General features: G+C 44.8%; 1 protein-coding gene across 1 annotated transcript; it reads right to left on the bottom strand.

Annotated features, from left to right (window-relative positions):
- Positions 1 to 23,260: 23,260 nt before the first annotated feature.
- IRF2 (interferon regulatory factor 2) lies at positions 23,261 to 108,330 on the bottom strand. The gene is made up of 9 exons (XM_065899877.1): positions 108,160 to 108,330; positions 64,018 to 64,113; positions 55,794 to 55,893; positions 54,359 to 54,535; positions 53,994 to 54,040; positions 45,138 to 45,255; positions 33,879 to 34,043; positions 25,993 to 26,039; positions 23,261 to 24,716 (listed from the first exon to the last, which is right to left on the bottom strand). The coding sequence occupies exons 2-9, from the start codon at positions 64,102 to 64,104 to the stop codon at positions 24,408 to 24,410; spliced, it is 1,050 nt and encodes a 349-aa protein (XP_065755949.1). The 5' UTR covers positions 64,105 to 64,113; positions 108,160 to 108,330; the 3' UTR covers positions 23,261 to 24,407.
- Between the last annotated feature and the right edge of the window lie 35,849 nt (positions 108,331 to 144,179).

Below are 144,179 nucleotides of genomic sequence, written 5' to 3'. Positions count from 1 at the left end.
GCACGGGCTCTAGGCGTGCAGGCTTCAGTAGTTGTGGCACATGGGCTCAGTAGTTGTGGCTCGCAGGCTCTAGAGCACGGGCTCAGTAGTTGTGGCACAGGGACTTAGTTGCTCCGCGGCATGTGGGATCTTCCCAGACCGGGGCTCGAACCCGTGTCCCCTGCATTGGCAGGTGGATTCTTAACTACTGCGCCACCAGGGAAACCCCACTCAGAGATTAGTAACTGCAGAAAGCTACTACCATCCTAGGGCTGACCAAACGGAGAAAAAATAGTGTTGAGGAAAAAAAAAAAAGGTGTTATCCAGAATCCACAATTGCTTTGCTGCTGAGGTTGCTAGGACATCCACTACTCCACTGCTATTGTTGGAACATCTTTCTGGAACCCAGGAGGCTGAACTCCCACCCACAGGTGTCTATCACTCATCCTGCTGCTGCCAGAGCCAGTGTGCAGGAATTCTGTGCTGTGGAGGCTCCAGGGTCATCTCTGCCTCTCCTGCTGAAATTCCACTACCTGAACACAAACCCACATCACCCACTGCTGCTGCCGCTGCCAAAGACTTCGGCAGAATTTTTTAAAAATTGGCTTCTCCTTTCCACTTACCTTCCAGTCTCCCAGCCGTGTCTCCCATTGGTAGAGCCCAGTTAGAAGCCAGCTGGCAGGGGAGTCTGGGAAATGTAGTTTGCAGCCTTCCAGCCCTCCATGGAGAAGGGCGGGGAGAGTGGGAATGGAGCTGAGAGGCTACAGACAAAGAACCAGCCCCAGGCTTGAATTATACACAGATATTTCACACAGATGTGTGTGTATCTCCAAATGTTTTCTACTCAGGTCGATCGGAAGCAAAGAGAGCATACGTTGAATGTTTCAAAACCTCTAATAGAACATTATCTCACCACATTTAACCATCTGATGATCAAACCGCTCTTCCTCCTGGCCATTTATTCCTTTCTTCCTTAGGGTGAGCAGGGACTACGTACATGCTGGTGAAAACTTGCATGTCACACTCCACTTTGCAAAACACCAGTGGAATCATTCCAGCCTCTTTAGAAACAGGGGAACTGGGGGACCTCACTTCAGGTCGGCAACACAACCAGTTTCCGTGCCCTATCTAGTCCACTCACACATCAATATGGGCGAATCCTGATGACTGGCTCCCCCTACGGGGGCCGAGGACGAGTAACCTTCACTGAACCTCTGTCCTGTGCTAGGCACCACGCTGTACGCTTGCACACGTTACCACCTTAGTCTTCCTAAGTACCCCGACTGCTAGGTATGGGCGCTCCCACTTTTCAGACGGGAACATAAAGTCTAACATTATAAATGTGTACAGATAGAGGATTTGAACCCAGGTCCAGCTTACTCCAGAATCATATTATTTCCATGACACCAGCAGCCTCCCAATCTACTTTGGGAGTTAAGATGTAAGCATTGAAAGAGCAGGAGAAGGGCTGGGCAGAAAAGGGCAAGAGCCAGATGACGGGTTCAGACAAGTGTGTAGAAACAGTGGAGGGGCTGGGACGGCCACCGCTTGTCACAGTTGTCTTTCTCCTTGTGTCCCCTTTTCCCTGCCAGTGTCTCTCAGAGGTTGAGAGAGGCCTGGGCCACTTACTTTTATATTTTTCCAGAACCCAGTATAAGTTTGAATTTGGGGTCCCAGCCAAATGTTTCTGTTCATCTCCACCATGGTGGGCCCCCGTGCTGCCCCTCCCTCTATCTGCACCCCAATCTGCTGGGCTCCGCGGGGCAAGCTTCTTACATTACACACAAGGCCTCCTCTTTCAAAAGGTTGTAAATACAGCTGGGCAGGGCCCAAGCCTGCTCTTTAATTGCTATCCCTAAGGACCCATTACATCACTCTGTACCCAGGGGAGGTCTATAAATATCTTCTGACCAACTGAAAAAACACACTAAGCTTTTTTAAAAAAGAAATTCCCCAGCATTTTAGGAAAAGAGTGGCCACTAAACTTAATTTCACGGGCTCACTTTGGGATTTGCAACGTTTTGAGCTACTACAAAGCATGAAGAAGTCCGTGGCGTTGAGCAAAATGAAAGAAGTAAACCATAAATGTATACTACTTTCTAAAATCTCTCCCTTTTAAAATCTGATGATACAAGAGCGTATTTCCTGCCTGGGCAGCCTTGTAATCGGGTCCTCACCCCACACACCCTGCTCTCCGCTGGAGGAGAACAAGAAGCAAGGAAAAAAAAAAGGAAACCGTGTGCTACTGGGGAATTGCTGGCTAAAAATTCCTTCTATCTCAACACTTTGTCCTCCTAACCTAGTTCTGTGGAATATCTCCATGGTCCAAAGCTTTATACATTTAAGCCAAACAGAACTCAGAGAGGAGAGAGAGAGAGAGATAGAAAATGAGATGTTCTGAGGTCATAAAATATTTTAGCTTAATTTTCCATTCTAGGTGAATATCATCTATAGAAAAATGGTTTTAAACACCATTTTATGAAAACCCATTACTGGGAAGCAACTAACAAGGGGTTTCCTCTTGGTGAATAATTTGGTGTTGCTTTTGGAATTTCACGTCCATCATATTTTCAGCAGGAGGTCAGAAAAGCAATAATGGTAAGTCTTCAATTTTACAACAACTACAAGACAGATCATCCCAAGGGTCTGAAAAACGTATATCCCCAGTGGTGATTTCTTAGGACGTTTTAAAGACAGATTGCTTTATAATGCTCAGTGAATTCCATAGGCATTTTCAAAATGTCACTTTCCTGCCTTCAATTTTAGTTCCTCTTTCAGCTGTGGAACAGCAAAGGCTGCTGCAGAAATTACCTTCTCCCACCCTTCTGGGGTCTCCAAATAGAAATGGATGGAAGGACATGCATGATATTCTGTCTCTGGGCCCATGAGCCTGTGATTAGGGGGCTACATTACTTCTCAGCAGTGTCAGGTTTCTATTGACTCAAGAATCCACCCAGAAAATTGGGGAGACATCTTTTGCAGAGTGATAACAACTCTCCCTCCTCCAGCTCATGCATTGGCCACCCGGTACAGGAAGGAAGTCACAACTCAAAAATAAAATTCACACATAAGCATTCAGCCGACATTTCAATCTTAATCTGAGGTCTCATGGTGTCCCACCCTGAGCTTTACCCAATGTCATGAACAGTCACGTGGATATTCAGACACCTCAGACTGTCTCCTCTGGGCCGGGGTCTTCCTGCGAGAGGTACCCCAGCAGAGTCAGTTTTTTCCCCTCTGCTGAGAAAACCCGGCCCGTGGCTGGATTTGAGTCCCACACCCACACCCCCTATGCTGCTGCCGTGTCCGTCTGCCTTGTGATGAATTCCCCGGGCTTTAAGGCAGCATCCTTGGATCTCTTCAAGTTTTGCTTAAGGAGGATTTTGGAACTTGCCTCCTGGACACAAATGATGGATGAAAGAGCTTGTCACTGAGAAATTTTCATCAAAGTCTCTGCTTTTATTCCTCCCCTGGAGCCTGCCCCACCTGAAAGAGGTCCCCAGGCATGATCTGGTCACACTCAGAGCCCAAAGCAGCCAGGAGGAGCTTTCAGTGTTTCCACCCAGAGAGAACGTGGGGTTTAATACCTTGAAGTGAATGCACTTCTCCAAACAGCCTTTCAGTAAAAGATCGGTGCCAACTTCTGATATGCATATTTCTTTTCTTTTGTTTTTTTTTAGATCCTTCCTGGTAACAGCCAGGACTCTTAAGGTGACTGACTCCTTTCATAATCTCCCAGCGCCTGCCCAACACCTCTTCCCTCACGGCAAGGCTCTGTGTGAGGTCAGTGTGAGGCCAGTGGCAGAGCCACCTGGCCCCCAGGACATGGGACATCATGATTTGAATCCAGTGATCAAGGTCTATTAAGAGACCTCTATTTGTAGTCTGGTGCTGCATGAGATAAATTGTTTTTCTGAATGTTAACTCCAAGTCATCACTCCATACCAATGAAATTAAATCAGACACCTAGCCCTAGATATGCCTTCAAAAATTATTAGTCCCTGACTACTTGCAGACTCAGTCCTTTCCCAACCCTTTTCCCCACCCACCGGCTAGTGTGAATCGTGTATTTATTTGCTGACTATAGTTCTTTCTGTCCTGGTTTCACACAGTCCTCGCTGCCCCCATCCATGTTGGAGGTTGCAGAAACAACCTTATCTTTTGGCAGCAATTTTCGAAAACATATAAGTCCTTTTCTTTCCTCTCCGCCTCCCATCCCCACCATCCTGTACTACATTGTACTAGTGCCAACTTCCCAAGCTTTTCTCCAGGGCATTGCACTGGAATATGGTCCATGGAAAAATATCACCTGATATCTTTGCTAATGCAGTGGGATGATGGGAATTCAGGGGATTATGGAGATCATTTCTCTGCGGCGTTCACGGAAGGTCAAGGTCCACAGTACTTCGTGTCCCTGCTTTAGAACACAAAGGCCAACAGGACTCTCACCTTCTCACTGTACCAGCTTCAAATCAGAGAACTTGGGAGCCAATGGGTGTGGCAGCACGGTGATTTGCTGAACCAACTGGTGAACAAATATTTACACTTGCAGGTGCAGCTTCCTGGGCAGGGGCTGCACAGTGAAAGTTACCTCCCTAACTCTTTCCTCCTCTTACCTTTAATAAGTCCCAGTTTAAACCAAGTTTAATGGATCCTCTTTTTAAAGCCTTCCAGCGCAGGGTTCATAATTGCCCCGGATAGAGCTCCTTATTGTGTAATTTAACTCCACTTCACTTAGGTATCTAATCTGTGCTTTATCGGCATTTACTAATCCATTGTGTGTAACTCATTTTTCATTATTATTTTTTTCACTGGAGTATAGTTGATTTACAATAGAGACGCGGAGAGAGAAGAAGGGGGAGGGGAGGGAGGAGGGAAGGGGAGGGAGAAGAATAGACGCACGGGCCTTGGGGGAGGAGGAATTGGTTCAGGTTAAGAGTGGCTCCGCGGGCTTCCTAGGTGGCGCAGTGCTTGAGAGTCCGCCTGCTGATGCAGGGGACACGGGTTCGTGACCCGGTCTGGGAAGATCCCACATGCCGCGGAGCGGCTGGGCCCGTGAGCCATGGCCGCTGAGCCTGCGCGTCCAGAGCCTGTGCTCCACGACGGGAGAGGCCACAACAGTGAGAGGCCCGCGTACCGAAAAAAAAAAAAGAGAGTGGCTCCGTGGCCGAGAAGTTCCTAGTACACATCGTCAGTACACAGGCGCTGCTGACATCCACGAGGCAGCATGTGCTTTTGAAGGCCCACCTATCCTATAGTTGCTTTGTTGGTGAGGCCTTTTCTCTAAGCGTTCTGTGATAGGCAGAGGCATTACAATCATTTGAAGGACCTTGGCTGGAAATGTTGGGGAAGTATGCACGTCTAAAAATTTATCTTCTATATTTTTATTTCCTCCAAGAGTGCCAATGCCACAAAATCACGGGACGTTGTTTTGAAGGGGAAATTACAGCGGTGAGGCAGCTTGAAGGATATGTGAGGAAACGGTAGCATAAGGAATGAACATAGGGCTGGCACTGCCTCTTTGAGAGAAACTTCTAAATGCCCACCGTCCAATACCATGAGAAGCAGCCACGTGCATGGGAGGACTCCTACCTCTGGCCACTGAGCCAGCCAGTGGTACCCGAGCCAAGCAGCCCACCAGGGACACACCAAGGTTGATGGTGCTGCCATGGTTCTTCCCTCCGCCTGGAAGGTAGTGTGAACCCTCCACAGTCTTAGTCATCCCCAAGGCTCAGCTCCAGACCATCGCCAGCAGGAGGCCTTTCCCACCCACTGCCACTGTTTGAACTCACAGTACTCACTGCTTCTACTAATTACAGTCTGCTCTTCCCCAATATTTCCAAGCCGATCAACATTTTGCAGATATGAGCAGCAAGGGTTTTCAGAATTCAAGAGAAAGTTTTAGCGCTCTACGAAAACTTAGAAAAAAAATCTGAATCTCTTGCAGAAGCGTCTTCCATTAATGCAAATAGGAGCTGGTTTCATCACTTCAAGAAACGGGACTTTCCGGTACATCTGGGGAAGTTGTAAGTGTAGGTGAAGGATTTGCAAAGACATTTCTCCCTGTGTTTAAAAAGGAGTAATTGATCAAGAATTATTATCTCAGGACAATATTTTTCATTTTAATGAAGGAAGCAAGTCACTCTCAGAAACCAATGTCCTTCTGAACATTCCATTCTCAAGGAGAAAGCAACAAGCCCAGGGTATAAACCTGCAAAGGATGGACTCACTGAGGTAGATGCAATGCCGGCTGAGATGAACTGTGCTAATATATATATATATTTTTTCCAGATGCGCAGGCTTAGCGGCCGTGGCTCACGGGCCCAGCCGCTCCGCGGCATGTGGGATCTTCCCGGACCGGGGCACGAACCTGTGTCCCCTGCATCGGTAGGCGGACTCTCAACCACTAGCGCCACCAGGGAAGCCCTGTACTAATATTTTTATTAGCACTGTTATTACTTTGATCAGTGCTCTGGTTGTAAGTTCCATACGTTTAAATGATCTGCCCCAACCCTACTTTTCCCATAAGCCCAATTATTTTTCATGCTTGAATGTTTAGGAGTCAGGTTTTTTGGGGGGCGGGGAAGGATGATGCATATATGACATTCAGTAGAAACCCCAGTATGTGGCAATTTCTGGTTTATTGACCTGTGACACTATTTTGTGGATTTTTGTCTCATTTAACTTTGCTGTTATTGGTTTCCTTTTGCTGGTGTAATAAACTACCACGAGCATAATGGCTTAACACAACACCAGTTTGTTATCTTACCGTCTGCAGATCAGAATTACAAAATGGGTCTTAATGGACTAAAATCAAGGTGGTCGTAGGCAGGGTTGTGTTCCTTTCTGTCTTTTCCAGCTTCTAGAGTCTGTTTTCATGTCTTGGCTCATAGCCAACAATGGCCACTCAAGTCATTCCCATATTGTATCACTCTGACTTGCCTCTGTCTTTCACTTACAAGGACGCATGTGATTACATTGGGCTGAGCTAGATAATCCAGAATAATCTCCCCGTCTCAGAGCTTTGACTTAATCACATCTGCAAAGTTCTTTCTGTCACGTAAAGTAACATATTCACAGTTTTCATGGATTAGGACGTGGGTGTTTTAGGGGGCCCATTATTCTGCCACCACCCTGTCATTTACCTTTCCACGTGTTCATGCTCTGGCACCCCCAATAGATTGGGAACTCATTGAAGGGAGGGATTGATTCTTTGTCTTTCTTTTCCCCACAGCAATTGCCCAATTCAAATTCTCAGAGAGTATTTTTACCACTTTTTAAAAATTGAAGTATAGTTGAGTTACAATGGTGTGTTAGTTTCAGGTGTACTGCAAAGTGATTCAGTTATACATACGTTCTTTTTCCTAATAGGTTATTATAGGATATTGAATACAGCTTCCTGTGGTATACAGTAGGACCTTGTTTATCTATTTTATATATAGTTGTTCGTATATGCTAATCCCAAACTCCTAACTGATCCTCAGAGGGTATTTTTAAATTAACTTTCCTTCCTGATTCTACTTTGAATGACATCCAGGTATGGGCTGTGCTGAGCCAACCACGGTACCTTACCTTCTTGCTAGGCATTGGGGATACAGTGATGATTAAATATGGACCCAACTTCCAATAACTTTGCCTTACAAAATGTTCAGGATGACTGGCCAGCATCCAGGGGGCAGGCTCTTTCAGGCATGAATAACACATACAACTAAAGATAAAAATAAGTGTGAGACCGAATCAGGTGCAGTTTGACAGAGCAAGGAGAGAGCTGGAAGGAATGGAGGAGACAGCCGGGGACAAGCGAGTCTGAGTGGGTCCATTTTCTCTACATTTTGAATAAGGTCTCAGAAAATCAAAGTGGTCATGAGGGGCCAAGATGGTGTGCAAAGAAGTAACAGTATAAAAATGAGAGCCCAGAAAGCAGCAAAATACGTTTATGCCTAAACGTATCAGAAGAACAAAGGAGTGCTCACCTTATTTCAAGCAACGCGATAAAATATTTTAAAGGTATATAGACTAACGGCGGGGAGGGAGAATGCAAGAGGGACAGATATAAACAGCCTTCCTGGGCTTTTGCTTTGTCAGTCAAATGCTCACACAAATTCGGGCTCCATGTACACTTAAAGCTTCTCTCCCTCCACCCCGGCGCACACCCTCCAACTCTGTAGGTAAAATGATGTAGTCACATTACCCCATACTTCCCTACCTCCCTGTATTTAAAAGTGCAGTCTCCTCCTGCCTAGTGTTCCCTCTTGCCTCCCCTATCTTGCCAGGTTTAGCTCAAATGCAACCAGATTCATCTCAATGAGGAAAAACTTTGCCCCTCCTGGACCCCCAGAGCGCTTTGCTTGCAAAGCACAAGCACCGACCATGTGTGGGTTCAAATTCTGCAACACAAATCCCCTTGCAACCTCTAAAGCAGAATCTGGTGCGGCTGATCTTATTTTCCAAAGATGGAAAGATTACAAGAGTATCCAGGCTCTTCTAGCATCTTACCACTAACCATCCAGATGTAGGGTCGAATTTCCATTCCTTTGAATATGGGAAGGTTGTGACTCGACTGTCACCAGTAGAAGCCAGTGGAAATAATGCTCTATGACTTCCAGGTCATGAGAGGCCATGGAGCTTCTTGTCTTGCTTGCTGAGGCACTTGCACTTGGAGCCCTGAGCTTCCACACCAGAAGTGCAGCTACCCTGGGGCCGCCATGCTGTGAGGAAGCATTCACGTGGAGAGGCCCTGGATAGGTTCTCCAGTCCACGGTGCTCATCTTCAAATGCTCCCAGGCCAGGCACCAAACGTGCAAATGAAGGAGTCTTCAGATGATTTTATCCCCCACAGGCTGTGACACCCGCAGCTGTCTAAGCCCCAGATATCATGGAACAGAGGCAAGTCATCCCTGCTGTCTAAATTCCAAACCCCTAGAATCCATGAGCTGGTTGTTTGAAGCTGCTGAATTTTAGGCATAATTTCCTATGCAGCAACAGTAACTGGGGCACCAGGTATGAGCAGTATACATATTTTCACTAAATTTACTGTCCAGGAATGTTCCTGAATCAGGGTTATCATTAGAGCCATATGTTATCAGAAGGAAGAAATATTTGGGGGGGAGTAAATCACTTTTCTAGAAGAGAAAAGTGAGCACAATTTGGGTGCCTAGAGACCAATGCAAATAGGCACAACTGCCCGCCCCCCCCTCACCAGGATCCCCCGGGGTGAACTGCCCGGCAGGTATAGGAAAGATCACCCAACGTAGGCAGGAGTTGTCCCTGCAGGAGGAAAGCAGCAAACGAAGCTTATCAGACAGATTAGGGATTTCCAGGGAGTCATGGGAAAAGCGCTTTTCTGTTGCATCTTAATATTTATGTCTTTTTTTACATATTATATCTTTTTTTTTTTTAATTTTATTTTTGGCTGTGTTGGGTCTTCGTTGCTGCAGGCGGGCTTTCTCTAGTTGAGGCAAGCGGGGGCTACTCTTCGCTGCGGTGCGCAAGCTTCTCATTGTGGTGGCTTCTCTTGTTGCGGAGCATGGGCTCCAGGCACATAGGCTTCAGTAGTTGTGGCACATGGGCTCAGAGTAGTGGCTCGAGGGTTCTAGAGCGCAGGCTCAGTAGTTGTGGTGCATGGGCTTAGTTGCTCCGCGGCATGTGGGAGCTTGAACCCGTGTCCCCTGCACTGGCAGGCAGACTCTTAAACCACTGCACCAACCAGGGAAGTCCCAGTAGTTATGTCTTTTTAATGCCACATTGTGGGTAAGACACACATATACACACACACACATAAACACACTGTACTGCTGACAGGGGAAAGGACTTCCTGGTGATTGGATAAAGCAGTTATTGCTGGGAAGAGAAGGGAAGTGTATTCTTCCAGTGAGTTTTGCTTTCTGCGGCTGAAATGTGAGGAGCTTGGCAAACTTCCCAGTCCAAGAAGCCCCTGTGACAGACTGATAAAGGAGGGAGACTAAGCCCCACCAAAGTTACTGAAGTGAAAGTGAGCTGTCCTAACATGGGATCCTTCCTTATAGGGGGAAGGCTTGAAATGGAAAACGAAACACAGTAGATTTTGTAATATTATCTTGGTGGTTAAGCAGTCGTCTATAGATATTTTGTTTTGTTTTGTTTTTTTACATCTTTATTGGAGTGTAATTGCTTTACAATGGTGTGTTAGTTTCTGCTTTATAACAAAGTGAATCAGTTATACATATACATATGTTCCCGTATCTCTTCCCTCTTGCGTCTCCCTCCCTCCCACCCTCCCTATCCCACCCCTCTATATAGATATTGTTAAGACATTTAAGAACCCAAGTGATTATTATTTGGGCTATTTGTTTGTTTAAGATATCTGAACAATTTTGCACAAACCAGGATGGGCATATAACGTTGTTGTATTTTCTTCTCCAATTAAATTAATTCATCAATAAATAATTACTGAGCAGGTAATTCTAAAACTGTTCATTTGGATATAGAAATCCAAGAAAGAACTTTTAAAAATCTGCAGTAAATGGATGTTTCCTTCTATGTAAGCTGGTCCTTACTGTGTATTGGAAATCTACTCAACATTCAAGGATCCAGACTTATATTTTAAACATCAGCCTTCCTTCTTGTTGTTCAGAAAGGTGTACACATGCACTGAATATTGGTTTAAGGTACATTGGTCTCAGGGTAATCACCTACCAGACACCCTCAAGTACCTGGTCACCGCGTAGCCGAATCTCCAGCAAACCCGGGCTGACATTCTAGGGAAAGTCAATCATAAAGCATCTTGTGTTAGTTAAGATCGTGCTTGTTGCTGTCACACATAAACCCCCAAACCTCAGTGGCAAAATACTATTATTTATTTATATGAAATATAAAATTGTATTTATGAAATTTATTTCTCACTCATGTAGTGTCCAATTGACACTGGCAAAGAAAGGCAAAGCTCTACTCTGCATAGTCCTGTGGAGACCCAGCTACAAGAGGTAGGGCCATCCTCCAAGCATGACTTGAAATGCTGCCCATGGCACGGATGCATGGAATGGTTTTAAAACAGGAAGGAAGTGGTACCTCCCTTGTTTCAACACCCAGGATAACTTGTTTTAACAGGCTCCTGTAAGGTCTAAGAACTGATACAGTCATCTTGCCTTCCTCTAGCCCAGCCCACATGGTTCTGTCAAGAGAGACAACAATGATGGTACATTAATAATTTAAAGCACTGTTTCACTAAAATCTCTGTTAAGTATTTGCCATCAAAAGCCCATGAGTGAACCCGTATCCTTAGCCTTTTTGAAACCAAACTTGGGGAAATAGATTGATATCACTTTTTATATGATTATCTTGTTGTAGCCGGACCATCCTCTTGCAGGTGGAGGTGCGGTTCTCCTGAAGGTTGTAACATTCCAGCTGCCAACCATTCTGGCAAGAGATCATTTCTGGGGCAGGAAATAAGGATCCTGGGTTGAGATGAGGGGATACAACTTCCTCCCCTCCTTTTTTTTTCCTGTTAATCTTTTTTGTCTGTTTAATTTTCAGTGCTCCGCTCAGTGAACCTAAGAGGGTAGAGGAAAAAGTTTTTTCCTCCCCTACATCTTAAATAGATGAACACGCTGTGACGTGTACAATGGAATACTACTCTGTAACAAAGAAGAATGAACTACTGAAACATGCAAGGACATGGCTGAATAGCAAATACATTACGTGAAGGAAAGAAGCCAGACTCAGAAGGCTACGTGTTGTATCATATCATTCATATGACGTCCTTAAATAGGTAAAACTTCTAGAACAGAAAGCTGATAGGTGGCTGCCAAAGTCTAGGAGTAGGAGAGGGAATGACTACAAAAGGGCAAGGGGGAAGTTTTTGAAATGAAGGAACTATTTTAATTGTAGTGATGGCTACATGGCTGTGCACTTGTTAAAACTCACAGAACTGAATACATCAACTGCATATAAGTTATATCGCAGCCAGTTTTTAAAGTGAGGACAAGAGGAAAAATATGGCACAAAATGAATGCCAAACAAGTAATAAATAAATGCCTATTCACATCCCATGGAACTGTTTTTACTTGGAACATAGTTTGTGGTAGGTTGAAATCATAGATGAAGCATTCAGACAATCACACCAGGATCCATCATTTATTTATTCATCCCACGGAAAATCCCTGGAACAGGGTCTTGGTCACCTAAGAGCTAGTCTCAGCTCTGCAGATTTTTTCTGCCACATGAGCCCGTCTTCCTTATCTGTTAAATGAAAGCATCCATCAAGGTTGTGACCAAGATCTCTTCCACTCAAGTCTTGGATTCTAAATGTCAAACTTCACTGACTTCCCTTCTTTTGAGACTGCAACTTGCTGATCTTCCCATCTGACTGACTTGCCGTGCTCACAAACCCACTCTTTCTACTCCAAATACATTGGAAGAACCCAGTCTTTGCTTATATTTATCTGCCCTTGACTCTCTATGGTGATTCCAGTTTTTCAGCGGCTTCTCTTAGAACACCCAGTAATCTCATTTGTTTGAAATCATCCCTAGCCCTTCATCCCTTAATGGTTCACTTGAGCAGCCTAAAAAACATCATATTTCCCCAATTCTAAGATGCCACTGATTTTAAGATGCTCTATCAATGAATAGAAGCTTTTCAGTGGGAGAAGGAAATAAGAGAAGTTAGAAAGAAAGAAGGAGGGGGAAAAGAGAGAGAGAGAGAGAGAGAGAGAGAGAGAGTGGCTGAATTTACTATGCATAGTCTTAAATAACTTTAGTATTCATTTACCCACGCAATTACATGCTGCCTTTGCTTTCCTATACACCAGCAATGAACAGTGGAATTTGGAATTAAAAACACGATATTGTTTACATTAGCATCCCCCAAAATGAACTACTTAGGTGTCAGACTAAGAAAGTATGTAAAGACTTATACAAAGAAAACTACAAAACTCCAATGAAAGATGTCAGAGAAGAGCTAAATAAATGGAGAGATTATTGCATGTACAATACATGGATAGGAAGACTCAATATTGTCAAGATGTCAGTTCTTCCTAACTTGATCTGTAGATTCAGTGCAATCCCAATAAAAATTCCAGCATGTTATTTTGTGGATATTGATATTCTGAAGTTTATATGGACAGGAAAATGATCCAGAAGAGCCAACACAATATTGAAAAAGAAGAAAAAAGTTGGAGGACTGACACTACCTAGTTTCAAGACTAACTACAAAGATATGATAATCAGAACAGTATGGTATTGGCAAAAAAATAGACAAATGGATCAATGGAACAGAATAGAGAACGCAGAAACACACCCCAATAAATATAACAAACAGATCTTTGACAAAGGAGCAAAGAAAACACAATGGAGAAAAGACGGTCTTTTCAACAAATGGTACTGGGACAACTGAACATCCACACGCAAAAAAAAAAAAAAAAAAATTCTAGCTACATACCTTCCACTCTTCACAATTATATGCTGATTTTATTACCAGAGTTTAGCTGTAGTTTATTTCATAATCAGAGACTAGATAGTTTTCCAAGTCATTCTGGACACATACAGTTATTCACAGCCTTAGGAGATGCTGCCCTGAGTCATGCTAAAGAGCTTGGCACACTTAAGGTTGACAATGTAATTTGAAGGCATCACAGAGAACCCTAGGGGTTTGTTGGCATTTCCTCTTTGTTTAAATATAATTCTGTTTTTCCTTTTTTAAAGTTAAATGTTATGCAGTTTCTATTGAAAGTCACTAGAAACTTTTGAAAGATTTTGAAGCCTAAATAATAGTTTTTTCATGATGCATGAAGTGGTCACACCAATTTTCCCTGGTTTTGAAAATTTTCATAATTTACCCTGTGTGATGGGGCAATTTGTAATGCTTTTGCCTCAATACAGTAAAGCAGTGTAAGCTTTGTGAAGACATTTTCTGTGACCATTAGGGACACAAATCAAATTTAACAGTGTGTGGTGCCACCAACGCAAATAATGAAACAGAAGTGGCAAAGTGGAGGGAGAGATACTTCTACACTGGCAAAGCTTGTGGCCATAGGCAGTGCCAACATGTTGGCACCTCACTCCTCTGCCCAGCAGCAGGCAAACCATTTTGACAGGGCATGCGTTACAGTTCCCAAGTTCATAAATGTTAACATATGGGAAAATAAAGTGAGTGTTCAACTAGAGAAAATAGGGCAGTGTCCAAAAATTACAAGGCCTTGAGAATTCTGCAGAGCTGGAGCTGTGTCCACCAGCTCAAAATTTGTGTCTACCTCTACCCTTTCTGTCATCCCAACTCCCCCTCCAGCTTCAACCCTGGAGATCACAGAGGTCGAATCACAGCGTGGAGGGAAAACCAATCTAAAAAAGGAAGAAGACAATGGATATGCTTATTTTAAGCTTCCTGCCTGAACTACCATCAGGCTAATTTCTTCTATATCAGACTTCATTTCCTGAGGGCGCCTGAGCAAATGTGTCTCTTCATGGCTGTGCTAAGACATGAAGCCTCCTTTTCCCAGCGCCTCGAGCATCATTTGAATGAGTAGGAACACATGGCTATTGTGAAAGACCAACTCCTATCTGATATAGAAATTAAGAATGATTCCTATAAAAGTATTTTGCAGTTTTGCGTGTCCATGTGTGTGGTTATTTTTGCTTTGGGTGTTCTTTGATTCTTTCTTTTTTAATAAAGTTATAAAGCAGACAAACTTTTCATGGTGGTTACAAGCGCTCACACAGCAAAGCCCCTCCCTTCCTGCTTAGCAATTAAGGGCTTTGCTTTACCGCCTCTGAAAAACTTCTTAGCTTTAAAAGAAAGAAGAAGTCCCCCAATCTGGAAATAGGTGACAAGAACATACAGGAGGACAGAGCCAAACCAGGCCAAGATGCAGGTGCCTGGAAGGAATTTACACAAAGCTCTGGGAGAAAGGGTCACCTTGTGAGGGCTTGGTGCCCCCCTCACCCAGAGGGTTAATTTACTGAGACCACAAAAGGAATACACGATCAATTTTTCAAAATGATCCATGTTCGCTGCATTTGAAAAGAAGACAATCTTTATTATTAGGGCATAGTGTTGAATATACATGCATAAGATCTACCTTATTGTTTATTAAATGGTTTGAAACACTTATATCTTTATTTTCTTTCCACTAGAACTGCCATGCTGAGTGTGGTGTGTTGAAGTCTCCTTTTACTAACGTGTTTTCATCTATTGTTATTCTCATTTCACGTCATTTCTGCTTTATATTGGTGGTTGCTGTATTATTTGGTGCATAGATGTTTGTAATTTATCTCCATCGTGAACTGTGATTTTCAGGCTTATATATTAATAGCATCCTTTTTTCTCTCATTTGAAGCTTTTTGGCCTGAATTCACTTTGTCTAATATAAGAGTCATCACCCTTCTTTCTTATTGTTTTTATTTTTCTGGTATAACTTTGCCTGTTTCTTTATTTTTGGTCTTTTGAATCACTGTGATTGAGGTGTGCCTCTTAAATATAACGTTGCCTTGTAAGCTAATTTGATAATTGGCTCATTTGTCACTACAACAAGAAAAGAGAAGAAACCAGTAAAGCCTGTTCCATTTATTAATATGACATGTTTAGTCTCAAGGCTGTCATATTATTTTATGTTATTATCACTGCATGTTATGTTTACTGTATTTCCTTCTTTATTTGGCACATTTTCTTTGCTATTTCTTTAAAAAAAATTTTTTTTAACTTTTTATTTTATATTGGAGTATAGTTGATTAACAATGCTGTTAATTTCAGGTGTACAGCAAAGTGATTCAGTTATACATATACATGTATCTATTCTTTTTCAAATTATTTTCCCATTTAGGTTGTTACATAATATTGAGCAGAGTTTCCCTGTGCTATACAGAAGGTCCTTGTTGGTTATCCATTTTAAATACGGCAGTGCGTGCTATTTCTTAGATCTTTATTTTTTCAGATGACCTGCCTCTGCCCTCTCCAGGGTAGTTCCCACCATTCTACTGGATCTGCTCCCCAGGCTCAGCCACTGCTCATCCAACCACTAAGAAAGAGCTAGGGAAGTAGGAAGTAAACCTCCGCGTAGAAAGGGGTGTGGTCCTGAGATGACAGCTTACGTACCCTCAGCCATTCTCTCCTCAGGCTACCCACCCCTCCAGGGTGATGGAGTGTCTTTACACTCCAAGGGTGATGGGCTCAAGCAGCAGTCAGAACGCTACTGAGAACAGCACCCACCATCTTCAGCATCTTACTGATCACATCCTCAGGCTAGATTGTCCTCCCTGAATCTAGTGTCTGACACACTCTGCTTGCTCTTTTCCCGGGAGGCTTCTCAGCTCCAGTGTTCATCAATTGCGGCAAACAGATGCCCTGGAAGGGAGTTCTCCTGCCCTCACATCTGGTCTATGTCTAGCCTCTATCAAAGCATCTGCCACACAAGCTCCCCCATCCTGTGCCTGACCTAAAATAACATTCTAGGACAGGATAGGAGTATAACAAGAAACACAAAAGCCTAATAGTTTGTCTGATTTATAAGTATGCTGAAATGCACCTAATTTCAAAATTGCTGAGTCAAAATGTCACGCATCCCATGAATCTGGTGGGAATTACCGTGCCAACTGGCCTATGATGAAAATTATATCGCTGACCCAGAACGAAGCAAATTAGGATCACCTCAATAATCAAAAGTTAATTAAATTCCACCTGGTGGTTTTCGAAGGCATTTTAAAAATGTGTTTGAGTCCATGTTGTTAAAAATAAAAGTCACTACCAGCAGATTCTGATCCCCTTCAACTTCTACAGGAAGGAATATTTTCTTAGCTCCTTCTAAGCCCACTCAATAATAAAATTAGCTTTGCCCAATAAAGAATGGCCCAGGATCTAGGGGTGAAAAAAACACCCACTAATTTTTTTTTTTTTTTTTTTCGGTATGTGTGCCTCTCACTGTTGTGGCCTCTCCCGTTGCGGAGCACAGGCTCCAGACGCACAGGCTCAGCGGCCATGGCTCACGGGCCCAGCCGCTCCGCGGCATGTGGGATACTCCCGGACCGGGGCACGAAACCCGTGTGCCCTGCATCGGCAGGTGGACTCTCAACCACTGCGCCACCAGGGAAGCCCAAGACCCGCTAATTTTAGCTACATAGGAATCGGGGTCGGGCTTCCCTGGTGGCGCAGTGGTTAAGAATCCGCCTGCCAATGCAGGGGACACGGGCTTGAGCCTTGGTCCGGGAAGATCCCACATGCCACAGAGTAACCAAGCCCGTGCGCCACAACTACTGAGCCTGCGCTCTAGAGCCCGCGAGCCACAACTACTGAGCCCATGAGCCACAACTACTGAAGCCCGTGCACCTAGAGTCTGTGCTCCGCAACAAGAGAAGCCCGCGCACCGCAATGAGAAGCCCGCGCACCGCAATGAGAAGCCCGCGCACCGCAATGAAGAGTAGCCCCCGCTCGCCGAAACTAGAGAAAGCCCACGTGCAGCAATGAAGACCCAACACAGCCAAAAATAAATAAATAAAATAAATTTATTTTTAAAAAAAACTCATTAAAAAAAAGAAAGAAATTGGGGTCACATGTCTGAGCTCTGAGATCCTTAGTGATAAATTCTTGAATTAATGTAAGTCTGGGAGCGGCTGGGTAATTTGGAAGCAGCGCTCCATAATATGGATCCTAGCTATTTTATATCCAGATTACATGCTTGATAAAACTGAGTGCATACAACACAGCCCAGACTCTAATAGCATGGTCTTATTTCTTACAGCATTCTTGCAAATAAGATGTTAATATCCTATTTTATATACAAACACCCTGCTTCTTATAGATATTAAGAGATTTCCCAAAAGTCATCAGCAAGTGAGAACTGAACCCAGGTTCATCTGGTTTCAAAAATCTCATCTCTTTCCAGTCTACCATGTTGCCTTCCCACATACACTAGGGAGTATAGGATGAAGATTCTGTTCTCTGGGTGTTCTTACTTTGGAGTTTTTACTTCCTTTGTTGTTATTGTTAGAGCGGATTCCTTGAGATGCATGCATGTCCCAAATAGGCACTCAGCAGGCCCCACGCCCATCTTTTGCTCGTCTGGCTTCCTATAAATTGAGAGCCGTACTTCCTAGTCTTTCTTGCCTGGGGCTTCTAACTGGGAATTAGGTTTCCCTAGTTACCTGTGCTTGCGTGAGACTAGGAGTCAGGATGGAAGCAGAAGCCACCTTCCCGCGGATTCACCTGTAACCACTGGCCAAAGTCACTGTGCGACACTGGGACTTTCTAAAGCTGCATCCTCGAGGCTCAGTCACTAATTTAACGGGTGTTGAGAGATAGTTAGGGTGGGGCTGACAGGGACTTCCTGGCTCTCAGATCTCAGCTAAGGCAGCTTGTCCTCACGATCAATGCCTCCAGTGCCAGCCTCCCAATTTCCGACCTTCACGGTTGGCAGAGGGGGAGGCAGCCCTGCGATCGGCCCCTCCAGCCTTTCCAACCATGCAGACACCTGCTTCTCCCTGGTCAATGCCTCTCTGCTGAAAAGAGCCAGAGTGGGTTCTGTTTCCTGCAACTGAACCCTGCGGATACACACCATTCCCCATCTTTCCCACTAACTGCTGGCCTTTGCAACTGTCAACCCTTCGATGGATCCTTTAACCTCTAAAATAAGAGCTTTGAATATCTCCATCACTCCCTGTCTCCCTTACCCAGCTTTATTTTTCTCCAGACTATTTATTGCCTCTGAAAGATTATTTATTGGTTGGATGCCCACCCCTACTAGAATTTAATCTCTATTCAAACAAAGACTTTGTTTTATTCACTTCTGTACAGCCCTCTAACACTTAGAAAATTATTAACAAACAGTGGGAATAAATAAATAGTGTTGAATGAATGAGTCTACTTTTCTTAACAGAACACTACTACCAAATTAATATGTTAGTAGTAGAGGCATCAACAGTATACCCTCAATAACGCCTCCTCATGAAGCTTTCACCTGGGTTCAGAAAATCCTCAATGAACACAAAATGATAAGTGTTTTCTGGATCTCAGCCTTAAATTTAGGGTGACCAACTCCTCCTGGTTTGCCGGACACTCTCCCAGTTTTAGCACTAAAATCCCACATCCTGGGAACCTCAGCAGTCCTGGGCAGCCGAAGACAATTAGTTTCCCTAGTTAACTTCATGAGGTGCTAAAGAAAGGCATTTGGAATTATATTATTTTAAATCAATCTCGCAAATAGAAGTTTGCAGACACAAATCTTTTAAACCAGCCTGTGGTTTCCTTCCCATGTCACAGCTGTCTTGCAAATGATCCCTGAAGCCCTCAGGGTGAAATCTGAGCAATGGCCTTGGCCTGCATTCTACACTTTTACTAATACTCCTGTTTGGCTATATGTTGAATATGCTACAGCTCAGCATGTGAAATATAATTAATAGCATATTTCATAATTAAATGAAAAAACATGATACAGGAGCTTCCCAGAGAAAAGCTATAGCACTAGATCCTTCAGGGAAGGCAAGAGAAATCTGTTTATAATCTCGTTAATTCTAGGGATGAATAAAGGCTTAGCTATCACGAACCATAAAGAACTCACACTCTCTAGCGCTAACATTATCCTGAAACTTCAGACAGCCCATTCAAGTATAATTTGTGGATTGAAAACAATGTCTTTGATCTGGTGCATTAGACAGAGTTGGAGAATACGAGCATTTTCAGATCTACGACCCAAGCTTCCGGTAGATGGATCATCTTGGAGATTCTTTTTCCCTGATGATTCACGGTGTTGAATGTTTGGATGTTTAGATTTTAAAATATTCTTCTCAACCAAAACCAAAACTTAGTGATGCGATCACCCTGGAGTTTGTTTTGCACATGCAAAAACAGTTGTGTTACTAAAATCAACTGTTGCACGTGACGGTGGCTTTTCTCTGGCCGTGTGTGTGTGTGTGTGTGTGTGTGTGTGTGTGTGTGTGTGTGTGAGGGGTTAATGGAGGCAGAGTTGCACAATCCAGCACAATGCATTCCTCAGAGCCAGCAAGCTCTGTCTGAACGTGTTTACAAAGCAGATACAGAGAAACTGACCAAGCCTCCCAAGGGCAGCTGCTTGGAGAGGCAGAAGCACCCATGCTGCGTTTCTTCTTAAGACATTGCCTAAAGGACTCCAGAAAATGCTCTTTTCTGACTGTGTGAACTCTGACATGTCCTACTTCTCGATCCTTCCAATCCTTCCGCGGTATGACTCAAGTTCTTGGACAGACTTCACATTTTTGCTCACACCGGCTATTAGGCGGGCCACTTCCTTCCTTCCAGGCACTATTTTCGGTAGCAGAGCCCCTGCACCTGTTGTCAGTGTGGCCACAGAAGGAAACCTCAGAAACCCTTGTCTGTCCACCCCAGCATGGCCAGCACTGCCCAAGCCAAGGCAGGGGATGGTGCCAGGGCCCAGAGGGCCGGCAGGGGCCCAGAGGCCAGGCAGCCTCAGGAGGGAACATCTCACCCACCGTCTTCTTGTGTCCCCTGACCCAAAGTTTTGCACAACCTGGGGCGCTCCTCTCCAGGTCTGTGGCTGGCCACGCTCCAAAGGGGGACAGCCCAGGGGCCAGGCCCTGTTCTTTTGACACTGGTATGTGGATCCCAGGGGAGGGGGAGGAGATCCTGGGGGCGACTGCCTAACTTCCACATGTGGGATGCAAATGTGACTGACACACAACCTTGAGAAGCTTCCAGTCCCACGGACTGGGATCCCCTCAGGGAGGGGTCTACTGCAGCCTGGGAACTAGATGGAGAGCTGGTTCCCAGCCCCCTTGGCTGGTCAGGTTCAGGTCCCACTGGCTCTGACCATCCTGGCCCTGGAGGCGCCAGGGTGTGGCATTTCAAGATGAGATGGCTGAACACCATCAGGTAAAAACCAGTTTCTGCCTCCTTTCTCTTTGTAAACCAAAACTGCTGCTGAGACAGGGCACCCGGCACTGCACGCCAGGACCCATTTTAGCTACCTGTGTGCAAAATTCTTCCTAGTGTGCTTTCTTTGTCTTGCCTCAGTAGAGATTCCGCAAAATAGCGGGCTTCTTATTCTCACCTTTTATCTGGGTCTGTTTGTCCATAGCTAGAATAACAGGGGGGCTTTTAAAACCTAATGAATTCAATGTTCAAAGAATGGCCTCAAGCAAATGGAATGTCTAATGTTCCATTAGGGCAGGAGGCCATTTGGGACTTAACATCGTTTTCATTCACATGCAAAATACTTCCAAAAGCTCAAATTTGAAAACTCAGAACCCTGAAACCCAATCAGGTGCCTTCCTCATTCCTAAAATTTTGATCTCAGTAGTGGTTACCTGATAGTTTAGTACACTTTAGATTTGGGAGGGGGGTAAAAAAGGACACTATTTTGGGGTCCTGATGGCCAATGGATTTGTGTGCATTTCTTTTCCATGTGTATTTCTTGTTCTCTATAAATACATTTAAATAGACTAAACACCTCCTTTGGCAGTTACTTCATCAAAACATGGAAAAAATGTTATGGTTGAGTATGGATTTATTTAGAGACTTGCAAACGGCGTTCTGGAAGCCCTTTGTGGTTCAGGATGTGCTGGGTTCTCTCAACCTTCTGAGTGGGCGTAAGTTCCTGTCACTGGATTCACAGTTCACATCTGTACCGGCTCCTTCTTACCAAGGGATGACCTAGGTGCTGTCTGCAGAGAACAAGACGCTGAACCTGCTAGTTATACACACACACACACACACACACACACACACACACACACACACACAAGCCCATCATAAGAGCATATCAGCTCACACAGATGCCAGACGAAAGCAGCACGTGTCCCCAGCACTTCCTGTAACAGACAATGAGGTCTGAGGCTGCAGTCCCCGAGTCGCCCCATCTCATTTGTTTTTCTTCCTCAGGCCAAGCCTAGGCATGGGCTGACTAGCTTCTTTTCCTACACTCCTCGCAAGTAACACTGAGAAACATGACAGCCTTTCTCAGAAATAATTTAAACATGATTCTGTTTTCCGTGGCCTGCTTGGCAATGGATGGTCACCTTCAGTCCCTCAGTGGTGCATTTCCAGATCCCCCATCTTCTCTCACCTGGTAAGATGCTGTACTTCCGGTCATAACCGTGTAGGAGGAAGCACGTGAGGCGGCGTCTGGGCCCTGCAGAGCTGCTGACAGGGGTCAGGAAGTGAGCTGGGGGTTCCCTCTGTATTTGGAAGAGGGAAGGGGGGCAGGAATCAGGAGCTGGCTTTAACCCTTTGATCTCCAGGCCATGTGATGGAGAGCCACCTTCCATTATTGGTTTCTAATTTATTCTAAAACAGGATGACTAAGTAGAAGGATTTAGATACAAGTCGCAAAGAACTGGACCTGTTTATTCAGGATCTGGGAGAAGGGTAGGTCTCCAGTGAAGAGCACAGAAAGCGAGGCTTTCCGTGAAGCGCAGGTAAACCCAGAGTCACCAGGGTGTCCCTCGCGGAAGCAGCCAACCATCAACCCTGGCATTTCAACCACAGCACAGCAACTAGTAAAATGCTTCAGTTAATTTTTGTTCAGGGCTGGATAATTTTATGGCCACTAATTATATCTGCAGCCACCCACAGAGAGAGGCATTAAAATTAGCCCTTTGTCCTTTCACTGAAGGAACCTTTTCAAATATTAACCTAGCAATCTCCTCCATAAGCCCCCAGAGGTAGTAGGGGGGCGGCTAAGTCTTCGTAGGCTGATTATTTGGACATCGTGGAAGCATGAGGGGTGAGCGCCGCGGCCTTCTTTCCCAAGGTCAGAGACTGGGTGGTGGCAGGAGTCTGGGGTGTGGAATTCACATCTGTCACTAGAAAAGACACGCCTTAAGTTCTGAGGGCAGGGCCTAGGTCTCAGAAAGAAGACTGACTTTGACGAGGAACCCAACAAATGTTTCCTGTTCTCAAAAACATCTTATCTGTGAGCCCGGTATGTGACATAAACACAGAAGTGGGTGGAATTTGCTGACAGTAGAGAGTAGTGGAAAGGGGAAAAAACACTCCTCCAGAGACACACCAGCCTTGGATTATGACTACCTATGTGACCTTGAGTAAAGGCATTTTCCTTTTAAGTCTCCATCTCCTCCCTGTGAAACAGAGATAAATCTCTATCCCGTGCACAACCTGGATGAGTGAACAAGTGGAATCATCATGTAAGACACGCAGCACAACGTCCAGCCCCGGGCGAGTGCCTAACAGAGGAAGCCATCTCACAACAGAAACCTCCAGGGTCGAAAGGGGGAAAGTTCTGGTCCACCAGAAGAAACGATATCGCACCAGTCCAATCCCATGACTGTGCTCTAAGGGACACACACACAAAGCCAGGCGTGATGCCCATTAAAAATTTAACTATATATCATATTCATTTATTATCAATCCACAGGATAATTTGATTGCTACATGAGCTCATAAAAGCTTTTTCACCTTTACAAAATTAAAAAAAAAAAAAATGTGCCACAAGGATGTAATAACAACTGCCGATAAACAAGAAAAGGAATCTTAAAATTATAAATTTGCTGTAGAAAAGATAAAAAACAATTATATTTTCTTTAGAATTTTACCTTGAATAAAATATTCCCCGGTATAAAAAATAAAAAAGCTTGCTCTGGTTAGAATTAGAGTATTTTTCTCTTCAAATCTGGGAATTTGCATAATCTCTCCATGATAGTTTTCCTTTGTACCGCGTGGCATTCAAGCATAGCAGATTAGAAAGATTTTCTTTTTTCTTTTCTTTTTTTTTTGTTTTGTTTTTTAAAGCAGTCTTTTAAAATGGGACATCTGTGGAGAAGTTCATTTTCTTCTCCTCCTCAGGGATGTGGAACACAGCCTTTGAGGGCAGGAAAAGGAGGAAAGAAAATGAAGGGGATAGGAGGGCCGGGGAGGGGAGTGAGGGGAGGGGGTGGGATGAAGGGGAGGCAAACGAGGGGAGGGGCTGCAAAGCAAGAGGAGGAGATGGGAAGGGGGGAAGGGAGGAGGGGAGGAGGGAAGAGGGGTGCTGACTGTGCTATGAAACAGAGCAGGGTCACGAGAAGGTCTATCTGTAAGTGCTTTAAGATAAGGTGCAGAAGCAGACTGCAACGTCGCTAGTACTGCCCTATGTACATATTCACAAGAATAAAAATTTCCAGCTAGTTCACATTTTCTCCTCCATTCAGAGGCATCCGTTCCACCATGCTGGCCTTGACCGCAGGCAATGCAGCACCTCACTGCCCGTGTGGGTGTTGGTCCTATGACGTCCTTGAACTTGAGGGAGCAGCCCTGGGAGATCCAGCAGGCTCTAGAGATATGCGTCTACCAAGGGGCTGGAGTCCTGAGTTAAAAAGAAGCTCCAGTACTGGAGTTGGACACAGCAATCAAAGTTCTATTGTCAAGGCTTTTTCCCTTAAGATTCGTCTAAAACAGGTGTCAGAAAGAAAAATATAATACAAACAAACAATAAAACAAAGCCAAGAAATCCCAACAACCACCAGGGGAAGTCGAAGGCTTAACAGCTCTTGACGCGGGCCTGGGTGATGTCGGAGGTCTTCTTGATGACGCTGGCCCGGGTCTCCCGGTCTGGCCGGCTGCTGCTGGGCGCTGGGGTCACGGAGGGGGCGAGGGGGAGGTCTGGGAACGGGGGCCAGGAGCTGTTGTAAGGCACGGGACAGCTCTCCTCTTTGATGGTGACCTGGAGGTCGGGCTTGTTGGAAGTGACGAAGGTCGCCATGCTGGGTAGCAGGTACGTGCTTCGTGTCCCCATGTTGCTGAGGTACTGTTTGCCTTCAATGTTCCTCTTCCGCCAGTGTGGTCGGCCCTTTCAAAGAAAATAATCATGATATACATTTCCTTTGCCTTCTCTTGAATGGCTTTTTAAACAATGTGCCACTCTTCCCATGTGTTGGTGTCTGAATTTCTTAAGAGGCGTGGAATAAACAAGAACCTTAGCGACTCCACACCCCTGAACTGAAATCCATTCCCAGCCATGCATGCCCCAAGCACAGTTTCTCTTCCCTTTCTAATCCATGCTCATTGGCTACCTCCCAGAAATCTAGCCAAGGCTGTTCTATGAAGGCAGGAAAACAAGGCAGCAACTTGGTTTCTGGTTCCCCTCTACTCCAGCTGCCCGGCCTCATGGTTAGGTAGCTTTGGGCCAGGATGGCTGGTGTGTCACGGCGACTAAGTCCTCACAGATGGCCCGATCTGATCTTTGAGTCAAGCTGCATTTTCAGAGTGCCGGAAGCGAGGAACCCAATAAAAGACAGGGAACGCCCCTGGATTGCTTTCAAACGGGTACAGCTTAGAGCTCCAGAGTGCATGCAAATAGCTGGCTTCAAGGGTGGCGTCATTCAGAGAAGGAGCTAGAATTCTGACCTTCAAGAAACAGGTTCCGAACGTATGTGTGCATCTACACCCACTGTCTTTTCAGAATTCCTGGACTATACTTTAAAGTATTTGGTAGATTGGGAAATTACTAATTCAGACAACCAGTAGTCAGTCTCTGTCTGTCTGTCTGTCTCACTCAAACACAGACACAAAGCAGGCTTCGCAGGAATGCTTCCCCTCACAGTTCCAGCCATTTCCTGCCATTGTCTGAGCCTAGCCAAGAGGAGAGAGATCAGAAGCAAAGCCACTTGGAATCCGGACTGAACACATACCTGGCCCGTGGGCAGGGATCACAGGGCGGGCTGGGGGGGGGACACTCCCGGGATCTGGGGAGCTACTTTTGCTCAGCACTTTCTGACCCTGACTTCTCATCATTGCCTTGGGCCACTTGGACCTTCTATTTCTGCTCGTGAATTAGGATGTTTACGGTGGTAAGCATATCAGTGTTCCTTGGCCTTTTCCTGCCGTCATAGCCTCCTTTCTCACAGTAACATCTTACCCCCTTCCCTCCCATTTACTTCCCAAAGCTTCATTTTGTAAGTCAAAATCACTGTAAATTTTACGTGACGTATATTTTACCACCATCACCAAAAAAAAAAAAAAAATCCAAAAGTGAAACTCAGGCTCAAAAGAAAAGAAACTTCACCAGCAGCGGGGAAACCAACGTGCCAGTTGGGAAGGCTTTGCCCCGGTGCCACCATGCTTACCTCCGAGCTCTCTTCATCACTGGGCACACTATCGGTAGTTTCGCTTTCTGTTCACAGAGAGAAAAACACAGGCCCATCATTCCTGCCACTCAAACTGTTTCGAGGCCCAGGCAGTGTTTAAAACAATACATCAGCACGTCTTTCTTCAAAAGAGAAATGCATCACTAAACTCATAACCTCTGTCCCCTTGTGTCAGGTCAAACGCGTGTGCCTGGGAGATGCCAGGGAGCAGTTTAGAGATGAAGGGTGGCTCGTTTGCCCAGGGCCAGGCTATGCTTATTCATGGCCTCTCTTCCCAGGACGGGGTGCTGGGCCCCCGGGCTGCCCATCCGCGTTCTGCCCGCCCTGCCCCCCGGCCCTCTGCTGGCTCCACGTCAGGCCCTTTCCTCATAGCTGTACCATCACAAGCCGCTCACTGGTCTTTTCCCATTCACGGCATTTGGTTCATTTAAGTCCCAGCCCAGCCTCCCCAGATGAGCCCCATTCTCCTCAGATCCCTCCTTTCCCTCACGGCCCTTCTGTACTTATATCCTGGGTTAATAAAGTGGCACCTTCCCCCTGGGTTACTGTGGGTGTACAGATTCTAGGGTGGCTCAGCTGCCAAGCGTTTACCCTCTTGTGGGGTTCCCTGCTCTGGAGGGCAGGCGGGGCCTGTGACTTGCTTTGAACCAACAGAACACAGTGGAGGCGATGGGATGCACGTGATTACGTTATGTAACCCTGCAACCTGTCTAATGAGGAGACCATCTCCCTTGCTGGCTTTGAGGAAGCCAGCAGCCATGGCGGGGAGGCTCACATGATAGACAACTAAGGACCGCTTCCAGCCAACAGCCAGCAAGAAACTGAGGCCCTCAGTTTGACAACCTGCCAGGAACTACATTCTGCCCCAAACCCTGTGAGCCTGGGAGCAGATCCTCCCCGATCCCATCCTCAAATGAGACAGCAGCCCTGGACCAGACCTCAGCTGCTGGTCTGTGCAGAGAATGCCCTGAGCAGAGGACCCAGCCAAGCCATGTCTGCTCCCCCGACCCTCAGAAACTGTGGGATAATAAGTGTGTGTTGTTTTAAGGCACTAAGTTTGTGGTTATAGGGTCACGCAGCAATAGATAACTAACTCACTTACCATCCTGATTCATCCTGCCGCCTGTGAGACACAGAGCAAGTTACTTAACTTCACTGAGGCACACTTTCCCCATCTGTAAAATGGGAGTATAAACACCTTCCAAAGAGGATTACGTGATGAGTAAGGGAAAGGCCTAGTACGGGGCCTGGAACGCAGCCCACACCCAGTAAACGTGGGTGCGCCTTTGTCCTGAGCCTCATTCAACAGGGGATCTGCACCACACGCTAGGGTGACAGGGTCACACTCAAGAGCTAGCGATTACACATCACCTGTACACAGAATACAAGATTCTTTTAAGTAAAAAAAAATTTTGATTTTTTTTTTAAAGCAAACTAATTTTTTTTTTAAGTAGAAAAATGTTAATTGATTTAAGTACAGAATTGATGGTGTGCCGTTTTTCAGGGTTCACAGCATTGAGAAAATGAAACACAGTGGGTGGAACTTCCAAAATACACGGACCCTTAGAGAGCCCTGAGTCTGGGTCCTTCACTTCGCAGACATGGCCTGAAGGGAAGCTGTATTAGTGAACGTTTTTGGGGCCTGTGGGCCGGTGCTCTGCACGCAGGTCTTGTTCAGTTTCTAAGTCAGGGAGCAGGTCCTGTCACCCCTTGATTGTGCAGAAGGCCTTATGTGTTCTTGTGCCTTCTACCCCTTCCATCCCAAACCTACAGAGGGACTGGCCTCCAGCCTCACGCCTTGCTGGTGGCACAGCTGTGGCCAGGTGGCTCCCAGCCCAGATAGAGTCCTTCTGACGACCCAGGGCACCAGGCCCAGACCAGGCCCTCCATGAATTAAAGGCTAAGGAACAAACGGACAAACTGGGGCACAGATTCATTCCTCGAACAAAGAAACTGAAAGTTACTACACGGGGCCCACCCTGGGGTCTCTATGCACGTTTCTCGGCCACCGTTCTCCAGTGACTTCACCTGGGCACAAGCGATTGCCGATAAACCTAACCCCCAGCAACTAGAAGACGGGCCCGTCCACTCCTCAGACTGAGCCGACTTCCCGAAGCATCCCCATCAGGGGCAGCAGAAGCCCCGAGAAGGCCCAACCCTAGCTGTCAGGGCAAACCAGCAACGCCGGGCACAAGAGAGGTTTCCACACAAAAGCAAATTATACACAAGAGCAAGGGAAAATGCCCCTCCACTCAACCTTCAGGCTAGCCCAGGACCCTGAGGAGGCAGCAATCAGCGCAGCCACTCCCAAGAAAAATGCGGAACAGAGATGTTGAGAAACCAGCCAAAGTCGTCGTGGACTGAGTCAGCACAGAGGAGGGAAAACAAAGCAAGCTTCTGATTCCAGGGCCCCGGGCGCTGAAGCTCTCCTGCTGCTCCAGCCTCTGGTGAAACTTCAAGATCCCCTTTCCATTTTTATGGTTAGCTTTCTTAGAGCTCCGGAGCCAAGGTTTCTCTTCCCTTCCTGTAGGTCTAGGCCCCCTCACGCCTAATCACCCTCCATAAACACCATCATCTTCTGTTCCTCTCCCCTTCACATAAAAACAAGGTGCCACCAGGCTTGCTCTGGGCGCTGGAAATAGGCAAAAACGAGCAGGTTAGACCAAGGTTCTGGGATTCCACAGCCCGAGTGACAGTTGTGGGAGGGGTGGGAAGGCAGACCCTGGGGAAGACTCCTTGGTAAGGCCTGGCACGAACCATGAACAGAATCAGAATGCTAATCGCCTGTAAGCACCCAGTTTTCAACTTCAGGGAGATAGTCGGAGACAAGACAAGTTCACATGCTCTGAACTTCTGTTTTCAGCTGACACAAACGGTGGCTGAAGAGCACCGTTTCTAAAGGAAGATCAACTGCCTCTGAAGTAGTTTTGAAAACTCTCCATATAAGCAAACTGGGAGTTCTCATTTTCATCGTTTAAAAGAATGGCCTTGAGGGGCTTCCCTGGTGGCGCAGTGGTTGAGAGTCCACCTGCCGATGCAGGGGACACGGGTTCGTGTCCCGTTCCGGGAGGATCCCACATGCCGCAGAGCGGCTGGGCCCGTGAGCCATGGCCGCTGAGCCTGCGTCCGGAGCCTGTGCTCCGCAACGGGAGAGGCCACAGCAGTGAGAGGCCTGCGTACCGCAAAAAAAAACCAAAAAACAAAAAAAAGAGAATGGCCTTGAGTGCCTTCAGCCTAGGAGCAGAGATGCTTGAAGCTCTAGCCTGAGGACCCCAAACCCTTCTCTCTAGAGTAACAGTGGTGCTCGTGGCCACCCCTGGGTCACTGGCTCAGGGTGCTCTGTTGGGGACACTCATGCCCATTTTCCTCTGTTTTCTTGGTTTTACTCCATCATTGCCATTTTCAAGATCGGTTCTTATAGAACAAATGAATTCATGGCAGCTCCTGCTTCCAGATCTATGTTACCACCGACACAGCAACATTAGTTGTTTCATTTTTCCTTCTGATTACTTTGGATTTGTATTTGCTTTGAGTAGAATGGAATTTTAAAAAAAATTTTTGGAGTTGCTTCCCGAGCACGGTCTGAGTAAGTTGCAAGTGTTTACAGAGTAATAACAGGTACCTAAGCAGTTTGCTTCATCTTTCTGGTCTCCGTTTCCCGGAAAGCGACTGGGGTGAGAGGGAAGGAAGAGGTTAGGATTAGATGACCCCAAAGATGCTTCTTCCAGAGTTGCAGTTTTACAGTGATGCTAGTCTCAGGCTCACACTCCACTTAGCCGTTTTTTAATCGTCAGACCATCTCAGGAACATGACGGGGAGGGAGACGTCTTCTGTCACAGCCTTTTTGCACTACGACATCTTGGTACGTTTTCTGGAAGGCTCTTGTTCAACAAGTTTTATTAATAAGATTGACAACGATTCCTTTCCCTCAATCATTTCCTTAATTACTTTCCCTAGAAGGCTCAATGAAGAGGTTCAAATCAGAGTCCTCTGACAGCACTTCTATCTTTGCTGCATCCAACAAAATGCAAGCCTGCTACGGTTTCCAGAAGGACCCAAAGTCTTTCCCGCTGGTCACTGGTCAGGAGGAAATCTCCCTTCTCTCAGTTGTCACCAATCAATCCTTCGTCTTATACTTTCTTCTCCATACTCTCGTCCAGCCTTCCCCAAAATACCACTGTGGCTTTCTTTCACTAAACCACCCACAACCTAATAAAATCCTGGTGCCACACAGCAGGCAACAGGCCACTTTGCGGTAGATCTTTAAAAATAAAAATGACTCGTCTCTAGAGTTTCCCGAGGTTGGGCTTTGGGACATCCCTCCCCAGGACATAGTTTTATGAATCCAACTAGAATTTCATGTTGTCTTAAAACAATCCAATGCAAGTACGTGCACTCAAAGGAACTGTCCCTTTTCTTGCTTCACCGTAATATTTAGACCATGGAGACGACAGACTTGCAAAAATGAATGTGGTTTTTGTAATACTACTGGGGTTATATTTCAATGATCAGTAGGAGGGAAAAATAGCCAACAACCGCTTCCAAATACCGGTTTCTAAGTGAATGAAGTGGTTTGAGGAGGCTGCAATTCAGTTCAGTAGTCTACACAAAGGGACCCTGTCATGAGAAACAGGCAAACAGCCTATTCTCGTGGGGAACGTAAAGTTAGAAAGTGAATACCACCAAAGAGCTGCCTTTCCTAGTAGCAAGCTATGGGATCCCTGACTGAAAGATTTTAGCTACCCATGGTCAGTAACAGATAAGTTTCTTATGTGTCATAGGCTCTAGAAAAGTAGCAGCGATGACTTGTCTTGACTCTATCCAGGAAGCTTCCCTCCACAGGGTTCTAGAAAATTCAGACAGTGAAAACAATCGAAAGAACTAAAGGCCAGGCTGAGACATCAGGCTCCAACCAAACCCGCACTGCCCGCAAGCCTGGCACCAAAATCCTTCTTTTCGAATCTTGCAAATGTCCTGAAAAGGGTAATGAGATTTTCATTTCTCTCTGCATGAATCAGCTGTTCTTGGGACTCTTCTGCTAAAGCAAAATGCCAGTGCTGGCAGAACAGCAAGAAGACGCCTTTCCAGAATCCCCAAGAAGACTTCAGAAAAGTCTAACTCAATAGATAAATAGAAAAGTCTATTCTAAAGCTCCAAGCCCTTAAGAAAAAAAAAAAACAAAAACACTTGGGGTAAAAAACAAAACAAAACAAAAAAAAAACACTTGGGGTGTAATAATGCCTGCAGCAGCATGATATAGAGGAAAGTCACACATTTCCAGCCCTTGTCAGTGAAATGTAAGCACAGTGGCTTAGTGTTTCAAGTTTCAGTTATCTCAACTGTAAAATTAGGGCATAAACATTCTGCTCTGCCTCCTTTGGCTGGTCCTTGAGATTCTGGGAGGTGGACTGTTCTGAATGGCAGAGCCCCACACGGTCCTCCAGGGCAGCAGTGCAGTCAAAGGGCTAAGAGCAGGCCTTTGGCATCAGCCACGTATGGGTCTGACTGTGCTACGGGTTGTCTGTTTCTGGACACGCTGCTTCACCCCACTGACCTCAGATACCTAACATTTTTTAAAAAATACATTTATTCATTTATTTAATTTTTGGCTGCATTGGGTCTTTGCTGCTGCATGCGGGCTTTCTCTAGTTGCAGCGAGCGGGGGCTACTCTTTGTTGTGGGGCACAGGCTTCTCATTGCGATGGCTTCTCTTGTTGCAGAGCACAGGCTCTAGGCGCGCAAGCTTCAGTAGTTGTGGCACACGGGCTTCAGTAGTTGTGGCTCGCGGGCTCTAGAGCGCAGGCTCAGTAGTTGTGGCGTACAGGCTTAGTTGCTCCGCGGCATGTGGGATCTTCCTGGACCAGGGCTCGAACCCGTGTCCCCTGCTTGGGCAGGCGGATTCTTAATCACTGCACCACCAGGGAAGCCCGATACCTAGCTTTTTTTTTTTTTTTTTTTTGGCGGTACGCGGGCCTCTCACTGTTGTGGCCTCTCCCACTGCGGAGCACAGGCTCCGGACGCGCAGGCTTAGCGGCCATGGCTCACGGGCCCAGCCGCTCCGCAGCATGTGGGATCTTCCCGGACCGGGGCACGAACCCGTGTTCCCTGCATCGGCAGGCGAACTCTCAACCACTGCACCACCAGGGAAGCCCCCAATACCTAACTTTTAAAGAGAGAATAATGACAGTACCCAGGCTGACGGCGTTATTCTCATGATAATTAAACAAGCCAATCGATTTCAAGCACTTAGCATAGTACCCTGGGTACAACAAACATGCAACAAATAGTAATTATTACGAGGACTGGCAGATATGCAAGAGGGACTGGCACACGCAGGAGTTCAAAATATGTTTCATGAATAAATAACTGATGACAAGCTTATCCTGTCTGACAAGATCATAGGCTTCTTGTAGCCAAGGTTCGTTCTCACTTTCCTTTTATGTTCCCAGCACGAAAGAAAGTCAGGACCTCGAGGACATTCTGCGAAGTGAAATATGCCCGTCACAAACAAACTAATGTTGTAGGATTCCGCTTATACGAGGTACCTAGAGTAGCCAAATTCAGAGAGACGGAAAGTAAAAGGGGGTTGGCCAAGGGGCTGGGGGATGGGGAGGGGGAGTTATTGTATAATGGGCACAGAGCTTCAGTTGTGCGAGATGAGAAAGTTCTGGAGACGGAGGGTGGTGCTAGTTGCACAACGATGTTAGGTCACTTAATGCTGCTGCAATGTGTACCGAAAATGGCTAAAAGTGGTAAATGTTATGCTGTGGGTATTTTACCACAGTTGAAAAAAATAAGTTAAAATGAAAGAAAGTTGGGGTTCAGGAAGTATGAGGTTAATTTAGGGGCGGATAATTCACAGACAACTTGTCATTTGAATCAACCTAATTCTAACCCGGACTCTGTGCCGCTCACTGCGGTGGCGTCCTGACTGAAGGACACGCTATTTGGCAACACATAAAGGACACTGGGAAGAATTCCTGAACTATTTATTTGAGCGACTCTGGTTACCCATGATAGGGCCTCTGCTTTTTATTTGTAATATCTGCAAGCAATAACCCTGACTCAGAACTTATATTTCAGAATTATAACTGAGTCACCAAAAGTTAAGTGGAGACCATGAGAAGGAGTGTATAAGGGGATGTAATGTTGGTGGGAAAAAGGAGCCGCCACTTTATCCCATAAGGATGGAAGAACCCACTGAACCCGCTGCTAACCCTGTGACTGTCGGGGCCAATTCCTGCCATTCTGTGGCCATTCCCTGGGGAATCTGCAGTGGGCTCAGTCCCTGGCCCAGCTAGAAGCTGTATGAAATTGAAAAAGAAGAGGAAAATACGTGGAAGTGACAAGTAAACTTGGTAAACGACAGAATGGAACTTGGGGTCTGAAGGTTGAGTTTGAGTCCTGACCCAAACACTTACTAGCCGTGTGGCCTGAAGGAATCCCTTCTATTCCAACGAAGGAACCGGAAGAGGTGATCCCTAAGGTCCTATCCAGCTGGCTCAAACTCAGATTCCATTAAAAACATCCTTCCGAATTTCTGATAACTTGCGCAAATAAAATGGACTCAGATGAACTACTTCCCCAGAGAAATCTTCTTATTCGTTAGTCATGCGTGAACATGTTACGGGTGATCAAGTGAAATGCTGTGACTGGGTCTTCGAATTGAGAACAAAAATATCCTAGAAGATGTTGGTTGAGGACATTAAAGCAAGACTAGTTCCAGACAGAATAATCCTTAGGACACAGGAGAGGTTCTCTGCTATGTTGGTGAAACCAGTGAGTGACCCTAGACTAAAGGACCGCCCTCCCTGGTTCCTTGCTCAGTTCCAGAGTTTCTGACCCCCGCCCCGCCCCCGCCTTACCTGCGTAGGAAGACACGGGGGAGATCTGCAGGGGGTAGAGCTCGCTCATGCTGACCGCCTGTTCATCACTCTCAGTGGTCACTTCCACAACTTGGCAGATGTCTGGTGGATTAGTGACAATCTCTTGATCCTCAATGTTGCTGTCCAGATGTGACTGTCCTACGACTTCAAAGAAAAGACAGCCATCATGCACCAACATCACCTGCCTTCACAATCCTAGCACACACTCTCGAGAAAGGAAACCTCCCCCACAGAGAGGCCAAGAGTCAGATTCCTGGTCACCAAATGTCATCTGCCATGAAACAAGAACAAGCCTTAGCTTTGGGTTAACGTCCCTGGAGAAGCAACTTGCCAATAACCTGGCTCGCCAGGGCTATTTCCAGTGTGCCTGCCAATGGTGCTTACGCTTGGCAACATCCCAAACTCAACCCGGCCACAGCCAAGGCTGCAGGACGAGAGCTGCATCCAGACCTAGCCCCAGGGCCAGAGAGATAAACAGTGCTTTGAACCTGACCCATTTCTGTTCTCTGCTCTCGCTCTAAAGGCAGCTGCTGTGCTAGTTTCTGGGTCCTGGGGTCCAAAGAGACATCATCAAACCTTAATAATGAGGGAAGGGGCTTCCCTGGTGGCGCAGTGGTTGAGAGTCCACCTGCCAATGCAGGGGACACGGGTCCGTGCCCTGGTCCGGGAGGATCCCATGTGCCGCGGAGCGGCTGGGCCCGTGAGCCATGGCCGCTGAGCCTGCGCGTCCGGAGCCTGTGCTCCGTAACGGGAGAGGCCACAGCAGTGAGAGGCCCGCGTACAGCAAAAAAAAAAAAAATGAGGGAGGACCACCAAAATCCACCCTATTGTGCCATTTCTAGCTGTGGGATGATCCATTCATACTCCCAGCCCGCCTCCTCCTCTGCAGACAATGGATGTCATATCAAAACAATGGAAAAGAACGCTTTCCCAATTTTCTAACACACCTTCGGAGCATCAACTCCTCAAAACGCTGATAATATGAATTGTGACCACCCTGCCTCTGAAATCCTGACGCAACTGTTTTTTAATTAAACTTTTCAGTCCGAGATCACGTGCAGTTGTAAGAAATAATACACAGATCCCACGTGCCCTTTACCCATGTGCAAAACTATCATACAGTATCAGGATACTGACATTTGACCATCGACGCATCTTGTTCAGATCTCCTCCGTTTCACTTGTACTCCTTCGTGTGTGTGTACTTAGCTCTGTGCGATTTCATCACGTGCGTGGTTTCACGTACCCACCTCCGCAGTCAAAACACCAAACAGTCTCATCATCACAAGCGTCTTCTGCGACTGTATCCACCTTCCTTCAGCCTTCTCCCCTTGTCTCCAACCCCTGACAACCACTCATCTGTTTTCCATTTCTATAATTTTTGTCATTTCAAGGATGCTTCACAAATGGACTCACACAGTAACCTTTTGAGATGGGCTGTTTTCACTCAGCAGAATTCCCTGGAGATTCATCCAAGTGTTTGGGTGTATCAGTAGGAACTGTAGGTTCCTTCAACTGGAGGAACCCAACTCAATTCACCCACCGAAGGAATTGTAGGTTCCTTTCCATTCTTCGGCTATCACGGATAAGGCTGCTATGAACATTCACGCACAGGTTTTATCTGAACATAAGTTTCCATTTCTCTGGGACAAATGCCCAAGAGTGCAATGGCTGGAACACATGGTAATTATATGTTTAGTTTTACAAGAAACTGCTAAACTAATATCCAGAGTGGCTATACCATATTACGTTCCTACCGGCAATGTATGGACAAGCTAATTTATGCACATTTTAGCCAGCTTTTGGTGTTGTCACTACTTCTTTTTTTTTTTTTTGCTGTATGCGGGCCTCTCACCGTTGTGGCCTCTCCCGTCGCGGAGCATAGGCTCTGGACGCGCAGGCTCAGCGGCCATGGCTCACGGGCCCAGCCGCTCCGCGGCATGTGGGATCTTCCCAGACCGGGAAACGAACCCGTGTCCCCTGCATCAGCAGGCGGACTCTCGACCACTGCGCCACCAGGGAAGCCCTGTCACTACTTTTTGACTTTAGTCATTCTGATAGATGTGTGGTGATACCTCATCGTGGTTTTAATTTGAATGCCCCTAATGCCCTGTCTTACTTTCAAACAGAGCTGACCTTATACTTCTGTTGACAATTGATTGGATGGAATATCCCTGAAAACTGGCACCCATAAACAAATGGGACCAACAATGTTTTCCCAAGGGCCTCTCTCAAAGCACTTTGCCCTCATAATCAATGTTTTACTCATGCCTGTATAAGTTATTTTAACATTTCAACACATGGGAATGACAGGGAAAGCATCATTATCCTGTTATAAATGAAGAGTGTCAGGCACAGAGAAGTACAGTAGCTTGTCCAAAGTCACACAGCGTGGATTATGGGCTGTGCTCTACGTCCCCGGCCACCTGTAAAATGTTCAGATTAGGCGGGAAGGCGGCCACATTCCAGTCTCCTTGAGAAGTTAGCATCATGGGCCAGTTCCTGTTTTCACTGCTCAAAGTATAATATTTTGATTACTCAAGTATTTCTGTTTATACGTGGGTTTCTGTTTTAACTGCTTGAAGGGGGGTGATGAAGTGACTAGCAGTAAGGTAGGGAGAACATTACCTGATTTCTACTCAGGTAAGGTTTTAGAAGGCAGTGAGAATTCATGGATTTTCTAGCAAAGAAAAGAAAAGCACCGAAGAGGCTGGGAAAGGAGATTTGGGGATGTGATAAAAGACTCCACAAAGCCACAGCATACAGAATGGAAGGGAAACTGGATGCCGCGTGGGTTTTCCTGGAGGGGATAAAATTAAAGAAAAGGAAGGCAGGCTAAATATGGCAGGCAGACTCCCAAATTCTTATTTTATCCTTTGGACTATACTACTTGAGCCTGAGAGCATCAATTATGCAGCTCACCAGACACAGACTGAGCGCTGACACTGACCTCTCTCAAGTTTCTTCTGCCTCCTCTCCCAAGTAAAATAAGACGGCAGGAAAACAAGATGGGTCCTGTCCTTTCCCAAATTGGTGGGTGGAGATAGAAACCAAACAGGACGTGTGTGTGTGTGTGTGTGTGTGTGTGTGTGTGTGTGTGTTTGATGAGGGGGTGGATAAAACTGATACCTTACATACTAAGAAAATGAAGATCTTATACAGATTTGATTTAAATCAAGGCCCCTTTAACTTCCAATCCTCCAAAATTCATTTCTCCCTTGCACTGTCATTCCTGGGAGTATAAACTATGGCAGCCATTCAAGCATCTTCCTAATTACGTCCTTTTGTTCTGACCAGGAATTCTCTCCCTCAGTGTTTTCCCCCATAAGTCCCAACTCAGCCATTCAACTAACAGAGATTTCCTGAGCATCCTCTTTGTACAAGGCACTGTTGTCAGGTAGGAAGGGTAGAGGAAGTGTAATCTAGTCCAGGATCTGGTTTGTAAGAAGTCCAGTAGGGCTGGAGGCCAGCACACAATGATCTAGAGAATAAACTGAGGACAGTAGTGAAAAGGAAAAGCGGGGAGGGCGGAGGGCCCGTGATGAAAGTTCAGGAAGTGGGATATTTTTTTTCCAGTTACAGGAAATCAAAGGCTTCGGTGAGGCGGCAGCGCGGTGGGCGGAAGGGGAGGGTGAGTGGCAGGCAGGAGTCAGATGCCTCTGCTTTCGGGGGGCCTTTTCCTGACCCCCCAGAACAGACTGCCCTCTCTTTCCTGCGGGCCCCTCGCTTGCTGTCCCCATGGCTTGGCCAAAACGACAGCATGACGCGACCTTGTGACGTGCCTTCACTTTCGGCCTCGCGTGCCCAGTTAATGCAGCGGCCCTTTATTTAACTCTTTATAAGTACGTGCTGTCTCCCAGCCACACTGTGGCTCCCGAGAGAGTTGAGACCCTGCGTTAGAACTTTTTGTCTCAAGTCACAGCACACGTTCACGGCTTGTACCGGAGAGCAGCTCAGTGAATCTTTGCTGAGTAAAGAGATGAATAAACAGAGAAGGGCTCCCAGACTGCAGCCAGAGGCCTGCAGGAGTTCAGGACCGCTTGTAAATACCAAATGGAATGACAAACGTTTTCTAGAAAATTTCCAGACTCCTGGCAAGCGGGCTTTTTAAAACCCAGGTGAAGGGACAAAGACACAGTAGGCCATAGCCGCCAGGGGCTGGAAGGAGGGAGAGGAAACTTTTGCGGGTGAGGAAAATGTCCTATGTCTTAACTGTAGTGGTAGTCACACCACTGAGGACGTCTGTCAAAAATCATAGACCTGCACACCTAAAGGGGGTTAGTTTTACGGTATTTCACTTAACATACATGCCTTAAGACAAAAAGTAGATGAGCATCTCTGTTCAAATTTTAAGTGTATCCCAAATGCTGGTGACCAGGATAGAAAAATAAGTTTTAGTTTTCTGGGCTACATCTGGATACCCAGTTAATATTACATGATCTCTAAGGCCAGACATTGCCCTAGGAGTACGTGGCTTTGTGCCTGGGACAGGACGACCGCTGCTCTCCGTCTGAGCACGACTGAGGGCGCTTTAGAAACTTCTGAACTCGTAAGTCGCAAGTCCAAGAGAGAAGCTGGGAAATCCCAACATGTGAGATGCTCTCTGGAAGGGCTTTACGCACCAGCCCTAATCCATCGCTCTCTCTTTATCCAGCTATGGAGATAGATGAGAGCTGATTTCCCCTGAACCACCAAACTTTGCCCTAAGGGACAACACAGACAGTGCCACTGACTCCTAACAAATGAAAAGTCACAAGAATAGCAAGCTTAGCAAACTGCTACAGCACATAAGGTCAGAAGTGGGAGCCCTCTAGGTGCTAGAGCCTCATGACTGATAACCCATAATAACAAAACCTAGCATTTCCTGGGCCCCGAACTTTGTCTTTCCCACCTTGACCTATCACCTGCCAGACCTCACAACTCCACGGGGAAGACACAGTTATCACCCCATTTTAGACAGGAGGAAAAGCATCGTGGAGAGTTAAATAACTAACGAAGAGTTCAAGGACTAATTCAAGGTCAGACAGCGGGAAAGTGGCAGCCTCCGGAGGCAAATTCAGCTTTCCCTCTCAACAGCACCGTCTCCCTGAAAGAAAGAGTTAAGGAAGTTCAAACTGAGTTTCCCTGGGCTTTCTAAGCCCCTCTTAGGATAAAACCTTTCAAATCTCACCTTAATAAGACTCTGGGCTCATAACCAATAGTGAAATTGCTTTTCAACAGTTCTATATTGGGTGCCAAGGAAATTCCTGAACGGTTAGGGAACTAGAAATCCACTAAGCTTCTCCAGATTATGAAGGACAGCGCATCAGGAAGAGTCCCCCACAGGCATGTAATTTTATCTGGACCTCGGTGCTGAGACTTACAACAATATTATTCATGGCTGGTTACTGATGAACCGGTTAGATTCCTTAAAAGGTCATTCTTACCTTATTAACAATTGTTGACAACGCAGGGCTCCACCTGCGAAAGTACTTGCCCCCAAGCCTCAGAGAAAGCTCTTAAAAGTAGGCTATTAGGAACCGGAAAGTTCTGTGAAGGTGGGTTGGTCCTATCACTTTGCAGCTGAAACCCAGGGAGGTTGGGTAAATTGCCAAGGTCACTCAGGCAGCTGCAGGGTCAAGATAAAAGCCTATAAAAGCCGGCCATCTGCATGCTGCCATGGAGAGAAATTTCTTCTCGCCCTGATCTGAAACTTTGAGAATTTAAACTGTGAATACCAGCCCTGTTGACGCAGCACAGACAGGGGCAATGTCTCTTAATCAAATATATTTTAATATGATTTGATAATACCACAATCATAATATTAATTTTACCACCTTCTAACCACACAGTGAGTTTTCTGTTACACTCATTTGGTCCTCACAGCAATCCTGTGAGGTAGGTGGGATCAGTTTTTATCATTTCCACTGTATTTAATTTTTTTTTTTACAGATTTTGTTTTGATGTGGACCATTTTCAAAATCTTTAATGAATTTGTGACCACACTGCTTCTGCTCTACGCCTTGGTCCCTTGGCCGCGAGGCACGCGGGATCCTAGCTCCCTGACCAGGGACTGAAACTGCACCCCCTGCATTGGAAGGCGAAGTCTCAACCACTGGACCGCCAGGGAAGTCCCCTCGTTTCCACTTTAGATAACGAGGAAATTGAGTCTCAGAGAGGTGAGGGAGTTTGCCTAGGATCACGTGATAAATAAAACCCTGCAGAACTAGGTCTAGAACCCCAGTCTTTTAACTTCTAATCTGGTGCTCTTTCTGTTTTCTTTTTTAAAATAAACTCTGGCCATGATTCGCTTTAGGCATCCAAGGGCGATGGTGGGAGACACAAGTCTCTACGGGGTTAGTACTTTCAGAGAAGGGGCCAGCCTGCCTCAACAGTGACAGGTCGACATGGGTGCAGGGTGTGGTACACGAGGAAACATCATCACATGCTGCTCTGCTATAAAGGGGGGCAAATAATATGTTCTAGTAAAATCTCAGTTGAGTTCATCACCGTGTCTCAAGGGTCAATGGTCTGGTAGCAGATACCTGCCTAAGACCTCATGGGTTGGCAGCGTACCCCTCCCGACGGACCCGCCGAACGCCCCTTCCTTACTCTGCTGGGTTGACAGAGCTATAGCGTCTACCCCACAGTAACAAAACCCACAACCCAAACCTCTCTTTCTCGCTGGATAGGCACATGGAAGTCCAACTGTTCAGAGTAATTCGACTTCAAAAACAGGTATAAAAGAAGTGGACAGGGGCCAGGTCACCAGGACACTGGGGACATGCGGGTCTTTGTCCTGGGGGCTTTGGGGGCAAAGGTGACATGGTAAGACTGGCATTTTTAAACAAATGACTGTGTCTGGAGAAGGGGCAGCATGGAAGCAGAGCTGAGGCAAGCACGAAGGTGACTGGGAGTCGCATCTGAAATAGAAAGGGGACAGATTTGAGGAATAGGACAGGGGAAGACAGGATTCGATAGTTAATTATAAATAAGGTGGAGGTGTCAAGGCGGAAAAATATATACAGCCTCGTAAAAAGTTGGCAGCTTTCTTGGGTAAATAAAAACCCCTTAAAGGTTGAAAAAACCTCCATGTCCACTGCCCAGGGTTGCCGGTGCACGTGGTGACCGAGGGCACATCCCATGCAGCGTCACCTCTGTGACCTTGGCTTCTCCAAGGTCCAGTTCACCGAAGAAAAACAAGATGTATTATCGGTTGTGTCTGGGTTTACTGTGAGATCTGGGTTCACACCTCACATGGACTCTCCTGTTGCTAAGAGTTTTCTAGGGGTCCTGAGAAAACTGGATGCCTTGTCGCTGGACCCCGCTCCTGAGGGATGAACCAGCATGGAAAGCCTTCACTCGCTCCTTCTCAAGAGGGGTGCCTTCCACCTAAACAACCACCCCAAATCTACTTTTTATCTTGTAGATGGAATTTTTCATATCTTAAGCACCAGAGAAAATGGCAAAAAACAAAAGCAAACAAACAAAACAGGGAACAAAGGATCTGGAAAAGTTGAAGACAGTTCTACAGCCTGGCATCACCTTTGGCCATCCTCAAGTCACTATGAATTCTGGTACCAGAGGCTGCCAGGCTTGAGTTATGACCGTGAGGCCCTGGGGGTACCCTAAGTTTGGTCTCTTAGTTGTGAATCTGTTTTGCTCCTTTTTTTTTTTTTTAACTTTTTTGTTGTTGTTCTGCTCCTGTCGATATTCAAGTTTCTAAGCTTGGCTTAAAAAAAGCTACTTAAGGTTTACTTTAGATAAAGTTGGTCAAATTTGGAAGTAACTACTAGAAAAAGGTACATCCTAGAAGGTGCATTTTGGGCCACCAAAATCGACAGAATTCAAATTACATTATTTCCTAATTGTCTATGTCTAGTCACCTAAGGCCAGCTTGATTTACTTCAGGGTCATGAATAGCCTCCCTCATTTCACAGCAATCTTTGCTTTCTTGAAGGGTGGAGTTACCTTTTATCAAGAAACAATGGGGTTATGAAGCCCCGCCTAGGCCAGGGAGAAAGAATGTCCGCACCTGCTAACTTCTCACACTGGCCTGGAGGTGATTTCAATACTGCTCAGCAGAGGCCCTGCTGACCTGGGCAAGAGGCCAGCAGGGTATTATCAGAACAATCCAACATGTTTGCTGGCTTCTTCCGCTTCCTAAAAACAGAAGTTGCCGCACACACAAAATAATTCAATGTGAAAGAAAAGTAAAAATAAAAATGAGTCTTTTTCTCCCTCCCCTTAAAGGGATAGCAGGGAAGATCTTTGGAGGTGCTGACCTGTGCATTTAAACAGGAGGGAGAGATGAAACGTGAAAAGACCTGGTTTAAGCAGTGAGATGCTGCCCTCCTGCTTGAAGCGCACAGCCTGCTAAATCTGGACGTACATTCAGCTGTTCTGGACAAGAAGGCAAGACCAGGACACTGCCCATTGACCATGGGCGTGTGCACACTCGTGCGTGTGTGTGTGTGTGTGTGTGTGTGTTTTCCTGCCATGATTTGCCGTAGAAATAAAAGTAAAACACAGCAGCAATCCAGCAGGAGTTCATCTGTCAGGGTAAAGGACATTTCGTGCTTTACACCCTTACTGGATTCACTTACCAAACAGCACCCCTCCTCCAGAATAGAAGTGTACTGGGTGGCTGGCCTCCAAGGGATTAAGATATTGATTTTCAATCTATTTCCCTAGTGACAGAGCCTACTGACAACAAGAAAAATGCTCTTGTAGTAAGGACTCGTTTCAGCTCCCATTTTTAATCTTATAAACATGGGCTTATAAGAGTAGAATGAAAACATCTTGAGGTTTTCATCTTGGTGCCTGGATACAAAACTGGCCGGAACTCTGGGTTTAGAGACAAATGAATGGAAAGTAAGAAATGGTTTCGTTTTTAAATAAAGCATTTTTTAAAAAGTAAAGAGAGCCCGAAAGAGAATCTCTCAAATGCCACAGTGGCCTTGGAATCAGAACCCCTGTACTTCTCATCTCGGTCCACACATCGCAGAGGCTGGGATGGCTAATTACTGGTCACTTGGGAGAGTGTAGACAAAGCTCTGCGAAGGGTTTAAAATCCGAGCTAGGGCTACTGTTAGTAATAATCACAAATTACCCACTCCTTTAAAATACTTGCATAGATCCACTTCATCTATCGTTACATACCTTCACAAGGGTCACTGACTAATTAGAAAGAGATATTCAAACTCATTTTACTGCCATCCATTATGATTTTATTGTTAGGAAGAGAATCATTTAATCCAGTAGGTGATTCTCTAACCAAACCTGGCCTTTGTCTTTGCCCCAGGATAATGACTCATTAAATTAGTACCAACACCATGTAGCCCCAATCATACCATAAGGGCAATGAACAATCGACCTGGCAGAGAATTTACCTACCGAAGGCTCAACCAAAATGTTAAAAAAAAAAAAAGGTAAAGAAAACTGGTCCAATTCTGGCTTTTGTTTGGCATTTTATCTGAGGCTGAGTTCACCTCCTTAATGAAGGGGAGCTCTAAAAGCCAGCCAGCTGCCTCGAAATAAGCTGAATCTTAAGAAAGCGCGCCTGGGAGATCGGCAACTATCTTCCTTTTTAAAAAGGGCTCAGTGGGCAGAGGCTTTCTGAGGACAGCCTGCTGAGAAAGGGATGATAAAAACCCAGGTGCTGGGGAAGCAGCCCTCAGCCGTGGAAAAAACGGCCCAGGAGGGAGGAGAGCTGGGCTTCCGGTCAGGCAAGTGGCCTCACTCCAGAGGGGAAGTGAGAAAGATACTCTCGGAGAGTCCGCTCGGCTCAAAATGACTGTAGGGCCATCTGTCTCTAGGCAAAAGTGCCCCATTCAGACGTGAGCCCTGCGAGGAAGCCATGGCCATCCTGACATGAGATACAGCACGTGCTGCGTCTCAACCCAGGCTTCATTCTTTCTTCACGCTCCACGCTGCTGGAGACCCTGCACATGTGATTCTACTTCCAAACTCCAAAGCCCAGGGGAAGGAGAGGAGGCTGCGGCCTCCTGTCCCTACTCAGCTGAGAACCCACAAATGAAGGTCCTCAGATGTGAGGGCTGCTCTTGGAACAGGATTTTTCCTGTTCTTACCGGCATCAGAAGCCCTAATTGTTTACAAAATGGAACAAAATGTAATGAACCAAAAGGTATTGCGGGCAAAGAAACCGAGGTTCTGGATTCCAGGGCTGGAGTCAGAATACAAGGTCAAGTCTGGGCCTCTTCCACGCTTGCAAAGAGTCCCTACCATCCGTGCTTGGCAGCATCCCAGCGGGACTTCATTGAGATATAATTCACACTTGTCACCCACCTGCCTAAAAGCCTCCAGGGGTGGTGTTTCCATGGTGTGTGTATGGAAAACATTTGGGTACTTTACTATCTGCTATACTTCAATTTTTTAAAACTTAAAAAAAAAAAAAGAAAACAAAAAACCCCACACCCTCCAGCAGTCTGGGGATAAAACCCAACCTCCTTCCCAGGGTCTTCGAAGGTCCCCATAAGCCCGCCCCGCCTCCCTTCTGAGGGACCTCACACGCCCTCCCCACGAGCACCGGCCTTCCCTCTAGTCCTTCAAGCGTGTTCCTGCATCGGGACCCACACTGCAGGTCCTCAGCCACTGGTGTCATCTCATCTCTCCACTCTTCCTCTGGCACATCTATCACACACGGTAATGCTGTTGTTACGTGCAGTTTTTATTTGTTTATTATGTGTCTTCTTCCATGAAACTAGGGATTGGGCCCGCCTTGCTCCCCAACCTGTTTCTGGCTCACAGCGCTACGTCTGGTATACAGAAGGCACTCAACACTCTTTGTGGGATCACAGGATGCCCTCTGGCCACGTGCCTCTGTTTCCCCGTCTGTGAGATGAGCACCACCTCTGTGGCAGGCCCGTCTTGGAGCAGATGCTGAGAGGACTCATAGGGACAGTCTCCCCCCTCCTTGTTCCCAAGTTAAAGAAATAACACTTTTGTCCACGTGACCAATTATTGAACGATTGAGAACCGCTAATCCTTAGCCGCTGGGGGGAGCATCCCCATCTCATCTGCATATTTTTTTGAGGCGGATCTGCCTCAGTTCCTTTACCTGATCCTCAAAGGCCTTTATTAGTCTTCAGTCCTGAAATCTGGGGGCCTGAACTTGCATTTTGAGATGGTTCCAAGACCTCCTCCCGCTGACTACGTTATTTCAAATCACGTTTTACAAATTCTCGACCCCAGGGAGCTACTCGTGCGTATAAAAAAATGAGATGTCAAAACAGTTTACCTATGATGTTCACCGTACTATCCACTTCATGTTTTATAGCTGAAGTCAGGGCCGCATACTCAGGAGAAAGATCACTTACTCCATTACTAAGCCCCAAAGATGACTCAACTGGTTCTTGCTAGGAAGAAGAAAAGAAAAAAGAATTGAGAACACTTCCTTTTCCCTCCCTGTGCTTAGCTTAAATTCTACCCTCCGTCCACTTTCTTTAATGCCAAGGTCACGTTCGTCTCCCAAACGCAGTCCCTACGTGTTTTAAATCAGCCTGGAGCTTAAGAAGCACATTTCTGCGTAGAGTGTCTCGCCAAGGGTTCCCTTTCTTTCCTTTTCCTTGGAGGAGACGGTATCCGTGCACCCGGCTTGCCCTCCTGAAATGCTTATCCCTGCACAAGGCAGCCCTGGGGTTAAGCGGAGCTGTGTTACTGCCTAGGCAAAGCACCTTGCTGCTGAGATCCCGACTCATCCTTCTCTGAGGGAGGGGTGCGTGTAAGACTCAGCTCCTGGCTTTCTCTCTAAGGGAGGAATCTTGCCACCTCTTTTATAACTTCGGAGGAAAAGCTCTGCCTCAACTATCAGCCCAAGGACGAAATCCAGAGGACGTGGTGGATGAATTCTTCTTGGATAGGGTTTGCTCTGGATTCTGGCCACTTGAGCATCCTGCCCCAGGGTCGGGGGCAGGTGGCCGGTCACACGGGCCAGACTCATAGCCAAAGCCTCCGTCACCCCGTGGAGTCCAGTGAAACAGCCCACACCCATGGCTCCGCAGGCATGCCTTCCGAATGCCCATGCAAGCCCAAGAGGCTACACATTCATATTAATGAAACTAGGAGAGCAAACTCCTCTTCCTAAGCTTGGCTCTCAATTCTGCTTTATCCAAGTGCACCAGAGCCCTCCAACCTCTGAACGCGCCAACAGCTCTGGGAGAGCCAGCGCTGGAGTACACACTGACTTTCAGCGTTTTGATGAGAGAGCTTCTCCTCAAGGGGAGGTTACACTGGCGTCTATGACAGCAACAGAATCAGACAAAAAAAGCCACACGTGACAACTCCTGGGGAGACCAAACTGGAGAGGCGGAAAGAATAGAAGACAGGAGCAGGAGATCATGTGAGGTGGATATGACTGTGCTCTGAAAAATTTAGAGTGGATGCTGCAAGGCATGCTGGGTGTTCTTATCAATTTATGTGCTGCTTGGAACCAATGATGAACCCCACCCCCTGAGCAAATCTTAGGGAAGGAGGGGGAAATTACACCCTCCCTCCCAATCCCACCTGGCAAATTCCCGCCATGATAACCACGGCTTCAAAGACATCACCTCACTGTATAGCTCAGTTCTCAAAAAAATAAACAAACAAAAATCACACACGGCAGGGTTGACCAGATGTACCAAAGGTTGAATCCAGGAAGGGCCCAGGACAGCCCCACTGGACAGAATGTTTATCCCTTTCTCCTGCAGCATCTCTTTGACAAATTCCGAAGAGTTTATCCTTTCTGGGAAGAAACTCCCTTGCCTGTGACTTGAGTCACCACTTTTCTCTTCCTTTAGAGGCAAACTCCTGACTGTGCACCTGCCTTCCCAGCATCACCTCCTCACTGCACCACCATGAAGCCTGCAGTCTGGCTGCCACTCCACTTGTGGAATCAAGCTCCCAGCTCCTGGGGCTGGGGTGGTGAGATAGCCTGGCTTTGGAGTCACGTGAGCCTGGGGCCCAAGTCTTCCTCTAGTTATAGGACTTTAGCCTCTTTAGTGATCTCTTAGGATGCTGCGGACAGCTGTAAACTGAGGACAGTAACAGGACCCACGTCATAGGGATAATGGGAAGATTAAATGAGATAAATATGCACCTGGCACCTATTATCTAAGGTCACCGATAAGACGCTACTATCCCAAATCCAGTGACCTTTGCGCAAGTCTCTTTCCCTCAACCCCACACTCTGACATCCAACAGGAAGGCCTGTACTCTCCATCCTTGGCAACAAAATCTGTTTCTCCACCTTTCTGATGGCATCCTTCTCCCTGGCTTCCTCAATGGCCCCCTTCCCACCCCACCCCCCATCATGCCCCACGTGTCATCTTCTCTCCCTTCCACCTCTTCAATTCCCCAAAAGGAACTAAGAACGTTTTAAGGAATTATGTAAAGAACTGCTCGTTTTCGTGGGTTTCTTTTGTTGCCAAGTTATTATTCACTCATTCTGCTTCTAGGCTTCTTATAAAGGTAATGAGGGAGTCAGACTTGCATATATTTAAAAACCTAAATTATTCTGATTTCTCAGTTGGAGACTTCAAAAGAGTTTCACATGATCTACAGTGTAATTAGTGGCAAGTGATACTTCTATCACACTACACTTGAGAAAACTATGACTCATAGATGAAATTAGTTTTCCAAGACCACACTGCTTTTACTCTGAGGAGATACAGGAACTGAACTCACATCTTTGGTCAGGCAACATGGTCCAATTCCAGTAGCTTCTGTCTTAATAAACCCTTGGATCCTGTACTAATGCCAATGGAGATTGAGACTGAACTATTTTCAACATTGTTCTACTCCCCAGATCCCCACCTTGCCTCTTGCACTCCTGCAACGAAACAGAATACTCTACCAATGGAGACTGAGTTGGACTACTCTGAACGTTGTTTTACCTCCTCCCATCCCCACTTCCAAAATAACCTGCCGATCTCCAAGTCTTCAGTGCAAACCTTCTCACTGGTTTTAGAAGGACAATATAGCAGATTGTATACTGAAATGTAGCCAGCACCTCCCTGAAAGGTCTCCATCCAGGGTGCAGAAAACCAGGGACCTTCACTACACTCAGTTGAAATTTTTGAAATGACTAGAATAGGAAGATCGAAACCTAAACTATGTTTTTTGTTTTTTTTTTTTTTTAAAAGCAAGGAACACAAATTAAGAAAATGGGTGCACATTTCTCTACAGAACATGTACAGAGAGATCCTGCAGGTCACGAACGGCCTTTGCCCACAGCGTCTTCTGCTTCTCTGTGATGCCCACTCCTGCCCTGTCCCCCGCCTGGCTGTACCATGACCTGTCCTGGTGAATCCTGAACTAGCCTCCTCTTTCTGTTCCCTTTCTTACTTTAGATATAGGCTCTCCTGTAAATCACCTTGCCCCAAAGAAAACCAAAAAACAGATTGTACTTGGGTTCAGACCGCTCCATGATCTATTAACTCTGCCAAATAGTTATGCCCAAGAACCTTTCTTCTCATTATAGAATCCAAGGTTTGTTCTACAGTTTAAGGGATTTTAGGCAAAAGCAAACCAGCACAAGAGAGCGTGCAGGGGCAGGGGCAGGGGCAGCCTTCCTTAGACCTCTAAAATAATATTCCTTTGGTTGGTCTCAAAGCCATGCTTGCTGGAGGAGCTTGGGGGTGGGCCGAATAGAGGACAACCAAGGCCACTCATTCTGTTGCCACAGCCCTTGTCTACGTGTCCCCTCCTTTGAGGCCAAATATAATGGCTGTAAGACCATTTCCCATCCCCAACCTCCAGAAAGGCCCTAATTCATCTGTGCAAAGCCAGTCTCCTGAAAGCCAAATTTAAGGGCATCTCTAGGTCTCTCTACCAACAAAATCTCAGGCTGACAGCTGGGCTTCATGAAAGTCAAAGTCGGCCGGGGAACCGCACACTCTACACCTCGGAGGCCCCGAGGCCACCAAGAACAGGAGCGCAGCTGAAACGCCTGCGGCCCCCTGCCCAGCGCGAGGACACCTTCCTCCCTTGGAACTAGGCCGTCTTCGTTCTCTTCCTCACTGCTCCCACTGCAACTTCCCCTTAGACTTCTTTCTTTGGTTGGCTTTTCTCCTCGATTTCTCCTTGGGTCTCCGTGTTCATTTCATGTAGCTTCCCTCTTGGAGAAGGCATCTGTTCCCACGGCCTCCAACATCGTTCTTGGGCAAATGACCACACACCTGGCGTCCAACACTCACCCGAGCTCGGTGCCTGTCAGATCCCACTGTCCACCTGGTGTCTGCTTTAGAGGGCCCTCTGCCCTTTCTAGCCCACCACGTCCACAGTTAAACTCACCCTCTTCTCCACAAAACATGCTCCACTCCCAACATCCCCTCCAGGAAGCTAGAGAAGTCAGGGCCACCTCTTAGATCCACACCTGGCTTCCTCCTCCCACCTCTTCTTCCAGGGAAATGTCTCCTCTCCATTCCAACTGCCACCATCTTCACCTAAACTCTCTACTGCAGTCTCTGCCCCCCATCTGCTGCTTCCCATCACGGTGAGAAAAACCTCCCTTAAATATCAACCCCTCCATGCTCCAGAGCCTTCCCAAGGAGTTCAGCTGTGCCTTATCTCACAAAAGCATCCACGGAGGTTACTCTGCCAACCAGTTTGCAGACTGCGCTCTGAGCGGTCCTCCCAAGAGCTACCAGGAGGAAAGCGAGGCACCAGAGTGGGCAGGGCAGGCCCCTCACCTGCTCCCTCCAGGGCAGCTCTGATTTCATCTCTTGAAAGTTCAGGTGGGTTGCCGGCGTGAGGCTTAAAAACTGAAGACCCCTTGCAACCCATGGAAAGATCACTCCAGTATCAGCCCTGACAGGTGGTCGGTCATTCAGCCTGTCTTTGGACAGTGACAGGGAGCATATTGTTGCATATTCCAGCTCAAGTCACTGTGGGCGGTGAGAGCTCTATTAGAAAGTTCTGCTCAGCCAATACCTGCTTTTCTGTAACCTCCACCCAGAGGCCTGCACTCAGAACTAATACAGATCAGTCCTAGTCTTTACCAAGTGACATTAGAGACAGTCCCTGATCATGTTTTCCATCATCACACCGATGTTTTAATCTGGAAGCACGTCACAGCTTCGAAGCACGCATATGTCCTCTGCAAACAATCCTCTGAGGCAGGAAGTATTAATTCCGAATCCTCCCTACCTACATGCCTCTGTTTCCCCTTGTACCCTCACTCAGGCTCTGGCTCTAATGAAGCCGGTGTCCTGACTCATCCAGCGAAGACCAAACAGTAGCTCTGATCTCCAGGGCTTCACGTATGATCTGGTGCTGGGGAATGTCCACCAATACACTGGAGAGTCCCCCGAGGCCTGGATCAGAGCCCACAGCTTCCGAGAGGCTGAGAGGCACTGAGGGCAGTGAAAGAGCACAGGTTCTGAGGTTGGACTAACCCGGAATCAAATCCCAATTCCATAAAGCGGAGCAACTCTGGGAAAATTACTCAACATCTTTGTGCCTCCATTCCCACGTATGCGAAAGAGAGAAACCCTGCCCATCACAGGAAGAACTAAATGAGATAATAATCAGAGCTGAGAACCGGGTAGGGGCTCCAAAACGTCAGCTACCACCTTGCTGCTTTATCCACCTCTGTCCTTACTGATCTTGGCCTTGTGACATTTTCTGAAACACCAATATGCTCTGATGATGTCCCATCTCATACAGCTCACTACTGTGTTTCTTACTCTTATTTCCTTAGACAGCCAGTTACCTCCACGCAGGCAGGGCTTAGTTCAACTAAAAGATGGCTCACTGAGTGCACAGCATATACTCCCAAAGAGAACATCAGGGGATATAGGGGCAGCATTTCTGCACATATTACATGGTCAAGGAGCCTTGGGTCTCCCAGTTTCAGGGAAGCTATTTAGGGAGGAGACAAAGAGCACAGAGATAAATTGCCTGAATAGCCCAAGAAATATTCTGACAGTGGGCCTGCGTGCTCTAAACGTCCTTTGCTAGTTAAAACTTCAACTTGATCAACTCTACTCCAATAAAAAAAATTAATTAAAAAAAGATTAGGATTTCTTCAGGTATCTTAAAAAAATTCAACTTGAATTAAAGGAAGATTGGGAAGAGCTTGTTTTAACAGCAAATTTTCATACCTAGTTACTACATACAAGACAGACTTTCTCTGCGGAAGAAACCAACCTAGTCTACCCAGTTGCATATATATATATATATACATATATATATATATATATATGCACAGAACAGAAAACTCAGAGCTTAGGTGTTTGACAAACAATAAAAAGTAATGTATTAATAGCTCAGTAAGGATAAGGTCCTTTATATATATAATTCCAGACAACCTAGAGAATTAACTTTGAACCACTCTACAGAAACATGAACGCTGTGCAGTCATGAACCACAGAACCTGGGGAGCCCGCTCGCCTTATCCACGTTCTGAGGCTTCATCATAGGACAGATGCGAGTAGATTTAAATTCGAAAGTTTTCCGATGAAAATCACCTGTCTTCTGCTGAAGGAACAATGTCTCTATGAGGGCCATGTTTCGGACACTGACCATGTCTACATCACAGGAGGATTTCTCACTGTACTCTCTGCTGGGCCCCACATGGCTGCACCTAAGAGGAAATCTCTCACTTGCTTCCCTGGGTCAGTGCGGTGTCTGGCCATGTGGAAAACACTGCCATCGGTGATGTGACTGCAGATGTCCTTTACTTACAAGAACACCATGTGTCATCAATTCTAAGGAGCACATTCCTCACATTTCCACACCCCTGAAATGGGACGTGCCCTCTAATCAATTCTGTGTCATGATTTCACTGCAAGCAGTTTTTTCTTGCTTACAGATACATAAAATAACGGTGCATCTTCCAATCGATGGCATCTGATATTCAGTGAAGTCTGGTGGTTATGTTTGAGCAAAGCTGGTTGAAAAGTGAACATCTGTTACTCCATTTTCATTTCTCCATTAACTGAGATTGCAAAATTAAATCTGCATTCTAAACCCCCCACTCCCTCCTCCCCATATATTACATTTATTTATGCATCTATTTAGTCAACAAACACTCATTCATCTATTCAGTGATCATATATGTATTAATTATCTGTTCTGTACCAGGCACTGAGCTAGATGCTGTGAAACTAGCAGCAAATATGATACAGTTGTACTTAAGATTATAGCAGATTCTTCAAAATCACATATCTGTGGAAGTTACACTTTTCTGACTAAACAACAATAATCAGAATGTAGGGCCTAAAAAGATCCAAACTGTGGGGAACTTGCTACAACAAATAACAGGGTTTTTTTCATTCCAAGAAAAAATAAATTTTTTTAAAGTAATCTAGGGGAAACCTATAGGTTAAAAAAACTTAAGAGACATATCCAAAAATCACAACATGTGGACCTTATACGGATCTTGATTCAAGTAAACAGACTGTATCAAAATTATGACACTTATGAGACAAATTGGAAATTTGAACACTGACTGGATGTTTGATGTTTTTGAGGAACTACTGTTAATTTTTTCGGATGCAATAATGATACTGTGTTATTTTTAAGGAGTGTCTATCTTTTAAAGATATATACTGACGTAGTCATGAAAGAAATAAGATGTTTGGAATCTGCTTTAAAATATTGGGCTGAACCATATGAAATTGTTTTTGTAAGTCAAAAATGGTTGAACATCTGCAGTTTCATATTGGATGTATGGAAGTGGAGGGAGGTACTAATGAGACAAAATGGCCACGAGCTGATTAATGCTGAAATCGGGGTGACGGTCTATGAAGTACGTTTGACTCACTTGCCTCCTTCCTGTATAAAGTTTTTCCATAATAAAAAGTTATAACAAAATGAGGCCTATACTATGCTATATTTCAAATAAGTCACCAACTAAAAATACTGGAAGTGGAAACTGGAGGTTTCACTGCTAAAACACTCTAGCTAAAAAATTGATTTTCCGTTGCAGGAGTAAATGTGTCGAAAACTTTAACAATTTACCTAAGTTTTCCCTCTACCTTCACAATTCAAACTGAAGTACATTTTTTGGGTATTATTTTCCGATTATTTTGACTAAGTGGCTTGCTTTTAAACATTGTGCTGTCTGGGCAATTTGGTTTTTTCCTTCAAGAGTTATTCTAGAGTAGAAACCAGAATGCTTGGCATCTCTTTTAAGTTCAGTTCTAAATAACCGTGCGAACTTGGCCACATGTTCCACTGCCCTTGGGTCTATGTCACTCAACTTTCTCGAGCCTCTGTTTCTTCATCTGCAAACAGGGCACGGTGAAACAGACAATCTTCTCTCTGATGGTCTATGAGTCTGGACTGCAGTGTCTGCTCTTCGCTTAGCAACTTGAGCTCACCCTCGATTTTGCATGGGATATTTGGCAGTTCTCTGGCTATTGAACAAGGGCCACCTAATCTACACAAAGACCCTCACACTGCAGTGGATTTCAGACTACACAGCCCACTGAAAAGCTCACACACACAAACGCATCCCTACGGAAAACTTTTGGAAGTTATGAAAGCTGGTTCTATAGTGCAGCAGGAAAAAAAACTATTGAGATCCACACGAATAGAGGGCTTGAACAGACCTCTGTGTCCCCAAACTAATGGCTTGTCATGGAATATATGCATACATACATACATGCATGCATGCATACATACATACATTCATACACACATACTGGGTTGGCCAAAAAGTTGGCCAACACAATACATATATATAAATATAGGTAATACATTCTAATGTAAGTATATACTATTTAATGTACTTTAAAAAATATTTAATGGCCTGAAAATCTACTTAATATCATCAGATAGTAGCTGGTTGCTGGAGCTTAGCTGGAACTAAGTGACATGCTGGCAACAGTTGCAGGGACCAGATGGAGGCTTGAGACTGTCAAGCTCAGCCTGGATTTGTGAGTTCATTCATAAATTGCTCAGGGAAGTTGGATGAAGCAGGGGATGTGTGTACTTGAGTCTACAAGTGGGTACATGCCAAAGAGGAGACGTGTAAAGCACATGAAACACAACAGCAAAAGAAGCAAGATTAAATACTTCACAGAGATCACATCACTTATTTTTATGAGACAGAATATGAATCAGTAGTATGATCACAACTCTGGCCTCCTCTCTGAACAAAGATTACCTTGATGTGCTTCACTCTGTCTTCTTTTTCTGTCTTTGGTTTCTTTCCTGTGGCAACAAAAATAGTTCTGGATTAATTCATGAAGAACAGAGAGGCATTTTCCCTAAGTTAAATTCTTTCTGAAACTCTCAATGAACTTATTGCTTTAATCTGTACATGGCCAAGATCCCAAATGCTTCTTTGACTGCTTTGGGGGGGCCCTGAGAGTCATTTTCCCCAGCCAGGTAAGAGCAGAATTATCATCCACAACGGGAACGAGGGTTGCATCCTTGCTGTGACTACAGATGTGGAAATAAAGAAATCACAAAGGCACTATAAGGTATATCAAGCGATCATTGTTTTAGTCAGTAAATATCGTTATCCACCTTTCTTAGAAGGTCGTTCAGATAAAGGCAACATTCGGTAGACTCGGAAGGCGTTGTTTCCTTTCTTTATGCTTTTATCTTTGACTTCTTCAATGTCAGGCAGAGAGTTCATGGCACATCGAAAATTCGCCTTCCATGTTTTTGGATCAGGTTTATCTACTCCTGGTTGATGCTTTCCTAACAAAATAGTTGAAAGAATCAAGGTTAAGAAAAAGAGGGGGAAAATTATTTCTAGAGTAAAAATGTCTGGAGACAGGATTGCTGGCAGGTAGTACAGAGAACCCTTTTAATTCTAGGCCACACCTACAGTGAGCAAACCTCCTGGTTTATTTGGGGCTGAGCAGGTTCTTGGGATGCAGGAATTTCTGTTTTAAAACCCGACGGTTCCAGGCAAACTGGGACAAACTGGTCACCCTGCCTCTACGAAACAGCTTGAGAGAAAATTATAATGGTAGAAGAACGGAGAATCAAGGTAAGGAAGAGACAAAGCTAGGAGGCCAGTAGACCGACAAGCACAGGCAACTGGAAGGTCTCTTTTTCATCTGACTCTCAAACATTAAGTAAAAGTCCGTTCCTGCAAATAGCTGGCTAGTTAAATTTTGTTATAAATAAATATAATCTTGACTACCTTTGGGGTAGATAAATTTGACCCAAGTTTATACGACGCAAAACAAATAAGTTCTATATTCCCCTGGTACACACCTGGGGAACTTCATCAGAAAACCACATTTACAGGAAATTTAAGGACTAAGTTTTCTATGGAATGGGTTGAGCATCACTTCTTTTTTTAAAAAATAAATTTATTTATTTGTTTGTTTGTGGCTGCATTGGGTCTTTGTTGCTGCACATAGGCTTTCTCTAGTTGCAGAGAGCGGGGGCTACTCTTCGTTGCGGTGCGCAGGCTTCTCATTGCGCTGTCTTCTCTTGTTGCGGAGCACGGGCTCTAGGCGTGCAGGCCTCAGTAGTTGTGGCTTGCGGGCTGTAGAGCGCAGGCTCAGTAGTTGTGGTGCACGGGCTTAGCTGCTCCGCGGCATCTGGGATCTTCCCAGACCAGGGCTCGAACCCGTGTCCCCTGCATTAGCAGGCGGAATCTTAACCACTGCGCCACCAGGAAAGCCCGAGCAACACCTCTGAGTGATGCAGGCTGTACCCCACGTGTCCTAGATGTGCCTGGGAACAAGTCCCAGGTTTATCAGAGCTATTTTCATGAAGTCATAAGCCAGGAGATTTTATATATGTAGTAAAAATAAACGATAGCTAACAGTCTACAGTATAACTGAAATTTGCCAAGAGAGTAGAACTTAAACATTGTCACCAGAAAACAATGTACACTTTAAATATTTTGCAATCTAATTTGTCACTTATACCTAAAGGCATGAAAACAACCACAAAAAAGCAACAGTGCCGGGCTCTATAAACAATGCGGGGTTAATACCTGTATGGATGGCCCAGTTTCTAAAGAGCGGTGCATCTTTTTCCACATCCCACCCGTGTCTAGCTGCATGCATCCAAGGGATCTGAAAAATCTTCTTTTCCTGAAAAAAAAATAAATCAATAAGCACTGCAGCCCTGGGTTTCAGGCCACCATGGCAGAGGATTATAGCTAGTTCTAGCTAGGAAGATTCCCTGCTAAGTATCACTGGGTTTGCTGAGTATCTACTGTAAACCAAACCCACTTCCCCACTGGGCCCCAAACCTTGACAGTCTACCAGGTGAGATTGAGAGGCAAGTGGAGTCTGGTAGGATAAAAATAAATTCCAAGGTCAACGGTGATGATTTGGGAAATGCCAATGTGCCTCCTTTCCTTTCTAGGAACACAGGTAACTGGCCATTTACTGAAATTTCTAATGCTTAGTCTTATCATCTACTCCCATCACTTGGTAAAGAGGAACTCCTTCTGCCTTAGGTAAATTAAAACTTAGGCAACTCTCCAAATGAACACTCACTTTGCCGCTAAAGGGAAGTTGAGGGTGTCTGAGGCCATTGTCACAGAGACTAATTATCTCAATCTGCTCACGCAGCCAACAGAAATAAAAGATTTTGTTCTAATCCCTATGTGTCTACTACCCTGCATGAAATAGCAATAAATGCAAACGAAGATGTACCAATTATACGAAGATGATACTCCTTTTCTGGAAAGAAGTCCCTCGAGTACTGTTCTTCTTATAGCAGACCCTCTCCATCTCTCTTATATCCCAAGAGGTAACTCAAAATTGCTTAGAATCAATCCTGGCAAACATATGATTAGAAACCAGTGCTTTGGAAACAAAGTCACACTTGTAGTAAAACTACTTATGTGAAACTTGGTTCACTTGGCATGTTCACGTGGTCTCAGTTTTGATTTTTGCAACACCCTAACGAGCTGTGCGTATGTTATTTTTTCCGCTTTACAGTTGAGGAAACTGGGAACTTACAGTAGTAAGTATCTGAATTCAAAACCGAGGTCGTGTAATCCCATATTCAGTCACTTATTCATATCACCCGTTGTCTCCCAGGGTTTAGATTTAGAAGATTTCCTGTCCTTCAACAGATCTGTTGACTTGGACTCCATGGAGATTAAAACCCAGGAAAACCATATTTTTTTAAGCTCTTAAGGTAGGTCTGATAATCTCTAGGTATGCGGATCTCTGCACAATACACTGGAGCAGGAAGGAAAATGTCAGTAGGGATTTTCCACCACTTTGGTCTCACACAATGCAAGATACAAACGGTCCCCACCGACCCAAAAGGGACTTGGCCCTCCCCACAGAACATATTGCAAAGCCTGAACTGAAAATATGTCAGAACATTTGAGATCTCCTCAGAACTGTTAAAAGGGAACATTCTATGTATTTAAAACTTGGTCAGTAAAGAAGAACTGAAAGCGAGAGATTTTTCGTAATTCCCTCCTGGTTCATGCTGTAGCATCCACTGAGAGAGGGCAGGGTTTCAGGTTGGCCAGACTCAAAAGGGCAGTGATCAGAAGAGGGCTGAGTGAGACTTTATTTCTTACTGTAGATGAAAAGAAGAGGGCAAAGTCACTTAATGCAGTGTCTGACGTTCACATGAAAGGGGAAAACGTGCAAATGAATTTATCTCAGTGAAAGAACTTTTCCTGAACTACACAACCAGAACCTAAAGGTTTATGCTTAAAGATACAGATCTTTAAAGAATCTGCTGGTGTACTTTCTTCTAGGACAAAGGAGATCTGGGGTGACACAATCTGAAATCTATCTCCTAAGACACAAAGTTGATTTTATAAGTAGATCTTTTCAAGCGTTTGCGTGTCTGCAGGCACACACACACACACACACACACACACACACGCACACACCTCCCAAAACTAGTTTCCCAGAAACCATGCTCAAACCATGAAACCACAAAAGTAATGACTGAACCTAGCAATTATCCACCGTGGATCCTCTTTAAATGGGCAAAGGATGTGAATAGACCTTTTTCCAAAGAAGATAAATAAATGGCCAATGCGCACATGAAAAGGTGCCCAACATCACTAATCATCAGGCAGATGCCAAGTCAAAACAGCAACAAGATACCATTTCATATCATCTAGGAAGGCTAGAATTTTTTTTATTTTATTTTTTTTTTTTGCAGTACGCGGGCCTCACACTGTTGTGGCCTCTCCCGTTGCGGAGCACAGGCTCCGGATGCGCAGGCTCAGAGGCCATGGTTCACGGGCCCAGCCGCTCTGCAGCACGTGGGATCTTCCTGGACCGGGGCACAAACCCTTGTCCCCTGCATCAGCAGGCGGACTCTCAACCACTGCGCCACCAGGGAAGCCCCGGCTAGAATTTTTTAAAAAAATAAACAGAAAATAGGAAGTGCTGGTGAGGATGCGGAGAAACTGGAACCCTCACACATCGCTGGTGGGGACGGAAAATGGCGCAGCCATTCTGGAAATCAGCTTGGCTGTTCCTCAAAAAATTAAACACAGGGCTTCTCTGGTGGCACAGTGGTTGGGAGTCTGCCTGCCGATGCAGGGGACATGGGTTCGTGCCCCGGTCCGGGAAGATCCCATATGCCACAGAGCGGCTAGGCCCGTGAGCCGTGGCCACTGAGCCTGTGCTCCGCAACGGGAGAGGCCACAACAGTGAGAGGCCCGCGTACCGAAGGAAAAAAAAAAAAAAAAAAACCAAAAAAACCCAAAACACAAATTACCACATGATCCAATAATTTCACTCAAAGAATTACAAACAGCTGTCCATGCAAACATTTATACATGAATGCTCATAGCAGCACTACTCAACAAGAGTCAAAAGACTGAAACAACCCACAGGTCCACCCCCTGATGGAACAGAAAAAGAATGTGTTATACATGCATAAAATGGAATATTATTCAGCCACAAAAAGGAACACAGTATGATACGTGCTACAACAGGAATGAACCTTTAAAGCACTGTGCTAAGGGAGAGACACCTTCCACCAAAGGCCACATGTTTAAAGAGTCCATTTATATGAAATATCCAGAAAAGGCAAATCCAAAGAGACAGACAGCAGATCAGTGGTTGCCACGAACCAGGGCAAGGAGAGTGGGAAGTGACTACCTCATGGCACAGTGCTTCCCTCTGAGGTGACGAAAAAGTTCCGGTCGCGGCGGCTACATAATACTGTGAATGTACTGAATGCCACTGGATTGCACGTTTTAAATGGTAAATTTTTTAAAAAGCTACATGTAACTTTTAACTAGTTTTTCAAATTGCAGAACTACGTTGAAAGATAAAGATGGCAAAACTCATTTTAAACCTGAAAGAGATTCTGACCAGCAAACATTCTGGTTGTATGGGACAGGGAGGGCGTTGCTCTGTGTAGACTCTGTGACATCAGGCTGTGCCATCAGAATCCCAAGCGCCGGGTCCCCACCCCTGGTGTCTACACACAGCGTGCACGGAGGACTAAATGCAGTAGCGGAGCTACTCATGTTTAGATACATAGAGACCTCTGCCCACCTGCAGGCAGGAAAGAAAAGCCCGGCTCGAGTTGAGAAGACGAGATGATCTTGAGCAAAGCAGAGCAAACACAGCTTGGCCCCAAACGGAAACTAGTCCTCTTATCTCCCTGTGCCTCTTCACTCCCCCAATATTTACAAGATGTTCCGATGTCATTTGCTACTTTTGTTTGGACTTCTTACTTTGTTCCGAGATGACCTGAGACTTACACAAGCACAAGCCTGCTCTCAAAGTGCAGAGCAGGAAAAGGTCGAGAGCTACCTGATGATCTCCCAGGCTTGGGGAGGGGCCTTGGTGCCTGGTCCAGGCAGATCTCCGGTAAGAAATAAGAACGTCAATAACCAGGGTTGGGGGGCTTCCCTGGTGGCACAGTGGTTAAGAATCCACCTGCCAGTGCAGGGGACATGCAGACCTGGTCCGGGAAGATCCCACATGCTGCGGAGCAACTAAGCCTGTGAGCCGCAACTACTGAGCCCACAAGCCACAACTACTGAAGCCCGTGCACCTAGAGCCTGTGCTCCACAACAAGAGAAGCCACCGTAATGAGAAGCCTGTGCACCACAACGAAGAGTAGTCCCTGCTCGCCGCGACTAGAGAAAGCCCGCGCGCAGCAACGATGACCCAACGCAGCCAGAAATAAATAAACAAAACAAAACAAAACAAAAAAACCAGGGTGGGAATCAATCGGAGCGACGAGAAAAACGGTGAACCTGAATGCGACCACCTCCTTCCTTCCTCAAGAAACAGCCCAGGGAAACCACAAGCAAAAATGAGGACAAATCCAGAACTGAGCTGGTCTCTTCAACAAGCCAATGGAGAGACGGAAAAAAGGGAGAGCGCACCATTCATAGTCAGGAACCAAACACAACCTGCGCACACTCTTTGGATTCTGATTGAACAAATCAATTGTAAAAAGATACCTGGGGAATACTCAAGGCATTCTGAATATGAACAGGGCAGTAATGACATTTTAAGTGACGATTACTTACGATTAATTTACGATTACCTATAGTGGTATTGTGGCTCTATAAGAAACCTTCTTGGATCTTATAGATGTACAGTGTCAAGGAGCTGCTTTACCACACACCCCACAGATCCTTTTTAAATGTTAATGATTGTTCAATCTAGATGTGAGTTTTAAATCTAGATGGGAATTTACTGCGCTATTCTTCCTAGTCATTAGATCATTCAAGCACACTATGTCTATTTGCAAATGTTCATAATAAAAAGTAACTGGCCCAAGCCACGACCCCTTTCAAGAACTAGTTCTAATATTGCTTTGCCAAACTTCCTCACCACTCCTCCAGAGGAACCCAGAGGACCCGTTCCATCACCCTCCACCCCTCATGTATTGAAAGGAGGAGGTGGAAACAAATTTAAGGCATTAATTAACCACCTATTTGTCTCTTGCTAGGAATGCACTGGGTTTGACGGCGCCCCCATTTGAGAGACACGTGACAGCTGCCAACCCCGTGTTCTTAAGTCTAATTATCTTAACAGAACAAAAACAGAGTCACTGATGTTCCTCCCCTTCAAGCGCCCATCATTCATCCATTCATTCTCAGCACGATGTTACCTCCTGGGTGTCGGGCACGAGGCCTGGCACTGAGCTCACAGCGACAACCAAGACAGCCCTGGTACCTGCCCTCTGGCACGGCCAGCCTGGAGTGCCTCACCGTGAGGACTGACACTTGGAACACAGCTAAGGCACAAGTGAATGACAAAGTGCCGCAGACAGCACAGGTGCTCCAGGAGTCACAACAGGCTCCAGTGAGAGAAGAGAATTTGGAATGGCCTCAAACCACTCAAAACACGAACAGGGATTCTTTTTTTCTTTCTTTGCGGTATGCCGGCCTCTCACTGTTGTGGCCTCTCCCGTTGCGGAGCACAGGCTCTGGACGCGCAGGCTCAGCGGCCATGGCTCACGGGCCCAGCCGCTCCGTGGCATGTGGGATCTTCCCAGACCGGGGCACAAACCCGTGTCCCCTGCATCGGCAGGCGGACTCTCAACCACTGCGCCACCAGGGAAGCCCACGAACAGGGATTCTTAGGCTTATGAATGGGCAGGAAATAACAGTAAGGTCTGAGTGAAATATTTCTGTGGACAGACGAACGCCAGCCAGCCTGAGTTGGCAGAAACCTATAAATAGACGCCCTGGGGAGCTGTGGGTACTGAGAGGAAATGCCCTGAGGCCACCTGAGGTCTACAGGGACAGGCACAGCTCTGTCCGCATTGGGCGCTCAGGCAGCCCACAAGCTCCTGGCACAGCGCCGTCCTGAGTGGTGCCATGTACTGTAGCCACAGCACACCCTCCTTCCTTCAGCCTGGCCCACACCCAGCCCAGCAGAGGACAAGGGGATGGTCTCCTGTCCCTCTGTACCAGGGAAGGGAACTCACGAGCCAAGAGCTGGAGAGGGGTCAAGTGTTCACTTGCACCAAGAGGCACCCATTCACTTTCTGGTCCTCTATCCAAAAAACATGGGCACAGTGGCGGGAGGAAAAGGTGTCTCAGTGCAGAGTACCGGTGAGGAAGCTACCCTGCGAGGATGTATAAGTTCCCTACAGCCGTCGTAACAAACTGCCACCCACTGGGCGGCTTTACCACCACAGAAGCGGATTCTACCACTGTTCTGGAGGCCAGCAATCCAAAAGCAAGAGGGCAGCAGGGCTGCATTCCCTTCAGAGGCTCTGAGGAGAATCCTCCCTTGCGTCTTCCGGCTTCCGGCGGTTCCAGGTGTTCTTGGCTTGTGGCTGCATCACTCCAGTCTCCGCCTCCTCTTCCGTGGATGTGCGTCTCCTCTTCTGTGTCTTGTAAGGACTCTTGTCGTTGGATTGGCCCAGCGGGATAATCCAGGATGATCTCCTCCGCAAATCCTTATGTCAATTACACCCGCCAAGACTCTTTTTTTCAAATAAGTTCACATCCACAAGTTCTGGGGCTCGGGATGCGGACCTATCTTTTGAGGGGGCCGCCATTCAACCTACTACAGAGAACAAACTGTAGCACATCAAGCACCCACCTGGTACAGGAGACGCAGTGACACTGTGCGTGCGCCACTGCATCGAGCCAGCCAAAACGGGTGGGTGGGTTTTAAAAACAGAAAAAGCAAGACCAAACTTACTTCTCTTCGGAAATCAGCAACATCTGCTTTAATTTCACACCCTAAATCAATAATAGGCAATGTTACTTTGTTCTTCAAAATAGAATCCTACTAAACCTACAAGCCTTGGTTTCCTTGTCTGCAAAATGGAAAAAATAACAGCATCTACCCCATAGTGGGGATTATGGGAGTGAACGCACGATCTGGCGTAGAGAAGTGCCTGCACTTCACAAATTAGTTTTATTATGATCATTATCACTATCGTTATTCTTGTTCTTGAGGACCCTATGTCTCTTCAACTCTCCTTTGACTATCATCTCCCCTTTACTGACACCTCTGCATGCGCCCCTGCTAACCCAGCAGGACAAGGGGCAACCTGACTTGTCGTTTGTTTCTTTGCAACAGGCTAATTACAAAGCCCCTCCAGGATATAAACCTAAAACACTATAGACATTGCAAGCCTGGAAAAATATATTGTTTGCCATTAGACCTTAAAATATATGACAGGTCACGTGAAGTGAGCATACGCTTTACTTAAAGTATTTCTGTTTACTTCTACCCCATCTTGTTTCAGAAGGGACTCAGATCCATTCAAATACATACGCTGTTACACTTAAAATAAGTGAAAAAATAGGTAAATGAGGGGAAAAGAACAAAAAGAAATAAGATCTGAGAGACAACTGAAAAAATAAAATGAAGCAAGGAGTAACATTAGTAAAAAAAAAGTATGCTGCAATATTTTGTACTCTTGTTAGGAGCGGCCACAATCTGGCTCGAAGCTCTGGAGCTGACCTGCTAAATTATTCATCGTGTCCTTAAGATTAAAAACGCAGAGGGGAGGCAGAAGAGGAAGACGACATTTGCTCCGAAGAACTGCAATTCCTGGTAGTGCGAGAGCAATCTCTCTCTCGGGCCATCTTAGAGAAAGCATGATGTATTCGTTGCTTTTCTAGATTTTAACTAAATGTTTTCAGGTGGTCTTTACTTTCACATCCAATGTCTTCCTGATTCCGCCATGAGAGGCAGGATCAAGTAAACTGAGAGTTTTCAGGTTGATAAAAGTAAGGAAGTATTTATGTATAGATAGGGGGTGTAAATGATGCAATACTGCTTTTTTAGGACAGGTAGGCACACAAACAGGATTTCATGATAAAAATAAAACCATTTTTTAAGACAAAAACAAAAGTTTTCTTTACATAAAGAATACTGAAAAGAAAATCAATATGCTCCATTCCCAGCAGAAAGCCCTACAGTTTCCATGTCCTCTAATCCTCGAAAACCAGAAGAAAGGAATTTAGAGAAGGAAAAGGGTAAGAATTACTGAACAGAAATACAGCAAGAAGCTTCCCATCAACAGTCATCCACGAGACCAGAGCCTTACCTCGGGGTCGAGGCTACAGTCTGAGAGGATGATAAGTCTTCCTTGTATGATAATTTCATATTTTCATGATCCTTTTTGCTTGGTTGTTTTTTTGTAAATAATAAGCATAATATTTTGGACACGAAGAACAGTTTCACTTGCGGTGATCCACAGGCACCGGCTTAGTGAGGGTCTCTCTCACACAGATACACACACCCATGCGCATACAAGCAGACGCGCACACACGCACTTACCTTGTTAAGCCACTTCAGCCCTGGTATCGTGTTTGAGTTGATCTGTTCTTCCAGCCACGGGCGCATGCGCATCCTCTCCACCGGCATGGCGCCCTTCTGCAGAAGAGAAGCAACACGTCAGGCATTTCTGCTACCCACTGTCATGTCTGCACCGTGAAGTCTGACACCCCTGCCTGACCCTCTTCTATTTTCCTCTTCCTCAAAACCGCACAGCTTATGTGTACATGGGGGCTGGGGGGGGCCCTGAGAGCTTATTAGGGGCTTTGCCCTAGAGCCCCCCGCCCCTGCTTGGGTGCGGTACTCATTCCCCAGGGGCCGTCTCGGTGGGGTGGTGGTGCAGGCCACCCCTGCTCTCAGCTGAGAGGGTCCCATGACGCAGAAACTCGGCCAGTCACAGGGCCCGGACACCTAACGCTGGGCTGTGTTTACGGCAGGTACCTTCAGTGTATCAGGTACTCAGAGGACCAGGGCCTGACAAATACCTTTGGGTATTATCCTTCCAAGAGCCGAGGGTGGACAGAATAACCATGTCATTCCTCGAGGGTATCTGGGTAACAGATGTGTGTCGAAGCCCCGGCATGGGCACTTCCAAGCGCTTACGGAATCAATTCACGCGATTCCAAGGCCTTTCACCCACTGGCCACCCCTCCTGATGTCGTCTGTCTCCCTGCAGAGTGCACCAGCCTCTAGCTCTGGCTTCAGCATCGCTTTGATGTGAAAGCATCTCTTTTTTTTTAAAAAAAAAGATTAATTTAATTAATTAATTAATTAATTTTATTGGCTGCGTTGGGTCTTCTGTTGCTGTGCGCTGGCTTTCTCTAGTTGCAGCGAGCGGGGGCTACTCTTCGTTGCAGTGCGAGGGCTTTTCATTGCAGTGGCTTCTCTTGTTGTGGAGCACAGGCTCTAGGCACGCAGGCTTCAGTGGTTGTGGCACATGGGCTTCAATAGTTGTGGCACGTGGGCTCAAGAGCGCAGGCTCAGTAGCTGTGGCACACGGGCTTAACTGCTCCGCAGCATGTGGGATCTTCCCGGACCAGGGCTCGAACCCGTGTCCCCTGCATCGGCGGGTGGACTCTCAACCACTGCGCCACCAGGGAAGCCCGAAAGCATCTCTTATTTGGAGTGTTCCCTCAGGGTCTTTCCTCACTGCCATGCGCCTCCTCTGGCCTGGGGTCACCTGTCCTCCACCAGCCCACATAACACCTCTCTCCCCTCCTTCCAGATGCATTTCTATACAGTCTTTCCCTTGTCCACCTAAATACACCCAGAGCGGGGTCACTAACACAGTGCCGTCTATCACTCATCTTCAGCCTGTTTACACGGAAGTTTAAATTCGATGCAGGATTCAAAAGCAGAGGCAATGGCGACCAAGTATCCATTCCACAGGACTTCGTGCACAGTGGGACATCATCCTCTTTCCAACCCTTGGTTGCCTCATCTTTCCTTTATTCATTTTCTCCTCCGAAAACGAGCTCTGAATATTCTATCCAGATGACTTCAGGCTGAGATGGTCAAAGTCTCAGTAATCTGCTCGTCCAGCTCACAAAGGCCTTCCCATCTCCCCTACGTGCAGCTGCTCTGCCACCTGGGGCCCCACCCTCTGCCTGTAGAGTCTAATTCAATTCTGGAGCTAAATCCTAGCCCCTGCCTTTCCCTTGGCCCTCTGCCCCACTTCTGACCTACTCGCTGTCTCAGACGCCGCCTGCCGCTGCCTCTCTGTTCCTCCTTCCTGGCCTTGCCAATCCCCAGCAGTGCTCCAAGACGCAGCCTCCGCCCTCCTCCACCACGAGGCCCGTCCCCTGGACGCTCCAGCGGAAGGAACCCGTCCCCCTCCAGGCCTCACAATACCCAGGGATCCTGAACTGCTCATTTGAAAATCGAACGTTGCATCAGGGCAGCTATTCCAATGTTGTCTTTCTTCTTATCTAACTCTTATCTTAAATGTAAACTTTTCAGCTGTGCTCAGCCTCTCTTCCTAACCAAAGTGTAAATTCGCTGGGAGTAGGAGCTCTACCTCTTCTAGGTCTTTGGCTAATCCTACAAAGCCTAAATGCAGCCGTCCCCCCACTCCGCCCCCGCGAGATGTGCAATACAAGGACCGGGCCAGTTCTGAAGATCAGGCAAGGCGCCGTCACCATGGCAGGCTGGCCCCGCCCACTCATCTGGTGTCTTCAGGAGTGACAGGAACTGCAGGGACAGTCCAAAAGGATGTGGAACGGCCACAGGGAGCCCCCAACACAGCTGCTCTGAGTGGGTCTCAAGTTGTTCCACTCTCACTCTTTCACCCACCCACTCAAAGATCATATATCAAGAGTGATGTTCCAGGAATAGGAAGAAGACGACAGTCCCTGCCATCTAGGGACTCCCAGTCTAGCGGGAGACAGGGGAGAAGATAATTCCCACAGCCCACGGAGCATCTTGTGTCCAGGATGATAAGAGGAGTTATGGAGAGTTCTGGGAGCGTCAGGAAAAGCTGCCCACATTAGATGCACTGGGCGAGTGTGCACTGGGCTCTGCCCAGTCAATCCGATCAGATCCTCCTCCTTGAGAAGATCTTAAGACACAGAAAGGGCGCAAGCTAAGTCAGGGCAGTAGGAAGAGTAGCTACGTAGTGACACGCGCTTCCGAGGGGACAAGATGACAAGCTTAGCAACACAGAAACACGCCCCTGCTTCCAATCCGTCATTATAATAATATATTCCTCCCCTATTATTTTTTTTTTTTTTGCGGTACGCGGGCCTCTCACTGCAGTGGCCTCTCCCGTTGCGGAGCACAGGCTCCGGACGCGCAGGCTCAGCGGCCATGGCTCACGGGCCCAGCCACTCTGCGGCACGTGGGACCTTCCCGGACCGGGGCACGAACCCGTGTCCCCTGCATCGGCAGGCGGACTTCTCAAAATAGGGAAGCCCCCTCCCCTATTTTTTTTCACAGACAACCCATTTGGAAACAACGGTCACCTGTAATAGTTCAAAAAGCTTTCTGTCTTTAAAACTAAAGCCTAGGGCTTCCCTGGTGGCGCAGTGGTTGAGAGTCGGCCTGCCGATGATCAGTGTTGTTAAGAGCAAAGATAAGAGCTGATTACAAAACCTAGACCAGTGCTTCACCGACATTAACGCACATACAAATCTCAATTCAGCAGGTTTTGGTGAGTCCTGGGATTCTCTGTTTCTAACAAGCTCCTAGGTCCTTGGACCACACTCCACGGAACAAGGATCCAGACTCACCTGGCTCCTCTGCGACTCGCTACAAAGTCTGGTCATCCTGGCAGACAGGCCTCCTCTACTAGCCTCAGTGTGGCAGGTGCTGCTGTATCATCTACCCGTTGGCCCAGCCCCTATTTCCATCCTGTGTGTTTCTAACAAGGATGCAGCTCAGCCAAACCTCAACATTTATCGCTCACCTAGCCAAAACACTACGGAAGTCACACGTGTAAAAACTGTTCTAAGTCAGTCATCAGGGCTGTCATTAATTACAAGCAGATTTTTAGGAAAAGCAAATATAGCAAATATCTGATCCGAGTAGGGAAAACTCTATTATCAAGGGCTTCACTTATTTCAGGTTCTATGGTGTTGCTGTTTTTAACAGCTAGGACATCCCCGATGATACACAATGAAAGGTAACCCTTTTACCTGGAGGCACTTCCTCTGTCTTACTTGATTTTACAGCCTGCTCCCCCGCCCCCTGCGACAAACACACTGAACAGGTAATGAATTACCAGTCGTCTTGCCACACAACCCAGAATAAAAAGGTTGCCATTTGACATAGACTTCTCATGACGCTCAAGTATGCATCCTCCGGTGAAAGAAAGGAAAGGTAGAATTCTACATGCAGCCAGCACCAGAAACTCATGCCTACGTGGCATGTGTTTTCTAGCTTCTATCAGTGAAATTCAAGATGATAGACTGGTCTTCCTTCTCTAAGGCAAGTTTCCCATGGGCAGCAACACCCAGGCCAGCGTTGCTTGAACAGAGCTGAAGAAGGCATGGAACTCGGTAGAGAAGACAAAGAGGTGCTATTTTTGCCATGAGGACCAAAATACACCAGAAATCGGGATGCTCGTGTTCCAGTCCTGGCTTTGTCATTACCACTGTGTGTCCTCGGGCCAGTCACTCAATCTCTCTGGTGGATACTTTGATCATCTAGAAAAAGGAGAGGTTTCACAAAGATAATTTCTTAGGTTATCTGTGATTCTAGGAATCCGTTGGTAACATGAAGGCTCATAATCTGATCTGTCTTTTCTGTAAGCTTCATTTCTTGTACACTGTGCTGTTTTTAAAAGTGAAATGCTTAAATTTATGGTTCTATAAACCTAAAATATGAAGCTTCTACCCTCAAGCCTGACTTTGGAAAATCAGCTATCCTTACATCTTGGAGATTTCGGGTTGGGATCATCTTCAAAACTATGGCATTGCTACAAATCAATTCAGTACATGGCAAGTATTTAGAATATTACTGGCACCAGGGCTGCTCCATAAAGGCACATGAGCTGTTCACTGTGATACACAGGACATAAATCGCATCCCCCATGAAGCTGACTATGCTAACTGTGGCCCTGATCAGTGTCATTAACAGTGATCTTGAATTCTAACTTAAATAACTGAGGTTCGGGTCTTGGAATAGTAACAGCAATGGCTACTACTACCGAGCACTTCCTATATGCCACGCAAGAAAACCAGGGTTTTCTGGGAGCTTCTCACTTCTCTTTTAACCCTAGGAGGCAGGGACTTTACTACCCCATATTTCAGATGAGGGGATAGGTTGGGGAACTGCCCAAAGGCAACCTGCTGGTCAGTAGGGGAGCCCAGACTCTCGTTCAGGTCTGTCTGCAAATCCCCAGACTCAGAAACCGTAATGCCTGTCTTCCTCTCACTTCAGAAAGTATTCAGTTATGATGGTCTTTTAACTGTTCTACTTATGGAGGTATTCCCAAGCCCTCTCTGTTTTGCATACCACTGACGTATCAGTCATCCTAAAATACCACTTAAATCATGTTAGTGTTCTGTATTACAGACTTCTAAACATCTCTGCTAGATTTTAGATAATAAAATCCTTGGCTGACAGGGTGCTGCTTCTGGTAATGGCACGGTAGGTAACTCAGACCTAACTCTCCTGGTGAATAACTAAGAAACCTAAACAAAGTGTGTGTTTTCTGTTTTGTTTTGTTTTGTTTAGCAGCATTGGGTCTTTGTTGCTGTGCGTGGGCTTTGTCTAGTTGAGGCGAGCGGGGGCTACTCTTCACTGTGGTGTGCGGGCTTCTCGTCGCAGTGGCTTCCCTTGTTGCGGAGCACGGGCTCTAGGCGTGCGGGCCTCAGTAGTTGTGGCACGTGGGTTCAGTAGTTGCGGCTCGTGGGCTCTAGACCGCAGGCTCAATAGTTGTGGCACATGGGCTTAGCTGCTCCGCGGCATGTGGGATCTTCCTGGACCAGGGATCGAACTCGTGTCCCCTGCATTGGCAGGCGGATTCTTAGCCACTGAGCCACCAGGGAAGTCCCACAAAGTGTGTTTTAAAAAATATATTTGGAAACATCAGAGAACTAAGATGGTAGTAAAGAATTAGGAGGGCAAGATCTGGGAGAAGAAAGAAACCCAGGATGGTAAGCCTGATGTTTGGGGCAGCTCTTCTCCTAGCCTAGGGGCATCTGCTGAATCCAGAAGAGGAGGCTTTAGGGCATCAAAGCTGAGCAGAGCTGTTGACACATTCAGTGACTAGGGGGATAAGAATTGAAGCTAAAGAAAAGGGAGTCCTGGAAACCTCCCTCTTTCCAAACATGCAAGCTTTGTAAGGGATAAAACTAAATGGAAATGGACTAACCTCAAAGACTAAAGCCCAGCTTTGATTAATTTCAATCCTTGACCAAATTAAAACGATCTGGAACTACCAGAAGTTAAGTTAAATCATATCTTGAGGAAAGATGACATTATCCTAAGATTCATATTCTCTGTGCTGTTTTTCAGATACAATGCCCAGCATTCAATCAATACAGCTAGGAATACAAGGCTAAAAGACAAGAAAATAGAAAACCAAGGGAAGTAATGAACAATAGAAATGGACCAATAGGGATACATACACAGATTTTATACAGATATAATGAATATACACATAGCAAATGTTTCCAGACATAATCTTTAAAACAGCTATGCCTAATACATTCAAGGAAATAAAAGGCAAGATGGAAAAATTTTTCAGAGAACTGGAGACTATAAAACAATAGAAATTCTACAACTAAAGTATAAATAATTAAAATTAAGAACTCGATGGATGGGTTCACCAATAGATTAGACATCACTAGGGGAAGAAATAGTGAACCAGAAGAGAGGTCACAATGAAACAGACAGAATGAAGCACTGAGACAAAAAAGTGGAACATGTAAAAACAGACTCCATAAAATCCATAGACTGTATTTTAGACCTACAAAGGTCTAAACATGGGTAGTTGGAAGTTCCACAAAGATAAGAGAAAGAATGAAGCAGGAGCAAAATTTGAAGAGACAGTGATCAATGACCACCTAACCACAGGTTTAATACTCACTACAGACCCCAAACTGGCAACTATAAATAAAACCACACCTAGGCATACTGTAGGGCACACTTGATGAAAACCAAAAGTATAGAGAAAAATCTTAAAAACAGCCAGAGGAAAAACAGGCTCATGACCTTCAAAAACCAAAAAACACAAAACCCAGAAGGCTTACAGTGACTCCTCAACAGAAACAATGGAAAACAGAAGACAATGGAAAGATGCCTTTAAAGCACCCAAAGAAAATAATTGCTATTTTAAAATGTTATATACAGTGTGAAAATTTCCTTTGGGAATGAAGAGGAGATAAAGGCATCTTCACTCAGAGGAAAACGTAGAGAATTTCTACCAGAAGCCCCACAGCGCATCAGTTCCCAGTTACAGCGTCACAGGAGATAAGCCACAACCGGGCAACAGGGAAAGCAAAGGGATGCTAAGCACAGGACCTAACTTTGAGGCTGTGTCACAGAAGCCAATCACAGCAGTGCTCAGTGCCATCTCTTCTGCAGCTGCATCATTTGTTTTAAACATGCCTGTGCAGGCTCCTGTCACCTAATAGTTCTCCCCACATAGCCATGCACCACCCCTCGTATCAACCTACATCAATGTTACCCTCCCAACAAAAGCCAGCTCAAGTCTATTTTCATCCATTAAACCTTCTCTCACAACTCTAAGCACTGGACCCAATCCTCCTGTGGATGTGCTGTCTGCAGTATCCAGTCATCCAGTGTACCAACAAATATTTATTACATACACGTTATTACAAGGAACTGTGCTAAGTGCTGTGGAGGATTCAAAGACGTGTAAGACAGTATCGCTACCCTCAAGGAATTAATAAATTACCTGGGGGCATGAGACATAAATCATATAAAGCTAACTGATAATACTATAATTATAATAATAAAAGACTGCAATAGAGATCCGAAGGCAGTATATGATTAACTGCCAACTAGGTGAACTCGTTCATAAATCATTATTAGATGGGTTCATCAGCGAAAGCTTTATGGTAAAGGAAGAGCTTATAAGGTAGGGAGGGATCACTTCGGCAGAGAAAAGGCTGCAGGCCAAGTTAGGCAAGGTAAAGGCTGGTACTAATGGCCAAAGCAGAACTGAGGAAGATGTCTTTGCTGATGTGGGCAGAGCAACTGATGCATGTACCAACATGGGGGAAGCTTCATACGAGCCAGCCAGCGTGTGAGAAGCACAGACTGGATAGTTTACAAATATCATCACTAACCCTCACAACAGCCCTACTCAGTTAAATATTATTATCCTCATTCTAGAGATGAGAAAAAGGATAGCTTGAAAAGGTAACTTTAAAAAAAGACTTGTGTCCAAGTCACACAAGCCCCCAGATGGGGAACCAAGATTTGAGCCCAGGTCTTTCTGGAGGGTCTCCAATGCCCAGCTAGATACTCAGCTTGTTTACAGGGGCTACTAAAAAGCTCTGAATGGCCTCGTTTCATCGTGAACCAAGCAGCACTCTCTGCAGGAACACGTGGAGGCAAGGAAGCCGGTAGCCAGAGCTGCAGCTCTGTCCAGGATGGTGGCTATGGGAACACGCAGGAAAAGAAAAACGCACGCACAAGTGGCAATACATCTGTAGGAATATAATAGCAATTTTTAGTGGTGATTTTTCCTGAATATGCAGTAATCCTTCCCAAAATATAAGTTCCTCTTACATAACATCCTACACTCCCCACACTGACTTTTGTGTACCTTTTTGAAAAAATAAGAATTTCAGTTTAAAATTATGTGAATTGAGAGGAAGCTGTAGTTGAAAACTGAATATCACCACCACCACCATTCTCATCATCATCATTCTCTTTAACCCCGTCACATTGGCTCAGGCCCTTACTAAGAATGGGATACCAATGCTTTTCATGCATTATTTCATTCCATCTTCAAACAATCTGTACGAGGTATAGTATCTTATCTCCATCTCTACAGATGAGGAAATGAAGCTACCTCCCAAGATGCAGAGCTGTCAAGTGGTAAAGCTAAGATTCAAACCCAGATCCTCCTGACTGGAAGAATATGCCCGAAACCTCTAAAACAGTTTTTATTCCAAACATCCAGTAGCAACCCATTAGAGGGTCAGGAAATCAGTTTATTGGATTAAGATCTGAATTACAGGATGACGATAGCACTTTAATGTATGAGACTACAGAACAGAAACTATGAGGGTTCCCCAAATAACAGTAAGCATTGTTTCATTAAACTTTTGTTTCAACTTTATATTATTATATTGGTACTGTGGCCAAAAAAGTATAAAAAGCATCGTACTGAGCTAGACTGGTTCCCAGCTGTGTGTACAGATGTGTGTGAGCATGTGGATGGTGGGGGAGGCAGAGGTCATGGTGGAAAGTAGAAAACGGAAGAGAAGGAAATAGAAGAGAAGAAGCGGCAAACCCTTTCAGCGGTAACTGACTCCCAGGAGACAGAAGTGAAACGTACAAGCGAAGTTCAACAGCATGTGCTTGGCATGAAAATACCATGCTCAGAGCTAAGATGAAAGGACTCTGTGCATTTTGGAGGGGGTCTGAGACTTACCCATTTGGCTATACTTAATACTTCTCTGCCTACAATATTCAAATCACGCTACATACTCTGGTGGGACCGTAGGGCCAAGTCAACAATTAGCAGTCAGGAAATCAGAAAGACATTCAGCATTTGGATGGAGCGCTCGACGCAGAAAAAAGCTTGCCTCTCGGCATAATATTATCCACACCAATGCAAAACCAATTTTAAGGTTTTGTTAAACTTCAGGAGAGTTAGTAGGTAATGGAAATCAATTGTATGCTATCCATTGTATCACGGATATAATTTCATGCACTTACTGTTTTACTTTATTGAACATTAAAAAGACACGTCATAGATTCATTTAAGTATTTTAGTTTCTAGCCCCGTGTTTCTCAGGTTTTAAGCAATTCAACCATGAATTCCCTTATTATATGGATTTTTCAGGAACCCAACCTTGAATGATGTGGCAGGATTGCTATAAATAGCTCAATATATCATAACCCAGTATGGCTCAGTATATCATAAGCATACTTTGCTATACTTTCTTTTCACCTATACCAGCATCCCAAAACTGCCTGTGCAGCATTATTACTTGGGGGATCAAAAAAAAAGGTTCCCTGGCCCCATCCTAGAACTACTGAATAAGAATCTCCAGGGTTTAAGAATCAGTTATTTTTTATTATCCTAGGATAATTGTCATGCGGCTAAGTGTAGGTATCACTGCCATTTAGTACCATTAACCAATGGCCTTCCAGGTCTCGTATGTCTCATGAATATCTCCAGTTGAGTCATGGGAAAACAGGGAGGCCGATGGGGAATAGATTTCACCATGAATGGAATATAAATGCATATGAAATTAAAAGTCTAAATACTTCTAAATACCACAGAAACAGTTTCCCATACTTAGAATCACCCAGACTATAGTTTTTGCATATTTGCCATTCTACCCACAATTTTCTTATTAGGCATGTTTTCTATACCCTTTTAGAAGACATTACCATAGCTCCTTTACAAAAATTTCCCTGTCTCTGACCACAGTCTACCCTGGTACCTGAAACAGTACGATTTAGCCTCTGAATCACACCATAAGCTGACAGAGAAGTTGACTTATGGCCTCCACACGTGTGCTAGAAAGACACCAAAATATCTCTGGCTTTCAGTACTGCAGGTGAGCCAACGGTCATTCTAGAAAACAGTTCTCAACGCAGCCTAAAGAGAACAGAAGTTCTCGACCCAGGGAGTAAGCCTTAGAAATATATGGCACACGTTGCATCTGTGCATATGTGCACTTTTCCAAGAGAGGGTCCATCTTTGCCCTTCAGGCTCCCCTTCCCCGCTTCCTCTCCCTAGTATGTCCACTCTCTGGTCCCACTCTTCCCAAACACAGCTGCCCAACCACTTTACTACACATGGGTCTCTCCCTCTTGTTTGCTCCGGTGGCAAAAATTCAGGACTGGGCTGAATAGTACCCTGTCATAATAATAATAATACCATTATAGATTTATGGTTTATCACCTCACCGGAGCTTTCAAAAAGTCTCTGCAGGTCTTTTTTTTTTTTTCTTCTTCTTCTTCTCCCTCATCAGTGCTTCCTGTTCCCCATGGGAGCACTTTCAGATTTTTCCAACCTCACTTCCACGCTCATCAATCCCAGCAAATGATCTTGTCTCCAGCTCCAGAGAAAAAAACAGAGACCACCACTCTTCTTTCTGAATGTCTGACTCCCTTCCTTCTTCAAACCACTCTGCAACAGGGAACGTGGAAGGTTTAAGAGGAGAAATACTTTGTATGATCATCTTTGGACCCATCCATGTTGCTGCAAGTGGCCCGGAGATGGTCATACTGAGAGAAGTAAGTCAGACAGAGAAAGACACATATCATATGATATCACTTACTTGGGATCCAAAAAAATGATACAGATGAACTTATTTACAAATCAGAAATAGACTCACAGACACAGAAAAGAAACTTACGGTTACCAAACGGATAGTGGGGTGAGGGGAGATAAATTGGGAGTTTGGGATTAACACATACACACCACTATATATAAAACAGATAACAAGGATTTCCTGTATAGCACGAGGAACTATATTTAATATCTTGATCACTTTGCTGTACACCTGAAACTAACATGATATTGTAAGCCAACTATACTTCAATTTTTAAAAAACGAGAGGAGAAATACTGAGATTGGTTTCAGGACTTCTGAATTTGAGATATCTTTGGGATAGCCAAAGAGACGTTGGATGGGCAATTAGATATCTGAGGCCAGAGCTCAGGAGAAAGGTCTTGCCTGGCAGTACTCAGGCACCCCTTTATAGACAGTTCACAGGCCATCTCTTCCACAAAGCCCACCCTGGCCAATTCACAACTGCCCTTGAATCCATGAAACACACTGCCTCTGGGCTTCCCTGGTGGCGCAGTGGTTGAGAGTCCGCCTGCCGATGCAGGGGACACGGGTTCGTGCCCCGGTCCGGGAAGATTCCACATGCCGCGGAGCGGCTGGGCCCGTGAGCCATGGCCGCTGAGCCTGCGCGTCCGGAGCCTGTGCTCCGCAGTGGGAGGGGCCACAACAGTGAGAGGCCTGCGTACCGCAAAACAAAAAACAAAAAACAAAACCCACATTGCCTCTAACATGCGTCTTCTGCTGCCTCACATTCTTTGCTGCTATTTTATGAGCCTTTTCTCCACTGACACAAACCTGTTAACACCGCTACACATGTTAACGTGTAGAACTAGCCAGCCTTGCACTCTGCACCCAGCAGCTAGCCAATAAATGCAGACCAGCCCTATCCAGCGATACTGGACATGTTCTATACGCACACAGCTCAGCAAGGCAGCCAATGGCCACACACTGCTACCGAACACCCGAGATGTGGCTGGCGTGAATGGGGAACCATTTGTTCCCAAAGATAGACACACAGTTTTGAGGCCGGTTCTAGTCTTTCCAAATCACAGTGAGTTGTCCAGTGCCAGGTAAAAACAAAGTATCTTCAGAAGACACCCCTGTGGGGTTCCTGAAAAGGCAAGTTACCCACCTGAAACTGCGCTATTCTGAGTTTTTAGTCAGGCCAGTTTGAAAAGCCTGACTTACCCTCAGCAAGCTGAATTAACTTTGGGAAGCCAGCCTGATGTTAAGTGGGGGAGCTTCTGTGTGAGCCATCCTTATCCCACCTAGACCTGCAAGCCCTGGAAAACAGGGATTGCCCAGAGTATCCCATGCCACACCACCGTGACACTAACACTAGATAACAAGGATGAAGGGTTAGGCAAGTTCTAAGCTGGCCAGGGGTATTACTTCACTTGATTCACAGCAACCTTGTAAGGTAGGTACTACTAAAATCCCCATTTGATAGATTAAGAAACTGAGGCACATAAGGTTAAATAACTTGTCCAAGCTCACAGCAGGTGGTAGAGCTCAGATTTAAACAGGAGTCTTAGGCCCTTACTTAGCCTTTGGACCATGAAGTCAAACTGGGGACCACATAAAGAGGCATTGAGAGCCCAGTGCCTCCCAGTCTCTCCCGGCACCCACCCTAGGAGCCCTGCCAGCGGGAGCACTGCTCAGGCTGCACTTGCCGGGCCTAATGAATAGAAAGCAGCGTCCCAACCTGGTTACCCAGTCCACCCCCTTCAATGCACACTTCCTGCCCCTTTTACTACCTTCCTGGCTGGTGGAAATCAGCAAGACGCACTGCATATCCTGTCCAGCTGGAGCTTTATTTTTGTAATTGGTACCAGGAAAACAGTATTTCTCTGTTCCCATACTCCAAAATAAAAATATTTTTCCACTCTCTAGCCCTTTACTTCCATCCCCTCTTTAGGAAGCAACAGGAAAGAATTAGAGTTTTTTTTTTAACTTGAGTCACTGGATGTGTTCTCCAGTTGTTTCATTTTAGTCTCTGCCTCTGCCATAAAACAGGGTCACCTGGCCCCAGCACTGGCCACCTGGGTCCTAGAGGGGTCTTATGAAACCAGGCAAGGAGGAAAGTGCATCCTGCCTGGCTCTGCCTATTATTGATTCACCTGGAGAACTATTTCAGGAACACAATTAAACCCCATGGAAGCCATGGTCCACCATCTCAGAGTTAATTTCACAGGAATACTTTTGTAAGGTACTGAAAACCAATAAAGTGCTAGTGTTTGTCAATTTCCACACCCTTCCGTGTGTATGAAGAGCAATCACTTGCCTGTGAGGCCTTTTTTCTTCTCCCTCATTTTTAGTTTCAGGACCTCTGAAAAGTGCCAAACCCCCAGTCCACAATTCCACTCCAACCAGCTTCAATCTCTCAGCGCCATTGTGTCCTACACGCTCTACACCAGCTCACTTCTCTCTTGGAATTCGGGGGCCAGTTTTAAATCTACCCTTCCAAAAAAGCTTTCCCTGACCAATGCAGATTCAACTATTACCACAAGGATCATTTTGTTCACACTGATATGACAGCCCCAAGAAATATCTAGATATTAATGATAATCGATCTTGTCTGACTCAGCTAATTAATTTGACCTGGAACTTCTGAATAAGTGATTAGATCTCCACAGGGCCTAGCACTGTCCTTATTTAACTTGGTGGCCAAGATGCAGGACATTATTGGAGGTCCGACTGCCACTGTGACTCTGGGACAGCGTGGCCATCCACAGGTAGGTGGAGACTAGGGATGACCTCGGCAGCTCCTGTGTCCACCACAGCTGGGCAAGGAGTGAGTCTGTGGCTACTGCCACTTTATCACCATACCTTATGTGAGACAAGGACTGGGTAGTTGTGCCCTTAAATGAGAAATCGATGTGCCATTCCCCTAAAACTTCAGAAACTCCTTAGTCTCTGCCACTATCTCCACTCCTGTAGGAGTCGTCCAGGTCTGGGAGTATTTCCATCAGTACCTAAGGCCACTCCCCAGGGCAATGCTTCAGGAACCAAATGCAGAGGGTAGCAGAACCCAAGATCCTTATGCCTCGGTTTTCTCATCTGTAAAATGGGGATAGTTTCCTTAGTGTTTGTGGCAATGCTTAAACAAGACATGCAAAGTGCCAGTCTACTATTTCACCCTCAGAATGGGAGAAAATATTTGCAAATGAAGCAACTGACAAATGATTAATCTCCAAAATTTACAAGCAGCTCATGCAGCTCATTATCAAAACAACAAACAACCCAATCCAAAAATGGGCAGAAGACCTAAATAGACATTTCTCCAAAGAAGATATACAGAGTGCCAACAAACACATGAAAGGATGCTCAACATCACTAATCATTAGAGAAATGCAAATCAAAACTACAATGAGGTATCACCTCACACCAGTCAGAATGGCCATCATCAAAACATCTACAAACGATAAATGCTAGAGAGGGTGCGGAGAAAAGGGAACCCTCTTGCACTGTTGGTGGGAATGTAAATTGATACAGCCACTATGGAGAACAGTATGGAGGTTCCTTAAAAAACTAAAAATAGAACTACCATACGACCCAGCAATCCCACTACTGGGCATATATCCTGAGAAAACCATAATTCAAAAAGAGTCATGTACCACAATGTTCATTGCAGCTCTATTTACAATAGCCAGGACATGGAAGCAACCTAAGTGTCCATCAACAGATGAATGGATAAAGAAGATGTGGCACATATATACAATGGAATATTACCCAGCCATAAACAGAAACGAAATTGAGTTATTTGTAGTGAGGTGGATGGACTAGAGTCTGTCATACAGAGTGAAGTAAGTCAGAAAGAGAAAAACAAATACCGTATGCTAACACATAGATATGGAATCTAAAACAATGGTTATGTCCCAGGGGCAGGACAGGAATAATGATGCAGATGTAGAGAATGGACTTGAGGACACAGGGAGGGGGATAGGTAAGCTGGGACAAAGTGAGAGAGTGGCATGGACATATATACACTACCAAACGTAAAATAGATGGCTAGTGGGAAGCAGCCGCATAGCACAGGGAGATCAACTCCATGCTTTGTGTCCACCTAGAAGGGTGGGATAGGGAGGGTGGGAGGGAGACGCAAGAGGGAGGAGATATGGGGATATATGTATATATATAGCTGATTCACTTTATTATAAAGCAGAAACGAACACACCATTGTAAAGCAATTATACTCCAATAAAGATGTTTTAAAAAAATAGTGGCTATTTAATAATATTTTCTGCAGACACAAATTTAAGGTCAAGGATGTTTGATGGAATTATTTACAGTAGCAAAATTTTTAAGTTGACCCAAATATCAGACAGTAGGAAGATGGTTAAATAAAATGTGGTAGACTCAAATCATGGAATACTGTAACTATGGAAGAATATTTCATTGGCATGGGAAAATGCTCAGAATATATATGTTGATATAGTTAATAATCATAATTATATATTCTATGTATGGATTTTAATGTATTCTATATAAGTAATATATAAGTTAAGATAACTCAGAATATAATACAAGGTAATAAGTGAAAAGAAGCAGGGAGTGGGGTCGGTTTTCAAGCATCGGGGCAGCAAACTTCCAGGGCGGGGGTGGCTTCCCCAGGCTCCTGGGTCCCAGCACTGACAATGCTCCCTTCTTGGAAGGTGCTGATGACAGTCAGGGCTCACCCTTCCCAAGTGCTCCAGCGATTCTTCAGACACAGCCGGCAGCACCGCCTAGTATGGGACTGACAAGGGGCACCAAGACACTGTTGCTTGGAACTGGGCAGCTAGGGGACAGGGGGTCAGGGAGGGGGCACCCCAACCCCAGGCAGCACCATATCAAGCTTCCTGAACAGTTAGAGTAACGGGCTGCAATGCTTTCCAGAAAAGGTATCGTGAGGGATGCAGTCCCCGTGGGGACTTGTAAAGTCCCACGACATGACAGTGAGTGCCATCCTGTGCTCTCTCCAAGTCCGGCGTTTTCCAAGAGTCCTGATGTCAGCAGAGTGCCCTAATTTTAGCTTAGAAAATAAGAATATGGCAACAGAGAACATTCTTTTCAAAACTACTAAGAGAGTTCCTTCTACCCTTCTTTCCTCCCTCCCTCCCAAAAGCACATTAGGTGGAACTGAACAAAGCAGAGGCAATGGATTGAACAGTGTTCCCCCAAATTTATGTCCACCTGGAAACTGTGAATGTGACCTTATTTGGAAATAGGGTCTCTGTAGATGTAATCAAGTTACAATGAGGTCATTCTGCCATAGGACAGGCCCTAAATCCAATACGACCGATGTCCTTACAAGAAGAGGGAAATCTGGACAAAGGCCCACAGGCAGAGAAGTGAAATGAAGACAGAAATAGAGATTGGACTGATTGAAGATCGGATTGATGCGTCTACAAGTCCAGGATTGCCAGCAATCACCAGAGTTAAGGAGAAACTTCTCCCCATGGAGACTTGTGCTTAGAGCCCCAGAAAGAACCAATCCGGCTGACACCTTGACTTAGAACTTCTGGCCTACAGAACTGTGAGACAATAAACTCCTGTTGTTTAAGCCACCCAGTCTGTTGGTACTTATGGCTGCCCTAACATACTTAATATGGCAGACATTAGGGAAGCAGGGCAGAAGCATCCCAGTGTGGAGTATTGGCACAAAGAGGTGGGTGGGAGGAGGCCTGGAGTGCTGAAGCCCATGTGTGGCAGTGAGGATGGGCGCAGGAGGGAGGGACAGCCCAGAGCGGGGTTCAGGGCCCAAGCAGAAGGAAGGGTCTCCTGTACAGGAGGGCGGCAGCTGTCTAGTCCAAATTACAGGAACCCACAGAGTGAAGTGAGGTGGGGCAGCCGTGGGAACATGAGATCAGAAACGTTCAGGCAGTTGAGTAGATTAACTAATACATTAAGGATAATGTGACCCAGGTTGCTCACTATGGGAGAAGGAAGTTTAAATACAGAAAGAAAACGAGACTAACCCTGGGTGTTGCATTAGAATAGGACTGAATTTCACGTTTTTTCATATATCTCCATAAATACAGAAATAAACATAGATGTAAATAGTGAGTGTATGTGTAAGTATACATATAAACAGTACAAATATTCCCTAACCCTGTCCACTAAGAGGGTCTGGGGACAGCAATACACCAATGGTGATGAGCACATGTAATGCCCAAGTCTTAGTTTCTAAATACCAGTCTCCACTAAAAGGAATCAGGGCTTCTTGGGAAAATGGCTGATTCCGGGGCTAGAGCAGGGAAAGCAAAAGATGAGCCTGAACCACCTTGGGGGCCAGAAAGTAAGGAACTGATCAAAGAATGCCGGGAACACGTCAAAAGAACATAGCAGTCAACCTGAAGGGGCTCCCACTGGCCAAATCTGAGACAATCTGAGCATCGAAATAATGATAAAATTGTGTTATAGCCCACTGAACGAAATAGGGATCTACGGAAAAACTAAATAGGGAGAAGAGGAAGCTTTTCCACAAGGTGCAGTGCCTGCCACAGAAAGACGCTGGAACTAGAAGATGGCCTCTGGCAGCAATCCAAGTAGTAATTATTCAGTTAAGAAACATCACAGATGTTAAAACCAGTGGGTGAAAGGTTGATGAGAAGAGGACAGCTACATAGACTCAAAGCACCGCCCACAAAATATTTTTTATTACAAAGGGGAAAAGAGTAACTTTACAATGGAGAAGCCTGACAGATACCTACGTATTCAAACAATCAAATGAACATCACCAAAAAAGGAACAAGTCAAAGACATACACCACCTAAGGGGAGGCAACAAAAAGAACAGAGCATCATGTCTGAAATATCCTTGCAGAAAATGCATAATCTGAATCTAACCATGAGGAAACCACCAACAAACTCAAAGACATTCTATGAGATAACTGGCTTATAATCATCAAAAATGTCAAATTCATGGACATTAAGGAAAGGTGACAACGGCATGACACCTCAGCCTGGATGGGATTTTTTTTGCTACGAGGGACATTATCGAGACAACTGGCAAAACCTGAATGGGGTCTGTGGGTTAGATGGTCCTCATGTCAAATGCCTGATTCTGACGGTCACGTGGAGTGTGCCTTTGTCTGCAGGACAGACACGCTCAAGGATTCAGGAGTGATGGGACTTCAGTTGGCAAGTTACTCTCCAGAGTTTCAGAAAAAAAAAATTCTTTACAAATATTTTTGCAACTTTCGCAGTCTTAAACTAGTTGCAAAGAAAAAGACTTGGCAGGAAAGACAACAGTGAAGCATGCAAGTGATTTACAGTCCAGAGGGAGAAACGACAGCATTTCTGCAAATACGACAAACTCTAGCAAATTCCCCCTGTGGTGCTTAAATTAAACTGTTGATAGTTTTTTCTCAATCCAGGCACGGCGACTGTATTAAGTACACGCGTCAATCACTTTATCCGTCCATCCATAAGGGGCCACGCAATCAAGCGACAATGAACTGAACAAGGAACCTCGAAGCTTCATTTGCTGGGGAAGATGGTCCACAAGTCATTTAAAGTGTCGGGTGTGTAGAAAACAAAAAGTGAGATGACCCAAAAGCCCACCTGCATATTTTATTTTACTTTTTAAAATAAAGTTATTTATTTTTGGCTGCATTGGGTCTTTGTTGCTGGGTGCAGGCTTTCTCTAGTTGTGGTGAGCGGGGGCTACTCTTCGTTGCGGCGCGTGGGCTTCTCTTTGTGGTGGCTTTTCTTGTTGCGGAGCACGGGCTCTAGAGCGCAGGCTCAGTAGTTGTGGCTCGCGGGCTTAGTTGCTCCACGGCATGTAGGACCTTCCCGGACCAGGGCTCGAACCCGTGTCCCCTGCATTGGCAGGCGGATTCTTAACCACCCGCGTGACCACGGAAGTCCCCCGCCTGCATATCTTAGAGAAGGCTCTCAGATTTCTGCATCAAAGATTTACCTCCAGTTAAACTTCTGAACTAATATTTACATGAAGTTATTTAGATTCTAAAACATGAGGTTGGCTTCCAAGTGACACTACTTCACCTCGTAGGTTAAGTTAGCAGCGGAAGCAAGAAGTCATAAGCACGGGTCCCTGGGCTGCCAGTGACGCAGGGTTTAGATATTCAGTCTTCAGAGGCCCCACGCCACAGGATTCTCTGTAGGGCATTTCAGGCCAGTCTGAGTTGTCACCAGAGCCCCCAAAGCTGGCATTCCTGGCATAGTTTCATTTTCTTTCATGACAATAGTTCCGGATCCCACAGCTTTTCCACCACTTGGCTCAAGAAAAGCCCACCATGAATAAGGGTTTTGCTTTTTGTTTCTTTTTTTCTTTCTGTTTTTTTTTTTTTTAACAGATCTTTATGGGAGTATAATTGCTTCACAATACTGTGTTAGTTTCTGTTGTACAACAAAGAGAATCAGCCGTATGCACACACATGTCCCCATATCCCCTCCCTCCCACCCTCCCTACCCCACCCCTCTAGGTCATTGCAAAGCACGAAGCTGATCTCCCTGTGCTATGCGGCTGCTTCCCACTAGCTATCTATTTTACATTTGGTAGTGTATATATGTCGATGCTACTCTCACTTCGCCCCAGCTTCCCCCTCCCACTCCATGTCCTCAAGTCCATTCTCAATGTCTACGTCTTTATTCCTGCCCTGCAACTAGGTTCATCAGTACCATTTTTATTATGTTTGTAGATTACATATATATACACGTTAGCATACAGTATTGGTTTTTCTCTTTCTGACTTACTTCACTCTGTATGACAGACTCTGGGTCCATCCACCTCGCTACAAATAACTCAATTTTGTTTCTTTTTATGGCTGAGTAATATTCCATTGTACATAGGCACCACATCTTTATCTAATCATCTGTCGATGGACACTTAGGTTGCTTCCATGTCCTGGCTATTGTAAATAGTGCTGCAGTGAGCACTGTGGTACATTCCTCTTTTTTTAATTTTAATTCTTGAATTTTATTTTATTGCTTCTTGTTTCTTATTTACAACTCTTCCTCAACTTGGGGAAAACGGAAGCCTGAATAACCTGCTCCCACTTGGCTGATCATTTCAGTAACCACTTTGGCCTCCAAGTAACAAGCAGAGCACGTATTTACTGCTTCCCAAGAGAGTCGCTATAACACTGTAAGAATAGAGAGTGAAACCAGCGGCTCCAGAACAATTCCTTCCTTCAGCGAAGCCGGCACCAAGCAGCCATTCTGACGTCTCCCCACCACCTCCCAACCCCGGTCTGCTCTCTGCCAGGCAGCCAGAACGCTCTCGTAAAAGCATAAACATGATCTGCTTAGAGCCCACTGTTGTCGCCCACGCTGGCTCCAGCTTCCCCTCCCTCTGCTGGCCTTACTCCCTGACCCTCCGGCCAGCAGGGCAGCCCAAGGCCTCTGTACCTGCCGTCCTCAAGGGCATCGCCTTTCACTGGCTGACTCACACTGTTCAAGTCTTAGCTTCAAAAGCACGTCATTGGCAGGCCAGGCCAGGCCTCAAATCTGTCTGCCTTCCTAGACAAGAATCTCCACAAGGCCCAAGACCAATTCTGCCTGCTCACCACTCTGTTCCCAGGGCCCAAGAGTATGGCAAAGACTGATGCTAAGTTAATAAACTAGGACCTGACTGTGGATGCCAGGCATCAAAGATAATGTGAAGGGGAACAGAGAGGAGGGCTTGCAGCCTGGTAAAAGAAGGCTGGTACACAAGCAATTACGATAAGGAAAATGATGATTTGCCCTTAAGAAAACAAAAAGTGTATATTTAAATACTATGAAGAATTCGTTGAAGAAAGCAGTGGATATGTATTTTTACATTTAAAAAATTATTTCTTATAAACACTGCTTTACAGTATTTTAGGCTTTCAAGATATAATCTGGAAGCTTATTTCAAAGTTGTACATATGGAAATTCACAAGAAACTTACTGAAGCCCATCAGCATTCCGTTACCCAGAATGCATAGATGGTCAGCATGGTGACCAATCACCTATCGTCCAAAATGGAACACTTTTGAGCGTGAATGGGGCCTTATTAATAATTATACCTTTCCTCTAAACAGATGTAAAGAGAAACTGTCCCTGGAAAAACCAGGATGAGGGGATGTTCAAGTCATGGGAGATAACTGCTCTTTTATTCAAAATCCCTGGACCAGATATGTCTCAGAATTCAGCAGCCTGGGGATTTTCGAGAGATAATATGGTGCCTGTACCATATAGAACATAACATCCCCAGCAACCTCCAGAGCAGAACCCCTTAATCTAATACAGTAATATTTCTGCAGTAAAACGTGAACATTCACACTGATTGGGATTAGTAAAAGCTATAAATAGCTTCATGCCAATTCGAGGCAGACTCTACTGACAAGTGAGTCATGATAAAAACTTTCAGTTTTCAGGGCTGTTTGGATCGCAAAGAAGGGATTTGGGATCTGTAATTAATTTCAAGTTATTTCTATCCTTGGAATATATTATTGTTCCCATGTTATACAAGAAAATCAGCATCTTCCTCCTTAAATTGTACTTACATTATAAATTAATCTGGCATGCACTGTGCTTGAGTTAGTGAATAACGGCACATTTTTAGTCCTGAAATGGAAAACTTTGATGCAAACTGCTTTTGCATATTAAAAAGTGAGGAAGTACTTTTGCTGAATGTTTTTTTTTAATTTGACATCTGAGGTAGCCATTTAAAAATTATTACTGCCTTTACAGTAGTTCTACCTAGCAATATATATACATTTTTCTTTACCAATCTAATACAAAAAAGACATTTATAATATAAGAAAAGCTTTAAATAAGATTGAAAATTTCTTTAAAATATCCTCCCTAAGCTTTCCTTACAATAACATCGGTAAATGACATCATTCCTCTTCCTACATTTTAAATATTTGCTTTCAAAAATTAGATGTATTACGAAGAATACTTTCACGGGTATCAAGTTAAATCACTTTTATTTGTTGCTGTTCACTATAGTTTATGCAGCGTGAGAACTGCGTCATCTGTTGAGACGGGTACATACACCATCCTTCCACTTCTTATAAGCCCTACTGCTCTGTGGAAACCAGCACGTGATACAAGAAGACTAAATACTCCAAGTGGCACAAATGTAAATTCACTCAAGGAATTGTCTGGAAAGTTTAACTCTTACAATTAAAATAATTTTGAATGAAAGCACAGGTATATCATTGCCACGTGAGATGTCTAACGTACATTGAACTGTTTCGGTTCTGCAGCACTTGGGTAGAGATTCAATTCAGAGATCCTTGCACACACACTTCCTCCTGGCAGTGTGAAGAAAGAAAACATAGCAAGGCTAACGATGGTCAAGGTGAAGGAGCCCCAGAGACCTCCCACCAAAAGGGCCAAGGCACTCACACCAGAGATTACATTTACATGCACTGAATTGAATTGCTTATAAATATATGCATTGAAAAAGTCGAACTTGCCTCCAAAAAAATGCTCTCCTGATTCCTCAGCAGGTAAAGATGGTGGTGGCATGATGATGGCAACGACTATGATATGTACCTGGTATTAAACTCTACGCTCTTTCTACATTATCTCCTTTACCCCTCACAACAACCCTACGAGGTAGGTACTATTATTATTATTTCCATTTTCAGAGGAGGAAGCCGTGGCTTAACCCCTGCTAAAGCTGATTCTCCATCGCTGAGCTCCTTTATCATGAGACCCCAGCATCCAGGACAGGCTTCAACCTTGAGTGGACAGGATTCCTCTACACGTGCCCTTTGGGTTCTCAAACATACACACTAGAAAACGGGTGTGTGGACACCATGCTAGTTCTGACAGTTGCTTCCTCACGTCAGGAACATTTCAGGAACATGAACGTTTAAGTCCTGCGGGCCTACAGATCCAGAAAGAAAACGCAGAGCCGAGTCGTGGTGGCGTTTCCCTACACTTTCTGTTTTGTTGGGTCTCTGTTCTGAGGGCGGAGCAACTAAGAATACAAATCACCCACAAACAAGGATGGAACAAGAAGACAGGGAGCTGTCTGGGGCTTTTCCTAAAAGAGGAAGTCTTTTGACCTTGTATGACTCCAGGGCTGCACTGGTGAAAATACTGTGTGTGTGTGTGTGTGTGTGTGTGTGTGTGTGTGCCCGCGCGTGCGCGCCCCCGAGATCTGTCTCACCAGATCCAGCAGCAAAGAGAAGCAAGGATTTAAAAGCTGAAGTCCCCGAGCAAAACTCTGCAAAACCTTCCCACCTCTATTCAACACGCCCCCCGGGGGATGCTGGCAACCACTTGAGCCTCCCAACAGGCATCCATGATGGGTCCTACCAACACCTCCGTGAGGGAGAAGGAGGCAGAAAAAAGGGTCATAAGGGTAAGATTTTAACAGTCTCCTGACTGTCTAAGCCTGCAGCCAGCAGAACAAGGGGGCAAGGAAGAGCTGAGGAAAGGGGCTGGATTTCAAAAGATCTCTCTTTGAGAACACTGTCTGTGTACAGTTTCTGAAAGAATGTGAAGACCAAAGTTTTTGCCTCAGGAAAATCACTCTGCACCTCTCTTATCTGATGCATCCACTATAAGGGTTAAAGAAGAGCTTCTATCCACACCCAAGGACTCACAGAAGGAAGAAAGAGTCTCATCACAGCACCCCTTGGTTAATTTCCTCACAAGGCCTGCCATGGCAGTAACAGAGCAGAAAAGGCAACAGTGTGAACTCCAGCCTGGTTCTAAATCCCAGCTCTATCACTTATTAGCTGTGTGACCTTAGGCAGGTTATCAACCCTATCTGTTCCCAAAGGGCTTTGCAAGGATTAGATAAGGAACCCTGTAACACATCTAGAATAGTGCTTTACGTCTCATATGTACTATGCGCTGGAGTACAAATAGGTACAAATTTTCCAGACAGTAGCTTGGCCACATGTATCAAAAATTTTAAAGGATACCTTTTGACCCAGCCATGGGTCAAATGTTTCCTAGACGATTTAACCATGTGTGAAACATGTTTTCTAAAAAAATAAACCGGGCTTCCCTGGTGGCGCAGCGGTTGAGAGTCCGCCTGCCGATGCAGGAGACGTGGGTTCGTGACCCGGTCCAGGAGGATCCCACATGCCACGGAGCAGCTGGGCCCGTGAGCCATGGCCGCTGAGCCTGTGCGTCCGGAGCCTGTGCTCCGCAACGGGAGGGGCCACAGCAGTGAGAGGCCCACGTACCGCAAAAAAAAATAAAATAAATAAATAAATAAACAAAAAACACACTACAGTGATCTAAATCTATATGTATGTTACATATACAAATGTAATATTCTTTCTTATAAACAAAATAAGATGAGAAAGCTGTGTGAAGTCACAAAGATAAATTACTTTCCAGATACAACTGAATTATGAAACTCTAAGAGCATTTTTTAAAAATCCATCACCTTCTAAAAGAGTATTTTCTAGAAGAACTCATGGAAGGCAGTGAGGACCTAAAAGCGTAGACTGACTTTTAAAAAATATTTCATACATTTGAAATCATGGTGGGACCACTGGGTGTGTTTGGCCCCAGACCCAAGTACCTAGATGGCATCAGATCCTGCAGCTCAGCAAAGCAAGAATCATGGACAGATTTCAAAGCATATGGACTCAGGCTCATACTGCACGTTCAAACCTTCTTTCCATATGGAAAATGGGAAAAGAAGCGACCCTAGTTTTCCCTTAATCAGCATGTCCTCTGAGCACTGCCTTTGCTGTAAAGCAAAGTGAAACGCACGACTTCTCCTTTTGGCAGTTAAGTGGGGACTTCATTTCAGACTGTCCCTCCTTCCATGAATAGATGGGTGTCCCTGGAGCCATCCAGCTAAGCCAGCAATACAAAAGCCCAGAGAAGACATCTTGGTCCTCAAGTACATGGGGAAAGTACAGGAAAAGTTAAATAAGATGGTGCATGTGAGAAAACTATGGACCACAGAGTGAATCACTGAGACACACAAAGTAGCTTGGGAAGGAGGAACATGGCAGGAAATGGGCAGGACCTAAATTCTCTGAGCTGTTTATATCCCCCGCAAAAAAAAAAAAAAAAAAAATTAAAAATAAATAAATAAAGAAACACTACAATGATCTAAATCTATATGTATGTTACATATACAAATGTAATATTCTTTCTTGTAAAAAAAAAAAAAGATGAGAAAGCTGTGTGAAGTCACACAGATAAATTACTTTCCAGATACAACTAAATTATGAAACTCTAAGATATATATACTATGGGTATATTTTGTCTCACAGGGAACACAAGGAAAGACAAGGGGATGTGAGGAAAAAGGAGATGGCAATGCTTTCATTACTTAAGTTTGAAAAGTCATATATCAGGGATTCTTAGAAAGGCCAGCATACTGGAAACTTCTAAGAAAACCTATTTGCATAAAATGGCAAAATTATTTGCTACCATCTGATTTCAAATCCATTACTGGCCGATGATGTTGAAAACCAATGCTTCCCCTAAGATGGTTGCCTGAAAATAATTTGCTCTGAAAAGGGTTGGCACTGAAGGGCAATGTCTATCTCTTCCCCTGGATAAGAATAAATGACTCCCTCCCTCATGCCACATCCACAGGGTCCCCGACAACTTCCTTCTTGCTGCCATGTTTCCTCTGGGGATTTCCTTTGAGTTGTCCCCTCAGCAAGTAAACTCTCGGTAAGGTTTCTACTGTTGCTTCTTCTTTTTCTCCTCCTCTTGTTCTCCTTCTCCTCCCTCTTCTTCTTTTTCTTCCTATTCTACTACTTATTATTATATAATATTATAGAGCCATTCAATTCAGCTCTTTTTGTTCAAATCAGGTTGAGATCCAACACACAAACTATAACCGTATACACTAATGATTCTATTCCTACAATAAGGCATCCTGATTACCAATGAATTCCACCTGGAAATGACAGCCAGCATTGCTAGCCACCCTAGATACAATAAGACCTCTGACTCAAGAACACATCTCTCCTCTACAAGCTGCATAAATGTCTTCAAATATTTTTGAAAGATACTTAATGCCACTAGCCAAGTTCCCAACGGTACCTGAAACTTGGATTTGGCATCCACTGTATGTTAGCATTTCTCCCTCTCTGCCAACCCCTCCCATGACCACACTGGTTTCCTTCCCCCTCCTTGCAGAAGCAGAAGGTGCTTGCAGAGAGCTCAGGTTTGGTGTCAAGCACACCTGACTGGAACCTCACCACTCACAACCTGTAACCTCTCCGAATCTTAGTTTCTTCATCTACACACAGAGACCTTAATAGCAACTTGGCAGAGCTACTGTGAGGAAGAAATAGATAAAATGGCAGCTTCTAGGGCTTCCCTGGTGGTGCAGTGGTTGAGAGTCCGCCTGCTGATGCAGGGGACGCGGGTTCGTGCCCCGGTCCGGGAAGATCCCACATGCCGTGGAGCGGCTGGGCCCGTGAGCCATGGCCACTGAGCCTGTGCATCCGGAGCCTGTGCTCCGCAGCAGGAGAGGCCACGGCAGTGTACCGCAAACAAACAAAAACAACAACAAAAAGGCAGCTTCTAGTAAAAGGAAAAGTATAGGACGACTGCTTTGGTCTCCGCTACGAGTTCCCCAAAGAAATTCCGAAGAGTAGAGCCAGTGCCTCACCTCATAGCAGAGTGGACCCAGCCAGAATCTCTCACAAGGAGCAGGACGGTGCCCAGGGTCCATGTTCTGGAATATTAGTGTCATCTCCACCCTGCAGATCAATCTTCCCAAACACCTTATCACCTGACTCAAAACCCTTCCGGGGTTCCACAGTGCCCACCGAATAAAACCTGGACTCTCAGCCACCAAAACTCAGCCCCGTCCCACCTTTCTAACTTCTTATCCCACCAATTCCTCCACCTTCTAAAACTCAACCAGAGTTCACAGCTTCATGTACTTGAAAATAGGCCGAGCTCTGGCTAAAGTCCTTGTGAGCAGGAATCACATCTTACTCGTCTTCAGAACTCCCAAAACATCAGGTAAAGCTCCTTGCACATAATGATATGTAGTAATTATTTATTGATAAGAAAGTGGATAATCCCTCCTGGAGAACCCTCTGGGGACAGGGAAAGGGGAGGAAAAGGCAGATGACATGAACTATATGTTGTGATGGATAAAACTTAATATGAACAAGTAATAAACACGTGGGGGAAAAATGACTGCAAAAAAGCATGCAACCCAAAGAAGAATAATTTCACTATTTTTATGACATTTTCCAGGTGAGTCGAGTTAAGTATGTTAACAACTTTTGAATTACATTTATTTAGCATTTCATTCAAAAAACCTTATGGAGCTGAGTCCTGTGAAAAGCTCTGTGGTGGGTACAAAGATGATGGGGACGTGATTTCTGTCCTCAAAAAGTTTACGTGGTAACGATGGAGGCTGGAACCTACACAACCAGCTCGAAAACTAGGCACCATGTTCTGAAGGTGATACAAGAGAAACAAATCACAGATGGTAAAACCATCCAGGATGTGGCTGATGCTATAATACAGCCCGATTCTTGAACTCAGGCTTTCAACACAACTGTTTCTTGGTTCATTCTCTGCATCGGACTCACCCCAATCATTTCATTAACCTCCCAATCAAAGGACCCTGCATTTTATATAGGTGAGTTTTTGGGAAGGCATTTCGGGGGAGTTTTACTATATTATGTCAAAGCCCGGAAGAGAGAACACTGGAAGGCTTCAAAGAAGAGGGGGCGTCTGAAGTGGGCCTGGAAAGGTAGGGGATTCTCAGGCGGAAAGGAAGGAAAAACATTCCAAACAAAAGGAAGAATAACAACAAAGGCAAGAGGGAGGAAGTGTGATAGCAGGTTTGAACCATTAGCAATACGGAAAAGCTGTGCCCCAGGAAAACAGGACGGATATGGTAGAGAAACAAATGGAAGGCTCACTAAGGCTGGCTAGTTAACAGAGAGACATTTGTCCTTGCACCTCAACAAGGGTCCCTGCCGACTGATGAGGGGAAACACCCTGGTACACCCCAGGGCACATGCACACGTGGCTAAGGTGCCTCCCACCTGCTGTCTTGTCCTCCTTTCTCACCAGAAAACCCAGCACATGAGCCCCATTACCTCTAAGGTCCTACCAAGGAGTCTGTCTGGAGAGGAAATTACAGATGCAGAACCAGGTCAATCATTACAATTTAATTCATCCAACATTTCTTGAGCACCGGGTAGATGCAAGTCATTTTACTGAGCCCTCACATAACGGCACTCCAAAATTTACAATCAGGTCAACAAGGCAGTCGTTGATAATAAATGCAGAGCATATGATATATTGAAATATAACACAGAAATATCTTGGGCCTTTGAATAAGATCTTCAAACCTAAGTGAAGAGCCCAGCAAATATCCAATAAATGCCATCAATGCAGCCATCAACCATGTTATGGCTTTCATACCGGATGGTGGTGCCACTGTCACCTGGTCATGCTGGGGGGATGCATATGGGAAGAAGCCCCACCTGGTGCACCAACACTCCCGGCTCCCTCCAGGCTTCCTAAGTCCCTGTAGTTGAGGCTCGACTCTAAGGTTCCATAAGCCAGCCCTTCCAGGGTCTTCCACGGTGTCTCTCGGACAACATGGCCAAGCACACCACATGTCCTACCGCAACTGGCAGTCTCACTGCTGAGATGACAGCAGATCCAGTCACTCTCAGAGCCATGGGGATGCCTTGTCCTAAACACTTCCGCTGTGCGAAGCTGTTGTTTGGGGGCACCTTGCCGTCGTCTTGGTCCTCTAACTTGGGTTTCTCATCTGTATTAACGGCAGCCATCTCTACCTCCTCCTCACTTAAGTATTGTAAACCTATTCATAATAACTTCCCTCTCTTTATAAACTAAATCAAAACAAACAAAAGAGGGTACAAAAAATATTTTTGTACCTGTGTATCACTTCCTCTTACAAACGTATGAAAGCATCTCAAAGACAGGTCTGGTTATTATCAAAAGCACAGTCTGGTCCTTCCTGCGATGCCCATGTGTCTATGAATGAAATGCATGTGTCAGTCTTACACCTTCTCATAGCTCCTCTTAAGTGTGACAGGTTCACAGCTCTGCCACATCCAGCTGCTAGGAGTCATTACGTATCACCTTCTAAAATGTAAGGGAGGTAGATGTTCCAAATCCTCAATAACCCTTCCTCCCAAAAGCTTGCTCTACGCTCCGAATAAAGCCTTTCCTTGCTAGAAAACACAGGAACACATGCACTGAAGGAACTTTTCGTGGCCACCAGGAACGGTCCCTGACACTCCCTTGACCTGCCTGTTCCCATCAGACCAGAGAACTCTCCATCCTCCAAGAGCATAAGGAATCTCCAACCCTTCATGGTTTTGCTCTTACTGCTCTTTCGACCAAAGATGCCCTGAGCACCCATGAGCCACCAGTTGACCCTGCCCTCCTCCTACCACAGGTGGGAGTTCATGGTGAAGCGCATCCCTGGCCAAAGATAGAGCTCCTTCCTCTTCCCTCCCGTAGCCTTCTGCTGCTGTGCTTCTATTAAGCATATATTTCATTCTTTTTGTCCCTATAGATGTCCCTGCCTGTCTCTCTAAGTAAATGATAAGCTCTGTGAGAAGATGAAATTGTCTAGTTTGCATCTCCACGCACCAGGCGTCACACCAGCAGTCCAGAAACATCTGTTTGAAGGAATTAACTCTTCTGAGAGTTGTATTTTAAAATACTTGTTTGCAGAAAGGAGTCTTCAACTTCACTTCATCATCACATTTCTTTTCATATTACTTGAGGCTAATTTTACAGACTTTTTAAAAGCCTTGGGGGACTTCCCTGGTGGCGCAGTGGTTAGGAATCCGTCTACCAATGCAGGGGACACGGGTTCGATCCCTGGTCCAGGAAGATCCCACTTGCCATGGAACAACTAAGCCCTTGCACCACAGCTACTGAAGCCCAAGCGCCTAGAGCCTGTGCTCCGCAACAAGAGAAGCCACCGCAATGAGAAGCCCATGCACCGCAACAAAGAGTAGCCCCGGCTCTCTGCAACTAGAGAAAGCCCATGCGCAGCAACGAAGACCCAACGCAGCCAAAAATAAATAAATTAACAAAAAAAAATAAAATAAAAGCTTTGGCCCCAAGCCTGAAGGGAATACAAATTTAATACAAATTTTTGCAGTTATCTATCTGCTTCCCAATTATTTACAACTGACTCCTAGTTATAATCTGTATGTTAGCTTGTCAGGCTACCTTATGCAATAAAGACCAACTTCTCCAAAGAATTGAGTGAAGTGAAAATTTTGAGCAGAGCATAAAAGTAAACCAACAATTAATTTGCTACTGTAAAGTTGATGTCTCACTGCATTTTTTCCTCTATTATAGCTCGTATAAGGACAAATAAATGGCTTCTCTTTCTGTTGGTTATTCACAATAAATACACAAATGCTTTCATTCATTTTTCCTAAGAGATCTGTTATTACAGCAATATTTGTTTCATCTACTCAAGTAGTAGTATTGAACCATTACTGAATGTATCATGTTTAAATTCTCAAGCCCCCAAATGTTATCGGGAGGCTGCTTTTACTCACTTTTATCCCAAAATACCGCAATACTAGGGCTTTTTGATGAGCCCCAAGTATTGAAGGTACCATATGAGAGGCTGCTACAACTAATTCACTACCATATTCAAGCACTGCTATGCTTTTCCCCTCACCAGAAATTTTAGGATTCAAAAATACAACAGAAAAAAAAAATTAACTGTTTACTACAGAGTTCAACAAAATGTACTAAGTACTTAATCCAGCCACCTGACCCTGGGCAGGTTGCTTGATTTCTCCAGCTGTAAAAATGAAGGAACAGACTATAATCTCTAGGAAAACTTCCAATTCTAGTACTCTCTGAGAAGGCTAAGTACCTTTAGCTGATTCCCCATTTTCTACTCCACTCTGATGTACTTAATTCAGTATAATTTAATTCCTCAATAGGTGCTTGATCAACTCTGTAACATCTCAAAATTTGGAAAATGGTTTTGTGCCACACGCTACACATACAGTAATGATGGAGAATCTTTTGAGTTTTCAGACCATATTTGTATGTCACTTTGGAACCAACAAAAAGAATGACTCAATCCTACAACTCAACGACGACAAAAAAACAAATAACCAATTCAAAAATGGGTATAGGGAGGGTGAGAGGGAGACGCAAGAGGGAAGGGATATGAGGATATATGTATAGCTGATTCACTTTGTTATACAGCAGCAACTAACATAACAATGTAAAGCAATTATACTCCAATAAAGATGTTTAAAAAATGCGCAAAGAACTGGAATAAACATTTCTCCAAAGAGATATACAGATGGCCAAGAAGCACATGGAAAAATGCTCAACATCACCAGCCATTAGGGAAATGCAAATCAAAACCACAATGAGAGACCACCACACACCAATTAGGATGGCTATTATCCAAAAAAAAAAAATTAAAGAATTTTTGGCAAGGATATGGAGAAATTGAAACCTTTGTGCATTATTGATGGGAATGTAAAATGGTGCAGCCTCTGTGGAAAATGGTTTCTCAGAAGGTTAAACCTAGAATCGCCGTATGATCCACTGGATTGAAAGAACTGAAAGCAGGGACTCAAAACAGATACTTTTACAGCAGTGTTCAAACCGGCAAGGTTCACAATAGCCAGTGGTAATGACAAGCCAAGTGCCCATCAACAGATGAATGGAGAAACAAAATGTAGGAATATGAATCAGTCTTTAAAAGGAAGGACATTCTGACACATGCTCCCACATGGATGAACCTGGAAAACATTCTGCTAAGTGGAATGAGCCAGACACAAAAGGACCAATATTGTCTGATGCCACTTACATGAAGCACCTAGAGGAGTCAAGTTCACAGAGACAGAGTAGAACGGTGCTTGCCCAGGCAGAGGGAGGTAGGGTTCTTTTTTTGCGGTACGCGGGCCTCTCACTGTTGTGGCCTCTCCCGCCGCGGAGCACAGGCTCCAGACGCGCAAGCTCAGCGGCCATGGCTCACAGGCCCAGCCGCTCCGCAGCATGTGGGATCCTCCCGGACCGGGGCACGAACCCGCGTCCCCTGCATCGGCAGGCGGACTCTCAAGCACTGCGCCACCAGGGAAGCCTCGGAGGTGGGACTCTTGTTTAATGGGTACAGAGTTTCTGTTTGAGATGATGAAAAGAAGTTCTAGAGAAGTGTAGTGGTGACAGCTGCAAACACTGTAAATGAATTTGTTGCCACTGGACTTGATACTTAAAGATGATTATAAGAGCAAATTTTCTGTTAGGTAACTTTTACCATAATAATAAAAAAAAGAATGACAAACACGCATTTATGAATTCACTACTTGCTGTCACTGTTTCTTTGAGTCCTACCGTGGACAAATCACTCTTTACTTCCAGGTAACTTGAAGGTAACTTACTGACCCCTCCCCTCCAGACACACACAGAGAGAGAGGGAGACAGAGGGAGAGGACAGATTTTCAAAATTAAATAAGGGCCAATTTCCCCTTCATGGCGATGCCATCTCAAGCCGTGTGAGGGAAAAGCCTCTCCCGGATGGTATGTGAAGGGAGAGGTTCTCCCAGCACAAACCTCCAGGGAGGGCTTCAGAGCCGTCTGTTATCAGCAGTACTGCCAGTTACCATCTCCCCTCAGGGAAAGGGAAGCAGAAAGTGGAGATAACTATAGAGACTCAGCCACTTCGTGACAAAAGACACCAGACAACAGGCAGCCAGCTGAATTCGAAGTGCCAAACTGAGAGGGGGAGAAAACGGTAGAGAAACAGCCAGAACAACAAAACAAGATGCTGTTTTATACCCATTATATGATTTACGAAGACTCTATCCTTTAGAAAATAAAATGTACACAGTTGGCCCAAGAACGTGCCATGTTAGCACTGTCACCTCCCCTACAATCTGAGACAACCCCCTGTGGCCCACTGAGGGGTGGAAGAAGGCCTCTAAAAGGGATGCTCAGACACCAAAAATCACTGCTGGAACTGAGGTCTCAGCCGCCCAGACGAAGGCCCCTCACTGCAGGGAGCACAGATCATCTACCGAGCTCACTCAATTCCAAGCTGAGGACTTCGCCACCTTTTTAGACCTACTCCCTCCACGTGGAGATGAGTACACACCTGTTAAGTAAGCGACGACTGAATGAATGATCAGAGTTGTCCACTGTTTCCTTTCAGGGCCCAGAATGCAGCCCAAACTGCACCCTGACTTAAAAAAAAAAAAAAAATCTTGATGCATTCAAAGCACCTGTAAGAGAGGCAAATAAATAAATCCTCTCCTATAATATTTTAAACTCACCCCGACTTCCTGAATCACCAACAGAGCCACACCCAAAAGTGGAAATAGCAGTTCATCCACATTCCCTCCTGGGGCCTTTGGACTTCGCTTTTGTAACGGATAGAAGAAAGGGGACCATCTGGGTCGGTGCTCGGAGCTACCTAGAGCACCCCACGTGCCCAGGGCATTCTCTGGGGGCACCGGCTCCTTGTCTCACTTCTCTGTCCCTCATCCCTGAGGACCTTAACTTTCCAGGTCAGCTCAACAGTGCATATGAGTTAAGTTTTCCCATATAAACAAAATCCCAACATCCCCACAAAGAGTCAATAAAGGTTTACCTTCAGGATTACGATTTTAAAGTGAGATTACACTTTCCCGTTCTTCTGTCAGTTGCAAATCCCCAAACCCACTAGAATTCACTTAAAACTAATCTACAGTGTTTTCACTGGAAGAAAGCAATCACGAAAGCTCTGGCCTGCTGAGCAGCTGGGAATTTCTTTGCTGAAGGTTTGGTTTAGTCTTTATTTTTCTAGCTGCTGGCCCTGCTAACATGATTCAGTGAAGGTCGTATTTAATCTCACAGAGAAAAGCTACCTAAGCAGTTCTTAGGTAGGCTTCGGTAAAAATAAATTGCCTGGGCTCTGTGGATAAGTCTGTTGCTTCTCCCCAACAATTACAGTCAAAGGGAACAGATGAAGGCGACTGTAAGATACCGGTGCTTGATTTCAAAAGAACTTCCCTGCACATAAGTTACGGGCTGAGTGTTTGTTAATAACGAAGTTATTGTTAATAACTAACCCACCAAGAAAGTAGCAGCTCCCAAATGTATACCTTGGGTTTATCAGCAAATACAGCTTATTTACATGTACAGGAAGGTATTACTATCAGCACTGGGACATAAATGTCAAAGGAATAGACTGATAAGACTTTTGTTAAGCCCTCGGTAAAAAGGAGAAAACCGAACAATTTTTTCACCTTCTAGATGTTGAACGCCTAATACAAAGTGACAAATCCTATTGCAAAGTGACAAATCCCAACGTTTATGTGCTCAATACATATACCATTAGGTTTCTAACACAAAGGAGATCTAGGCCATAGGTCCCAAGCTGGAATTCAGCCTTTGAAGCTAACCTTTGCTTTAGGGCTGAAAATCAAATCAACAAATATTTATCTAGTGCTTACTGTGTATCAAGCACTAGGGGAGAATGCAAGGAAATACGACACAATCCCAGCTCTCAGATAACCTGCCCGTGGAGGTGTTGCAAACGGGAAAATCCAAGGAATCGACATTTTTCACAACAGTTCAAAGGGTGGAAAAGATTCAAGATGTTTGTGACTAATCGCCAAAGGAATGGCACACACAGTGTGTTGCTTCTGAAGAGATTCAGAGCATCTTATTATTTTAAGCTGATGAGATCAGGTAAGGTTTGTTGGGGGAGGCACAGTGAGATGCAGTTATAACCAAATGACCCACCTCTGCTTTCCTCTGGGTTTTTTAGGTTTAGCCTTGTATTACAATGTTTCTCTGTATCTCTCTTCACACCTTGCTTCATTTCCTAACCCTGCACCACCCAATATGATAGCCACCAGCCACATGACTACTGCACACTTGAAATGTGACCAGACTGAATTAAGATGTGTTGAAGGTGTAAAAGATACATTGGATTTGGCAGATTCAGTATGAAAAAAAGAACGTAAATAATCTCATTAATACTTTTACATCTGTTTTATGTTGAAATGATAATATTTTGGACACACTGGGCTAAATAAAATGGTATTAAAATTAACTTCACCTACTTGTTTTTACTTTTCTAACGTGGCTACTAGAAAATTAAAAATTATACCTGTGACTCACATTCTGTTTGTACTGGACAGTGCGGTCCTAATTAATACTCATTTTTCTCCGCTGCCCTTTGGCATTCTGCCTCTGAAGTCCTTACGGTTACGCCCAGCCCTAGTTTCATAACAAATGCAAAAAAACGTCTCCCGGATCTATAAAGGGATCAAAACTATTCTAAAATTTTTTTCAGACACAAATTCAGAATTTGGAAGCTTCTTCAGTTATGGAAACTCAGAAGTCACACTCTGATTGAGTCACACGAAGTCATTCTCCCGTGGAGACTTGTAAAGGTTGCTGTGTGGGGAAAATAAAACTTCCCTGGATTCCTCAGTGCTCCTGTAAAACAGTTGAGCCACCTGAGACACAGGAATGAACACAACATAAAGATAGTGAATGAAAGATAGTGAATGTTTGCATTCACTTCCCCTAGAAGCATTTTACTCTTCACCTACCATGAGAATTGGATCCGTAGCCATTTGTCTAAATTAATTGCTCTGATCCAGAAGGATAATCAAACTTCTCGTATCTCCACAAGAGGGTCAAATGGTTACAGCCTTGACTAGGTCCCTGGGTTAAGTTTGCAGGGTCCCAGGAAGACCTATGTCTCTAAGCATGTACATTTCAAAAGGGAAGAAGCCCAGACCTTAGCCCAGACCTTCCAAAAGGTTAGGATGGAAACCCTGGATCCTTTCCTCGCTGGCTCAAAGGAGCAAAGGCGCTCTCTCTCGCTCTCTCTCTCTCTCTCTCTCTCTCTCTCTCTCTCTCTCTCCCCCACCTCCCCGTGCCCCCTCCTTTGGCAGAGGAGGGGGATGGTTGCTCTAACCGTACCACACCCACATTCCATCAGCTTTCATGGCATCACTTACCGCTTCAGGGACTAGGTATGGGGGGCCAACACTGCAACATCTCTCTGGCCACTGACCTGGTTGTAGAGCTCCATAAAGAACTCTTTCCTCCAACCCCCATGTCTGGGGCCTCTGCAGTATTCACATACATAGAAGACATATCTGTGAAGTGGGGTAACATCTCAGACCCTCCACAGCTCTTCAGAAAACAGTGTGTCCCAACCTCAGCACGGAGCCATCAATCTCAGTGTCTTCAAGGAGTAACAGATGAATGGGGACAAGGGCATCTCTCAGCACTGGCTGGGAAGGCCCTGATTCTAGAGCCTGGCTCTGCACATCAAGGCACAAGGGGCCCAGGAAGGGCCAAGTTCACGCCAACATCCTCCTTAGCAACATCCAACTTACTTGTCCTCCGCCTATGTTTACCAGACGTGAGGTCAGAGGGCACACTGCAGAGCTGTCTTGAGAATATTTTTCTGGTTATAAAAGTAACTGTGTTGTTGTATTAAATTTGGAAAATACAAGTGTTTCAAGGGGGAAAAAAGAGCCAAACATCCATAATCACACCATCGAAATGCTTCCTCCCAGTTTTTTCTTAATGATGTGTATACAGATACACACACACGTTTTAAAGATAAAATTAGGGTCACAGCTGAATATCCTCTTCTTCTCCACTCAGCATATTCCACAAACATCTTCCCATCATTATTAAATACAAAAACATGAATTTCCTCGGCTCTCTATACTCAGTGTGTGGATTGTGCCATAACTCATTTAAACGTGCTCCTCCTGTTGGGTGTTTAGGGTGTTTCCGAGTTTTCACTATTACAGAAGCTACCAGTTAAACATCCTTGTACATAAATCTTCACTCCACCTCTCATTACCTCACATATGTAGGTTCCTAGAAGTGGAATTACGGGAGCAGAGAGTTCAAAAATTTTAAGACATTAAGTGCACCCCCCCCCCACAGATAAAAAGGCCAGACTTCAAAGTCAGAAATGGAGGGTCCTCCGGCATTTCATTTCAACTTGTCCTGCAGTCACTACCAATTAACTAGCAATCTGTCCCCTCTACCTCAAGACGCCTTCAATGACATTTGTGGCAGACACAGGGTCTACCTGCCTGACTCCCTCCTGTCCCCCATTCAAGAATTCAGGAGGCATTATTCTACTCTCCACCTTAGTCTCTTTTTTCATCACCTCATTCTCCCAACTGTCACCTTCCAACACCCTCCCCACTCATATTCCACCACCCCACACACCCACTAACATCTTAACCACGTGCCAGGACACTCTGGTCCACCACTGTAACTTTTCTCATCATCTTCAATAATTGTAGGGTAAGGAGAACAGGAAAAGCTCTCTTCAAAAATAACATGATAGATATTACTTGAAACAAAGTTATTTGTATGCACTTTCTTCTCACTCAAAATGTCAACCTCATGAGATGGGAAAATCAGTTGGATTCTAAGTTTATGGGGCCAGGACAGTGTCTTCTATCTAGAAGGTATTTCTTTGGTTCCTACAAAAACCTGACATCCATAAGCTCAAAAAGAACAAATTAAATAGGAAGCTCATCTTTTCTTTGATCACATTAGGTGTGTGAGTATCAAATGCTCTTACACAGATAGCAACAGACTGCTAAGGACGCTGGAAAAGAAATTATTTATGAAAATGACAGAGCAAGTAGTTAACTCTCAAAAATGTTTAATCAAATGGGCAGAAGACCTAAATAGACACTTCTCCAAAGACATACAGATTGCCAACAAACACATGAAAAGATGCTCAACATCACTAATCATTAGAGAAATGCAAATCAAAACTACAATGAGGTATCACCTCACACCAGTCAGAATGGCCATCATCAAAAAATCTACAAACAATAAATGCTGGAGAGGGTGTGGAGAAAAGGGAACCCTCCTGCACTGTTGGTGGGAATGTAAACTGATACAGCCACTATGGAGAACAGCATGGAGGTTCCTTAAAAAACTAAAAATAGAGCTACCATATGACCTAGCAATCCCACTACTGGGCATATACCCTGAGAAAACCATCATTCAAAAAGACTCATGTACCACAATGTTCACTGCAGCTCTATTTACAATAGCCAGGACATGGAAGCAACCTAAGTGTCCATCAACAGATGAATGGATAAAGGAGATGTGGCACATATATACAATGGAATATTACTCAGCCATGAAGATAAACAAAATTGAGTTATCTGTAGTGAGGTGGATGGATCTAGAGTCTGTCATACAGAGGGAAGTAAGTCAGAAAGAGAAAAACCAATACCATATGCTAACGCATATATATGGAATCTAAAAAAATGGTACCAATTAACCTAGTGGCAGGGCAGGAATAAAGACGCAGATGTAGAGAACGGACTTGAGGACACAGGGGAGGAAAGGGAAGCTGGGACGAAGTGAGAGAGTGGCACAGACATATATACACTATCAAATGTAAAATAGATGGCTAGTGGGAAGCAGCCGCATAGCACAGGGAGATCAGCTCGGTGCTTTGTGACCACCTAGAGGGATGGGATAGGGAGGGTGGGAGGGAGTCTCAAGAGGGAGAGGATAGGGGGATATATGTATACATATAGCTGATTCACTTTGTTGTACAGCAGAAACTAACACAACATTTTAAAGCAATTATACTCCAATAAAGACGTGAAAAAAAAAAACTGGATAGGCTTTTATCACACAAAACCCTGAAGTAAGATATTTTGTTGAACTAAATTGGTCTTGCCCTTGATATAAAAATGCTTAGAATCCATCACCAGAAAGAACAGCACAGCCTTCTGTTTCTCATAAACATGGGGCTACAAGGCATGCACACAGGGCACGGGACATACGGAGACATTTTTTGCTTTGCCTCTTGTTCTTTCTTGCTTATCGAAGCTGAATACTAAATTGATAAAGTGGACTATAAGTCAAAACAGAAACAAACAAAAAACAAACCCATGACTCTGTGGCCTTCCTAGAGAGCGACACACTCGTGAAACAAAGTCCTTCTTGCTTGTTCAGAATGGAAAATTCAAAGTATCACAACTATACCGCGAATCCCATTTTTGTATGACAAGCAAGGTCAACATGGGCAGAGCCAACAGGGAGGGACCACAGATTCCCTATTCAAAGCACTGCCTAAAAGGTGGAGAACAAGTTCCATCAGCTTGTTTTCCTGCATAGCCTGGCCTCAATGAAACAATGAAAAGGTTTGGCCCTGGGAAGAGATCCTTGACTCAGTGGTTCTCTGCCTTTGCTCTGGCCCACATACCTGAGTGACAGGGATCCAGGATACACTGGTGAACGTGAGAGGCTTACTACAGGGTCGGGGGAGAGACAAAGAGAAGAGGGGGCTGCAGACGGTCTCAAGTCTGAAGGTTCTGTGTGGTTTCTAAAAGCCCCCTCCTCTCCATGATTCTGATACACACATAAGTCCCATCCCTCAAAGATGACAGAACCATGCAACCCCATTTTATAGATGTGAAAACTAAGGTCCAGAAAGGAGAAGTGATTGGAGAGTTAATGAAAGAGCTGAGTCAACTCTGGGCCTCTGGACTCTTGAGTTCATGCACCTCCCACTACCCAGAGCCTTGTACATAGCTGTCTGTCAACAAATATTTAATAAATAAATGAAGTAAGGACTCAGTGTTTGCGTTCACTGAACAAAATAATCGCCTGAGTTACTGCAATGGTTCATATCATGGGGTCCCTGGATCCCCAGTAGAACTCAAAGTTACTGATGGGAGTGGGAAGGTGGTAACTAGTTTTAGAACCTCAGAAGGCCCAATAGGTCTAACAGCTTATCTAAGAAACGGCTGCCCAGGTTGCCTACAACGTCAAGTTTCTCTACTTTGGGCTGGAATTAGATCAACTAGATTTGCTGATGCTGGCTCTCTCAAGTCAACCAGGAGTTCTGACTGCAAGTCTAACGTGTTTCTAAGTAATAAAAATGGGCATATGAAGTCTTCCTAACTACACACAATCTGTTTCAGAGACCATCTGTCAAAAGATGGAGCTGGGGAGAGGGGAAATCATTTTAAAAGGCTCTCTCAAGGCAAAACGCTGGTGACTGTGCGTCCTCTGGACGGGTCAGAGCCCAGCCTCAGGTGCCTGTGGACGTGACTCTTCCTGCCTGTGTATTTCTCTTGGTATTTTATATAAAATACTGACTTCAGGTCTCAATCTGGACCCTATAGATAACTTACCATTCTTTGCTGAAAAAAAATCAACGTTTAATCAAATCTCGTCACTCCCAAGCCCACCAGCACCCCTCCACCGTGAGGGCCACTGCTTGACCCCGCCTTGGGCAGACATTACAACCAAATACTGATCAGACTCAGGCCAAAAGTAGGGCACGAATGGGGCCAACAGGGACAGAAAGCCCTAACTTCCTACCCCTGTGTGAGAAGGGGTCCCATACAGACCAAAAGAAGAACTGATTTTATTGTTAACAATAACTATTTCACAGCAATTTATGTTATTTTTATATACCACTTTATGTATTTTATATCTCTTGTAAATATATACTATCTATTATATTTATTTTCACATATGCTGTCACATATCATTTTCACATATATAGTGTTAGGTACATAGTAAGCATTCAATAAATGCAAGTTCACTGAGTCCCTTTAAAGATGTTACAGCAAAAACTAAAATCAGTTAAGGGCATACAATTAATAACAGATAATGAAGAGTCTTCAGCAATGATGAAGAAAATTCAGACTACAGCAAAGTGAGCTTGGGAAGGTTTTTTCTTGATATGAAGAGGGAAAATACATTGGTCCAATCATTTTTATTTCCATATCATTTGGTCTCCATGGACACCATCTATCTTCTCTTCTGACAGAAAAAAAACTCACTGACAATATCATATGTCACTGTTAAATACTTTAATGCTTTACATAAAATAGTTATGCTGTGTTTAATTTCTTACCATTATTATTTTCTCTCAGAACAAGTAAAATCCCTTCTTGCTGAAAATTCTATAAGAGAAAGTCAGTGCTTAATCCACAGTCATGATTCCCTGGCTTTTCAAGTTAAGAATAATCTGATAAAATTCTGAAAGTGAATGCCTTACACATTTGTAGATTGCTATAACTTATGCAACCTTCTTTCATAACAGTATCTCATTTGTTCCCAAAAGCAACCCTATCAGATATACAGTTAAGTATTATTATCGCCTTCCATAGCACTCACCCCTAAAGGTAATTACTGTCTTTATTTTTTAGCTGGGTATTGTCAGCTCACCAACTAGAATGCAATCTCCCCAGAGGGTAAAGAAACTGTCTTCCTGTTCCCAGTTGAACCCACAGAACGTAGCACTGTGTCTGGGGCATAGTGAATGTTCTAGGAATAGTTATTAAATGAATAAACTCCCTTATCTGCTTTAAGCCTTTTTTGGTATAAAGAACATAATAGAACCATGTCCCAGATACCCCATTTAGAGTTCAGTGGTCTGTTCTCTATCAAAAGGAAACTGTGTAAAAATGCTCTAAAAACAAGGGAGCTTATATGCCATTATACTAAGAATAAAAGTACAGTGTCCTTGGAAACAAGAGAAAATCGATGCATGTCAAACATCCAAATGTTAAACATCCAAAGTTTCAAATTTTCCACTACTGGGTTTAAACGTGTTTAACTAGCTTTGGTATACTGAACATTTGCCTAATAAAGCAGGAAAGTGGAGGAACAGAAAAGTTGGGTCATGGTTCACTGAGCTGTCAGGACTTTTGTTTGCCATAATTGGCTTCCAATTTAACCACAAATGCTTACTTTCGATTAGGATGACATTTTTACAGGTAAGTAAGTCTGAAATATGCAGAGTTATCTCTAACTTTTGAAGGTCAAAAGAAAAAAAAAACTCGACTCATTGAGAATAAAGTATGTAAATGTTTAATATTAAGAATCAGTTACGAATCATAACAGACAAGAACCCGGATCTAAGAGGCCAAAATCTAACTTCTTACACAACAGGCTAAGTTATAAATTATAATCATTCACTAATTACAGTGAAATTCTGGACTCTGCCCCATCGATCAATAGATTTTTCAAGGTTACCCCTTAAAATGACCAGGTTAAGTCCTAAATATTCCATCTGCTGAACTTTCCTTAGAAAACACAAGTTTTTCCGGGATTTCACCCTGATGGGGGGGGGGGGGGCGGGTGAGAAAACTAGAAAATCCTGAATCTGTGTGCATGAAGTTAAACAGGGGTCCCCCTCCAAGTCGTGACAAGGAGCGTACATCTGCCTAACATCAAGACCATCCACCTTTCCCATTCGGTCTGTCATCAGGCCCCTGTCTGCACCTGCCCCTAAGCACCAAAAAGCGCAGGCTGCTAAATCCCAATGTTATCTGCAGTCGGTCTGAAACTAATAAATGAAGGCAGGCTTGACAGCAACCTTGGTGATTCCTGAAAATCCACAAGAGGAAATGTAACTATCCTTCACCCTCCCTCGCCATTCATCAAAAGCAGACCGAGTCACAGCAACTGGGAGGCCGGGGGCAGAAGGCAAATGCCAGCACTCTTCCTCAAGTAGGAAGCTTCTGCGTTTTCTTAACCAAGGACAGGGCGCACTACCCGTTGCCCACACTGCAGGGAGGAGGCTGAAGAGGGAGGGAGCAGGTAAAATGTCCCCAAGTTCCAAACACTATACTCTGGGGGCAAAAACGACTGAAAGCCACGCCGCTCGCGTGTGGCAACCTCGACTGCTAGTGCCGGGGGTCACATTCACAACGATGACCAGCGGTCCTGCCTACACCGACTGACCTCAGCGCCTCGCCTGGTGCCTGGAAGGCTGTTTCTGCGCCCGGCTCGGGCTGCCTGCCTCCTTTCCGCTTCTCCCCCTCTAATGGGGTAAGGGGGTGAGGACGGCCCACGCAGCCACACCTGGGGCCCAAACAGAGATGCCGGCGCGTCCCAGTAGGGGGATGAGCTGCATCCTGAAACCCTCTGAACTTGGAAAGGCAGCCCGAGCCCTCTCGGGGCCGGCTTCCAGGCCGTAGCGCCCCGAGCGGGCGGGCGCCACGATCGGCCACGACTGGCATCGCTCGGTGGGCGAGCCCGGCCCGCGAGGCGGAAAGGAAGTGGCTGCCGCGGCTTTGCACCAACCACGTTCGGCCGGCGGGCGAATGCCACTCGGCGCCCCGAGCGGGGTCGGAGGGCGCGGGGCGGGCACTCCCGTCCCCACCCCGCCGCCGCCGGCGCCCCGGGACCCCCAGGGGACGCCGGCCCTGGGCCTGCCAGCAGGGCGCCGCTCGGTCCCCGGAGGCTCCCCGCCCCCACCTCGCCCGCTCCGTAGCCAAGGCGGGTCAGGCCCAGCGCGCGAGTACGGCCCGGGGGCGCCCGCGGGGACCCGGAGGCGCCCGGCGCTAGGCCGCGGCCGGGCCGCTGACCCCTGGGCGCGGCGCCCTCCCGGGACGCGCCGCCCGAGCCCCCCGCGCGCCGGGACAAGTGCAGTGACAAAGCCCCAGGGCCAGGCCGGGCGCTGGCCGGCGGGAAGGAGGACGCGGCGTGCCTCCCGGGCGGTGGCGGCAGCGGCCCAGCCCCCAGGAAGCCGGGCGCGCCGGCCAGGCCCCGCGCGCAGCCCCGCTCCAAGCCCGCCCGCCGGCCCCGGCCGCTGGCACCCGACGCCCGCGACTCTTCCCCGAGCCCGGCGGGCGGGCGAGCCCCGGGACCGCCGCCGGGCGCCCCATCAAGTTTCCTCTGGCCGCGGCGGGAGGCGCCTCTCCCGGCCCGGGCGCGGGGCTCAGGCTGAGGGTGGACTGCGGGTTCCTGCCTATTTACGCCAGAGGCTGCCTGGAGAGAGGCACCGCCAGCGGGCAAGGAGAAGGACCCGCTCCCCTCCTTCGGACCTGGTGGCGACGGCCTCCGTAAACATACACACGCACACACATGCACGCGAGAATTTTGTTTGAAAAGGAGGCCCGACTCTAGCGGACCTGCACCCCCCACACACCACCTGGGGCGCAGAATCACACAGAGCAGGTCTGTGTCCATGGAGCCACCTCTCCGCATCTGCAAATCCAAAAGTGAAATTAAACCTCCACCAACCTCCTCCTCCTCCTCCTCGCAGCCTCAGCAGCCCCAGTAGCAGCAGCAACAGCAGCAGAACCTGCTTCCCCTAAAATCAGATGATCCATAACAGCGCCGACTGTTCCTCCAAAAATCAGTATTAATATTTATGAACCTCAGCATTTTCCGTCTGCAAAACATCGTGTCAAACCATCAGGACGCGCGCACACACATATCCCCTCCAGTCCTCATAAACATGCCCTCGAGAAAAACACACACGCACAGTCACAACTATTATTTGAAAAATGTTACCTCTCAGTGTGCTTTTTCACGCTATCAATACAATTCCGCAAGGCTTAAGTGTTGCTAGGATGTGTGAAATGGAAATGAAAGCCCGTCAGTTGAATAATCGCAGGAACAAAACTAAAAGTTACTCCCCGGCTTGCCTGAGAACAGTCCAGATCGAAAGCAAAACAAGGAGAGGAAACTGCGAAGCGCTGAGGCTGGAAATCCCCCCACCCCCCGCCCTCCCGGTGCCTCGCTCCCTCCCTCCCTCCCTCCGTCCCTCGCTCGCTCCCCCCTCCGCCCTCCTCCCTCCGCCCTTCCTCCCCAGTGTTTGTTTCAAGCTTGTGCAACTGGGAGGTGGAGGCGGAGGGAGGGCGCGAGCTGCCCGGCCTGGAGGTGCGGAAGTTCGCCGCCGCTGTTCATTGGCAGGCAGCGCCGCTTTCATCATTTCTCAGAAAAGTCAATTTCATTTTCACTTACCCACGTCGCGGCAGCTGGAGCAACAAGCGGCTGCGCGTGAGTCTGCTGCTCGCACACCCGGGCGCTCACACTCGAGTGGGGGTCCGGGGGGTGGGGTACTGGGCGCGAGCTTGGGTTCCGGCCGTAAGCTGGCGGCGGTAGGAGGGGACCGCAGGTACCTACCTGACTCTCCATCCTAAGGGTCACCTGAAGGTAGGGAAGGAGGGAGGAGGAGGGCGTGTCGGGGAGGCAAAGCTCTTGCCATGCAGTTGGTGGGGCAGGTGTCAGCCGTGTTTAGAGCCTGTTTTCTGAGTGAATAAAAATTCACTTTGTAACACTGCCCACTTCCAAGGAATACAAGGAGCGATTAACTGACGAGAGAGCATTACTTAAGATACTAGAGCAGTAACTGGGCCAATAACGCATCCTTAACTTTATTTGAACCCTTATCAGTAGCTGAGCGTGTAACCATTTGAAGGGCAGCTGTCATCAGGGACACCGCCTGGAGCTCCGTCTGGGGGCGAAAAGGAAGGCCTTCCCCTAGTAAGTCACCAGCAGCGTCCTCCCAGACTGAGTGTGCAACAGAAGTTCCCTCCCTGCAGGATGAGATGGGCAAGGGTGAGAGCTAATTTTCCTGAAAGATGTCTTAATGTGGCTGGTCCAGGAGAGGGGTTTTATACTGTAGTACATGCAGCTAGGTTCAAATCTGGCCTCTTTAACTTACTAGCTGGGCATCCCCAGTCAAGTTGCTTAACCTAACGCCTCAGTATTCAATGCCTTGAAATGGGGATGAGTGAGAGAATGCAAGAATACGGGGGCAGCACCTGTCACCTTCAAGGTGTGTTAGCTCAAACTAATACAGTTCACTTGGGACCTGCCGTTTTTGGGGTCCCTTGTTTTAAAGTATAGATTCTCACCTGGTTATACCTGTTTCTTCCCCCACATGCAGTTTCATTGGCCTTCTCCCAAACTTCTCTTCCCGACACAGAAAGTCCCTTCCTGAGAGGCCAGAGCTACATATATGTAAACACTTTTCTAAAAACATAGCTCCAACACCCTCTTTGTCACAGAAGTATTCAGTTCTATGGACTGGAAAAAGAAAAGTATCTCAATGTTTTTGGTGAGGAGACAGCTGAGGGTTTACGCTTCTGTTTTGTGGCCGTGGTCTCAAAAATAGATTTCCCATGCACCATTATTTCTTATCCCCTCATAGAATACTATCTGACCCAGCCAGCCACTTTCTTATTTCGTAAAGCAATGACTATTATAGGTGATTAGAGTAACTGTATACACACTCTGTAGGACAGTTGTCCCTCTTTACCACCCATGGGCCCAAATTAAAAACCCAGTAGTCCTTAATGTTTTCCTTCCCCCCAACACACATCCAATCGGTAGTAACCTACTGACCCGTTGATGCTGATCCCAAATCTCTCTGGGCCTGGCCCCTCCTCCATCCCCTTTGCATCGCCTTTATTCAGCTATGGCAGTGGCCTCAGAACTGGGCTTCTGAACTAGGGCTCATCCAGGTTAACAGCCGGGTTAAGCAGAAAATCAACTTCAGGTGAAGCACGATTGCAACCCAAACTCCACCCCTCAAAAATCTCCCCACAGCCTTCAGAATAAAGTCCATATTATTTGACAAGACATAAAAAGCCCGTTATAATCTGGCACCAAACTTCCTTTCCAGCCCCATCTCTTGCTACTGTGCCCCACGAGCTCTACACCCCTCCCTTGTCAACCCAGCTTCCATTCCTTTTGGTAAAACAACAGAGCCATCCTCTTGTTCGTTGTTTTATCCTTAGCATGGTGTCCAGCACGGAGGCACTCGACTACTTGGGAATTAATAGTTCCTTGCCCTGGGTTCTCAAAAAATATTTTAGACTTTATCAGAGTATTTTTACTATAAATGTAATCGATATCTATTGTGCAGAATGCAGGAAGTACAGAAAAGTTGAAAAGAAAATATGACACCTGCGATCTTACCAGTAAGGAATAGACCTGATGATATTTTTATGTGTTTCCTTCTAGTAATTTTTTTTTTTTTTTTTTTTTTTGGCTCCACCACGCAGCATGCAGGGCTCTTAGTTCCCTGACCAGGAATCGAACCTGTGCCTCCTGCAGTGGAAGCACGGAGTCTTACCCACTGGACCACCAGGGAAGTCCCTCTAGTAATTTTTCTCAAGGGCCATTTCCAGTCCTCATCTGCTCAGTGTCTCTGTATCATTTAATAATTCCCATCATACTGCCTGATGCCTATGTGACAACCTTCTCCTGTTTTATTTCTTGGCTGGCTCCCCTTCTGCTGCCAGCCTCCTAAATTATGGTGTTTCTAGACATTCTGTCCTCACCCCTCCTATTTTCTCATTCTACATGCTTTCTCTTTGAGTGCTTTCACCCACATCCAAAGCTTCAGATAATCACTATTTGGTGATAACTCCATAATCTATAATTTCTAAGCTCTGGATGCATTTATTCTAGATGTTCCTCGGGTACAACAAATTAGTTATGTCCAAAACTAAACTTATAACATCTTTCCCCACCACCTTGTATTTGTCACTTCATTAACCAGCCAGGGAACTGGGAGGCATCACCAACTCCCACCTTTCCTGAACCCCTGGAGCTCCCTGGGCATGGGTATCATTTCCAATTTCCAGGCCCCTAAACTCATAAAACGTAGACTGAATTTCATTCGGTTCTTATGTGCTGGAAGACATGTAAATCTGACCCCCAAATCCACTGTGTATTGATATACATCATCAAGAAATATTTTAGCCCTTTGATGAGATGCATACAGTCATAAATCTCTGTGGAAAACGGATCAGTATAGCAAAATATAACCTTTTTGAAAGTTTCTGGAAAAAATGGCCTTGGCCATACCAAAGAAATCTGACCAAACACCTGGTCTAAAGCAACAGATGTTGTTTGAGCAGTGTAGTATATTGAAACTAGAGTGAGCTCCTGAGTGAGGCATGTTTATGTTTCACCTGCAGGATGGACATCCTAGGACCGTCTACCTGGATGCATCAGAACTCATTTCTTTTCAAGGGAGTCGAGAAAGGACAGGTTACTTGGCCATGCAGCAATTGACCTCTCCATGACTGAAGCTTAAAGATACATTCAAGGTTAGCCCCTCTCAAATGGGTTTTTAATTTATTTTTCTGATAAATGAGAATAGTTTGATAAAATTATTCAAGCAATAATCCTTTATTGAACCAAGTAATAATAATTTATTGAATCATTTATTGAGTCAAGTAATAATCATTTATTGAATGCCCAAGAACTTTTCTCATGAACAAAACAAATGAAAATCTCTGCCTTTCAAGAAGTTTTCTTACAGTCTAGTAAATTGGAATGTTAATTTCCATTGTATCATCCTAGTAATGACTCGGACATCACCTCCATCTATAATCGCAGTCTTTACAACTGTATATTAAAGTTATGAATGTAGAATATGGTGGCGTGCTCACTAAAGGATTAAGTATTTATAGGTGTGATTAAATCAGTGCCCCCCTCATCAGTCTGTCAGTTGATGCCCTAATTTTCCCCACAGTATCTCTGGTACCACTTCGGTCCTGGCCACCAAGGCTCTCTTCCATGCTGCTATAATTTAGCAGAGGTTATAAAATCATGGAAAATGAGTGTTCCACACTTGCCAGAGCAGTTGGCCAATATAAAGCAAAGAATATCATTGTGAAGTCCACACTGAATAAATATACAGCCACATTAGATTGCAGCTGAAACAGTAGAACTGCAAAGATGTTGAAAAAGCCATCAATCAAAGTTCAGGGACCATAGGCATCAAGTTGGAGAAATTCTTATCTATTACCTCATGTAACAGTTTCTTCCATTTTGCTAGAAACTCTAAAATGAGGTGCATTGTGTTGCAATTATTCTCTGAAAATAATGAATTTAAATTGAGCAATATATTGCCCAATCCTTAGTAACAAATATTAATTTTGTCCTGTTCTTCTGATGACGTAAGGGAAGAAATACTCTTTAAAAGTGCCAAGATGTTTGTGTGTGTGTGTGTGTGTGTGTGTGTGTGTGTGTGTGTATAGGGGCAGAGAGGGAGAGAGAGATGAGTGAATTTTTCTCGTCCAAAAGGAAGGCTTTCAACTTTGAAAACTTCAAAAAAATTTTTTTTGCTATAATTTCTCTGTCTCATCCCAAATGGATTTGAAATATTCATTATTTCTCTAAGGTAATCAACTATAAAGTAGTGCTTTTAAAGTCAGAAGGAAAAAGTGCCTATAGCCTTGCCTTGAAGTTCTTTAGAAAAAATTACTATAATAGTTTCAAGTATTAAAAATATTTTAGGGACTTTGCTGGTGGCGCAGTGGTTAAGAATCCGCCTGCCAGTGCAGGGGACACAGGTTCGAGCCCTGATCCAGGAAGATCCCACGTGCCCCGGAGCAACTAAGCCTGTGCACCACAACTACTGAGCCTGCGCTCTAGAGCCTACAAGCCACAACTACTGAGCCCGCCTGCCACAACTACTGAAGCCTGCTCATCTAGAGCCTGTGCTCCACAACAAGAGAAGCCACTGCAATGAGAAGCCCGCGAACTGCAATGAAGAGTAGCCCCTGCTCGCCACAACTAGAGAAAGCCCGTGCACAGCAATGAAGACCCAACGCAGCCAAAAATAAATAAATAAAATAAAAATTTAAATAAATTTCCAGTTTGTAACATAAATTCAGCAAACCACTGAATATTCGGATTCACTGAATCCGAATATTTGAAGAATTTTTGTTACAGCTTCCACCACTTCCCTATAAGCTCCTCATTCACAGCATGTGAACCTTGATGATGTTCAGTCTGTTCTCTTTGTCCCAAAACTTCTGAGCATTTTGAATAACACACCTTATCCTATTGGAAAATGTTTGGAAGTTTGCCAATCAGAAAGACAGAAGAGTCAGAAAACAAAGGACTGACAGTATTTTTAAATACTCCTACTTCCTCAGAAAGTTTCATCTCCACTACATCCAAAAGGTGCACGACAATTCACACGTACACCTCTCGGCGCTGCCTCCTTCTCCTGAGATGCAACTCCAAGACATTTCCTAGCCGTGCTCCTCAGGTAAGAACAAGGCAAGACCAACCCCTGCTCTCCTGGAGCTTACATTCTAGTGGGGGTGATGTCAACAGACAGACAAACAAACCAAGAAAATAGTTACAGATTTGTATCCGTGTTCTGAGGGAAACAAACACGACTTTGGATAGAAAATACTGGGGGATCTAGGTGGTCAAGGAAGGTTTCTCAAGGAGAAAATGACATTTAAGCCAAAACTTGGAGGAGAGGAGACTGTATTCGTTTCCTGGGGCTGCCATAACACAGTACCACAAGCCAGGTGGTGGAAGTAACAGAAACGCATTGCCTCACAGTTCTGGAAGCTGGAAGTCCAAGATCAAGGTGTCCACAGAGTTGGCTCCTTCTGAGGGTTATGGGGGAAGGATCTGTTCCTTGCCTCCTGGCTTCTGGTGTTGGCCAGCAATCCTGGGCATTCTTTGGCTTGTAGCAGCATCACTCCATCTCTCCCTTCATCTTCACGTGGTGTTCTCCCTGGATGTGTGTCTGTATCCAAATTTCCCCATTTTATAGGGACACTAGTCTTATTGGATTAGGGGCCCACCATACTCCAATATGATCTCATCTTAATTCATTACATCTGCAAAGACAATCTGAGATATTGGGGGATTAGGAGTTCAATATATGAATTTTGAGGGGGACACACTTCAACACGTAACTGATATCCATCGTGTGATGAAGCCCCGAGCCAGAGGGAAGACTGAACACAAAGGCCATGAAAAGCAAAAGGGTCTGGCATATTCTGGAAACCAAAAGAAGGTGAATGTGACTTAAGAGTTCTGAATGAAGGTAAGAAGGACACAGGCAGGTGGGCAGAGGCCAGATCAAGGACTTTGGATTTTATTCCAAGATCAATGGGAAGATTTTGAAGGGTTCTGTGGTCTTAAAAGGTCACGCTATAAATTTCCCAACTGTCTCCTCAACATCAATGAAATGCAAGGATTTCTTAATTTGTGTATTTCTCAGAAGAATTTGTAACTGTTCTTGCACTGACCTCTCAGTTCATTACATGATGAATTTGTTGAGGAAACAATGCATTGGGGATATTTTGAAACAGTTTAATCTTCTTTTTCATTTCTTTTTGGCATTCCTAAGGTATTTCTTTCCCTTTAACTTTCTGTCTGATTTTCATCTCCACAAATAAAAGAAGTAAATTTTTACTTCATTCTTTTTACCCTATCCCCATAAAAACTTCCCTTAAAAAAAAAGAAGATATATTCAACTGTGGATTCCGGGCACATGCTATTTTCCTGTTTTGAGTGAATGATGATAATTTTCAGAGATTGTGTCACCACAAAATCAACATTCATTCCAAAATTTAATGGTTTCAAATGTATTTCTTTTTTTGATTTCTAAAAATTTTCAAATTTCTTTTCCATCAGAAACCCCTTGTGTGTAATAAATAGTTTCCACAAAACTGAATTTTTGTTGGCAGAACAATCGGCGTAAGTAAAACTTCACGATTTGCCTTGGGTGTTTTGTAATTTGAAAGCAAATGTTGGTTTAAACAGCCCACCATATATTTTGTCAATGTCCAGCTGTGGATGCTGGGTTTTTAGCACCACTTCTTTCCGGACAACCAAAAAAAATATCACTTTCTTTCCTGTTTTACATATTGAGGTTCTGCGTAAGATTTCATTTGGGGAAAAGGTTCTGTCGCTTTAAAAAAAAAATGGAAAAAAGCCACCAATACTACTGGAAGTTAGTTTTGCTTCATTTTCCTATAACTGGAGATAAGAAAGAAAACACGACAAACCATAAGTGAAGACCCTTAAGACTGAAGGAGAGAAAGAAATATGCAGACCCAGGAACAGACGCCCGAGGGAGGGTTGATGGGTGAGTTCACGCTGGGTGGCTGGGCGGAGCCAGCCTCTGCGAAGGGGCCAACATTGTAGGTTCACCCTCACTTGAGTTGCTCAGGTTGTCTCCATATTTCCTTGTTTTTATTTCCTACCTTGATGAGAACTTTTCATCTTTTCAGGGATGCAGAACCAACAGATTCATGACAACTCGTTTCACAATGTATGTGGTTGATGTCATGTTTATATGACACTTTTTTTTTTTTTTTTGCTGTACGCGGGCCTCTCACTGTTGTGGCCTCTCCCGTTGCGGAGCACAGGCTCCAGACGCGCAGGCTCAGCGGCCATGGCTCACGGGCCCAGACGCTCCGCGCCGGACCGGGGCACGAACACGTGTCCCCTGCATCGGCAGGCGGACTCTTAACCACTGCGCCACCAGGGAAGCCCTATATGACACTTTTGACCAAGCCTTTTCCCTCATTGAGAAATTAGAGGAACACTACCCTAGCCCTGTCATCTTCCACAATGCTTACAAATATTTTACCACATATACACTCTTACTGGTATTTCTCCTTATGATGAACTTAAGTAAGATAGCAGGAAATTTATGTTCCATTGAGGGTAAAAGGAAAACAAAGTTTTATATGTACAGTAAGGTCACCCTACAGATGTTCATATAAGTAAGGTGAAAAGGAACTACATCAAAACATTAATAGTGGTTGTCTTTGAGAGATGGAACTATGGGTGATTTTTTTCCTTTTGAAAAATTAACATTTTTAAGAATAGATTTTCCTTTTATTAATGTAAACATTTTAATATATTTTTATAGGTGATTTCAGAAAATTATTTCTTGATATGCTTATGATTTTTATGTAAAGGACTTGTAAGGTTTTTTAAAAATTAATTTATTTTATTTTTGGCTGCGTTGGGTCCTCGTTGCAGTGCGTGGGCTTCTCATCGCGGTGGCTTCTCTTGTTGCGGAGCACAGCCTCTAGGTGTGCGGGCTTCAGTAGTTGTGGCTCGCGGGTTCTAGAGCACAGGCTCAGTAGTTGTGGGGCACGGGCTTAGTTGCTCATGGCACATGGGATCTTCCCGGACCAGGGCTTGAACCTGTGTCCCCTGCATTGGCAAGCGGATTCTTAACCACTGCACTACCAGGGAAGCCTGAGTTGTAAGTTTTAGCTAGTTTTATCCATGGGACTTCAAAAAACAAAGCACTGGTTAATACATCTTATATTTTACACTACATTCTTATAAGAATTTTTAAATCTCTGTGTAGAAGATAATTTTTTCCTACAAATGCTATATAGTTTCTCCCAGTCTTTAATTTTATCAAAATATTCATTTTTAATGACCCTCCAAACAGGACTCTCCAAAGGAACATATAAAAACAAACTAACGTGTGTCCAGATCAATGGCTATTAATAAGTGATACATTCCATAATCATTATTAATATTTAAATAAGCTTTTGCTTTGATTCACATCATGTTTTAAATATGCCGTTTGAAAAAGTTTGACTTAGGAGAAATCTGTAACAACTAAAGAATCTCTTCTACTTGTAGTTTCATTTCATTTGTATGCAAGAATATTACTATATTCTTAGCAATCAAATTCAAATTCTTAGATCTCAAACATGAATGAAGACTCTAAGCAAATTATCAAAATTTTATGTTAAATATTTTCTTTTTTTGCCTTTCTTCTTTCTGGCACTTCCACATTTAGTCATCATATTTCCTATTTTACTTGCTCAACTTCCACATATAACAGGATTGGCAGAAGGGAGAGAAAACAACTCATTTGAAGGCAGTAAAGGGTAGGATGTCTCTGTCTCTCTCTCTGTCTCTGTCTCTCTCTCTCACACACACACACACACACACACAGTAGAGGAGGATTCTCTGCATGCAGAAACTCAATTCAGAACATTTTTCCCACAGAAATAATAAGAAACCATGATGGTAAAAGTATATAGTTTTCCTTCATTATGGGTTAAAATAGGAGTTTGTGGGCTGGCCCGGGAATACACCATTTTATAACATCGTACACGTGGGAAACTTGCATTCTGAAATCTAGACAGCTGTTTTCAAAAGACACTATGAGGGCTCAGTGCGTTATGTGGGCCTGCGGCTGCCCACCCTCTGCAGGACCGTGCTCAGCAGTTTGGAGGCGATGAGGAAGAAAGAGGCCTGCTTCCTGATCTTGAGGCATTTGCAGTCCACGTTGGGAGTCAGGGCCCACAGTGCAAAGATGATTATTTCAAAGTAGAAATGGCATGTGGCCCCACTCCCAGGTAACATTTTAATACATTCATTTATCTGTTCATTCAGCATCTGTTTCTTGACTTTATAGTAATTATCTCTCTATTTTTATAGTCTAAATGATATTTTCTAATATAAATAATACATGATTATAGAAGAATATTAGAGCAATACAGACTTCTCTGTAGTGACAAAATCAGAAAGAACTTGAATGTTGATAACTGAATGATTGAATCAACTGGGGTTGATCCATTCTGTGGGATGTTATGCACCAATAAAAAAGAACAAATTAAGAATATCTGTTGTTCTGGACAGGGGACCAGGATGTATTATAAAGAATGAAGATCAAGATGGAAAGAAAGTTTCCTATTTTGATCTCCTTTTTGCAAAGACAACAGTGGACACCCCCAAAAAAGTTTGAATTCGAAAGGATAAAGGTGTAGATATGAAGCTGTTAATAATGGTCACCTTAAGGACAGGTGAGCTACTAATTTTTTTCTTTATTTATTTTTGTACTGAGGAAGAAGATGCTAATTTTAAAACAAATGAAAATTTGGAAATACAGAGCAGACTAAAGAGAAAGATTAAAATCACTTTGATTTCTGATTTCTGTTTTGCTTGGTATTATATGTGTGTCAGAGAGAGAGAAGGAGAGAAAAAGAGAGAGAAACTGCCCTTGATAATTATCAATAGACTTTTCTTTTCTTTTTTTTTTTGCGGTACGCCTGCCTCTCACTGCTGTGGCCTCTCCCGCTGCGGAGCACAGGCTCCGGACGCGCGGGCTCCGCGGCCATGGCTCACGGGCCCAGCCGCTCCGCGGCATGTGGGATCTTCCCAGACCGGGGCACAAACCCGCGTCCCCTGCGTCGGCAGGCGGACTCCCAACCACTGCGCCACCAGGGAAGCCCAATAGACTCTTCTTGAGTGTCCACTATGTTTATGTCACTTCAGGGCCCTTCTGGTAAGAGTGCTTTAACCCAGAGCCACCTAATAGACCCACGATGGAGACACTTTTAAGCAGGCTAGCATTTCACTTCCCTATAAAAGCCTCCTGCTTTCCCTATGGGAAAGGCCCGTCGTGGCCCTTTCTGTGTATATCTGCTACCTGAAAGGTAAGGAGGAGTTTCCTGAAGTGTAAAGCTGGGGGAATAAAGGCTGTTGCTCTCATGCCAGCCTCATGCCAGCCTGAGCCCTGCTCTTGTTAAGGGTTCTCTGCTTCACCCTGATGAATTCCCCTACAGCATCTTACAGAACCAACACGGCTTCCCCTCCAGGCAGGCTGGATGCATTCACTGGAGGGAAGCAAGCAGCTGCTGGAGTCTGGCCCACTGAATACACTTTGAGAAGGTGCTGTGTGCGTTTCTGTTCAACATTACTTGTATGTCCATGATATCAGTTCAGTGGCCTCAGGAGAAGTAGGGACCTTAGTCCAGTTTTCTCTGTACCTATTCTGAGGATTATTCACCGAGTGATAGGTGTCCATTACATCAGCATGACACCTTCATCAGTCAACCACAAAAATAAATGATTCCACATGGTAAACAACGAAGCATAGTAAGGATACCGAAGAACGGCTCAGGCTTCCTACAGGTAGTGGGATTTGAGCTGTACCTTAAAGAACAGGTTAAAAATAAATTAGCGATTAAAACAACTATACGCCAATAAAAAAAATTAAAATAAAAATAAATAAAATGCTCACACAATAAATAAATAAATGAGAAATTAAAAATAGATTTGTGTGTGTGTGTGTATATACTTAATAGCCAGCTTTAAAAATCCTTCACAGAAGCTTTCAGACTTTAAAACGTCCTCTCATCCCACACAGAACACCCATCTAACAAATTCATCTGGTCCTACAGTCCACGCCAGTTCTGTGTTTAGGCCGAAGGGATTTTGTTGAATTATACATTAAATATATTGGTATAGTTAGGAAACTAGTTTTTTCAGTTAAAAAGTGGATATGGGGGCAGAAAGACTCCTACATCCAACATGTGGAAGAAACATGTGCATTTAAGAAGATCGCTAAGGCAGCTCTTTGGCCTCTAAAACTATAGGCTGAGAACTATTTCCTTGGGATACTTTAACTGATTCCATGGAATGAAAGCGAAAGGTGACAGTCACCAGATGAGTGCCTGCAGATGTGAATTCCTTGGACGCTCTTAGGTTAGGGCGTGTATCAGCGGACGGGCTGATGTAATGTACCGGATCTGTCCATGGCCACGTTCAGCATGTACAGAAGAGTAGCCTCAAGTTATTTGTTAAATCAGCATTCCGCTCACAAGTTACTTTAATTACATGGCTATGATGATTCCATGATACCAGACAGCTGGTGAAAACTGAAGAAGAAAAAACCTAATGCTCAGATGTTTAGCTTGTGGTCACGTAGGCAAAACACCTGTGCACTAAGCTAGTATTTTATCTAGATGTTTGATGACCTCTAACCCTTTTTCTATATACTTCATTTCTTCCTGTTAGCCAGTATAAAGCTCAGATTAGATTAAAATTTAATTTATCTCCAAGTTTAGGCTTTAATGAAACAAAAATAAAGGAATTATAAGAGTGCTGTTTTCTGCTACAAAAATGTGGGAGATCTGGTTTCAGAATGACAGAGTAAAGATATACCCACCCAACCACCTTCTCTCAAAATTCACCAAGAAACATCAAGGAAAACAGGTAACAGATATGCATATCCATCATTCGGAAACTAGGAGATGTCTGTGCCCACAGTACATGGAGAGAGAATTTGGAAAGATGAATATCAAAGACTAAGCAGAGAGAAGGAAGGTCGAACCTTAGTGGCTGCAAAGGGAGTTGAGAAGTGAGCTGCTTTTTCCATACAGAACCCAGAAAAGCACAGGAATGGGAAAAACTGGGCAGGGGGCAGCAGGATTAAATTGATCCCCCCAGTTCTCCACCCCCACCCAGTTCCCAAGCAGTTTGTTGACCTCTCTTCTCCCCCCAGACTCTGAGGTGAGCAGAGGTGGAATTCCATCTGAAGCAAGAGAATTGAGGGAGTCTGTGTGTGGAAGAGTGAAATCTCCATTTCTTTTCTACTGCTCAGACCCAGAACACCAACACCCAGAATAAAATTCCAAGAGAGGAGACTGGAGGGTGCTACCCCAGAGAAAATACTTGTAAACAGTGATATTTGCAGGGCCTCGGTAAAAACAACAACTGGTCCCCCGATCTGCCTCAGTGAAGACCACCAGTGTATAAGACCAACACATGTATGCTGAGCTTCTGGTCAGGTAAGCTTTTTGGTGCCTTACTTTTAAGAGTGAACACTCAAGGGCCAAGAGACACTCTAATATAACCATGATGAAGAAAAAAACGGAACAAAGAACTCAGAGGAAACAAAGATGGTGCAGGAAAGAAAATGTCAAAAAATGTTAATGTCATTAAAGATGTGAGAGAAGATATTACATCTACAAAAGAAGAAAAAAATGATATTAAAAGGAAGAATTAGAGAATACAAAAGGGTTCCTAGAAATTAAAAATATGATGGAACATTTTTTTAATTCTATAGAATAACTGGAAGATAAAGTCAATATAAAGCATAATAAAGAAATGGACAGTAGGAAAAAAAAAATAACAAATGGGTACTCACTGCAAGAGATCCAGTATCTAGTACAAATTTTAGAAGATGAGAATTGAGATAACCGTGGACAGGAAATTAGTAGAGGCATAAGAAAATTCCTCAGGAAATTTTGAGGGACATGATTTGCCAAATTTAAAAGGCACCCCAATGTCTAACCCAATATGTAAATGAAGATATGATGTGAAGATCTGTATCAAGACATCATCACAATTAAGAAAGGAAGGAATAGTTTGGCCATGAAAGAGTAATAAGGACTAGACTTGACAACCTGCAGTGAACAACTAGAAAACTGGACAAAACATATGAAACAACAGTTTTTCAGGCAGCACAGGACAATGATCCTTGAGAAAAGGGAACCAGATGAAGTGAGCCCTGGGCTTTCTGTTGGAGGTGATTTCCATGCTGCAGCTGCAGGGATGGGGGGACCCAAATAGAAGCAGGGAAGAAACTGAGGAAACAAAGATCAGACATCAGAGGAGCTTAGACAGATGGAAGTTGTGAGGCAGAGTTCCCAAAAAGACGTAGTTACACAGAAAAAGAGCTCCAGAAATTTGTACGGTCCCCTCTAGCGTTTGCTGAGTTCTGGACTAGGCACGTGGAAACCAGAACTCCAAAAGGCTGGACAAAGAATGACTGGGGCATGGTAAACGAAATATTCCCAGAGCTTACACAGACCTTGGAAATGATCAAATTCCCCACAGGCAGAATGGAGATGCCAAGCCATTTATGCCTCTCTGGTAGGGCTGAACAAACGCTGGAGTGGGGCTACTCTCCATATGTCTTAGAAAAATTAAAATCAGGTCTTGAAGGGATAAAGCTGAAATGCGAGTAAAACTATTTGCCTAAACAAATCCAAAAACTCATTAAAAATGAAAAATCAAGCAAACAAGAATTCAGACATTCAGCAACATAAAATACACAATGTCTAAAATCTAATAAAAAATTACTAAACATGCCAAGAAGTAAGAAAACATGACCCATAATCAAGAAAAAAAAAGCAATAGGAATAGATACAAATAAAAGCCAGATATGATGGAAGTAGAAGACAAAGATTTTTTTTAAAGATCTTATAATTGTGAACACATATTTAAAGGAAAATATGAACCTAATGAAAAAAAGAAAAGGAAGATATCAAAAAGAAATAAATGAAAATTCCAAGATAAAAAGTACACCATCTGAAAGTTTAACTGGATGAACCCAGAACCAGATCTTGGTTACTAAATCCATTCTCCAATAAAAGAAACCAGGGCTTCTTGGAGAAATGAGATTCTAGAGCTGGGGCAGAGAATATACAGAAAGCAAGAAAGTTCTCAAAAAAACAAAATGAGGGAGGCATGTCAAAGGAACAAAGGAGCCAAATGAAAGACCTATGCTGAGAGAGTTTGAACAAAAAAAAAAAAAAAAGAAGAAAGAAAAAGTATTGGATTATAACTCAAAGTATAAAATAAATATTGATGAGTCCATACTAATAAAAATCAATGATAATAAATAAATAAATGCATATAGAAAAATTTCAAATAATTTTATGTAGGTCCTACTCCCTCAAGGAGGCAGAGCATAATTCTAATCCCTTAAGTGTGGGATGCGCCTAGTGAATTCCTTCCAAAGAGAATAGTATGGAAATAGAGGCAAAGATAACTTTATAGTGGAGAAACTTGACAAACTACCTCACCCAAGTGATCAAAGTTAACGTCATCAGTGATAAATCATGTTGGTAGCGTGAACCCTTAATATGATGTAATGAAAATGACTCAGTGGCCTTTGTATCAAAACTCCATAACTACAATGTGGTAGGCAGAATAATGGCTCCCAAAATGTCCATATTCTAAACCCCAGAATATATTACCTTATGGGAAAAGAGACTTTGCAGATGACATTAAGGATAGGGACCTTGATGATCCAGAGATTCCCTGGATTATCCAGGTGAACCCAGTCTAATCACATGAGTCCTTAAAAGTGGAGACCTTTTACTGTCCTGTCGCCAGAGACAGAGAGAGATGTGACGATGGTAGGTCAGAGACGGAAGGTCAGAGAGAGTTGCTCGGTTTGTAGAAGGAGGAAGGGACCCCCAGCCAAGGGGTTGTAGATGGCCTCTAGAAGCTAAGACAAGGACACACAATCCCCCAGAACTTCCAGAGAGGAATACAGCCCTCTGACACTTTGATTTTGACCCAGTGAGACTCATGTCGGACTTCTGACCTACAGAATTGTAAGTAATATATTTGTGTTGTATTGTTTAAGCCACTGAATTTGTAGTAATTTATTACCACAGCAAAAAAAAAAAAAAAAAAAAACTAATACACTCAGTCTAACCATGAGGAAAACATCAGACCAACCCACACTGAGGGTCATTCCGCAAAATACCTCCTCAAAACTCTCAAAGGCATCCAAAACAAAAAAGTATGAGAAACTGTCACAACCTAGCGAAGCCTAAGGAGGCATGATAACTACATGTAATGTGGCATCCTAGAGGTGAAAAAGGACATTAGGTAAAAACTAAGGAAATCTGAATAAAGTATGGACTTTAGTTAATAGTAATATACCAACGTTGGTTCATTAGCTGTAACAAATGTGTCACAATAATGTAAAATGTTAGCAATAAGGGAAACTGGGTGAGGAGTATACAGGAACTCTGTACTATCTTTGCAGTTTTTCTGTAAATCTAAGACTCTTCTCAAATAAAAGTGTATTTCAAAAAAATTCACTGGATAGGAATAGCAGCAGATTAGGCAAAAAAGGCCAGGGAATATGAAGTGATAGCAATACAATCTATCCACCATGAAGCACAGAGATTAAAAAAAAAAGACTGAAAGAAAATGAAAATAAAGACTGAGTGATCCTTTGGGGCAATGCGAAGCAATCTGACACACGTATATTTTTTTTTTTTTTTTTTTTTTTTTGCGGTACGCGGGCCTCTTAGTGCTGTGGTCTCTCCAGACGCACAGGCTCAGCAGCCATGGCTCACGGGCCCAGCCGCTCCGCAGCATGTGGGATCTTCCCGGACCGGGGCACGAACCCATGTCCCCTGCATTAGCAGGCAGACTCTCAATCACTGCGCCACCAGGGAAGCCCTGACACACGTATATTTAACTGAAATCCCAGAAAGAGAAAACAGGAGTGGGGGAAGGCCAGAAAAAAATCTTTGAGGAAATAATGACCAAATATTTTCCAAGTTTGATGAATCCCATAGATGCAAGAAGCTCAACAAACCTTAAGCAAGACAATCAATCAAACAAACAATAAAACACAGTGAGGCAAATCATAACCGAATTTCTGAAAACACATGATAAAGAGAAAAATCTTAAGAGCAGCCAGAGAAGAAAAAGGTATTATATAAAAAGGAACAAAAATAAAGATGACAGGGGCTCCCCTGGTGGTGCAGTGGTTGAGAGTCCGCCTGCCGATGCAGGGGACACGGGTTCGTGCCCTGGTCTGGGAAGATCCCACGCGCCGCGGAGCGGCTGGGCCCGTGAGCCATGGCCGCTGAGCCTGCGCGTCCGGAGCCTGTGCTCCGCGACGGGAGAAGCCACGACAGTGAGAGGCCCATGTACCGCAAATAAATAAATAAATAAATAAAGATGACAGCAGACTTGTCATCAGTTAAGGATCTGGAAATGAGATCATTCTGGACCATCCTGGTGGGCCCCCAATCCAAAGACAAGTGTCCTTATAAAAGAAGAGAAGAAGACACAGCCACAGAGGACAAGTCCACGTGAGCACAAAGGCGAGACTACAGTGATGCAGCTGCAAAAGCCAAGGAATGCTCGGAACCACGGGAAACTGGAAGAGGCGAGGAAGGATTCTCCCCAGAGCCGTCCTGGGCCAAGAACTCCGGTCGTATGTATGCTTTGCTGTAAATATAATATTAATAACTACTGATTAACCACCTCTACCTTTCTAAGTACATAAAATCAAATAGGTCTAAGATCTTTAACCCTACAACTGTCTACTTCATGCCCAGATTCTGGGTTGGTTAGATTTTTATCACACCTCATCTCAACCTCGTGGTCTTATGTGGTCCCATAAGGGATCCAGGGTGATTCATCCCCCTTTTTCAAGTTGATAATTTGCCAATATCAGGCAAATTCGTGACTTTGGTGTTTCTTACATTTTTATGCTGATTCAATGTCAGGTAAGATTAAGAGATTGGGAGAACATGGAATGGTGTATAAAGGTTGGTTTTTGTTAATTCTGGCAAAAGGATCAAGTTTGTTTTTTTCTCTCGGTACTTAAGGATAATTTTTAAAAACCTTTTCAATATACTAATTCTTTTTTCCAGTTTTATTGAGAAATAATTGACATACATCATTATATAAATTTAAGGCATACAGCATGATGGTTTGATTTACATATTAATACTTTTAATGAGGACAACTAAATAGATTAAAACTAAATGTATTTTCAGAGCACCAATAAGGCCAGTGATCTCGATAAACCTTAATCAGTAGAAAATTTTAGCTATTCCATGTGGCTCAACAAAAATATGAATACACACACACACACACACACATATATACACATAACCTATCACAGAGTCATTAACAAAACTTAAGTGTGTGTCCACTCACTTTTCATGATATTATCTGACTTATTTTTAGTAGAATGACTCATTTTTCTGAGAGTTGTGAGAGATTTGGACCAAACCCATATTCCAGCCTTTTTATCACCAAAGAAGGAAGGAAAGTGTAGGGAACGTACATTTACTGAGAACATGCTATGTAGCAGGTGCTCCGCTTAAACACCTATCCCCCCAGTAGGCCACTCCCTGTGAGGTTGGGGATCTAGTTCCCATTCCAGGATTTTGTCATCTCTTCCTGGTCTGATGGGGAAGGCTCCTAAAAATTACTGGTATCTCTGCTTCTACTTTTGTCTCCTGGCGGTCCACTCTAGACTCAGATGCACCAGAGTGTTATTAAAATATATCACGTCACACTCCTGCCTAAAGCCCCTCAGGCATTCCCCAGAGCAATTAGAATAAAATCCTCTCTCGCTTCCATGGCCTACAAAACCCCTGCATGGGGTCTGGCCTGCGCCCACCTCGTTCTCTCTCACGCCGTCTGGGACTAATCTTTCTCCCACTCGCTCCCCATGCTTTAGCCCTGGGGTCAGCAAATGACAGCACACGGGCAAAACCCAGCCGACTGCCTGTTTTCGTACAGCTCCTGAGCTGAGAATGGTTTTTACATTTTTAAATGGTTGGGAAAAAAATCAAAAGAAGAACACTATATTGTGACATGTGAAAATGATAGGCAATTCAATTAAGTGTCCACAAATACGGTTTTATTGGAACAGAGCCATGCTCATCCGTGTATGTATTGTCCAGGGCAGCTTCTGTGCTACAATAGCAGAGTAGCTGCAACCAAGACTGACTGGCCTAAAAGCTTAAAATATTTACTAGTTGGCCCTTTGCAAGAAAAGTTTGCTGAACCCCGCTTTCGTCACACTGGTCTCCTTCCCGTTTCTAAAACTCACCCTGTTCATTCTCTCCTCAGGGCTTTCTAGTTCCTGTTCTCTCTTCCTAGAATGTTCTTCTCCAGCTCTTTGCATGGCTGCTTTGTTCCATGAGGTCTCACTTAACATGGGCAAACCCAGCAGAAGGTCATACACTATCAGACCGCATCTCTTACCTACAAGAGGATCCCTGGCTAGAGAGGGTGGATTGAAGCTTCCTTCTTTCCTTTCTGGCAGCAGCGAGGAAAGGAGAAGCTTTCTGGAGGCCAGGCTCCGAAGTGCACTGAGCTGGTGATCCCTCCTGCAGTCGGTGTGAATGGATGCTCCTAACCTGCAAAGTAGAGCCTACGGAGCTGCAGGAAGGGATGGTGATGAGCTCCATCTCCCAGGCTCCAGGGAACAGAGGAGCCTTCAGAGACCCTCCCCGGCCCTGTCAGACGATAGCCAACGAAGCGTTGGGCACTGCCCAGAACTCTTGGCGTACTGTGTAAAGAGGGGAAGGAGGGTGAGGTGTTCTTTCATCACAGTGCCCTGGTCCACAGGAGAAGTCAGTCACCCTGTGGATAAAAAGGAACCTAGGGGCAGGACAGGAATAAAGACGCAGATGTACAGAATGGACTTGAGGACACGGGGAGGGGGAAGGGTCAGCTGGGACGAAGTGAGAGAGTGGCATGGACATATGTACACTACCAAATGTAAAATAGATGGCTAGTGGGAAGCAGCCACATAGCACAGGGAGATCAGCTTGGTGCTTTGTGACCACCTAGAGGGGTGGGATAGGGAGGGAGGGAGGGAGGGAGACGCAAGAGGGAGGAGATATGGGGATATATGTTCATAAAAAAAGAGAAAGAAGGACCTGAATTTAGTGTGAGGTGGAGTCAAAGTGCACAGCTCTTAGACCAGAAGGCCTTCTCTCTCCACATCAGCTGCAGGATCACGGACAGTCACTCTCCCTCTTCTGTGAAATACCAACTTGTCTAAGCCTCTGAGAGATTCTTAAGGGGCCAGTGAGAAAACATTTGTCAAACTGCCTTGTAAATTATGACTTGAACATAAAGTCTCTCACTCATCCTCTCTGAATACGGTGAAACGAGAACACGAAATTCTACCAAATACACACCGCTGTGACAGCCCCACAATTAAGCCTATTTGGTTAAATTGGTATGTTCTTAAGTGTATTATTTTGTTCTTAAAATATAAAAAGAAAAGACGTGTGTAAGATTTTAAGGGGTGTTGGCTTAAAATGCAACTACATTCTGTGAGATGGAGGGCGGGCGTTGCTGGACGCAGCGATGAGAAAGGGAGATTCTGAAAAAGAAAAGGTGCAGACGTAACAGATTGCGACCAGCCAGGAAGAGAAATGCACCAATACCTCCCCTCACATTTATGTGGCAGTTTTAATTTGGAAACAGTATATTTCCCAAAGCAACCCAGCGAACCGGGCTCGGGGTACGAATGGTTTTCATGGAACTGAGTGTACTGAATTCCGAGGGGAGCATTCTGACAGAGGCTATGGCAGGGGGAGGAGAGGCACTCACTCGGAATTGGGATTTAGAGGGAAATGCAGTAATTCCACAGACAGTGAGGACAATGCTGTGCTAAGGGCTGTTTTAACATAAACCAGTATGTCTGTGAAGGCTCGTGTGAGGGCCCGGGCCCTGGAGTCGGGAGCCAGGGGCCCAAGCTGATGCTCTGACGCGCTCTAGCCACGAGAAGCTGCTCTCTGGGAGCCCATTTTCTCCGTAAAATTGGGACAACGGGCTCTCTTGTGAGGAGTAGAGATGCTGCATGTAAAGCAACTTGCACCGTGCCCTGCTCAAACAAAAGCTGTTATTACTGTGCTAACCAGCCGGGTCAGTCGCTGTTGAGATGCACACTTCGTTAAAATCATATCATCCTCACTAGGCTGCAAAGATACCACTTCGAAAGCTTAGCTGACATTAGAAGCTGACAAATTCTACCTGCAATGCCTGGAGATGATTCACAATGAGAGCACGACGAGAACAGAAAGAACCATCTGCTTCCGCAGGTGCCAAGGTAGCGGGGAGGGTCCTCCCTTGGCCGAGGTGTGGAGTGAGTCTGGGGTCTGACTCATAATTCCTGCAAGGCCAGAGCCACAGGAATTGCTCAGAATGGGACGCAGGGCCCAGGGAAAGAACTCTAGCTGAAATGAGCATTAGGCTGGAAAGGTAAGATTAGGAAGCAGAAAGTAGGCCACGGACCAGGAGAGGCCTGAGCAAGTGGTATTTACAGCTAGATGGCTGACTGGGCCCTCTGGAGCTGGGCTGTGGCCAGGGACTCTTTCTTCCACCGCCACTGCACAACTAACTGCCCGTGCAAGCCAGTAACCTTTGTCACCCATCCCCACCCATTGAGACCTGGCCTCACCTTCCTGGATGGATCCTTGCCCAGCTGCCTGTCACACCCCAGTGGTGTCCACAGCTCTGTTCCTTTCCTCACCTGCAAAGAACAAGAAAACAAAGAAGTGAGCAGAGGCTGGGCCAGGTGAAAGGCCAGCAGCTACAGGTGAGCAAGGAGACTCCAGGTCCCTAGCAGTCTGGAAGATCCCCTTGGTACAGTCGGAAGAGGCAATTCCATGTGGCAAAGGCCAACCCTTTTGCCCCCTTACAAAGCGATCTCTCAGTGTAGATCTACAGAAACTCACCAAGCATCTTCAAAGTTTGAGGCTTGGAGGGGCCGAAAGAGCAGCACAGGTTCTGATGAGAGTTGAACCTGCGTTCTAGTTTGTACTTGCTTTCCTCCGCCTCACGTGTATTTCCTTATCTGACTGCCACCACCAGCTGGCAGGTAGGATCACCGTGCAATTGTTCAACATTACTGGCCAACGTATAAGAGACAAAAGATGGTTTAGGATTATCGACAAATGTATAAAATGGTGGGGTGTGTTAAAGATGAATACTAGATATTTTTCAGGACTTTGTATAATCTTTCATATACAAATAGACTTTGTGGATTTCCAAGAAGAAAACAGAGCATGTAGTATTGCTCAAACATTACTGTACTACAGAAAATGTTATGGGCTGAATTGTGTCCCCCACTCCAAATTCATATGTTGAAGTCCTAAACCTCAGTACCTCAGAATGTGACTGTATTTGGAGATGGGACCTTCAAAGAAGTAATTAACTTAAAGTAGAGTCATCAGAGTGGGCCCTAATCCAATGACTGGTGTCTTTATAAGAGACTAGGACACAGAGACACCAACAGGTGCACCCACAGAGAGATGGCCATCTGAACACAAAGCAAGAAGGCGCCATCTGCAAGCCAAGGAGAGAGGCCTTGGAAGAAACCAACCCTGCCAACACCTGGATCTCAGACTCAGAACTGTGAGAATATACACTTCTGTTGTTTAAGCCACCCAGTCTGTGGTACTTTGTTGTGGCTGCCCTAGCAGACTAATGCAGAAAACCTATCAGCATCTTAATGATCAGTTTCGTATATGCTGGAACAGCATTAATCATCACTTTAATAGTTTTACTAAAATTTATTCTGGACATTTATTCATTTTTATTTGCTAGTTTTGTAGTATCACTGGTTTATAAATACGAACTTTCCTACCTTTACATGTGTTGTTTGCACGTGATTCACACACATCCTCAAGTGGCCAATCTCTGCCATTACAGAGAGACAAACGCTTCCTGTGCATTCTCAGGCTATACCCCTAATCCCTGGCCAGCAGCTTGGAGACTGTGGTGGTTTTGTACAATGTCAGTGTAGCTAAGCTGGAACTATGGATCCCAGAAACCTGAGCAACATTTGGAAGGCAGAAGTGAGATGGGAGCAACGTTTGCAGGAAGTCAGAAGGTCCACGTGGGGTCAGGTGCCGCGGCAGCTCCCAGCACAGCGGTGCCTCCGCTGGCTCACCTGGCGACGGAGGGCAGCAGCTCCAAATCCTGGTTAGGTTTGCGTGTAACTCCACAGTGAAGCGCACCAGCTCTTCTGCAGGTCGCCTTCATCACCGAAGTTGGAGGATTGGAGGCATGAGAGACTGAGGTGGGACACACGGGTTCCCATTCATCCATCCACACAGGTTCCAGTTTGCCCCTGCCATCTTCACTTCTCCACTTAGCATCCTTCCCCCGCTCCCCCCCACCTACCCCATGAAACTTGTCCATCCCGCTGACTCAGACCCAGGTCTTGACTCAGCATGGACAGATTGCACAGACTGCATAACCAGCTCCCATAATCATGTGTGTTCTAATCCCCACAATATATTCCTTACTTTGCTTAAAGTGGTTTTGCAACTCTGATCAAACTTTAACTGATACAGAATTTGGAACCAGAGTGAGTGACGCTGTAATGAAAACCTAAGACACGTGCACTGGCTTTGGGACTGGCCTTGAACGTCTGTCGGTGGAGGCTCAAATAAACATGAGGAAAATATTCTTGGAATCTGGAATGAAGGAGACATTTTTATGCAGCGGTGGGAAGCTTAGCAACATTGACATCCATGGTAACTGGGAAGATAGAAACTGTACCGATGAACCACGTGGTCTAGCCGCAAAATCGTCCAGGCACAGTGTTGACAGTGCCACCTGGCCTCTTCCAACTCCTACATTAAAATGAGAGGGTGTAAAGATAAGCTAAAGAACAAACACTTCAATATAAAGGTGACAGGTCTTGCTGAGTTTGAAGATAAAATTGTTTCTCATTCTCAGATGACAAGCAAATCTAAAATTAAGAAATGGCTTCTGGATCTGGTTCCAGTCAAGATGGAGTAAGCAGACTCCACGGTCTCTCTCCCACTGGTTCCATCTATAAACCCTAGACAGAACACATAAAGCAACTAATGAAGACTGAAAGGAAATAATAGCAGGTAGATTGGGGAGGGAAATCAAAACTCCAAGAAGGTCCAGTAAGATGGTGAGTGTCCTGGGTTTTTCTCCTTCCACATTTCTTGGCAAAGATGCAGGACAACCTGGAACTCAGAACTGCTTAAGTTGCACACACAGGAAAAAGTGCAAGAGAAACTCTCTCTTTCTGATCAAAGGAAAGGACAGAGAGAGTCACAGTCCTTGAGGGTCTTGGGGAGGGGAAGGGGTGTGAGTCACTGTGGCAGAGGGCAGCCTGTGGCAGACTGGATCACCCGAAGACGGCCCCCACAGAATCTCCCTTCCCACATGCTCCTTTGACAATGTGATTTTGTCATCTCCCATTGAGAGGTGGAGTCTGCGTCTCTTCCCCTTGAACCTGGGTGGAACTTTGTGACTACCTCAACCAACAGAGTATAGCAGAAGTGATACTTTGTGACTTCTAAGGGTAGATCATAAAAGGCAGTGCAGTTTCCTCCTGGATTTCTCTTTGAATACTTGCTTTTAGAGCCCAGCTGCCATGCCGTCCAGAAGCCCAGATATACGAAGAAGTCACATGTAGTACTGACTGACGGCTGCAGCTGAAGTCCTAGCTGACAGCCAGCGTTAACCCCAGATTCCAGCACCAGCCCCCACCTGACTGCATCCACATAAGAGACCCCAACTGAGAACCGCCTGCCAAAACCCAGTCAACCCCACAATTTTGAGAGGTAATAGCACTGACTGATTTTTGTTGTTTGATGCCACTGAAGTTGGGGCGGTTTGTTACACAGCAACAGGGAACTAGAACAGGGATCATAAAAACAGCTGTTTTGGTGTCTTGCTCATGAGCTCTCAGACTTTCTCCAGATCTACCATCCTACCTCCCACCTACATCTCAGTCGCTAAAGTTTCCCCACCCTGTTGTTCTCATAGTGTGGTTTGCCCTTTTCATCTTGGTCTTTAGGAAAACCACTGACTAGTCAGTCCCTCACTGACTAGGGATCCCCATACCCCAGACGCCGACACTAGGAATACCTCCAAGATCCACCCCCAGTAACCTCAGCCATCAGATGTGGAACCAGCAAAGTAGGAAGTTCCTCACCTGTCACGAGGTGGGAACGATAAGCCTCGATAGATCAGAAGCTCAGCAACCCCTTGTGAATGTGGGGAAGAGTAATGAGGGTAATTATTATAATCAAAGTATCACATTATGGAAATCTAAAGAAATGTTTTAGAGAAATACAGAATAAATAATGACGGAAGAGAGAAAAGGAAGAAAAGATAAAAGAGGAAATTAAAAGAAAATGGGCAAAAAAATAGATACAGCGTCAGAGAAGTACCGAGGGAGGAGATAAAGATGATTAGGTGAGAAACAAAAACTGAGGAGAACGCAGGTCCAGTAGAGGCCCTAACACGTGAGAGCTATGCCAAAAATACCTGCTGAAGGGGTGGTGCAAAACATGTGCTAGCACTCACTGTATGTAATCTATACTTCATTTAAAAAGTAAACAAGGGATTTCCCTGGCGGTCCAGTGGTTAAGACTCCACGCTTCCAGTGCAGGGGGCACGGGTTCAATCCCTAGCTGGGTAACTAAAATCCCACATGCCTTGCGGCCAAAAAATAAAATAAACAGCAAGAAAAAAATGTACTAACTAGACTGATGCATACTGATCTTACATCTCTGCTGTTAGAACGGTAGCATTCAAGTGAGTTACTATCTATTAACAATGCAAAATTATGACATTTGGAGATGGGACCTGAAATTTGAGTATATTATTAGAAAAGACGTTATAAGGATGACTCTGCTTTTTATGGTACATACAGAAAGACTGAGAGGATGTATTGAATGCTGGAAGTTGGCTTCCTGACCAGCTGTTAGGATGTTAATCATTAAGGAACAAAGCGTACTATACCATTAAATAAATCATGCTGAAAGAAGACAATAGTCATGATAAATGTAGAAATAAGCAAGAACAAAATAAGCAACAGTGTAGAAGCCAACGGTCCTCCCTTTACAGAGAGACACCAAACCAAAGAAGCATATTCTCTCCTACCTGCAGCCCTTGTACAATAAACCATCACTGTATGTGGAGCGCAAAGGGAGGTTGTGACCTGCATCTCCAGTTTTGGGTGAGGAGAAATTATCCTACCAATAAGAGACAGATGCCAAGAGAGAAGACAACTTAATCTAGTTTTACTCCTGGTATCACCCTTGTTTGAGAGGGCCCGTGACACAGCATTCCAGACAGTGTATTTGGGCACATGGGTTACAGGCAGGGCCAAAACATTGAGTCCCTCATCCCTCGGGGTGGCCACGTGCAGCTCCACACATTTACACAAGTACAATTTTCTATCATCATCACTCTCTATATGTGTCCAGTGGGATGAAGAAGGTTGGGAGACTGTGTTGCGGTTGAAATCGTTCTTGATTTATGAGGACTTCATATAGGTAACAAAATTCTGTGCATAATCTACCCTGATTCCAACCAGTTAAGGAGAAGTAAAATCCCCTTCAGACTATCTCACTATTCCCTTGGGACTCTCCCTGCCCTCACTAACCCACACTCTGCTCCCAAATTTACACAGAGAGAAGTAAAGTTGGAGGAGGGTAACTGGGTAAATGTTCAGTTGTCACTGATCAGCTTAGTGACCTTGGGCAAATTACCAAGATCACATAGTGAAATCCCTTCAACGTATTGATGAGGAAACCTAGACCTAGGTTAAATAGTTAGAAATATCAAAGATGTGCCTAGTGGTAGCACCAAGGCAAGAACCCCTATTTTCTCCAGTCCCAGTGTGCGGCTGCAACTGCCCTTGAACCAGACTACTGCCCTACATGCCTCAAGTAAATTATTCATTTAAATAAAAGAAAAAAGCACCACGTGCACTGTCACTATGGGAGATCAGCAGAGCTGTGATCCAAGGATGCTGGCTTCCACCAGAATGGGACGGTCAAAACGGGCAAAGAGCCTTGGTATGCCCATCACACTTAAAGATCAGGGTTCTGCTTTGCTGATGCAGAAACCCTAGAACTGGTTGCATCATGGGAGGACAGACTCACACCAGCTATACCCAAAGACCTGAAATCTAAAGCAGAATGCTAGTTTACTACTGTACGCTAAGGGGGAATAGGTCTTTCCAGACTGTTTACTCCAACCTCAGCAGCCCCTTCTCATTTTCCAGGTCCCTTTAGAGGCTGCTGGATGAGCATGAAATCAGAGCACAGGGATGCCCAGGCCCCGGAACACCTGATGAAGCATCCCGTGCCATAATAGGGGATTTCAGTGACTGCCAGTTACTTCCTTCTCCCACCCCCTCACCTTCCCCCCACCCTTACTGCCGAATTCCTGCTTGAGAGGGTGGTGTTCAGCCATCCGTCTCCTATTGACAGTCATTCTTTCCTAGATAAAGCAAACACAATTGATTGGCTGTATTCCTCCAGGTTGATAACACCTATTATGTTCAGCCTCAGAAAACTTCATACAGATGTCCTGATATAAAGCATGGATTAGCTTAGGGCATCTCTATCTCCTTAGGCAATAATTTACTGACTACATTCATTATCTTTTGATACTTCCTCATTGAGTCCCAGAGGTTAACTTTATCTCAAAGTTGTGTCTTATTGTTACTCCATGTACTAACTACAATATCTGCTACAAGCAATGCCTAGCAACTAGCTAGGGTGTCAACCAAAGAATTCTCATAGCACATATTATAGCTGTTCATTTCATATTTTCACCCTATGGCACATGGGGCTGATTCTGCGGCACTGAACCACACTTTCCCATAACTTCTCTAGTTATTCTCACCCCCCTTTAGTCCATTTTCCATATTTTTTTTTTTCTTTTTTAATCTTCCAGCTACCTTTCGTCTCCATACTTATACCAAGGCACGCACACAAGTATCGGCTGTACTGACAAACAGCCTCGGTTCCTTCTGGAAGGCAGCAAAGATTAAGTCCTTACTTTTGGTGCAGAGTGCCACTGCCAGTTCTCAGCCCTGAGACCTTGGAGCCCCAGTTTCCTCACCTGCAAAATGATGATAGTCACTTCTGTCACCTGTTTTCTTCACAAGATTGCTGAGAAATTCAAATAAGATAATGCAGGTAAGAACACTGTGAAAGGCTCAGCAAGCCACACAAAGGTAAGGAAAACATGCAGATAATTTGCAATAAAAATAATTAGGCAGGGGGCTTCCCTGGTGGCACAGTGGTTGAGAGTCCGCCTGCCGATGCAGGGGACACGGGTTCGTGCCCCGGTCCGGGAGGATCCCACATGCCATGGAGCGGCTGGGCCCGTGAGCCATGGCCGCTGAGCCTGCGCGTCTGGAGCCTGTGCCCCGCAACGGGAGAGGCCACAACGCTGAGAGGCCCGCGTACCGCAGAAATAATAATAATAATAATTAGGCATTCATGTTCATTCACTTAAATGTGGCTTTGCTCCTTTTTTGCATCAATTAAATCAAGAGAAATGTCAGGTATGATTCTTAGGAACCAAGATTATGTTTTTGCTGGGCAAGAGGAATATGCCCTCGAGTGCCTTGGGGATATAGTTAATTTGGTTTTTCTATGCTTTAGAATTAAAGCCCTATCTGGAATTCTCATGCCTTTTTATCCTTCTAAGCATTTTGATGCTAATGTAGGAAAGTTCAGAAGCGATGACTATTCTAAATATATATTACTTTATTTAATGAGTATCTTCATTAATACTTATGGTTCATCACATGACTGCCTTTTTCAAAAGCAAGAGTAGGTGCATGGCAAGCCAACCCTTGTGCCTGCACACACAAAAAGTTTGGAGACCCAAATAAGTAAATTTAATTAGAGATTGCACATGGCATGATTGTGGGATGCAGGCAAATTTACCCTGCCCTAGAGCAGGAGGGCTTTGTCCTGGTGTGTAACATTTCAACGGCCCTTGTTCATGGGAACCATTTCTCCCTTCTGCATAGATGATTTTGCAGCTGCTGTCAGGTGTAGAGATTTCATTTTAAATACTGAACGCTCTCCAGCTCCTGTAATAACCTGCAGCTGTTTGACCACTCCGTGCAAGAGCCTGAATGTTGTGCATTGTCTCTGGAGCTGCTTCAGACCAAAGCAAAATATTTTCCACTTCCAAGAATCAGTGAAGGGCCACCTATCAGTGGAATTTAAAATATTTCTCCAATTAAGCTCCAGACCTACAGAGTCAGTTTTGAATGTGAGAAGAAAGGACAGCAAGCCAGCAGAGTTGCTCTAAAAAGAACTGTTCTTGAGATGACAGAGTTGTCTGTTTGGAGCAGCCTTCGGCCCTCTTTCTGAATAAGGAAACACCTGCGTGCAGCAGGGGTGCAAAGCCCTCATTCCCTCCAGGCAAAATGAGAGAGAAAGGTCTGTGGATTTTTCAGTGCTGTCATCTAACGGTCAAGAAGTGAGTGCCTAACTAACAAGCAGCGTGTATAGCGTATAGACAATACATGTTAGTTGAATGAACTAAGTAGTGAACACCATAATTTTAATAACATTTTAACATTGCAAAACTCCATCAGTCTGAGTTCGAGTTTTTTCCTTAAAATTCTAAAAATACATGCTTGTGAGGTTGTAGCACCGCTCCAGGAGGGGCACCCACAGATGGGTGAAGGGAGAAGGTGCATATCCGCCTGGCAAGCCAGATCAGTGGACCCGAACCTGGCTTGGCACTTAACGGGATCAGAGAGATCCTGGCAGACTTCACTTATATCCCATGTCCTTTTCTATCTGGGCATTTCAGGACCAGACATTAAACGCTGGTTTATTGCTCGGCTATTACTTTTTTTTCTTTTTAGATTGTTCAGGATTGACCACACTAGAGTTGGTCATATTCCAAATACTTGCACCAAGTATCTGTAACAATAAGTGCAAACCTAATGGTATTTAGTTGTGTTCTGGAGGAATTTTGGGTAATGATTATAGATTCTAGAATTAGGAAAAGAAATAATGGGTGTGATTATCATTTCCTTGTGTTATCTATTCAACCCCTCTGTCTTGCTTTTCTTTCCGTCATAAAAATAGAATAGAAACAAAATGTCAAGGTTTTGTTTTTGCCACTGGATTGTCATATGTATTCATTTAATTTTTCTCCACAGAAACAAGATGTCCTTGATTGAGGGGACATTTAGGGCCTAGAATACAAAGTTACACAATAGGGTTTGGTGCACAGAGATGCTGAAGCTGACCCCTTCTCTGTCCTTGTCCCAAACCTGAGGACCTTACTCTGAAGAGACTCTGGGATTTGTCATATTGTAATGTCCACAGGAAACAAGCTGTGGGTCTGAGAAAGCCAACCATGCTGGGGTTTCTCAGGTGAATGCTGGATAGTATTCATCTGTGTTCCCTTATAGGGACACAGTAGTACTGAAGCCTGCAGAGTTGGACACCAGGATCCCAAGAGCAAATGTCTTTTAATTCAGAGCTGTGACTCAGGGGCCTCAGTGGAGGGTCTTCATCTTAACTGTGTTTGCCCAAAAACTGAAGGGCCCTTTACAGTAGAGTCCTTCAACCACGAAGGGAATTACAATTTGGGATCCTTGTAAGATACACTAAGAGGATACAGGAAAGAAGGAGAGCAATGGAGAGGAGAAAGGGAATATTCCTTCATTTACGCCCCTGCATTGTACCTAACCTCACAGCCTCACCAAAGTCACGGGCCACAGCTTCCGGCAGCAAAGCTGCCGGATCCAGGAGTCTCCCGGGACAACTCCTGATGAATGGTTATGCTGAATTGTTGATCCAACCTGGAGCAACTTGCCTTTCCTTCCCTCTACACCTCTGACGTCTCTGAGCTTCTTTCCAATGAGATCACTAGTTTGAGGGCAGTGCAAATGAAACCTAACCACACTGCTGTACCTCTTTTTATTGCAAACTTTTTCCTCCCAACACCTTTTAGGGTGCAGTGCGTAAATGTACACGCGAACTTTTTTTTTGTCGGAACTAAGACGATGAAGCATTAGGCATGGCCTAGGTTTGGATATGCAATAGCAGCAGATCCTTCCGCTTAACCCCATGCAAAAAAAAAAAAAAAAAAAGACGGAGAGAGAGAGAGATTCTGTGTATTGCAGCCTCTGTCACCCTGGCAGCACCTCCTTCAGGTCACTCCTGTGAGCTCGGACTTATGACCAGTTTTCAAAGACCGTCCCTGTGCGGAACTGAGAGGCTAAGGTACAGTTTTCAAATGTGGAGTTTCCTCTTCAGGACCTCCCAACTCATTTGTGTCCCAGCCCATTTGGGGGAGGACAGAGAGAGTCACTTGCTAAAAGGCTGAGTGCCCACAGCTGGCCGCGCTGAGCTGTTTCTGAAGCTCAGAGCAGCTATGACTCATCCCTCCCACAGTCCGTTAACTTCTCACTCCTCTTACGAGACCAGCTACCCTTCTCACTCTGACTCCTACAAACCCACTTATTTTCAAATTTGCTCAATAACCATGACATTCAAACCCAACCTGCTCCTTGCACAGGATGCTGAGAAAACACACAGGGGAAGTCGAGGGTCTGCAGTAAATACTAATGACCATAAGGTGAGGACTATTTTCTTGGACTCTGGGTGGTAAGAAATAGGTGCTAGGAAGAGACTCCAGCACGTTTTAGGACATGTGCCCTCTTGCCCAATCAAGTTAAAGGAATTCAGTCATCCTAAATGGTGATTTTCAGGAAGTCACACCAGATTTTAATTGAATTCACAGGCTCCTGCACGATTACAAACATAATACTTTGGGTACCCCAACAGGATTGAGCTGGTAACAATAGAGCTAAAATGATTTTCTGCCTTAAAGTAGTAATGCTCAAAGTTATTCTCCCTGTGACACTTTCAGGCCCTGTTGCCAAAGTCACAAAAGTTAAAAAAAAAAAACAAAAAACTTTTTTTTTCAGAGAAGGTTCAGGTCTTTCCTCCATGGCTCCAGGTGCCAAGGCGATTAAAAAATGCAACAGGGGCTTCCCTGGTGGCGCAGTGGTTGGGAATCTGCCTGCCAATGCAGGGGACGCGGGTTCGAGCCCTGGTCTGGGAAGATCCCACATGCCGCGGAGCCAACTGGGCCCGTGAGCCACAACTACTGAGCCTGCGCTTCTGGAGCCTGTGCTCCGCAACAAGAGAGGCCGCGATAGTGAGAGGCCTGCTCACCGCGATGAAGAGTGGCCCCCGCTTGCCACAACTAGAGAAAGCCCTCGCACAGAAACGAAGACCCAACACAGCCAAAAATAAATTAATTAATTAATTAAAAAAAAGTATCAGGAAACCACAAATAAATTTGAAAAAATAATTCCCTAGATTGAGGGAACCAGTTAGAGGTGAAGGGTAGAAACTAGATTTCTCTGAAAAAAACTTTGTTTTGTAGATTTTACTTTGGAAGCATGATTATAAAACAAAATTGAATAAAAGAGAAAAAGACAAAACTCTTAAAATAAAAACAATAGGCTCACAAAATCATGCAGATGAGCAAACTTTCTAAGCAAATACAGTGCTTTGTATTTGCTTAGGAAAATAAACAAGTGTTTGTTCATTTGGACCTTCTTAAAAGAAGTACTATGGCTTAAGCTGACAAACTAGTTTTTCTCTGGGATCCATAGACTAGAGATGGGAATATAAACCCTAAATCTTAAAGAGAACATTCTGTAATGAGAAATGCCTATTTGCTCATTCTTTTCCTAAGTAAAATTTTTTCATAAAGAAAATAAATCTAACTGAATCATTCCTCTGCTGAAAACCCTTCAAGGACTCCCCACTGCTTACCTGAACAAGCATGGTACACATTCCCTCAGGGGTATCTGAGATGATTTTAAGTGATCCATGGATAAATATTTTCTAAGTTTGTAATTGTAATGCATTTATTGTAAAGTGTATTAGAAAAATAAAGCTGGTATAACAAAACTGTGATTTCGGGGATATTACTGCTTAGGCCAAGGTTAAGTAAAAATGAACTGATTTTAGTATTAAATAATATTATAGAGACAACACGGATATGGCAAAAATTTAAAGAGAGTGGGGAAAAGCTGTTTGGGAAACAATGGCTGACAAGATGGCGTCCACGATTTTCCACGTGGCACACACGGTGCTCACCTCTCCAACCTCATTTCTTGCCACCTCTTGCTTGGCATTTTATGCTTCAGCAACAAACACCAAATACCACTGGTTTTCCACTCTCCCATCGGTGTCTTGCATTCCTAAGCCCACCTTTTTCTACTCACCTACCCTCTGAACTCCAAATTATCCTTTAAAACAGCTTTCAGGCAGACCAGACACCTGTACTTCTGCTCTAACTGCACTTGCCCACAATATCTGGGAATGATCTCTTTGTGTGTTTTTAACCCACAGGACTTTGAGCTCGCAGGGCAAGGACTGTCTTATTTACCTTTGTATCGCCAGTGGTAACACAGTAATTATTAACTCAATAATTTCTTGCGTAAAACCTAGAGTCGGTATGGAATAAGTTTAGTCATAAAATGGTAGTGCTTTTATTGAAATCTCTTCTATGTGCAAGGCACGGTAATGGACAATTGGAATCAAAGAAGAATGAGAATAAACCGTTCAGGGAGGTTATAATGATCTCATTTAAGCCTCAGAATGATTTTATGGGTTAGGAATTATTCTCTATCTTACAGATGAGAAATCTGAAGCTGAGTGGCAGCAATATAGCATAATGGCTAGACGACTGATTTCTGCCGTTAGAAAGCCTGCGTTCAAATCCATTTAATAGCTCTGAATGGGTTACTCAACCCCTGTAAATCTTTGTTTCCTCTTCCATAAAAGGGAATACTGATAACAATACCTATCTCTTAGGGTTGTTTTCAGGATTAAATGAGATAAGGTTGATAAGGCCACTTCAACAGTGCCTGGCACATAGTATTTATTAAATCTGCATGTATACATCACATTTATTAAAATATATATCACAATAAGTATAATATAATAAATAAAAAAGAATGTTGTGCTGCTTCAAGGTCTGCCTCAAAAACAGAAGACAGGGCTTCCCTGGTGGCGCAGTGGTTGAGAGTCCGCCTGCCGATGCAGGGGACGCGGGTTCATGCCCCGGTCCGGGAGGATCCCACATGCCGCGGAGCGGCTGGGCCCGTGAGCCATGGCCGCTGAGCCTGCGCGTCCGGAGCCTGTGCTCCGCAACGGGAGAGGCCACAGCAGTGAGAGGCCCGCGCACCGCAAAAAAAAAAAAAAAAAAAAACAGAACACATAAGTAAATTATATCCAAAAATAATTTAAAAGCAACTTAAAACTTTATATCATCTTTTGAAAATGCCATAGAAATTTTCCTTTATAATACACAACAAAATGTCTATAACATCCTCCTCATCCAGCAAAAAAGCCCTACTGATCACAGCATTCAACTACATCCAATCATTTTTTTTCCATGTCTCAACCCCGTCCCCCCAAAACAGAACAAATCTCTCTCTTCAAACACACCCTATGCTGGCTCTTTTACTTTTTGCCCATCTCATTTCATCTCCCAAACCCTTTATCTTCTTTACTTAAGTAACTTTCTACCTGTTCATTGTAAATCAGTTTTGCTGTGAACCTAAAACTGCTCTAAAAAATAAACTCAGTATTTTAAAAACACCTTCAGAGCCTTCTTGGTGTATATGCTGCATCACAACTCTTCAGCAGTCTGGACAAAACCGACTGTATTTTTCATCAGAATAATAATGAAATTATAACAGCTAGTATTTTTTGAACGTTTCTTATATGACAACCAGTGTTGTAAGTACTTCACATATATTATCTCATTTAGTCCAGACCACCCCATCCCCACGCCACCAGCCATTAACTTCACTCTGATCTGTTGAGTAAGGCAAAGATACCAAGATGGCAAAGACAGACTTATCCTCAGCGGGCAGGACCTTATAAATATGTTACCTCTTCTTTTCATGTCTCATTAAGTTAACCTCCCCAAATCACATACTTAGTAATGGAAGAGGTAACATTTCTCTCTGACCCAAAAACCCACAGTTTTCGCAAACTCCATGAGGATAAAAGGCAAAATTATTCAAAGCAGAGCTGTCTCAAACTATGGTGTTGAAGAACAGATCAATGGCTGCCAGAGGTGAGTGTTAGTACAGAGATACAGCACAGGGAATTTTATGTGATGGTAGAATTGTTCTGTATGCTGACTGTGCAGCTGGTTACATGAATTTATTAACATTCATACAAAGTCCATTTACCTGTAGGATGATTCTTTTTTCAAAGCAAAGCTACTTCAACACTTAGAAATTTTCTCCTATACAATGTGGATAAAATTGAAATCGATTCCAAAATTAAAAAGTAAAAAAATCTAAGCTGTCTTTCCGTTCTTCCTCTAGCAGAGCTGTACCCAAGGGTCAGCCCTTGGTAAAGCTGTCACTAAGCACAGGCTCCTCTTACCCTCCCCCTCCCTTTCCGAGCATCTGTCTTCCTCTCCCGATTCCCCACACCCGCCCCAAACCACAAGCAGGGAACCCATGGGTTCATGCTGCCCTCCCCACAAATGCACAGACTTTGCTGTGTGCAACATCCAGGCCCACTGCCCTTGAGCCCCTGCACTGGGGAGCTCCCCCATTCCACAACTGTTTATCAGAACTCATTTCCCTCACATGAGGTTCCGCTCTCAGCAACTACCAGAGCAGGAAGGATCCAGTAACCCATCTCACCAGTGGAGGTGTTAACAACCAAGAATGACTGAATGGGTTAGAAATATCAGTCGGAAGGAGACAGATCACAGGGAAATCTTGGGCAGAGAAGCTTTCAGAACATCATTCAACTCATTCTTTGTAGTATGAGAGGCCTGCCCAGCCCGGCCTCAAAATATACATAAGCCATCTCAGAAAGATGTCATTCCTCAGAAGCCTTCAGAATCGTAGGAGAGGCTGTACGTGTGTTGGGGGGCAGACTCTCTGTACTTTCTGCCCAATTTTGCTGTGACCCTAAAACTGCTTTAAAAAATAAGGTCTATTTAAAAGAGGTCTTCAGGGACTTCCCTGGTGGTACAGTGGTTAAGAATCCGCCTGCCAGTGTAGGGGACACAGGTTCGATTCCTGGTCCAGGAAGATCCCACACGCACAGAGCAACTAAGCCCATGGGCTACAACTACTGAGCCTGCTCTCTAGAGCCCGCGAGCCACAACTACTGAGGCCACGTGCTGCAACTACTGAAGCCCGCGCACCTAGAGCCGGTGCTCTGCAGCAAGAGAAGACACTGCAATGAGAAGCCCGCGCACTGCAACGAAGAGTAGCCCACGCTCACCGCAACTAGAAAAAGCCTGCGTGCAGCAACGAAGACCCAACGCAGCCAAAACTAAATAAATAAATTTTTAAAAATAAAAAAATAAAAGAGGTCTTCAGAGCCTTCTCAGGGTATATGCTACATTACAATTCTTAAAAACTGACTATATTAATAACATTAATAAAAACAGTAACAAATATACTTAGATAGTATTTATATATTATATTTAATAATTTTATTATTATAAAATTATATTTAATAATATATAGTATTATAAATAATGATAGAATAATAAAATAATAACCGCTAGTATTTTTTGAACACTTATGACAAGCACTGTTCTAAGTGTCCCCTATGTGTTGCCTCATTTAG

This window comes from Phocoena phocoena, chromosome 21, assembly GCF_963924675.1.
Source record: "Phocoena phocoena chromosome 21, mPhoPho1.1, whole genome shotgun sequence".
Classification (NCBI taxonomy): Eukaryota; Metazoa; Chordata; class Mammalia; order Artiodactyla; family Phocoenidae; genus Phocoena; species Phocoena phocoena.
This window is presented reverse-complemented; position numbering and strand designations above follow the sequence as displayed.

Bases quoted from the DNA above. Each gene is read 5' to 3' on its own strand.
- IRF2 (XM_065899877.1), bottom strand. From the start codon at position 64,104: ATGCCGGTGGAGAGGATGCGCATGCGCCCGTGGCTGGAAGAACAGATC. The intron at 54,041-54,358 runs GTGGATAACGAT...TTGTTGCCACAG, and splicing joins TGAACGACCTTCTAAGAAAG to GAAAGAAACCAAAGACAGAA. The intron at 24,717-25,992 runs GTAAGCATGGTG...TTTCTTTGAAAG, and splicing joins GTGATGAAGAGAGCTCGGAG to GGCCGACCACACTGGCGGAA.